Genomic DNA, 144,179 nt, shown 5'->3' with positions numbered 1-144,179 from the left:
CATATATAAAAAAGAAATGTGGATGGTTTGAATGTAATGATAGTACCATTACTCTAAAGCAGAGATTAGCAGCAAATCTTACAAACGCTTATTTGATGTTCTTAAAACAAAAATTTGATAAATGAACTGTATTTAAACCTTTAAGTAAATTTGTGTTAAAAAAATATAAACTGTTAGAATACTCCAAAAGCTATCTAACTGCTCAAAGATTCTACAACAACTAATCAGATAAATGAATACCACTAAATTAGACCAAAAAATACACAGTTAGACTACGCCAATTGGTATCTAACTGTCCCAAAATTTAACAATATCCAAATAGATAAATCAAAACCACTAAAATATATTAAAAAAATACACAGTTAGACTACGCCAATTGGTATCTAACTGTCCCAAAATTTAACAATATCCAAATAGAGAAATCAAAACCACTAAAATATATTAAAAAAATAGACAGTTAGAATACGCCAATTGGTATCTAACTGCTCCAAAAAAAATACAACAAAGCAAAGTATAAAGCATTAGCCCGAAACAACAAGTGAACACTGAAAAGAAACAAACAAATAAACTGTAGCATAAGAGAAAAAGGTTTTTTTTTTTTTTTTAATCCAACATGGATTTTTTTTTTCTCCCACAGACCCAATGATTTTAGCAACAAATACAGAAACTGAGCAAATTGCACAGTACTCTGATTTGTACTCTACTAAATATGAGGGTCGAAAAAAAATAAAAATTTGTTGCTTATACAATGTAATAAGTCATTACAAAATACTAATACTAACATGCTATTTTCTTTTATCACAGAAATGAAGAAGAAAAACATGGACTCCCATTACTAGACCAAACAGTAAGTATACAATAATAAGGACAACCATAGCAGCATATCACATCCATAGTATCTAATAGCTTTGTTCCTTATACATTTGTTTTTCACCCAAAGTTATAAGCAAATATGAATGTGATATGCTGCAGTGGTTGTTGCCAGGGCATAGAGTCTTGGGTGCATGGCCAAATGGCCATGCACCCAAGACTCTATGCCCTGGCAACAACCACCGCAGCATATCACATCCATAGAGTCAAACATTGCAACTATGATCTATGGGAAACGTTTAATGTCTGCGAACAATGTGAGTGTTCTTAGAACACTTTGAACTTGCCAGCAAACAATACGGACACCGTTTTCAGGACACCCCCTACGAACATTTCAGAACAACGCGATAGTTCTTAGAACACTTTCAACTTAACAACGAACAATAGGGACAGCATCCTAAGGACACCCCCTACGAACATTCCAGGACACCGGGAGTGTTCTCAAAAACGTCTTCAGAACACCCCCATTTTGTTTATTTGCGAACATTTCAGGACACCGCGGGTGTTCTTAGAACACATTCAACTTGACAGAGAACAATACGGACAGCGTCCTCAGGACACCCCCTACGCACACTCCCCGGACACCGCGAGTGTTCTTAGAAGCGTCTTCAGAACACCACCATCTTGTTTATTTGCGAACATTTCAGGACACCGCGAGTGTTCTTAGGACACATTCAACTTAACAGAGAACAATACGGACAGCGTCCTCAGGACACCCCCTACGAACATTCCAGGACACCGGGAGTGTTCTTAGATGCGTCTTCAGAACACCACCATCTTGTTTATTTGCGAACATTTCAGGACACCGCAAGTGTTCTTAGGACACATTCAACTTGACAGAACAATATGGACAGCGTCCTCAGGACACGCCTTACGAACACTCCCCGGACACCGCAAGTGTTCTTAGAAGCGTCTTCAGAACACCCCCATTTTGTTTATTTGCGAACATTTCAGGACACCGCGGGTGTTCTTAGAACACATTCAACTTGACAGAGAACAATACGGACAGCGTCCTGAGGACACCCCCTACGAACACTCCACAGACACTGCGAGTGTTCTTAGAAGCGTCTTCAGAACACCCCCATTTTGTTTATTTGCGAACATTTCAGGACACCGCGGGTGTTCTTAGAACACATTCAACTTGACAGAGAACAATACGGACAGCGTCCTCAGGACACCCCCTACGAACATTTCAGGACACCGGGAGTGTTCTCAAAAACGTCTTCAGAACACACCCATTTTGTTTATTTGCAAACATTTCAGGACACCGCGGGTGTTCTTAGAACACATTCAACTTGACAGAGAACAATACGGACAGCGTCCTCAGGACACCCCCTACGAACACTCCCCGGACACCGCAAGTGTTCTTAGAACAGTTTCACTTTGCTTGCGAAAAAAACGGACACATATTGAGACCTTAGAACACCCCCCAGTCAGTTTATTTAGAACATTTCAGAACACCTGTGATGTCCGCAAACAAATCGAACACAAAAAGAACGTCTAACACATAAAAAACACAACTTTCATCCTATCTCATACACTCCCACCCTCCCCAAACACTCCTACACACCAACACACTCTACAAAATACACATTTTGAGCAAACTTTCACCGCGCTGTCCGCGGACGTCCGCGAATCCAGGATGGCAGGCGCTACCGAAAAATCTGACGCGCTTCACGCTCCACGCCGTCCAATCAGCGAACACGTTGCATGTCCGCGAACATCACGCAAGACGATTGGCCAATCAGGACACTGTCCGCGGAGCGAACAGGGAAGTGTGTCCGCGAACCGAACACAGATATCACTAATTTTTTTTACCTACTTTTTGGTCATTTTAAAAAAAAATACTGGACGGATTTTCACCAAATTTGCAAAAGCACGCTTTCCGGACCAAGCCGCTGCTCCTGGTCCAAATCTGGTGGAAATCCGTCCAGCGGTTTGGGCTGTAGGCGCGAGCAATTTTTTTTTCCCATTCAGTCTATGGGGAAAAAAAAAGTTTTGGGACCCTCCCTATAACTTTGCCCCCCCCAGACGAATCCTCACCAAACTTTGCAAAAAGATTCAGAGTGACCCAAATACTTTTTTTGCAAAGTTTGGTGAGGATCCGTCTAGGGAGAGCGAAGTTATAAGCCACCCAAAAAGTGCTCTTCCTATGGAAACAGCAACTTAACCATAACTACATGGCCACTACCGTATATATATATACATATATATATATATTATTTTTTATTTTGAAAACAAGTGGGGGGAAAACTGACATTTAAAACAAGAAATAAGAATTACAGGTAATCAGGTATTAATTTCTACCATTCCTCAAATGTACCAGCTCCCTTGACTACACATTCAAGACATCATTTACACATGAGAAAATGAATTGGCAAAGGGGGACTAGCGAGGTTCAGCGCAAGGACCTATTGGACTTGGGTGTAGTGAAGAAAGCTGCAGGTGAATGCAGGGGGCGAGATTTGCCAAATCTGATGCCAGGTAGGTTAAATTGGAAACCCATTTTTGCAAGCACTCTGCGCATGGACACTAAATAAAGCTAGTTGGTATAGTGATTTTTGTAATTGACACTGAGGTAGCCTAGACCCCTAGGTATTTTATTTTCTTTGAGGTAATGCGTTAGGGTCGTTTTTTCCCAAAATGTGTTGATCTCTCTAATGCTGAGGCGCTCTAATTTAATAAACTTGGATCGGAGATCATCATTATCAGCTGTCAATCTTTTGAAGGGGTTCAGGGTTGAGCCCTTAGGAGCAAATAATGCTTTGATGTCATCCTCTCTAGTCAAAATATATTCTGCTGCTGTTGCCATGATACTTATTTGTTAGTAGGTAAAGCAGTCTGCAGCTGAGCCTCTGAGCACCAACTGAAGAGAAAATGAATTGGCAAAGGGGGACTAGCGAGGTTCAGCGCAAGGACCTATTGGACTTGGGTGTAGTGAAGAAAGCTGCAGGTGAATGCAGGGGGTGAGATTTGCCAAATCTGACGCCAGGTAGGTTAAATTGGAAACACATTTTTGCAAGCACTCTGCGCATAGACACTAAATAAAGCTAGTTGGTATAGTGATTTTTTAATTGACACTGAGGTAGCCTAGATCCCTAGGTATTTTATTTTCTTTGAGGTAATGCGTTAGGGTCGTTTTTTCCCAAAATTTGTTGATCTCTCTAATGCTGAGGCGCTCTAATTTAATAAACTTGGATCAGAGATCATCATTATCAGCTGTCAATCTTTTGAAGGGGTTCAGGGTTGAGCCCTTAGGAGCAAATAATGCTTTGATGTCATCCTCTCTAGTCAAAATATATTCTGCTGCTGTTGCCATGATACTTATTTGTTAGTAGGTAAAGCGGTCTGCAGCTGAGCCTCTGAGCCCCAACTGAAGAGAAAATGAATTGGCAAAGGGGGACTAGCGAGGTTCAGCGCAAGGACCTATTGGACTTGGGTGTAGTGAAGAAAGCTGCAGGTGAATGCAGGGGGCGAGATTTGCCAAATCTGACGCCAGGTAGGTAAAATTGGAAACAAATTTTTGCAAGCACTCTGCGCATAGACACTAAATAAAGCTAGTTGGTATAGTGATTTTTTAATTGACACTGAGGTAGCCTAGACCTCAGTGTCAATTAAAAAAATCACTATACCAACTAGCTTTATTTAGTGTCTATGCGCAGAGTGCTTGCAAAAATGTGTTTCCAATCATTTACACATGACTTGCATCATGGACAGATCTGGAGTTGTAAAACAGGAGTATGCAGTTGACAACAATGCTGAAGTTGATTATGAACAACCACAGCTACAGTAAACATATAAGACCACATATAAGTCAAAAAAGATTGCTGCCCAATATGGGCCAAACCATCTTGTCCAATTTCCAATACATATCATCCACATTATTCAAGACGACTCGCACCAAATGACTTATCATGATTAATGTCCCCAAGCTTTATCCCTTTAAGTGCCATGGGTATTTCTCTCCAGTGCCAGGGCCTTTTTTGGTGATTTTGGTATGTGGCCATTCAATGGCTTATAACTTTTTTGTTACATGAGATATCTCCGCCAAATTTGGCTCCTTTTTTTCCCACATGTAGGCGGTCGTAACGCCACCCAGGAATCCCAGGTTGCTGTAGGGGCGTGAGAGGAAATAAGGAAAAAGTGTGAAAATTTTGGGTTTTTTCAAAAAATGCCAATAAAGAAATGTACAAAGAAGCCTGTGGTTTTTTCCTTGTAAGAGCTAGGAACAAATGGTTTGCTGTGCTGAGTTCCCCGATTTCGTGGCTTTCAGGAACAGGTTGAGTGGAAATGGAAAAAAAATATTTTGATGTGGTTATCAACCGCTCTGTGAGAGGTAGGCGATTTTTTTTTGCCATTTTTGCCAATTGGACATGCATGGACGGAATGGAAGAAAAGGCCAGGAAAGCCAAATTGGAGGACAGAAAGGCATATATTACTGAAAAGTAGACAAAATTCCAAGTTTAGGAAGGGGTGATTTGCATAGGTCAGGCAACAACTAGGTAGGGGAAACTGCCATCGAATGGGGGAAAAGCCTGAAAAATGACTGAAAAAAAAGGTATGTGTTGGACATGGTTGGCTTGGTACGGCAATGGCTTCTATGAATTTTGAGAAAAGCAATGCTCCGCTACATTCCCCCGACTCTTGCAGTTAGGAGAGCATACCATTTTTGTAGTGTTTTTACAAAACAAGCAGTAGCACAAGCCAAACACTGAGCCATGGTACACAGGAGTTTTACGCTCACGGCCTGACCAGACGCACTTAGCATGTGTAAATTGGGAAAACCAATGTGGTGAGGAACGGCAGCCATACATTTTTTGAAAGAGCACAGGCAGACCTTTTCAAGGGTAGGTGACTTGTGCAGGTTACAAAAGTGTATGGTGGCTAAAGCAGCGACTAAATGTAGGACACATTTGGGAAAAGAAAGGGTTGTGAGACAAAGGCCACCAGCAAATGGGTCAAAACCTTATGAAAACCACACAAACACAACACATGGCCTACCGTCCCGTGTTTCCACAGGTGTCCCTATGAAAACGGTACCCCACATGTGTGGGTGCACCTACCTGGCCGCCAAGGGGAAAGCCTAAAACACAAGTAACCCCAAGTCTGTTTTCAGAGCGAAATCTCAGACATTCTGCCGACCGGCACAACGTACAGATATGGGCCTCGGGTGTCCAAGCCACCGAGGAAAACAGGGAACCCCATGCATTTCCAAAAAGAGGACACCCGTGGAAATCCGTAGAGGTATGATTTGCGCACATCGCCCCAGATTTTATTACCCAGACAGCCCCACAAAGTCCGAAATGTGGGGAAAAAAACACTTTTTCCGCACATTTCGCTCGACGCAGCCATCGAAACACGCCCCCAACAACACATGGCCTACCGTAACACGTTCCCACAGGTGTCCCGATGAAAACGGTACCTCACATGTGTGGGTGCACCTACCTGGCCGCAAAGGGGAAAGCCTAAAACACAAATAACCCCAAGTCTGTTTTCAGAGCGAAATCTCAGACATTCTGCCGACCGGCACAACGTACAGATATGGGCCTCGGGTGTCCAAGCCACCGAGGAAAATGGGGAACCCCATGCATTTCTGAAAAGAGGACACCCGTGGGAATACGCAGAGGTATAATTTGCGCACATCGCCCCAGAATGTATTACCCAGGCATCCCCGCAAAGTCCGAAATGTCGGGAAAAAAACGCTTTTTCCGCACATTCCGCTCGACCCACCCATCGAAACACACTCCCAACAACACATGGCCTACCGTCACGCATTCCCACAGGTGTCCCGATGAAAACGGTACCTCACATGTGTGGGTGCACCTACCTAGCCGCCAAGGGGAAACCCTAAAACACAAGTAACCCCAAGTCTGTTTTCAGAGCGAAATCTCAGACATTCTGCCGACCAGAACAACGTACAGATATGGGCCTCGGGTGTCCAAGCCACCAAGGAAAACGGGGAACCCCATGCATTTCCGAAAAGAGAACACCCGTGGGAATCCGCAGAGGTATGATTTGTGCACATCGCCCCAGAATTTATTACCCAGACAGCCCTGCAAAGTCCGAAATGTGGGGAAAAAACGCTTTTTCCGCACATTTCGCTCGACGCACCCATCGAAACACAGCCCCAACAACACATGGCCTACCGTCACGCGTTCCCACAGGTGTCCCGATGAAAATGGTACCTCACATGTGTGGGTGCACCTATCTGGCCGCCAAGAAGAAAGCCTAAAACACGAGTAACCCCAAGTCTGTTTTCAGAGCGAAATCTCAGACATTCTGCCGACCAGAACAACGTACAGATATGGGCCTCGGGTGTCCAAGCCACCAAGGAAAACGGGGAACCCCATGCATTTCCGAAAAGAGAACACCCGTGGGAATCCGCAGAGGTATGATTTGTGCAAATCGCCGCAGAATTTATTACCCAGACAGCCCTGCAAAGTCCGAAATGTGGGGAAAAAAACGCTTTTTCCGCACATTTCGCTCGACGCACCCATTGAAACACAGCCCCAACAACACATGGCCTACAATCACGCGTTCCCACAGGTATCCCGATGAAAATGGTACCTCATATGTGTGGGTGCACCTACCTGGCCGCCAAGGGGAAAGCGTAAAACACAAGTAACCCCAAGTCTGTTTTCAGAGCGAAATCTCAGACATTCTGCCGACCGGCACAACGTACAGATATGGCCCTTGGGTGTCCAAGCCACCGAGGAAAACAGGGAACCCCATGCATTTCCGAAAAGAGGGCACCCGTGGGAATCCGCAGAGGTATGATTTGCGCACATCGCCCCAGAATTTTTTACCCAGACAACCCCGCAAAGTCCGAAATGTCGGGAAAAAAACACTTTTTCCGCACATTTCACTCGACGCACCCATCGAAACACGCCCCCAACAACACATGGCCTACCATCACGCGTTCCCAGAGGTGTCCCGATGAAAACGGTACGTCACATGTGTGGGTGCACCTACCTGGCCGCCAAGGGGAAAGCCTAAAACACAAGTAACCCCAAGTCTGTTTTCATGGCGAAATCTCAGACATTCTGCCGACCGGCACAACGTACAGATATGGGCCTCGGATGTCCAAGCCACCGAGGAAAACAGGGAACCCCATGCATTTCCGAAAAGAGGACACCCGTGGGAATACGCAGAGGTATGATTTGCGCACATCGCCCCAGATTTTATTACCCAGATAGCCCCCCAAAATCCGAAATGTCAGGAAAAAAATGCCTTTTCTGCACATTTCGCTCGACGCACCCATCGAAACACGCCCCCAACAACACATGGCCTACCGTCACGCTTTCTCACAGGTGTCCCGATGAAAACGGTACCTCACATGTGTGGGTGCACCTACCTGGCCGCCAAGGGGAAAGCCTAAAACACAAGTAACCCCAAGTCTGTTTTCAGAGGGAAATCTCAGACATTCTGCCGACCGGCACAACGTACAGATCTAGGCCTCGGGTGTCCAAGCCACCGAGGAAAACAGGGAACCCCATGCATTTCTGAAAAGAGGACACCCGTGGGAATCCGCAGAGGTATGATTTGCGCACATCGCCCCAGAATGTATTACCCAGACAGCCCTGCAAAGTCCGAAATGTGGGGAAAAAAACGCTCTTTCCGCACATTTCGCTCAACGCACCCATCGAAACACGCTCCCAACAACACATGACCTACTGTCACGCGTTCCCACAGGTGTCCCGATGAAAACGGTACCTCACATCTGTGGGTGCACCTACCTGGCCGCCAGGGGGAAAGCCTAAAACACAAGTAACCCCAAGTCTGTTTTCAGAGCGAAATCTCAGACATTCTGCCGACCGGCACAACGTACAGATCTGGGCCTTGGGTGTCCAAGGCACCGAGGAAAACAGGGAACCCCATGCATTTCCGAAAAGGGGACACCCGTGGGAATACGCAGAGGTATGATTTGCGCACATCGCCCCAGAATGTATTACCCAGACAGCCCTGCAAAGTCTGAAATGTGGGGAAAAAATTGCTTTTTCCGCACATTTTGCTTGACGCACCCATCGAAACACACACCCAACAACACATGGCCTACTGTCACGCGTTCCCACAGGTGTCCCGATGAAAACAGTACCTCACATGTGTGGGTGCACTTACCTGGCCGCCAAGGGGAAAGCCTAAAACACAAGTAACCCCAAGTCTGTTTTCAGAGCGAAATCTCAGACATTCTGCCGACCGGCACAACGTACAGATATGGCCCTCGGGTGTCCAAGCCACCGAGGAAAACAGGGACACCCATGCATTTCCGAAAAGAGGACACACGTGGGAATATGCAGAGGTATGATTTGCGCACATCGCCCCAGATTTTATTACCCAGATAGCCTCGCAAAGTCCGAAATGTCGGGAAAAAAACGCCTTTTCTGCACATTTTACTAGACCCACCCATCGAAACACGCCCCCAACAAGACATGGCCTACCGTCCCGCGTTCCCACAGGTGTCCCGATGAAAATGGTACCCCACATGTGTGGGTGCACCTACCTGGCCGCCAAGGGGAAAGCCTAAAACACAAGTAACCCCAAGTCTGTTTTCAGAGCGAAATCTCAGACATTCTGCCGACCGGCACAAAGTACAGATATGGGCCTCGGGTGTCCAAGCCACCAAGGAAAACGGGGAACCCCATGCATTTACGAAAAGAGAACACCCGTGGGAATCCGCAGAGGTATGATTTGCGCACATCGCCCCAGAATTTATTACCCAGACAGCCCTGCAAAGTCCGAAATGTGGGGAAAAAACGCTTTTTCCGCACATTTCGCTCGACGCACCCATCGAAACACGCCCCCAACAACACATGGCCTACCATCACGCGTTCCCACAGATGTCCTGATGAAAACGGTACCTCACATGTGTGGGTGCACCTACCTGGCCGCCAAGGGGAAAGCCTAAAACACAAGTAACCCCAAGTCTGTTTTTAGAGGGAAATCTCAGACATTCTGCCGACCGGCACAACGTACAGATCTAGGCCTCGGGTGTCCAAGCCACTGAGGAAAACACTGAACCCCATGCATTTCCGAAAAGAGGACACCCGTGGGAATCCGCAGAGGTATGATTTGCGCACATCGCCCCAGAATGTATTACCCAGACAGCCCTGCAAAGTCCGAAATGTGGGGAAAAAAATGCTCTTTCCGCACATTTCACTCGACGCACCCATCGAAACACGCCCCCAACAACACATGGCCTACCGTCCCGCGTTTCCACAGGTGTCCCGATGAAAACGGTACCTCACATGTGTGGGTGCACCTACCTGGCCGCCAAGGGGAAAGCCTAAAACACAAGTAACCCCAAGTCTGTTTTCAGAGGGAAATCTCAGACATTCTGCCGACCGGCACAACGTACAGATCTAGGCCTCGGGTGCCCAAGCCACCAAGGAAAACAGGGAACCCCATGCATTTCCGAAAAGAGGACACCCGTGGGAATCCGCAGAGGTATGATTTGCGCACATCGCCCCAGAATGTATTACCCAGACAGCCCTGCAAAGTCCGAAATGTGGGGAAAAAAACGCTCTTTCCGCACATTTCGCTCGACGCACCCATCGAAACACGCCCCCAACAACACATGGCCTACCGTCCCGCGTTTCCACAGGTGTCCCGATGAAAACGGTACCCCACATGTGTGGGTGCACCTACCTGGCCGCCAAGGGTAAAGCCTAAAACACAAGTAACCCCAAGTCTGTTTTCAGAGCGAAATCTCAGACATTCTGCCGACTGGCACAACGTACAGATATGGGCCTCGGGTGTCCAAGCCACCAAGGAAAACGGGGAACCGCATGCATTTCCGATGAGAGGACACCCGTGGGAATCCACAGAGGTATGATTTGCGCACATCGCCTCAGAATTCTTTACCCAGACAACCCCGCAAAGTCCGAAATGTCGGGAAAAAAACACTTTTTCTGCACATTTTGCCCGACGCACCAATCAAAACACGCCCCCAACAACACATGGCCTACTGTATCGCGTTCCCACAGGTGTCCCGATGAAAACGGTACCTCACATGTGTGGGTGCACCTACCTGGCGGCCAAGGGGAAAGCCTAAAACACAAGTAACCCCAAGTCTGTTTTCATGGCGAAATCTCAGACATTCTGCCGACCGGCACAACGTACAGATATGGGCCTTGGATGTCCAAGCCACTGAGGAAAACGGGGAAACCCATGCATTTCCGAAAAGAGGACACCTGTGGGAATCGGCAGAGGTATGATTTGCGCACATCGCCCAAGAATTTTTTACCCAGACAGCCCCGCAAAGTCCGAAATGTGGGGAAAAAAACGCTTTTTCCGCACATTTCGCTCGACGCACCCATCGAAACACGCCCCCAACAACACATGGCCTACCATCACGCGTTCCCACAGATTTCCTGATGAAAACGGTACCTCACATGTGTGGGTGCACCTACCTGGCCGCCAAGGGGAAAGCCTAAAACACAAGTAACCCCAAGTCTGTTTTCATGGCGAAATCTCAGACATTCTGTCGAACGGCACAACGTACAGATATGGGCTTCGGATGTCCAAGCCACCGAGGAAAACAGGGAACCCCATGCATTTCCGAAAAGAGGACACCCGTGGGAATACGCAGAGGTATGATTTGCGCACATCGCCCCAGATTTTATTACCCAGATAACCCCGCAAAATCTGAAATGTCGGGAAAAAAACGCCTTTTCCGCGCATTTCGCTCGACGCACGCACCGAAACACGCGTCCAACAACACATGGCCTACCGTCACGCGTTCCCACAGGTGTCCCGATGAAAACGGTACCTCACATGTGTGGGTGCACCTACCTGGCCGCCAAGGGGAAAGCCTAAAACACAAGTAACCCCAAGTCTGTTTTTAGAGGGAAATCTCAGACATTCTGCCGACCGGCACAACGTACAGATCTAGGCCTCGGGTGTCCAAGCCACTGAGGAAAACAGGAAACCCATGCATTTCCGAAAAGAGGACACCCGTGGGAATCCGCAGAGGTATGATTTGCGCACATCGCCCCAGAATGTATTACCCAGACAGCCCTGCAAAGTCCGAAATGTGGGGAAAAAAATGCTCTTTCCGCACATTTCACTCGATGCACCCATCGAAACACGCCCCCAACAACACATGGCCTACCGTCCCGCGTTTCCACAGGTGTCCCGATGAAAACGGTACCTCACATGTGTGGGTGCACCTACCTGGCCGCCAAGGGGAAAGCCTAAAACACAAGTAACCCCAAGTCTGTTTTCAGAGGGAAATCTCAGACATTCTGCCGACCGGCACAACGTACAGATCTAGGCCTCGGGTGCCCAAGCCACCAAGGAAAACAGGGAACCCCATGCATTTCCGAAAAGAGGACACCCGTGGGAATCCGCAGAGGTATGATTTGCGCACATCGCCCCAGAATGTATTACCCAGACAGCCCTGCAAAGTCCGAAATGGGTGGAAAAAAATGCTCTTTCCGCACATTTCACTCGACGCACCCATCGAAACACGCCCCCAACAACACATGGCCTACCGTCCCGCGTTTCCACAGGTGTCCCGATGAAAACGGTACCCCACATGTGTGGGTGCACCTACCTGGCCGCCAAGGGTAAAGCCTAAAACACAAGTAACCCCAAGTCTGTTTTCAGAGCGAAATCTCAGACATTCTGCCGACTGGCACAACGTACAGATATGGGCCTCGGGTGTCCAAGCCACCAAGGAAAACGGGGAACCGCATGCATTTCCGATGAGAGGACACCCGTGGGAATCCACAGAGGTATGATTTGCGCACATCGCCTCAGAATTTTTTACCCAGACAACCCCGCAAAGTCCGAAATGTCGGGAAAAAAACACTTTTTCTGCACATTTTGCCCGACGCACCAATCAAAACACGCCCCCAACAACACATGGCCTACTGTATCGCGTTCCCACAGGTGTCCCGATGAAAACGGTACCTCACATGTGTGGGTGCACCTACCTGGCGGCCAAGGGGAAAGCCTAAAACACAAGTAACCCCAAGTCTGTTTTCAGAGCGAAATCTCAGACATTCTGCCGACTGGCACAACGTACAGATATGGGCCTCGGGTGTCCAAGCCACCAAGGAAAACGGGGAACCGCATGTATTTCCGATGAGAGGACACCCGTGGGAATCCACAGAGGTATGATTTGCGCACATCGCCTCAGAATTTTTTACCCAGACAACCCCGCAAAGTCCGAAATGTCGTGAAAAAAACACTTTTTCTGCACATTTTGCCCGACGCACCAATCAAAACACGCCCCCAACAACACATGGCCTACTGTATCGCGTTCCCACAGGTGTCCCGATGAAAACGGTACCTCACATGTGTGGGTGCACCTACCTGGCGGCCAAGGGGAAAGCCTAAAACACAAGTAACCCCAAGTCTGTTTTCATGGCGAAATCTCAGACATTCTGCCGACCGGCACAACGTACAGATATGGGCCTCGGATGTCCAAGCCACTGAGGAAAACGGGGAAACCCATGCATTTCCGAAAAGAGGACACCTGTGGGAATCGGCAGAGGTATGATTTGCGCACATCGCCCCAGAATTTTTTACCCAGTCAGCCCCGCAAAGTCTGAAATGTCAGGAAAAAAACGCCTTTTCCGCACATTTTGCTCGATGCACCCATCAAAACATGCCCCCAACAACACATGGCCTACCGTCACGCGTTCCCACCGGTGTCTCAATGAAAACGGTACCTCACATGTGTGGGTGAACCTACCTGGCCGCTAAGGGGAAAGCCTAAAACACAAGTAACCCCAAGTCTGTTTTCAGAGCGAAATCTCAGACATTCTGCCGACCGGCACAATGTACAGATATGGGCCTCGGGTGTCCAAGCCACCAAGGAAAACGGGGAACCCCATGCATTTCCGAAAAGAGGACACCCGTGGGAATCTGCAGAGGTATGATTTGCGCACATCGCCCCAGATTTTATTACCCAGACAACCCCGCAAATTCTGAAAAGTTGGGAAAAAAATGCTTTTTCCGCACATTTCGCTCGACGCACCCATCGAAACACGCCCCCAACAACACATGGCCTACCGCCACACGTTCCCACAGGTGTCCCGATGAAAACGGTAACTCACATGTGTGGGTGCACCTACCTGGCCACCAAGGGGAAAGCCTAAAACACAAGTAACCCCAAGTCTGTTTTCAGAGGGAAATCTCAGACATTATGCCGACCGGCACAACGTACAGATATGGGCCTCGGGTGTCCAAGCCACCGAGGAAAACAGGGACCCCCATGCATTTCCGAAAAGAGGACACCCGTGGGAATACGCAGAGGTATGATTTGCGCACATCGCCCCAGATTTTATTACCCAGATAGCCCCGCAAAGTCCAAAATGTCGGGAAAAAAACGCCTTTTCTGCACATTTTGCTCGACCCACCCATCCAAACACGCCCCCAACAAGACATGGCCTACCGTCCCGCGTTCCCACAGGTATCCTGATGAAAATGGTACCCCACATGTGTGGGTGCACCTACCTGGCCGCCAAGGGGAAAGCCTAAAACACAAGTAACCCCAAGTCTGTTTTCAGAGCGAAATCTCAGACATTCTGCTGACCGGCACAACGTACAGATCTAGGCCTCGGGTGCCCAAGCCACCAAGGAAAACAGGGAACCCCATGCATTTCCGAAAAGAGGACACCCGTGGGAATCCGCAGAGATATGATTTGCGCACATCGCCCCAGAATTTTTTACCCAGACACCCCCGCAAAGTCCGAAATGTGGGGAAAAAAACGCATTTTCCGCACATTTCGCTCGGCGCACCCATCGAAACACGCCCCAACAACACATGGCCTACCGTCCCGCGTTCCCACAGGTGTCCCGATGAAAACAGTGCCTCACATGCGTGGGTGCACCTACCTGGCTGGCAAGGGGCAAGCCGAAAACGCAAGCAACCTCCAGTCTGTTTGCAGAGGGGAATCTCAGCCATTCTGCCGACCGGCACAACATACAGATATGGGCATCGGGTGTCCAAGCCACCGAGGAAAACAGGGAGCCCCATGCATTTCCGAAAAGAGGACACCTGTGGGAATCCACAGAGGTATGATTTGCGCACATCGCCCCAGAATTTATTACCCAGACACCCCCGCAAAGTCCGAAATGTGGGGAAAAAAACCCATTTTCCACACATTTCGCTCGACGCACCCATCGAAACACGCCCCCAACAACACATGGCCTACCGTCACGCATTCCCACAGGTGTCCCGATGAAAACGGTACCTCACATGTGTGGGTGCACCGACCTGGCCGCCAAGGGGAAAGCCTAAAACACTGCTATCCCCCGAAAGGGTTTGGGGAGGCAACCGACAGATTTAGGCCTGGGGTGCTTCAGCCACCAAGAAAAACAGGAACCCCCATGCATTTCCGAAAAGAGGACACCCGTGGGAATCCGCAGAGGTATGATTTGCACACATCGGGCCAGAATTTATTAGCCAGACAGCCCTGCAAAGTCCGAAATGTGGGGAAAAAACGCTTTTTCCGCACATTTCGCTCGACGCACCTATGGAAACACGCCCCCAACAACACATGGTCTACCTTCACGAAAACGGTACCTCACATGTGTGGGTGAACCTACCGGGGGCGCAAAAGGAAAAGGGTAACCGACTGGGAACCCCAAGCCATTCGCCACTGCCCATTTTGTTCATGTGGGCAACCTACAGATTTGGGCCTAGGGTGTCGCAGCCAGCAAGGGAAACAGGGAACCCCATGTATTTCCCAAAAGAGGACACCCGTGGGAATCCACAAAGGTCTGCCTTGCGCAAATTGCCCCAATTTTTATTAGCCACAATCCCCGACAAAGTGTGATATTTGTTGGGGAAAAAACACAATGTTCACTTTGTCTGGGGTTCTGGGTAAAAACTTCTGGGCCGCTTCGGTGGCCCTCTCCCCCCTCACACCAAATGGAGGTGGGGTGTACCTCACGCAGCCGTTAGGAGGAAGCCCAGGGAGGCCTGCATGAGGTGTGTCCCCCAGCCATTTGGGGTGGGGGGCACCCCAAAAGGTGGGGCAGGACTCCCAATAGATGGGGCAGTTGGGTTTGGGCACCCTGGGGCCAGATTGCCACACTAATGTGGCCATCTGCACCAAGCGAAGTTGGGTAAACAAAAAAAATAATACAAATTCATAGGCTGCTTTTTAGGGGGGGCTGAGGGGCACCCTAAATTGGCAGCGAATGATGTACTGCAACGGAGGGTGGCCCTCAGCCCCCCACCCCAAATGGAGGGCCCCACCTCATGCAACCCTCCCTGGGGGCCCCCCTTCCTGGCGGCAGATAGGGGGGCCCCACCTCTTGGATCCCTCCCTGGGGTCAGATGCCCCTTCCTAGGATCGCGTGCCCTGCGCCCGATCCGTGACCAGCATTGCCTCATATGTGGTGTCCTTGGAAAGGGGAGAAAGTCCCCTTTCCAGGGACACCACTTTTTGATCAATCCCTGGTGGTCCAGTGGGCCCCAGGGCCCCAAACCCCCTCCCACCTCCCACCTCCCCTCGATTTTTTTTTGCTTTTATTTATTTTTATTTTCACCCCTGGGGGCAGTGATTATCTGCCCCCAGGGGTCTCTGGCGCTGTGGCCCCATGCCTTGGGGCCACAGGGTGAGGGGGGTCGCTTACCTAGTAAGCAGCCCCCCCTCCCCCTGCGTCACAAACGGATCTGCGTTGATCTGCTGGCATTGCTGCCCGGGGATCGCGCGCCCTGCGCCCGATCCGCGGGCAGCAATGCCTCATATGTGGTGTCCTTGGAAAGGGGAGAAAGTCCCCTTTCCAGGGACACCACTTTTTGATCCATCCCTGGTGGTCCAGTGGGCCCCAAACCCCCTCCCACCTCCCACCTCCCCTCGATTTTTTGTTGTGTTTTTTTTTTTTCTTTTCACCCCAGGGAGCAGTGATTATCTGCCCCCAGGGGTCTCTGGCGCTGTGGCCCCATGCCTTGGGGCCACTGGGGGAGGGGGGCCGCTTACCTAGTAAGCAGCCCCCCCCTCCCCCTGCGTCACAAATGGATCTGCATTGATCCACTAGCATTGCTGCCCGCGGATCGCACGCCCTGCGCCCGATCCGCTGGCAGGAATGCCTCATATGTGGTGTCCTTGGAAAGGGGAGAAAGTCCCCTTTCCAGGGACACCACTTTTGTTCCATCCCAGGTGGTCCAGTGGGCCCCAGGGCCCCAAAACCCCTCCCACCTCCCTCCATCCCTCGATTTTTGTTATTTTTTTATTTTTTTTAATTTCACCCCTGGGGGCAGTGATCATCTGCCCCCAGGGGTCCCTGGCGCTGTGGCCCCATGCTTTGGGGCCACGGGGGAAGGGGACCGCATACCTAGTAAGCAGCCCCCTCTCCCCCCGCGTCACAAACGGATCTTCATTTGATCCGTGACGTTGCTGCCCACGGATCAAGGTGCCCTGCGCCCGATCCACGGGCAGCAATGCCACACAATTGGTATTGTTGGAAAGGGGAGAATCTCCCCTTTCCAACGTTACCTGCCTCGATCTCCGGCTTGAAATACATCCGGAGATCGAGGCTGACAAAGAAGGGAACTCACCTTCTTTATCCACCGCAGCAGCCGAAAATGGCTGCTGCGGTGGATTTACTTTCAGTTTCACGCCGATGTGCGTTACACACGCCGATGTGAAACTGAAGGTAATCCAGCCCCCTGGCAGTGAGGGGGGACCTCCCCTCACATAGCCTGGGTGTTGGATTACAGTTTTGAGCGATCCCTGCTTTGCAGTGGTCGCTCAAAACAAGGTGCCGAAAAGGACGAGCTATCTCGTCCTTGGCACTGCGTGTGCACTGTCAAGGACGAGATACCTCGCCCACTTAAAGGGTTAAGACAGAATATTTGAAAATCCCATGGCGTAGAGCTTTGTGCAAAGTACCCCCTCTGCCTCTTTTATGGAACAGTGTTTTTTTAACTTTAAAGGAGTGCCAACTCTCAGCAGTGCTATTCATATGCGTTGCCTTCTTCCTCAGTGTCAATTAATTCAGAAACCAAATTATAACATCATCATGCTGGTACTCTTGTGATCAGACGTGTTCGAAATGTCCAACCAGGAAGCAATATCTAAAACAATAAAAATGACAACATGAAAAAGAAAATCACTTAAAACATTAAAAAGGGAATATGAGAAGGGCTAGGTCTTAATGTTTTATTCCACAATGTTAGACATATTCAAATGTCCAAATGGTAATGAAAATATTAAAAAAAGAAATACACCTCTAAAAAGTCAATGCAACAAAGAAAGAATCCTCCATTTTGAACCTCTCTAGCATTTCTAATGACTCTTCAAATAGAGAACTCCGGTTCTAAACGTGTTTGAAAACTCTGGCTGTGCAGGACCTTTAATGGGTGGAGGTTGATTTTGCACAACCACTGATCACAGCTACAAAAAACAGATCAGACCACATATAAGCCAAAAAAGACTTCCACCCACATGGTCGAAACCATCTCATGCAATTTCCAATACACATCATCCCAAGTGCTTTATCATAACTGATGTTCCCAAGCTTCATCCCACATCTTTTTTTCTTCTTTTCTCAGTTCTGAAATGCTGGTGTGTCTTCAACTGAATAAATACAGTATTAGTACCCCGGGATAAAGTGGATGGAAACTTTTGACAGATGCATGGCATTAGAAAGAAAAGATCCTAGAAAGACCTCTTGCTCATCCAATTGCTACTTCTGCAGATAGCAGCACCACATTTGTAAACACTTCATTAAAGACCTCCTCTCTGAATCTCTCTAGAATTTCTAATAACTCTTCAAATAGAGTGTTCCAGTGCTGCCAGTGTTTGAAGACCCTACCTGTGGCTGGCAGCACTTTAATTTGGAGGTTGATTCTGCACAGCCTTTGCTCACAGCTGCAGTAGAGTTGTAACACCACATATAAGCTAAAAAATACTGCCACACAGTATGGGCCAGACCATCTCGTGCAGTTTCCAACACACGCCATACACATCATCCAAGGAGACTCGCCCCACATGATTTATTATGATTGATGTTCCCAAGAATAATGACAAAATATTAGAAGGTCCACGTCTTAGTGTTTTCATGAGCAATGTTACACATATTTAAATGTCCAACTGGTGAAAAAAATATAAAATAATATAAATGACAACTCTAAACAGACAATGCCACAAAAAAATCAAGCCACCTCACTAGAATGTTTAAAAACTCATCAAATAGAGATGCCAATGCTGCAAATGTTTGAAAAATCTAGCTGTTGATAACATCACCTATAATAGGTGCAGGTTCCTTATGCAAAACCACAGCTCACCGCTACAGTAAAGATATAAGACCACACATAAGTCAGAAAAGACTGCAGCCCTTTATTATCCAGACCATCTTGTCCAATTTCCAATACACATTATCCACATCATTCAAGAAGACTCGCACCAAATGACTTATCATGATTAAATTTCCCCAAGATTTGAGACGGAACATTTGAAGTCACACGGCATAGAGCTTTGTTGCAGAATTTGAAAAGTACCTCCTCTGCCTCTTTCATGGAACAGTGTTTTTTTTTTAATTTTAAAGAAGCAGCAATTCTCAGCAGTGCTAATCATGTGAGTTGTCTTCTTCCTCAGTGGAAATGAATTCAGAAACCAAATGATAACATGATCACTGCTTGTAATCTCATAATCGGACATGTTGGAAATGTCCAACCGGGAAGGAATAACTTCTTCACCTGTTTGAAAATATTTCAAACATTTTGAAACAATTGAAAATATAACACACTTTTAAAATAATTGTGTTGGTTGTATGAACAATTTATAGTAGACAGACAATATATATGCATTTGATGACTAATATTTCTTGCTTAAAATATTATTTTTAATCCCTTTTATATATACATAAGAGTGATGTGTAGTTTTAGGAGATTGTGCTATTTTTAGAGCTCATTTATTGTTATATGTAAGAAATGTTGTCTTTGGGGCTGTTACCTGGTTTAGTGGTATTTTGGTATTGTGGTATTTTGGCAGTAAATTGGCCTTACTTCATTTTGGGTGGAAGTTTAGTATTACCCTTTTCTGATAATAGTTTAGTATTATGCTACTTGGGGATAATTTAGTATTAGCTTACTTTGGTGGTAATTTTAGTGGTATCTTATTTGTGTGGCAATTTTAGCTGTGAACATAACTTGTATAATATAGCCCTATGATAAGACAAACCCTCTCTCTTTTGAAATATTATAGACCCTGGGCTGACTGTAACCCCTCTCCCAGACCTAGCACATGTTTAGGGAATCACGAATAATATCACTTGTCACATGTAGATTGTGTCAGTGGTTTATTTACACCAAAGACCTAAGCCTTGGAAAGGCTTTGCTCCCCTTTCAACATGCAGAGTGGAGCAAATTCATATCCACACATGCACATTCTATCTTGTCTACATATCTGCTTTTCCCTGATTTTACCTCAGGCAGTATCTCTAATGTGGTGTGGTGTGAACACTAAAGTCTCCTAGATAGCTTTCCCCACTGAAACATGACACTTTGGAGACATAAAAGAAAAATCCTTACACAAACTAATCCAAAATGTTTATGATTCTGATGTGATTTACAATAACAATGTAATCCAATCAAAGATAATACATTCCCCACGTCCAGCAGTTTGGGCTGTGTGCTTCGGGAAACATTTACCTTTTTTGTCTATGGGAAAATGAATGGGAAGTAGCAGCAGTATTGATACTTAATACATGTTATATTTCATAACTAATCTTTACGAAACGTTGCAATCTTGGGAGGCCCACAGATGTTTAATCACTTTCAACATTTCAGCCAAATCTGTCACTCGAATTAAAAGTTATTAACAATAGAATTGTGAGGGGTTCCTCTGTGTCTCAGACTCACCTTAACTATAGAGCAGCTGTCGCCGCCCTATAACAATACAGCACATCATGTCCCAGAAAGCAAAATAATCAACTGAACTAAATGAGCCACTCCATCAGCAATGGAGCAATATGAGAACTTTAAATGCACAACCATCCATATAAAGTGACTAATTAATGTTAGTAGTGGTCATATTTACAAAAATTGATCCCCATTTTGTGAACAAGAAGCTGCATGCATTAATTCATTGTTTCTATTTTTAACATGCAACTTTTAGTTTGCAAATTAGGGATCATTTGTTGTAAATATGCTGTAAAGTATTTCATTATTTCCACTCTAAATGTACGTATACCACTAAGCACATGTCTCCCCCCACACAGAAGCACTGCTCCTGAAAAATAATACTTCACCCTCTTGCTTGGTGATTGATTTATAATGTGTGCATCAACCTTGATAAAAATAAACATAATTGATAATAGTTTTTTTGTAGCACGTGATACCCTACTTCACACCACACGTGCTATTAGCCATGTTAATGGTACATGGTTTTATCAAACACAGAAGTATAACAAAAACTGAGGTGTTCCTTCTGGGAGGTGAGCATGCCTGCTGCAGCATGAACACACATCTCCACAACAGGTATCTGTGTATAATGATGGTTGGAGGTTGGAGGAGCTGCAGGAAGTGTTGCAGACACATTATTTATGCTGCTTATAAACAGATGCATTGGGCCTCATTACAAGCATGCCAGTGCTTTATTAATGTGCCAGTAATTCTGTTTACCGACATGTTCCCAAAACAGCAAGCTATGCGTTTGCTGGTGGGGGGCCAGATTTACCTCCAGCCAAGAGCTGGGGATATGTCAGGCACCCCACCGACCATAAACAGCTGGTATGTGCGCAGTGTGTTATTTGTGTTGGAGACTAAGGACTTTGACTGTGGAGTCTGTCTTTGCTTGCTGTTCATTTCCCTCAGGAGAGGGTGGAGCCTTAAATAGGGTTCCCTACGCGGTGTGTGCGGTGTGCGCAGTGTGTTATTTGTGTTGGAGACTAAGGACTTTGCCTGTGGAGTCTGTCTTTGCTTGCTGTTCATTTCCCTCAGGAGAGGATGGAGCCTTAAATAGGTTTCCCTACGCGGAGCGCGCGGTGTGCGCAGTGTGTTATTCGTATTACTCGGGGAGCGAGGAAGGTGAAAGCTCCGACCAAGTTTCACGTCTTACGCCTCAAGACTAAGGTATTTCTTGAAAATAAGATACTGTAAGACTTTCTTTGATTACCTCCCACACTGCCCCACCGCTGTGTAACCAACAGTCTGCCGTTAATCGCTTGGCTTTGAAGGCAAACCTTTGGGAATGTGGCAGTTATACTGTCATAGCCCTAGGTATCGATGAGAGTTGAAGGCGGCCCCCTTCCGGCCGACATCAGTGGTCCCGAGTAGAGCAATAGAAAAGAGTTTACTTTCCTTTAGCCCCCCCCCATCTCCCCTTCCCTTTCTTTGCCTTTCTTTGCCTCCCTTTCCCTTCCGTTTTCTAGGCGCTAAAATATGTCAGGAAAGGCATCTAACCGAAACAAAACGGCACTCGCTAGGGGAAGGAAACCTTTTGGGCTACGATCAAATAAAGGAACTCCTGTGGATATGGGCAACAATTCCCCCTCAGAAAAAAAATGGGGGTATAAAAGCTCCAGGAGGAAAATTGCCAGTCCCCCAAAAGTGCCCTTTGGACGCATACTTTCCCTGCATACCTACGGAGGGAGGGGCTACGACTGGATCAAAAAAAGGGAATTCCTCGCAAATAGAAGGAGAAGGCAGTTATCTACCGCTAGATCTAGACAACAATTCCCTATTACAATTAAGCTATGCTCTCCAGGAGCGTGTGGGAACACAAGAGGGAAAACAAACTGAGGAAAAAGCTGAAACACCGTCTGCAAACAATGACATTATTCCTGATACTCTGGATGGAAAAGGGCCCAGGGCACCTATGTTGGAGGATCTAGCAGTACCCCCAACTTTAGCGGACATCGAACACCCCATGTTTGTGTCCTCGGGCTCACAAACAGAGCCTCCCTACAATAGCTCTATGCCCTCACCAAAGGCACTGTGACTATCTGCCAGTCCAAACATGGCTTTTGAATCAGGAAACTCGTCACATGAACTTGCACCACCAGACTACAGTACCCATGAAACATCACAATCTGGAAATGCAACCCTCAATTTTGCCATTAAAATTCTGCTAAAACTCTGTGGTACTATACATGAAGACCAAAAAGCACAGGGAAGAGTGGTTCTTGCCCTTTACAAACTACTGAGTGCACCAACTAAAACACCTAATATCCCCTGAATCGATCTGAGGGGAATCCCGGCTACGGCCATTCCACTAAATGGACGGGATAAGGTAATCCCAGTGCCAACCTCAGATAAGGAATCCATGACCGAGGAGGAACATAGGCCCCTGCCTGCGGTAGAGGGGGCACAGGAAACGGGGCCCAACCTTCCAGGAAGCAGAAAAGACAAGCAAAGAAATGTGAGGAAAAAATCAACAATCCGCCTCCCCGAAATTGTACTCCTCGGCCTTCAGCCAAAAATGTATCCAAGAAACAACGTAAACAAGCTGCTAGAAGGAAAAGAAGATCGGCCCAAACAGTGGGCACCCTAACTAGTTGGCTAATGGACGATCAGCCGGGGCAAGCTAGTCAGCAATCGGAAGCCCAGTTGTCTAATTGTACTGATACAGGCTCCGCCACGCAAAATATGGTATCACTACCTAGGGAGGAGCCTGAGGCCCCCAATTTATTCCCAAATGCCCCATATGGGAGGTGGTGGGCCTCCAATGTCAGACAAACTGGACATTAAAAACATGACTATATCCCCGGTTGAGGGAGGAAAAACTGGTATTCAACTAAATAGATGTACACTTTTCTCCCTCTTTTCAAAAATACCATCTCTACAAATACTAAACACCAGTGATGTTGATTTCGTGGAACCCTCACGATTAAAGGGAGTACAACTCACAACAATTCACTGCTGCTTGCCTGAGAAAGCTGCTATGATAAGGGCAAATTGAGCTTCCTTGGAACACTTGGGTTACGCATTAGACGTCCCCTTACCGTCTGCCTCGAGGGTGGATAAGTGCCAAAAATGCTCTTGTGCTTGTACCCTAAGCTCTGCTGTACCTACCACAACAAAAACTGTTCAAAGATTTAGTGATGAGCAAGGGTGGGAGTGGCTGCAAGGAATGTTTGCCCAGAAAAAAAGTGGATGAACTTCGACCATTATCAGTTGGAACACGAGGGGTCATAGCCATTGGATGAATGAGGGAACCTCTCGTGATCTCCTACTATCTGTTGACCTATTCCTACTACAACAAACCTGGGTAACCTTTGAACTAGAATTTGATGGCTATGTAACCTACCAATCTATGGCAGTAAGGGGAGAAAGGGGAAGACCAAAGGGGGGTCTTCTAATTGGTGTCAAATCTTTATATAACCCTAAATTGATTCACCAGGATAGCCCAGGAGGAAATGTCTTGGCTATTCAAATAAGCCCGCCTGGGCAGGTGCCAAAGAAATTTTGATAATTAACATATACAACCCCCCTGGTGAGCAGAATACGGAAACATTAGGAGACACACTTGACACATTGATGACCACATGGTGTACTGGAAAAAAAGTCTGCGGTCATACTCTGTGGCGACTTGAACGCAAAGTGCCTTGATTTGGAAAGGTGTGGGAATTAGCGATATGTTCAGAATATGTGTAACCTGCCCCTGTCTAAGAGTAATAACGAAGGGAGACTATGGTTAGATATCCTAAAGGAATGGAATTTGACTGTATTAAATGGTCGCACAAGAGGGGACATACCGGGGAAAGAATCCTGGGCAGTGGGGGAAAAGTATTCTGTCCTTGACTACATGGCCATATCAGAATGTATCCTACCCCATGTCATGCAACTAAGTATTAGGTTGAATGATTTTAGTGATCACGGAACCCTCACGCTGTGTGTAGAGGGTGGTGGTGACAAGGTGGAGGTTGGCTCCTGTAGGGAGTTGGTACCTAACCATGCAGGTAACGAGATTAGATGGGCCCAGAGAAACATTGAAAAAATGCTCACTATGTCCTTCCCCAGTCATAAGACCATTAAACAACTAATGTGGGGTAAGAGTCCTGAGGAAATCGAATGTTGGATTACACACCTAACTCATTCACTCTTTAAAGTTAACCCTACCCTGGGGATAAGCTGGAAGAGTGGGGGTACTCAAACTTTTGATGTAAACATAAGAGACGAGAAACGCGCTATGCAGCGAGCCCTAAGAGCATAAGAGTGCAAATAACATCAAATTCTGAGGTGGGTACCTTCAGTCTGGAGACACTAGAGATAAAACAAAAATATTGCAGCTGGCTAAGAAGGTACCACCAGACACAAAAAATAATTCAATGGTAAAAGTTTGCAGAAGCCCTATGCAGTAAAAATAGCCGTAGGATCTGGCAAATATTGGCACGGGCGGGGGGAGAACAGCAGTTGAAAGTCCTAAATCCCATCCCAGGAGAAAAATGGTCTGAATACATCTCTAATAAATTTTATACAGAGAACATGCCAAACACTCAAAGTATCATGGGGGTTTCAAATTGGCCAGTCCCCCTTAGCTATAAGAGTATAAAACAGATCATTTTGAATTTAAAAACCTCAAATGCTCCTGGGACAAACGAATTAGCCAATGCGGTACTGAAGCAGGATCCACATAACTGGATGCAGATATTGCTTACGCTATACGCTAGGATATGTAGATTCTGCCAAATTCCATCTTCCTGGAGGAAATCTGTCCTTATACCAGTTTACAAAAAGGGGGAGCGAACTCTACCTGCCAACTACCGCCAACTCTCTATGCTAGATGTAACTAGCAAAATTTTCAACACTTTTGTACTCAAAATAGATTGAAAATTGGGTCACTGAAAGACAGATCTTGCACTACGCACAAACGGGCTTTAGGCCAGGGGCAGGCACTACCATAACATCAGGGTCCTAGATCAGCTAATTAACAATACCATGACGCCACACTATATATTGTCTTTGTAGACTTTACCAGTGCCTTTGACCTGGTGGGCCGTGACATCCTGTGGTCAAAGCTGTAACGCTCACCTGATTCTCGCAGAGGCGCCGGTCTTGAGTGGGCGACTACCGTATCTTCAAAGGTGATGTGCAGCACCCGGTTGGCTCTTTGGGCTGGACCTCTGTGCACTGTATGCCTGACGTGCAGAGTAAGATGTCTGCAGATAGAAAATACGGGGTTAATGAACTGGGGTTATTGGGGTGTCCCTATCTCTTTCCTCTTCTCCTCTCCTGTAGACCCCCACAGGTTAACGCTCTCACCTTAGGTAAGTGAATGCCGAGCTCTCCATCTGCCTCGGGGCAGGGTGCTGTAACCAGTTTCTTCACTGGATAGGTAGCGCAGGCCTCTTGACTTCAGAGGACTGCTGTCCGTCGTTTACTGCACGAACGGTAAGTTTCGAGTAACTCAAATGTCTTTAAAGTCTTTAATAATGATGTCTCTTGTTTTGCAGGGTTCCGGCGATGGCGGATGACGGGCTGAAGTGAGTTGAAGATGGAGCCCGTGTGATGAATAGAAGCGCCTGGAAGCACGTAAGTAAGCGCTTGTTGCCAGCTTCACGATGCGCTCTAACTGTCTTTTTATTTTGCAGGTACAAGTTCGGAGCGGCTGCAGGGTGCCGGGATACCCACTGGGTTAGATATGGAAAGGAGTAATGGCACGTGAGTATTAAAGTTCCCCAATGTCTTTAAACGCACCTTGTTTTGTCTTTCAGATGCGGGATGCAGCGCCGACGGCCTCCGGAGCGTGCGAAGAGTTGGTAAGCTTTTGTCTTTCAGATGCCGGAATGCAGTGTGAAGACCTCCGGAGCGCACGAAGAGCAGGTAAGCCTTTGCCTTTCAGATGCCGGAATGCTAACCTGTTCTTTCTTGTCTTTATAGGTGTTGCTGAAGACTGGATTCAGGATGGTAAGCCTTTTTCCTTAGGCCCAGGACCGGATGCAGAAGACACGATGAGCGTTTTGCTGCAGAGGGTGCAGAATAACGCAAAGCAAGATTCATCCACCGGGTGTGGTTTAAATAGCCTCCTGTAGTGCTTAGGTGTCTCCTTCCACAGCCACGCCTAGGTAAGAAAAGAGTTCCTGGTAAGAAAAGAGTTCCTGCCTTCCAGAAGAGTTCCAGTGTTCTGAATCTAGGGAGTGGCTCCAGCCCCACCCAACAGGAAAAGTAGTTCCAAACCGAAGAGGATCAGAGGCTCAACTGGCAGGCAAGTAAGCAGCATGGTCTGCTGCAGGTAAGTCCACCCAAGCATTATGAGCCCGGCGCTTCGAGCGCTGGGACTGGGCATATTTATGAGCCTGGTGCCACTGGCGCCAGGACTGGGTCCAAAAGGTCCCAATTGGGACTGGTTGGCACTCGGAACCTGGGTTATGGATCTGATTCCAAGGGAGTTGGGAAAACCCTGACCTTTTGGAAGCAGAGATCATGACAGTACCCCCCCTCAAGGCCCCTCCCAAACCGGGCTTCTCCGGGGGTTTTGGCTTGTCAGGAAATGTTCGGTGAAATCTTTTGATTAGGCGAGGAGCGTGGACATATTCAGCAGGTTCCCAGGATCTCTCTTGGGGGCCGTAGCCTTTCCAGTCAATTAGGTAGAATAGTTTAGATTTGGAGATCTTGGAGTCCAGAATGCTTTTGACTTCAAACTCGAGTTCTCCATCAACTAGGATAGGTTTTGGAGATTTGGTTAGTCGGGTTTGAGGTTGCATGGGTTTTAATAGAGAGACGTGGAAGACCGGATGTATCTTCATGTGCGGGGGCAAGTCCAACTTGACCGCTACTGGGTTTACTATGGTAGTGATGGAATAGGGACCAAGGTATCTTGGGTTGAATGTGCGTGGCCCTTTTAGAGATAGATATTTGGTGGATAACCAGACTTGATCCCCTACTTGATAGTGAGGGGCTTCCTTCCGATGTTGATCTGCTCCTTTCTTGTATTGTTCTTTAGCCCTTTGAAGGTGAGAAACAGTTTCCTTAAAGGCTTGGGTGATTGTAGAATGCAGGTAGTCTACTGCTGGTGTTTCAAGATCTTGGAGGGGATCCAACTCCGAGGTTCGAGGGTGACTGCCATACAAAAGAAAAAACGGGGTTTTCCCAGTTCCCGAATGGACAGAGTTATTGTAGGCATACTCGGCTATCCAAAGGATATCTTTCCAAGTTTTTTCAGTTTGTTGCAGCATGCAGCGTAAATACTGTTCCAGAGTTTGATTGGTCCTCTCGGTTTGTCCGTCGGTCTGAGGGTGGTGACTGGTCGATAGTCTCACATCAATTTGAGCCGACCGACAGCAACTTCGCCAAAAATGAGAAATAAATTGACTACCTCGATCCGAAATTAGAACCGAAGGAAAACCGTGCAGTCGGACGATGTTTTCGAGAAATTCTCGGGCCAGAGTTGCTGCTGTTGGCAAGCCTTTGAGCGGAATGAAATGCGCCATCTTGGAGAATAAGTCCACGATTACTAGAATCGTATTGTATCCGGAGCATGGAGGTAGATCGGTGATGAAGTCCATAGAAAGCGTATGCCAAGGGCGAGGTGGGATGTCAATAGGGCGTAAGAGGCCTGCTGGTCTTTCCTTTTGACTCTTGTTTTGGGCGCATACTCCACAGGACATTATAAAGTCTCTGATATCTTTTTTCCAAGACGGCCACCAGAAGTAGCGCTTGATCTTTTCTGAGGTCTTGGCTATACCGGGATGACCCTCCATTAAAGAGTCGTGATAACAAGAGATTACTTTTTTCTGTAAATCTGTGCTGGGTAGGTATAATCGTTCTTGGAAATACAATAAATTGTCCTTTACTGCAAAGTCCTTTCCCTGCAGATGCCAATTCTGTATGTCTGCTGGAGTTACAAGTTGCCTGGCTTTGCCCTTAACTTCCTCTATGGATTCTGTGGCGATTACACCCAGAATTCTTTGTTCGGGAATGATTGGTACAGGTTTAGGGTTGATCAAGTGTTCTTCCACTCCCATCCGAGAAAGGGCATCGGCTTTACCGTTGCCCAACGGAGTTGTCTAGAGGATTGGGCTTTTGCGGTTTTCAAATATTGCAGGTTTCGGTGATCCGTAATCACAGTAACGGTGTGTCGGGCCCCCAGCAGATAATGCCGCCAAGCCTTAAAGGCAGACTTGATAGCCAGAAGTTCCTTGTCAGTAATCGTGTAATTGACTTCAGGAGGCGAGAATTTGCGGGACCAAAATGCCACGGGATGCAACTGATTGGTTACCGGGTCCTTTTGTGATAGAACTGCCCCCATGGCAAGGCTTGAAGCATCAGTTTCCACGATGTAGGGGAGTTCGGGGCGAGGGTGTTTTAAGATTGGTGCAGAGATAAATTTAGTCTTCAAATCCTGGAAAGCTTGTTCCGCCTCGGTAGACCATTCAAAACGTTTGTTTTTCTTTAACAAGGCAGTGATGGGCTGGACTATTCGCGAGAACTCGGGGATAAACCTGCGGTAAAAGTTAGCGAAGCCTAACATGCTTTGCACACCTTTTACGGAGGATGGTGATGGCCATTTGAGAACTGCATCGACCTTCTTTGAATCCATACGCACTCCGCCAGGTGATAATATGAATCCCAAGAATTCAACTTCAGTCACGTTGAAAACACATTTTTCCAACTTAGCAAAAAGTTTGTGTTGACGCAATCTTTCGAGGACCATTTTCACGTGTTTCCGATGTTCAGATTCCGATGAAGAATAAACGAGAATGTCGTCGATGTAAACAAGAACACACACATCTATGAGCTCTCTGAGGACATCGTTCATAAAATATTGAAAGGCGGCCGGGGCATTGCAAAGTCCGAAGGGCATGACCTGATATTCAAATAGCCCATACTTGGTGCGGAAGGCCGTCTTCCATTCATCGCCCTCTTTTACTCATACCAAGTGGTAAGCTCCTCTAAGATCCAGCTTTGTATATATGCATGCTTTTCTGACTTGGTCCAGGAGTTCAGGGATCAAAGGTAACGGATATCTATTCTTAACGGTGATCTGGTTCAGGGAGCGATAATCGATACAAGTTCTAAGGTCTCCTTCCTTTTTTGGAACGAAGAACAAAGCTGAAGAGGCAGGGGACTTGGAAGGACGAATAAACCCATTTGCCAGGTATTGATCCAGGTATTGTCGAAGGTGAAGGTTCTCAGGCTCGGTGAGGGCATAAATTCTACTACAAGGAGGAGTAGATCCAGGTATCAGGTCTATCTGGCAGTCATAAGACCTATGAGGAGGTAGAGAGTTAGCCTGCTCCTTCCGGAAAACATCTTGGTATTCTAGGTATTCGGGAGGTAACTGGGGAGTCTCTGAAGAAATTGCTGCCAGTGCAACACCAGGTGGAGGGTGACAAGTAGAGACACATTCTGGAAACTGGACCGTTCTTGCTCGCCAATCGATCAGAGGATTGTGTTTCTCTAACCAAGGTATTCCTAGAATAATCTGGAACTGAGGGGCCTTGATCACATCGAACACGATCTTCTCATGGTGTCCATCTTGACTTACTAGCGTCACCTCTTGAGTGGTATGCGTTACTGGCCCAGAGGCTATCTCCGTACCATCCACCGTAGTAATGACGTCCTTTACAGCCTTGGGACAAAGAGTAAGATTCATCCTCAAAACCATTTCATGATCCACATAATTGCCGATGGCACCGCTGTCGACGTAAGCTTCAATTGCATGTAATCGATCCGGATTATCAGGGCTAATGAGGACCATAGGTATCACGAAATGCGAGGTCACGGAACTGGTTTTCACGCTCGGCAAGAGGACCTCTATTCTTGTCGGGCGAGGTTGTTTCCCTGCTCAGAGTTTGTAACTGTGGTAACTGCAGCTCCTACTGCCTTCTTGGCAGGTTTCACCGGACAGTCTCGAAGAAAGTGCCCTGAGTTTCCGCAATATAGGCATAATTGCAACTGTTTTCTCCTTTCCCGCTCCCTTTGTGTTAGAGGACCTTTCAGACCCCCTATTTGCATGGGTTCCCCGAAGTCTACTCCTTTGGAAGGAGTTGGCGGTTTGGAAAATACTCGAAAATACAAACTTGGAACGATCGGCCTTCCTGTTCTGCAGTCTGTGACCTATTTGAACGACCAAGTCTATATAATCCGAACAGTCTTGTGGGGGATTCACTACTTGGGCTAAAACGTCTTTGAGCTCTGCACGTAAACCTCTATAAAACAGCGTAATCCTTTTGTCCTCAGGTCATTGAGTTTCCACTATTAGTCTATTGAAAGATGCAATATAAGCCAAAAGGTCTTGATTACCCTGTCGCAACGAAAGAATCTCATTGTCCAAGGCCTGCCCCTGTGCATGTCTTGCGAACAGTTTTTCCATACTAAGCTGAAAGGCTTGAAAATCATGGAGAACCGGATCATCTTGATTAACTAGAGGGATCGACCAGTCTGCCGCATTGCCACTAAGGTCCGAAAGTACAAAAGCTACTTTACCTTGATCAGTTGGAAAGGCTGCTGGCCGGCATAAGAAGTGCAACCGGCACTGATTGATAAATACCGCAAACCTCTTTGGGTCACCAGAAAATCGTTCGGGCGGAGCCAGAGGTACATTCCCAGGTAGGTTGATCTGCACTGGATTCATAGAGGATGTTGAAGGAAGATTTGCCCCTGATGCGGGTAGCGGGGTCTGTCCGGCTTGTGACTGTAGCAATTGTCTAGCAAGATCATCTGTTCTCTCCTTGGAAATAATTAGTTCCCTTCTTAGAGCGTTTGTTTCCTGACGAGCTGCATGCACTTCTGCCCTTAGTTCCCCAAGTAACCGGGCTAGGTGGTCAGTATCCGAGGTTTCCATAGCGCCTGGGCGAGAGTTTTGCGGTAGGCTTTGCGTTCTGTAACGCTCACCTGATTCTCGCAGAGGCGCCGGTCTTGACTGGGCGACTACCGTATCTTCAAAGGTGATGTGCAGCACCCGGTTGGCTCTTTGGGCTGGACCTCTGTGCACTGTATGCCTGACGTGCAGAGTAAGATGTCTGCAGATAGAAAATACGGGGTTAATGAACTGGGGTTATTGGGGTGTCCCTATCTCTTTCCTCTTCTCCTCTCCTGTAGACCCCCACAGGTTAACGCTCTCACCTTAGGTAAGTGAATGCTGAGCTCTCCATCTGCCTCGGGGCAGGGTGCTGTAACCAGTTTCTTCACTGGATAGGTAGCGCAGGCCTCTTGACTTCAGAGGACTGCTGTCCGTCGTTTACTGCACGAACGGTAAGTTTCGAGTAACTCAAATGTCTTTAAAGTCTTTAATAATGATGTCTCTTGTTTTGCAGGGTTCCGGCGATGGCGGATGACGGGCTGAAGTGAGTTGAAGATGGAGCCCGTGTGATGAATAGAAGCGCCTGGAAGCACGTAAGTAAGCGCTTGTTGCCAGCTTCACGATGCGCTCTAACTGTCTTTTTATTTTGCAGGTACAAGTTCAGAGCGGCTGCAGGGTGCCGGGATACCCACTGGGTTAGATGTGGAAAGGAGTAATGGCACGTGAGTATTAAAGTTCCCCAATGTCTTTAAACGCACCTTGTTTTGTCTTTCAGATGCGGGATGCAGCGCCGACGGCTTCCGGAGCGTGCGAAGAGTTGGTAAGCTTTTGTCTTTCAGATGCCGGAATGCAGTGTGAAGACCTCCGGAGCGCACGAAGAGCAGGTAAGCCTTTGCCTTTCAGATGCCGGAATGCTAACCTGTTCTTTCTTGTCTTTATAGGTGTTGCTGAAGACTGGATTCAGGATGGTAAGCCTTTTTCCTTAGGCCCAGGACCGGATGCAGAAGACACGATGAGCGTTCTGCTGCAGAGGGTGCAGAATAACGCAAAGCAAGATTCATCCACCGGGTGTGGTTTAAATAGCCTCCTGTAGTGCTTAGGTGTCTCCTTCCACAGCCACGCCTAGGTAAGAAAAGAGTTCCTGGTAAGAAAAGAGTTCCTGCCTTCCAGAAGAGTTCCAGTGTTCTGAATCTAGGGAGTGGCTCCAGCCCCACCCAACAGGAAAGGTAGTTCCAAACCGAAGAGGATCAGAGGCTCAACTGGCAGGCAAGTAAGCAGCATGGTCTGCTGCAGGTAAGTCCACCCAAGCATTATGAGCCCGGCGCTTCCAGCGCTGGGACTGGGCATATTTATGAGCCTGGTGCCACTGGCGCCAGGACTGGGTCCAAAAGGTCCCAATTGGGACTGGTTGGCACTCGGAACCTGGGTTATGGATCTGCTTCCAAGGGAGTTGGGAAAACCCTGACCTTTTGGAAGCAGAGATCATGACAAAAGCTGAAAGATATGGAGTGCCCAAGATGGATCCTAAACATACTGATAGCCCTGCACAGTGAAACCAGCACTAGGGTCCGCCTTAATGACCGGGGGGAGGTCTCAGAGGAGATCTGCACTAATATGGGAGTTAAGCTGGGGTGCGTTACTGCACCCATGCTGTATAACCTATTTATAACAGATCTGCTGGATCGTATGGCATCAAAGTCCAATTGTCCTCCCAAATTGAATGTAACACCGATTACAGGAATGCTATATGTGGGTGACTTGATCCTTTTTGACCGTACAATGTCTGGCATCAAGAATTTACTTAATGAGCTACAGGTATACTCTTCACAGTTGGGCTTGATTATAAACCTAGAAAAAACAAAAATAATGGCTATTGCAAGAAAAGGGCCAAAACGAACTGGTATTGATACTAACTTGGGAACAATTGCGGTGGTGGAGCAATATCCATATTTGGGTTTGGATTTCAAGGCTTTATCCGACTATGAAGCTATAATTAGAAACAAAAAATGGATAGCAAAATTGCTCACCCTCCAGGCCTGCAGATTTGCAAAGGGCACTGCAGGTTTTAGTATGGCCGGTATTATGAAACTGTACCAACAATGCTTTGTACCCGCAATAATATATGGCTTGAAGGCATTAGCCATGCAAGATCTAACATAGCTCAACATTCTAGAGGTAATACAGCAAAAGTGGTACCAGGAGAACGAGAAGGACTAACGAAGGATGGCAGAAGAATGTAAAGATCAAATCATTGTTTTCATTTTATTTAGATTTGTCTAAAAAACAGAACATTTTAATCAATTCTTAAAAAACATTTTGCTAATCATGCATCCATACATTCACTCACTTATTCAATATCTAAAAGATATAAATGTACTAAGAAGTTGCAAAAACTGGTTATTTCATTAATACACTTCTTCTCCATTATATTATTAATGGTTCCAAACAACTTGACATCGTTGATAACAGTTCATTCCGGACAAAATATCCTTGGGTTTGTTGTTCAACATTCTAGAGGGACACTATTGGTGCAGTGTTTTTGGCTCAGGTTGGCAGGGCAAAGCTACGATTCAGAAAAACACCCCAAGGGTAGGTCATATAAAGACTTGAATGAATCATTATTTGTGGAGATTGACTGGCCTTATGAAAAGCTAAAACACTTACCATATATCCACCAGAGAAAAGCATTTCAAGATAAACTAAATAAGTGGGACTGGTGTAAGAATACAGACCTCTTAACTACGCTCAGGGCATACGAGGCAGTCTCTCACGTCACCCACAGAAATTTAAAAACTCCTGTACTCCTGTACCTATTGTTATCACCGGCACCTGAAGTTAGACGCTTCTTGTAGCAATTAAGAACTAACCAGCTATTGGTCCTTACTATTATTGGGCCAAGGTTAATCAACCCTCAAGAGGCCAGGATCTGTCGAATTTGCCAGGAGACAGGTGCTCTGGAATCTGCTCGACATGTCCTAACACTCTGCCCAAAACTTGGTCCGACATATATGTGCGCATACGAAAAATGGGTCCATAATTACGAGGCGATAAAAGATGAAGCCTTTTGGTATGGCTGCTTGAATACAGTCTCCTTAAGCCTGCAGCTGGCTCTCTTTAGGATTTGGACCCATACAAAGCCCTTACTCCAGTTGTAATGTCATACTTATCAGGAAGTCGATACACTGCTGATTTGGGACTATGTGAATTCTATGGTCGGTTTAACGATCGTAACAATAGCATCATATTGCTTTTATATTTTATATTGCAGTTTATATGGCAGTTTATATCTTTTATGTTGGTGTTTGCTATGTGATGTACTCTGTATCTAATCAAATTTTGCATATATATATTTTGTTTGAAATGTATATGTGATATGTCTGAGTTGTGTAAAATCCAATTTTTGGATTGTACCAGAATAAAGTATTTATTATTTATTATTATAAACAGCCGGTATTACTGGTGCCGGTAATACTGGCAATCAATGGAATAGTGGTTAACTTACTCTTGCTGGCACTTGGAATCTGCCGGTATTTCTGGCAGTCCAAGTACCATTAACGGTAATTCCATCTGGTGGTATACCACCGGCATAACACCAGATGTGTAAAGAGGCCCGTTGTCTTGTATATGTTGAAGAATTCATTGGATTGATGAGGAATTGTGTAAACTGGTGTGTTCAGCTCTTCAATCTTGGACTACAAATCCCATCTTCCCTAGTCAGCATCCACAGCAGTGAGGGATCATGGGAGTGTAGTCCAAAACACTTGGAGAGATGCAGGTTGCAAACCCATGGTGTAAGGTAAGGACTAATTAATAATGTATTGCATGCTTAAGCCCAGAAAGAAACCAGTCCCTAATAGTGGGGAAGAGATTTGAACCTGTGTTGCTCTGTGTTGTCTTGCTTCCAAGACCAACATGTTGCCCCTTAGCTAACGGGTCCCATGCAGTGAGGAATTCCTACAGCAGCAGGATACCAGCCCTGTAAGCATTGACACTGAAGGGCAGCACACCCTATTTAATGGGTAATCGGCATATGGCACACCTTTCATTGAACATTACCAACCTCACACAACCAATGAGTGCCTTTTCCCTTCAATGCCTCAATTTCAGGTGCTAATAGGGCTATTCTCACTAAAGTGTAAGGTTAAACGAAACCCCATGTATCCCAAACCAAATGGGCCCACTTCCGCCACACACACCATTTTTTTCTGCACAACTGGCCTCACCATAATCCAAATATGCAGAAAATTGCCACCTGCTTAAATCTCACAGCCTTTGTTTTACTGGGGAAAGGAAAGCTCACACAAATAAACTAACAATGGCAGCTGAGAAGTAATAGATTGCACTGCTTATTGGCGTTCTAGAAGTTCAGTTTGTTACACTTGCTCTTGTATTTTCTCCTCTGTTGTTTTTTTTTTTTTCTTTTTCTTTTTTCTAACCATCGGTTTCTTTGTGTTTTTGCAGTGAAGTCCAGCTCCATCGTTCAGGGTTTCATGGATCCCTCCTCCTCCTCCTCCTCCTCCTCCTCCTCCTCCTCCTCCTCCTCCTCCTCCTCCTCCTCCTCCTCCTCCTCCTCCTCCTCCTCCTCCTCCTCCTCCTCCTCCTCCTCCTCCTCCTCCTCCTCCTCCTCCTCCTCCTCCTCCTCCTCCTCCTCCTCCTCCTCCTCCTCCTCCTCCTCCTCCTCCTCCTCCTCCTCCTCCTCCTCCTCCTCCTCCTCCTCCTCCTCCTCCTCCTCCTCCTCCTCCTCCTCCTCCTCCTCCTCCTCCTCCTCCTCCTCTCCCCCCCCCCCCCGATTTGTAACACATTGGCTGCATTCCAGCGGTCATGAGCAGCTGGTTGGACAGGTCTATGCCAATAACAAGAAGAATAAGAAGAGGCACAGTACACGCCCCTCGCATTTATGGCCACACGCCTAGGGATGCCTTTAATAGGCGCCGGTATTTCCAGGACCTTCGATCATTTTGCAGAGGAGGCCAAGCCATACCTCTATTTTATTTTTATAGTGCATTATAAATACCACTTAGATTCTAAAATTGGTTTTATGTTCAGGCGCGTCCAATCAAATAATCAATTAATTGCATTGCGAATGCTTAGCGCAAGCATGTATTGACGAGATGCACGAGCAGGCAAACGCGCGCTTTATTATTAGCACATAATAGAAGCAGCGATCGCTCCCACAGGCAACATGAGCGCGCCGAGCAGCTCTGGCCAAAGCTGCAGGAGCGAACATTGCTGTGATGACTACAGCAGCACTTAGTAGCAGACAGCAAGCAAGACGACACCCCCACAATCTACGAATGTGAAGACACCTGCCTGTGCACTTGTGCAAAAGTTATGGGTTCGAAAATACAGTCTACGAAATGTAAACAAGAAACCGAAAGAAAACTTGACTCGGAAGTGCTTTTAATTCAAATTGTCTTCCATGCGGCATGTTTTTCTTTTTACTTTCTTAATTTAGAATTTGTCGGAGGTCTGCGTGGTTTTATGGTTACTGAAGGTGCATCGCTTGGCATTATAGTAAAATCCACTGGGGGTTGCGATGCAGAGTACGGGTTCCCTTCACAGTACCACAGCAGACACGCCAGCATCCTCATACAAGGGATTCTCACACCCAGACGGTTGATACACACCTTGCGTGGAATCCATTGAATATATCCATTGAAAGTAAAACATCATGTATTTTGTGCTGAACCCAATATGAAGCACGCGACATTTCTAAGACATGGTACTGGTTCGTTCCGCTGATAAAGAAACAGAAGTGTGAAGCAAATCCAATTTTTACCACTGAATTAAATCATTGTTCGGGTTTTCTCGTAGCAGTAGTGGAAAGAAATCCCAAATAAGAGGAACAGTGCCCTCTAGTGACATTTCCATAAAACTAACATTTTGTGAAAAGTATTTCTGAAGTACCCTCTTTCTCATAATGTTTGCACATTTAACAAAGCTCATCTCCCGTCTCCATTAGGAAGCATGATGTAATGCACTTCGGTAAACATGGCATTGCTGGAAATTCAAATATGTGTATCAATGTATATAACAAGGAGAAAAAAAAACGTTCGTTCTTTTCAGTTGATTTAAAAAGAAAAAAACATTAAAAAAACGCATACAACTTTACTGAGCAAATATTCGTTAAAGGGAGGTTGTAGTTGCAACCATAGTTTGTCCTCCCTCATGCATTGATCATGTTATCTCTCGTTGTATTGTGTGGCCCGGCAAATAGGTTCTTGAAATTCTGCTTTACACTTTATTAGTGATGTATTTTCAGTTGGCCCTCGAAGGAAACTTAAAGTGAGCATAAACAGTGTTAAGCACTGTAGTATTTCCCAAGCTGTTTCCGTTCCTCGTGTCCTTTAAGAACTGTGGTTACGTGCATGTGATTTATGTTGGCATGTGTGGCATTTGTGGCTTCATGAACAGTGCATAGCCATGGCCACGTTACGGTTCTTTTAAAATGCCCAGGCGCCTGGGTACGTGTTGCATAATGGAATATACCCGTTACACTTGTGGGGTTTTCTTGTTTAATGCTGTAAACATAACATCCCCTTATCAACATCTTGTCACTAAATTCAAATGTTTTTAATGATTCGCATTAGAATACATAGAGTATCCTGTGGCCATGCTTAGTTGCACTTTGCACGAGAATGGCGCGTGTACACTTTGCCTATGGCAGATTCTTTGACCCTATTCTAACATACACACACACAACCTCATTTGACCCAGCGGGCATGGATTGTGGCATGGATCGTGGCAGAACGCAGTGGCCACTTGAGCCTAGGGAGACCTGAACCACTTGATTGGGTCAGCGGAACTGTCCGTATTCTGAGCAGCCTCAAACCACCCATAACCCCCAGTGCTTCGCAGTGGCCACTTTAACTGGTACAGAAAAAAGGGCCATTGCCTGGGCACTGGGCATCTCCAGGCCATCTGAAGTGGTCACTAGTCACAGCCAACAACCATAACCAGAGGCACTTTACTTGGGGGATTGGCACTTGGCCATGCTTCAGGCCACACAAAGCTTCTAAATGTGTCCATCAACCATGGCCTTCCATCATGGCCAGTGGCCACTTTGTCCAGGGCATGGCCGATGACAATACCACTCACCACATTAAACCACGAAAAAGCATCACTGATAGCCATAACCAGTTTTAGGATTTTTTTTTGTTTTGATTGTTGCCATGCTCCAGGCTCCGCCAAGTTAAATGAGGCAGTGACTGGGTCGGTTGCCAGATTGGGGCCATTGTTAGTCTATTGGTATCTGACCAGTTTTCCCAGTACATGGGGTTTTGCCTTGCACTGGGTCCCACCAAAGCTGTATAGTGATCCGTGGCACCCACTGGGCTTGGCTTTGACCATGCCCGTTAGCTATTGTGGCCCTGTGCAAATACAGTAACCATGGCGTTTTTGCAGGCTTCCACTTGCCCTACAGAACTGAACATCCGGCCAAATAATGCAGAACTAAGAATGATTAGATACAAGGGTAGTAGTCAGAGGTGTCCTCCAAACAGACTGGGCTGTTGAAAGTGTCTCCCAAAGTAAACAAAAAAAAATGTGCTTTTAAGGCTTCTAATTAATTGGTTATTTATAACACGCTTAAGACCCAGAGAGTTTAAAGCGCGGACCCGGGGAACGAACCTGTGTTGCTTTGTTTCGTCTTGCTTCCAAGACGAACGAGTTGCCACTGAGCTATCCTCCCTCGACAAATAGACGTACTTAAGAAAATACGCGTGCGACTGGTTTAACTGAACCATTTGATATGGCAGAATTTCTCGCTTGAGGAGGTTGTCTACATCCTATGGTACGATCCGGCTAAACATGGTGTTCAGGGGGCGTTTTCAGTTATCACATATACCTGAAATGCCCTATGTATCGGTGGGAGGTTCAAGTATTCTCCACAATTGCAATAGATTCTGCATTCCAAAAGATACGGTTGTGCACACATTTAACATCTGTTATTATGCCTTTTAGGTTTGTAAATATAAGAGACTGTTGTGTGGATTAGTTTATTTAATGAGTCTTTTTCAAATATGTTTTATCTGTTTGAGTATGGTGAAAGGATTATGTGGTAACAGAAGGATATCCTAAATTTTGGTAAACATCTCCAATAACACTTGTTTAAAAAAAATTAAAAATAAATAAATAAATATATATATATATATATGTGTGTATTTACAAGTACGCAAACATACAGATTATGTCGTTCAATCATCACAGAAGAAGAACAGAAGGTAGGCACCTTACTATCATCCCATGAAACCAAAAGTCAAAAATACATGACATCTGAAGAAAAGGTGCCCCAGCCAAATGAATGGGGACAAAAATGGTTTGCCATGAAAGTTTGGGGGTGGGGGTACAAACACCCCTGTGGAGACGCAAGAGAGAAAAGCTCAGTAGACAGAAAAAAAAAAACATTTACAAAAACAAATAGGCTGCCTACAATGGCCCTTCACAGGAAATGATGCCTATATCCAGTTCCCACGTGTATTGCACCAAACCACAGCACTACTCATGGTATAGCCGTTCTTTGAAAGATGCCCAACCTCCGGACAGGTCTCTTTGCCATTAACCTCACTGCATGTTTCAAGTCAGGATGGGTAAACAAGTGTGACTTGTGTTCGTAAACCACCCTCAGCCAAACTGGGCACCAAAGTGAAGCACCACATGTTTTAACATGTCCATCATGATTTCCTGGAGGTCGTAACAGCTTCTGTTGAGCGTCCTTACTAAGCTCTTGAAAAAATAAGAATGTTTCATTGTCAAGCAGACCTCTGCCATTTTGCCTCTTTGGCCAACGCAAAACACACTGCTTACCCTTCCCAAGTAGAAACTTTGCTCCAACAAATCAATACCCACTGCAGTGATTTCCCATAGGGCAATCAGTGGACAAGGAGCAGAATTCCTGCAAAAGAAAATAACAATCTACAAGCCAATGAGACTCCTCAGGTCAAACAACGAAATCCACCTGCAACAAAACCATACCTTAAGAAAAAACTTGGAGGCACCTCCTTCTACCACTTAGCCGCAAAAACCTGGAACAACATCCCAAAAGAAATAAGAAACACCAAAGATCACCTAAAATTCAGGTAATTAGTATAAACCTGGCTCTTCAACACCACAGACCCAAACTGAAAACCGAAACAACAGAAAGGAAAAAGGATGACTAAACTTAAGAGGAAACAGACAAATCCCACAACGGACTAAGAAACTCCCACAACACCGAGAGAGGTGATGCCAAGGAAAATAGATCACAAGCGACACCCATAAAGACAAAGTCAGCAACCCCAGCCAATCCCACCCAACTTCCTCACTCGCCCATTAGCTGCTACCAGGTACCATAATGTTATAGAATTGTTAAATATTACCAATCACCAGACTAATTGAGTAGTGGACAATAGCAGGTACACTGGCCACATGAGTGGGAAATGGAGACAGGTAAGGATATGAAGGAAGTTAATGGAAGTGGAGGCCTGATGTGAAAGGGACCATGAATACCAGAGAAGCCCAGATCAGGGCAGAAATTCAGAAATGCTACCACGCCCCTTCTGGAGAGATTACGCAAACCCTGCGCCTCAATCCAAGAGAGAAATGCCAACTAATCGATTCCACTAACTCTGCATACACCTCTCAAACTCCAAACCAAACACAACCACAAACCAACAGCACAACAAACCACACAAACTTCACTACATTGCAACAACAAAACAAAAAACACACAAGACTCGCACAACAGTACACAACAACTACCATCCGAAAACACCCCAGGCCCAGCCAACGGAACCACCGAGCTGAGGCTGCCAACAGCACATCACTGCTTTCTTGCACTTGTTCCAGCTTCTCCTCACTAACTCACCCTCCCTTCCTCTTTCAGAGCCGCCAGAGTTCCAGGGCACCACTCTGGTGGTGATAGTGTGTGGTACAAATATCCTATAACATTAACATTAACATTAGCATATGGGAGGCAAAGGATGGGACTTGAGAGACCCTCTGGGCTGAAGACTGCAACCCACTCCATGACACAGGCCCCTCAAGGGGACAAGGAGTATCCCCAGTATGCCCTGCCAATCCCTTGCTTCATGTGTGTCACCCTCTCTCATTGCCAGTGACATCCCTTTGCCAGATTTGAAGACATTTTCCACCAAGAGAGTATTAGGTAGAAACGCCAGTGGTCCATGGACCCACAAATGATGTCCACACTACCGGTTTTACCTCCAGTTCTTAGTTTGTAGTATGGTGGTCACTGTTATCACATATGATAGCATTTCCCTAGGCAGTGCTGGAAATTAACAACATCTACTCGGGTAAGATGTAAATTGGGTTAATAAAAAAAGGTGTCTCAACGGACATCAACCCCAAAACATTGTTTGTGCATTCCAACATGGGCACAGCCCGCTTACATTTGTAGTACGCCGCTTTGAACAGGAAGTAAGCATCTTACCGGTTTGTGAGAGAAAATATCTTGTTTTACAATGTGGTAGCCTTATACTTTAGCCTTGACTAACAATACCAATGCCATACAATGATACACTATCAAATTAAGTGCAGCGCTGTTTGAAACACAATGATAAAACATGCTAACACATTTCCCATACATGAAAGTCAGTGAAAAATTAGGAGTCATACAGATCATCAAGAAAGTGGCAATGGTAAGTGTGTGAATCAGAAATAGGCACAGTGAGGTGGGGGCAGTGCATGGCAGGAAATATGAAAGGTGCAGTGAGTCAAGGGGAGAGGTGAAGTAGGCAAGAAGGAGCATAAAGGAGGAGCTCAACGGAGAGTTAAGAGGAGATGTGAAGCAGGGCGTAACATAAATGAACCAAGAGGTGGAGGGGGATTTAAGACCAAAGGTGAAGAAAGTAGAGAGAAAAGTGGTAAAGGATCTGGAGAGAGAATTTAGATCGGAGGTAAATCTGGGAGAGAGAAATGCGAAGGCAGCAGTGAAGAGAACGTTAACAGAGGAGGAGATGTAGGCATACAATAGGGGTAGGAAGACGTAGGAGGGGATACAGTTAAGAGCAGAGGTGCAAGGAAGAGAAAAGAGATCAGAGGACAAGAAGTGAGAGATAGGTGTAAGAGAGAGAAGTAGAAGGTGTGTAGTGTGCGGTGTTTTCAGGCATCGAGGACGGAAGGATGAGAGTGACCAAGGAGTGGAGGCATTAGGTGGATTGTTAGGGAGAATTCTCCAGAATGGCTAATGTCCCTTACCTACTGAGTCCCTCAGCAGCTTTGCTGGATTTCTAGGATTTATTTTTTTCACCTGGTAAGAGTGTGAGCCTTTTTTCCCACTCTTAAATGTGTTTTCATGTGTGTGTGTTTAAACATGTTTGTGTTCATAGACTGTGGAGCCTCACCTACTCCATAGGAATCATCTTTTTACTGTGTGTTACACAGCACCTTTAGTGCAGTGACACAGGGTTGTCTTTTTCAGGCTTCCCACTTCAAACTCCATATTTCTGGACTGAGTACTGTCTCCCAGAACACGTAAAGTTGCCATTGACTTTGTTAGTCGTTTTAAAACCACAGACCCAGTACAAACTATTTTATATGGAGTACTGGAAAGGGTTAACATTGTTTTGTTCCCTTTTCATTAAGATTTGGCTGGTGGAGGTGGTATATGCCCTATTTTTCCTTCTGCAGTTATTTTAAATAGCCTTGGTATTGTTTTAGGCTACCTTAGTAGCCTTGAACTTAAATCCGCTGGACCCCATTTACTTTTATTTGGTTCTGGCTGGGTTTATTCGCCATTTCTTTTTGTAAAGGTCTTTCTCGTGTTTTACTCTGCGCGCCAAACCAGGTTTGGTTCCTTTGTTCTCCCTCCTTTGAGGGGCTTCTGCACAGAATCACTCCTTAGGCACCTGAAAATTTGGGTAGGCAGGATGTGAGGGCGGGATTTTAGGACCCATGCCATGGGTTCCCTTGGTAACCCAAGTCGCACTCCTGTTTGATTGGCTAGGTGACTGCCCCGGCAGGACAGCCACCGTGCTGTATGATTGACAGCCAGGCTGTGTGAATGGGTGAAAACTGCATAAAAAGCAGGTCTCTGGGACTGTGAAGGCAGAGTCGCCACTGGATCGAGAGAACCAAAGAGAAGCTGAGAGAAGAGAACCTCTACCAAGACTGAACCTCCCGTTGAAGCCCTGCTGTGGGTCCGAATCTCCAAACTTCGATGACAGGGAAGATCAGCAAGGAATCTTCTCCCCTTGAGCTGGTCGGGCCGACCAGTTCACCAAAATGCAAGCCAGGCCTCCCCCCCTCTCGTCGTATTTGCTGTGCACAGCTACAGTGAACCGGATAGCCAGAAGGACCGGAACCTGCTTGGGTTTCAAGAAGCGCACCTTTTATTCATTGCTTTGCTCTGCTGCTGGTTTCTTCCCTGGGCAGTGCAGAACCCTCCAGTCTTCCTACTTTGTGTCAGTCCGACAGTGGCTTCAGCAACCATGAACCTGCAGGATCTGCCAGGAACGTTTGCCTCAGCTACAGCCTTCTTCTTCATTTAAGGTACTGTTTTAACCCGGTTGTTTGTTCCGTCCGACCGCGGTGAAAGTGTTTGAAATCTTTTGCCAATCCGAGGGCTTGTCCTCCTCTATTCTTTAAAGTAACTTTTCTTCTGCCCAACTTCGTTCCGAACTCTTGGCAAAAACTTAACGGCAAACTACTTTCAACTGTGTGATCCTCTGCAAAGACTATGTACCACTAGCATTGGCCCAGGCCTATTGGATTGAATCTTCAATGTAGAAAGCTTTTCTAGATTGCCCTGCTTACTTACTGTTGGTGCTGCTTGACTTTGTCTGACCTTCTCTTTCCCTCCCTTTTAAATTGATAGAGTTCCATTTTGCTCACACTTCATTTTGAGCTTTACTTGTCCAGAATCTCTTGGGTGGTGTGTAGTATATGAAGAGTGTGATTTTTCTACTGCTTTACTTTAGTGAATTGTTTTACAACTGATGCGTAAATAAATGTACATTATTTTACTCAGAAACCTTGAGTCAGTGTTTGTTTGAACCACAGTGATTGCTGTCCTTTGTGTAACAATTGATACTACTCACTTTACTCTTGAGATAAGCCTGGCTGCTCAGCCATCACTACCACTTTACTGTGTAGTACAGGATTGTACCAAAGGTGAATTTGTACTGTCACTTGTAGTCTTAATTGTGTGTGGTGTTCCCAAAGGGTACTGCATATGATTCTGCCTAACATGGATAGCAGAAAGAAGGAAGAGGGAGGTGATAAGGAGGCAGAAGAGAATCCCAGTAACTGGGAAATAATAGAGTTGCTTGATAACAATTTAAGACTAGAGATACATATGAATTGATGTATAAACAAATCCAGCGGGAGGTCTGGAGAGCTAAAAAGGAGGTTTTTGACCTAGGAACCCAGAGTCCAATTCATTCCCTAGAGTTGGACATATACCCACTATCCAGACGTCCTAAATCCCCAAAGGTGGTGGTACCTTGTATTTTAATGTTCAAGTAAGCGAATTACAACATCCTGACAAATCTTGAAAGACAAGAAATACATCATCCAGGACCAAGATTGAAGTGCATGAAAACGTATGACTCTCAAATGCTGTTTATTTTCCATCCAGTGATACAGGATTTAAGGGATAGCGGGATGAAGTGGGGAACATAGTCCTAAGAGAAGGTTTTTATGCAGCCACAAAACAAATGGATTCCTATAGAATACATCTCCATTTAGTCCCTATTAATAGTAAGCGGATTCCATCAGAACCCATTACTAAATGTCATCTGCAAAGTGTAATTTGCACACAATATTTACTTTTTGACAAGAGTATAAAAGTGAACAGTAAAGATGGTTTGGCATTGATTTACAGTTCACTTTTACAGTACACCATGCAAACGTTTAGAATTGCATACAGGGAACCCAACATCACATAAGTGATAATGTTGACAGCACCTGCCTGGAATTTTCACTTAGTAGGAAATTACCCTGTCTATGAACAAAAATAGTAATTGGGCCATAGTACGCCCCATCCCACTCCTAAGCTAAATGTATGGCCACTACCCAGTAGTACGCACACTACATATAAGTCCAGGGGGTGGGAAGGAAAAGGGTACATCAGACAAAGCAAAACACCTTTACAGGGCAGCTATCAGGAGCCATCATTCTAGATGCAGCAACAAAAGGGATGCAAGAACCTGCCTGTCTACATCTAGAATGGCAATGGGCCTAAAATTCTTGGGCTCAGCCCTGGAACACTTTTTAAAATGGCATTACACATGTTCTTCAGGCGAGTGGGTAATTTCCACTAGAGATCACCTGTTTTAAAAGAAATGTTAAAATAGTAGCCACATCGCCCAGCTGAGGAGAGGGCAGGAGCCCTTCTCCCCTCGCGTTGAGCCCCTCATCTACTGGCAGCTTCATCAGCAACAGAACGCTCAGTAAGCTGCTCGAGCAAACCCGCTGCTTGCAGCTCCCTGCAACTTGATCAGCTCATCCCAGCAGCCTGGTCAGCTCATTTGGGATAAGACCCATTGTGCACCTGCGTGCCCCTGCCCTGTGCACTCATATCTTGATTCACCCTGTTTCCTATCAGCCGCATGTTGCTGCTGAGCCATTGAATGCCCTCAAAATGGCTGGGACAACGTGGCGCAAAACCGAGGCTTGTTGCCTTGGTTGCTAGGCAACCTCAACTATTTCCTCCAATAGCAATCACCGGAAGGCGGAGCCGGCCTGGCGGAGAAGGCCGCGGAAAAGGCCCTGTTTGTCTCCTGCTAAGACCACAAGCCGCATCGCCCAGCTGAGGATAGGGCAGGAGCTCTTCTCCCCTCGCGTTGAGCCCCTCATCTATGGCAGCTTCATCAGCAACAGAACGCTCGGTAAGCTGCTTGAGCAAACCCGCTGCTTGCAGCTCCCTGCAACTTGATCATCTCATCCCAGCAGCCTGATCAGCTCATTTGGGGTAAGGCCCATTGTGCACCTGTGTGCCTCTGGCCCATGCACTCATATCTTGATTCACCCTGTTTCCTGCATCAGCCGCACGTTGCCGCTGAGCCATTGAATTCCTTCAAAATGGCCGGCGCAACGCGCTGTGAAACCGAGGCTTAGTGGCTTCGTTGCTAGGCAACCTTAGCTATTTACTCCAATAGCAATCACCGGAAGGCGGCGCCAGCCTGGCGGAGAAGGCCGCGGCAAAGGCCCTGTTTGTCTCCTGCTAAGACCACAAGCGCATCGCCCAGCTGAAGAGAGGGCAGGAGCCCTCCTCCCCTCGCATTGAGCGCCTCATCTACTGGCAGCTTCATCAGCAACAGAACGCTTGGTAACCTGCTCGAGCAAACTCGCTGCTTGCAGTTTCCTGCAACTTGATCAGCTCATCCCAGCTGCCTGGTCAGCTCATTTGGGATAAGACCCATTGTGCACCTGCGTGCCCCTGCCCTGTGCACTCATATCTTGATTCACCCTGTTTCCTATCAGCCGCATGTTGCTGCTGAGCCATTGAATGCCCTCAAAATGGCTGGGACAACGTGGCGCAAAACCGAGGCTTGTTGCCTTGGTTGCTAGGCAACCTCAACTATTTCCTCCAATAGCAATCACCGGAAGGCGGAGCCGGCCTGGCGGAGAAGGCCGCGGAAAAGGCCATGTTTGTCTCCTGCTAAGACCACAAGCCGCATCGCCCAGCTGAGGATAGGGCAGGAGCTCTTCTCCCCTCGCGTTGAGCCCCTCATCTATGGCAGCTTCATCAGCAACAGAACGCTCGGTAAGCTGCTTGAGCAAACCCGCTGCTTGCAGCTCCCTGCAACTTGATCATCTCATCCCAGCAGCCTGATCAGCTCATTTGGGGTAAGGCCCATTGTGCACCTACGTGCCCCTACCCCGTGCACTCATATCTAGATTCACCCTGTTTCCTGCATCAGCCGCACATTGCCACCGAGCCATGCTGCCTATTGCAGTCATTTGACTACTGTGTTTGACCCTGATACTGCCTGCTGCAGTCATTTGCCTGCTGTATTTGACCCTGATACTGCCTATTGCAGTCATTTGCCTACTGTGTTTGACCCTGATACTTCCTACTGCAGTCATCTGCATTGACCCTGATACTGCCTATTACAGTCTTTTGCCTACTGTGTTCGAAAAATTACCCAACTGCAATCACTCCCCGAATATCACTCCCTACTGAGCCCTATGCTCTGACTGCTAACTACATACTGTTACTCATACTTAAATACTTTACCGCCTGCTGTCCTTGACCTACGCATACAAGGATGCCCAAAGTCTCCAGCAAGGTCCTCACTGCCCTCCCTCCCACCAACACCACTCTGCTTACTCTCCTACTCACATTATCCTTTATCGCACCTAACAGTGCACTAACTTCTCCTCAACAAACACCTTTGAGCACCCTCTCACATCCACCGACACTTAATACCATACACACTTCTATCACACCGCTACAGATTTGCCACCCTCACGCGACCACAACTTCTCCACTTCAGTGCATCTTCACTATGTGTAGACTCGACAGACTCAGAGCTCGCACCCTACCCCTAAAATACAGTCATTGTCCCACCCCCACAGCACTTAGAAATATCAGATTAGGCTCCCAATCTACCTACAGTTATACCCTCTTCATCGAACACTCTAACAAACACCCGCACATCCAACACAGTAGGCCCCTCCATTCTACCACATCTGCCACACCAGAGTCAGTCACCAACGCCACCATCTCAAACACCCAAAACACATGCACATCACATATCAAATGTGCCCTCCTAAATGTACGCTCACTCCCAGCTCATGCACTAGAAATTCACAAACTCATCACCAACAATAACATTGACCTACTTGCCATCACTGAGACCTGGCTACATGAAGCCTCCGGCCCTGCAGTCGCTCTCGCTCTCCCACCAGGCTTTACCATCCTCAGACAAGATAGACTAGCCCACTCAGGAGGCTGAATTGCCCTCATCTTCAAAGAGAGCCTCCCTCTCCGACTTATCAGTCACCCCTCACCTAGTAACTCAGACGTTCTGTCTGCTAAGCTTGCACTGTCCCTTAGCAGCAGCATCAACATTCATGTGCTATACCGCCCCCCCAGGTCTCCCCTTAGATTTCCAGGGACACCTCATCCAACTACTCAGCAACAACATCAAAGGTTCCACCAAGACCCTTCTACTTGGAGACCTAAAATTAGGATTCAATGACTCCAAAGATAAAGCTTCTGACACCCTCACAAAGGAACTTATTGACTTAGGGTTCGCACAAAAAGTAATGAACCCCATGCATTCCAAAGTCCGCACCCTAGACTGGGTCGTAGACCATAACTGCTTCACCTCCATCACCTCCAACAGAGCCATGCCATGGACTGAACATAACTGCATTGAATTCACCCTTCCGATCACACAAAGCTGCAAAATACACACCCATGCCCGCGATCTCAAATGAGAAGCTCCAAGAAGCTCAACGCTGATAACCTTCGCCCATATTTGAACATCCCTGAGCTAGCCCCCCCTTCTTCAATGATCCCTATACCCTTGCAGACATTTACAAGGATACTCAAGCTAAAGCCATTAATGCAATAGCTCCACTTGAATGCAAAAAAGAAAAGAAATCATTACACTCCAATTCCTAGTTCACTGATGAACTACAGTCACTGCGCTCCTGCAAAAGAGAGGCACTAAAAAACTGGCAAATCAAAGCAAATGAAACTGCAAAAAAAACAGTTTTAACCTAATTTCTCTCCAATACAAAGCAGCCATCACTTAAGCCAAAGCCAATGCTTTTAATACACACATTTCCAATGCCAAATCGCACTCTAAGGAAATCTTCTCTAACTTCAACGAGCTCATTTCACCACCCAACACACAGGACGAAATCGTCAAAGCTGAAGCTTGGTGTGCTAGTATTCAATCCGCCATGCTAAATAAAATCAATCTCCTCCAAAAACAAATCCTGGATCATTACAAAGCCCTACCTCCACATCATGCGCCTAAACCAACCAACTCAACACCCACCACAACCAACTCCACCAAACCCGTCTTCACATTCAGTGACATCACTGAATCAGATGTAATGAACCTCCTCAAAAACCTCAAACCCTCGATGTGCAAAGGTGATTTATGTCCTTCTAAGCTCATCAAGGACTGTGCAGACTGTTTTGCACCGGTCCTGACTGCTTTCATTAATGCTTCCTTCAGAACAGACATTATCCTGGACAGCCTCAAAGAGGCTTGGGTCCGCCCTCTCCTAAAAAAGCCTATTCTAGACCCACTACAACCGAATAACTACCGACCCATAACCACCGTGCCCTTCCTCCTCAAGATACTAGACAAAGCACCCCATAGCCAGATCCAACACTTCATGGAAACCCACTCCATCCTCGGGACTAGGAAATCTGGGTTCCGTAAAGGACACGGTACAGAAACAGCCCTTGTAGACCTAAAGAACCAGATCAAACAAATCATGGACAAAGGCAAGCCAGCCCTTCTGTTACTCCTAGACCTCTCGGCTGCCTTTGATCTCATTGACCACAAGACTCTCACATCCCACCTTACACGCTCAGCAAACTTCTCTAAAGAAGCAGCTGTTTGGGTCACCTCCTTCCTTGAAGGAAGAGCTATGAAGGTTTTCTCAAACATAGCAAACACCACCCCCACTACTATCCACTGCGGAGTCCCACAGGGCTCCTACACAGCCCCAACCCTTTACAACTTGTTCATAAAGCCTCTCTTTGACAAGCTCGACTCACTTGGTATCGCGTACACCAATTACGTTGATGATATGCAGGTACTCTTACCTCTCTCTGGCTCTTACCTCAAATACGCCGAGGCACTTCATGCAATCTACTCCACCATCCAGGCTTGGATGGCGGTCAATGGCCTCTGCCTCAACGGAGATAAGACTGAAATAATGATACTAGGTCTGAAAAATGCTCTAACTAAACTTGATAAACTGTACGCTAACTTTACCATTGATAACACTATCATCCCAGTGTCCACATCTGTCAAGAATTTGGTGGTCTATTTAGACTCAACCCTATCCATGAATAGACAGGTCAGCACTATCACTTCATCCTCCGCACACACGACCAAGCTCATAAATGCCATAAAACCTTACCTATCCAAACCCAACTGTCTATCTATAGCCAGAGCTACTATTGGAGCAAAACTAGATTACTGCAATGCTCTACTTGCAGGCACTTCTGAAAAAACCTAAAACAAAATGACAAATCACGCAGAACAATGCACTTCGTGCAGCTCTCAGCAGCCCAAAAAGGGAGCATATCTCCCAAGCCAGACAATCTACTCAATGGCTCCCAGTCAAAGAGAGAATCACTTTCAAAATCCTCACCCTCACGCATAAATGCCTCACCTGCTCTGCACCCTCATACCTATCAGAGGAAATTAACAAGTCTTCATCTACTAGACCTACTGGAACACAATACACTAACCTTCTACACTTACCACGAATAATAGAGCCAAACCTGGTGGCCTAGGCTTCCCCTACATTGCTGCTAAAACCTGGAACGCACTACCACAGACATTAGAGCTGAAAACTCCCTCCTTGCCTTCAGAAGAAATCTCAAAACCTCACTCTTTGTATAATAAGCTGTAACTTGTTTTTATATTAACTGTCCCCTTAAACTGTATGTAACTGTTGCAAACTTGCTGTAAACTGCATATTGTCATGTGCCCGAATTCCTGGAAGCAGTGTGATCGCGTCCATTGGGGCGGCCATTTGAATGTTCCATCACGCTTTCCTTAACCTATGGTGGTGGTCTAGTCTTTACTTCCCAGGTTGCCGATGCTCGGCTGGCGGGAAGGTACTTTACTGCCTTCCTCCCAGCGAGCCGTGCGTTGCAAAGTTGGAGTTTTTGCTTTTGCTTTCTCTCCGGTATTGTTTTTCAACACTCCCTCTGTTTTTCTCATTCACCGCGGGATCCTGTTTCCAGGCCCCCGCTTACTCTCCCTCTACGATCTTTCTTCCCTCCTTCTCCGTCTCTCCTCTTACTTGTTCTACCCTTTTTCCTCCATCCGTTGGCTTCTTATTTTCTGTCTTGCTCTCCGCTTTCTCAGCCCACGTATTCCCATGCTGCTGTCCGCGGTGTCTTCCTCTGGATCCATCTTTGCTAAGGCTGTTTCTACCTTTCCTCATTCATATTTCCGGTTGTTACCGATTGTACTGCACTTACCTGCCAAGGAAAAGAAGAACTTTCCTCCGTACACTCCGCTTTAGCTACACTGACATAAGGATGTCTTCTCCACCACAGGGTTTTTTTTGCCAAGGGCTTTTCACCCGGATATTTGCTTGCCTCGGTGGAGGGGCCTTAGTGCTACCATTCACAGGTGGCCACTGTGGCTTCTTATTGAGGCAGGCTTCTGTCATCACAGCTGCAGCCGTATAGAGAGAGCCCCATACATTATCGTTCGGACTCCAGCTCTGCAGGTGAGGAGTTGGAGGGAGGTAGTGGGTCGGAAGACAATGAATTGAGCGCAAGTATAAGTGTCAAAACTGACACATATGCTCTTTTTCTGTAACTAAGATTTATCTGTAACACACGCCTCGATGCCCCTGGGCTGTTGTGCGCTCAACAAATCGGAATAAATAAATAAATAAATAAATACATAAATAAATAAATAAATAAATAAATAAAACTGGATCACACTTAAAAAGAAAATTAAAAAGTTGGTTAGGACCAGGGGCCCGAGAATTACTGCATTTGAATTGGTCCTCCTCCACACTTTCCTGATCCAAAGGAAGTTGCCTGGAAGGTGTTGATTCAATAAGGTGCAGCGAGTCAACCAATACACTAGAACTATGAGAAGTATAGATTGTTTAAAAAAACTTTACCCAGTCATTTTCCGAAACAGCATTGAATTGAATATCAGAATGGGGAACACCCACTGCATTTATTACCTGCTAATAAGAACAAGTAGACTCATTGCATACAATCGAAAGTATCCATTCTGCATCTTTTTCAATTCCTAATGCATCTATGAATGTTGCTATATGATATTTTGGCTGCTCTGATAATGCCTGCTGCTCCAAACGAGTTTACCACTCTGACATCACAGAGTGGTTCTTCATAAGCTTAAAGCCACTAGGCACTCATAGCTTCAGTCACATTTCACTATTTCTGCTTAAAAGAAAACTCTCATTTCAAGGATCCATTGAATAAAAAATATTCCCACTTAGGGACGTTATCCAAAACACTATACATTCGAAAGTTTGATAACTTATCGTTAATTTCTATCAGAAGCAATGTCAAGGCTAAGACCAATCTGGAGTTATTCTCTCACATACGCCTTGCCCATAATGATTCTCTGGAATACCAGGATTTAGTTACTATATATTTTTCAAAAACCCTCATGGGTATATTCTCAAAATATGTACAGAACATTGTCAAACGTTTCAGGGTTTCTTGTTCTTTCAATCCCATACAAAAACGACACCCGCCCATATTATTTGCTTGTGCCGCACACCTCCAGGTCTGTATTTGTTCACTTGTTAGTAACTGATTTAATTTAAACCGCATATGCAAGAATCTTCTCTTCTCATATGAAAGTTTTATGAGATAAGGTGGTCTATCTCCTCTTTTCTTCACAAACTTTGCATATTTTTTGTAGAGTTTATACTCATGATTTTTGTCAGCTAGTATATACCAGTCATAATCCTGATGCTTCCACTTTATATTTGGCAATTGTGCTGCCATCTCCAGTGCGGCAACATTTATCCTAGCAACTCATTAATTAATTCTTTCCTTAAAACGGTTCATTGAGGGGGGGTTAGCATCAATTAGCATCTGACCCAGATCCTCATACAGTGAGTTTACTTGACGGATTTAACATTTTTGCATAATTGTTCATCAATCTCCAATTCCATTTAGATGAGAGTGCAGACAACCCTAGTTTGTGACAAATTATGGAATTTGCAATCGATGTTGCTAGAGCCAATGCATATTTCCATATCTTTCCCTGTGCTTTGTCAAGTATTGTATCAATGTCTAATACACAAATATCCAGGCCATATAATATCAAAGCCTCCACCTTTAGGGGGTAATTCATAGAATTCAGCGCACAAGTGGCGCACGTGGCTGGCGCACAGTGTGCGCGTGCGAAACCCTGCGCCAGCCGCGTGCGCTAAAATCCATTTCCGCGCACAGCGTATTCATGGATTCCAGCCACCAAAACCAGCCGTGGCGCACAGTGGCGCAGCGACCCTGCAGCAGCGCCAGTTACGCCCCCAAGAACGCCTCTTGCGCAGGGAAAAGCCATCAATGTACCCAATCCAGCGCAAAGGGCTGCGCTAACCCTGTACCAGCACAGCAAGCGGGCTACGTGTATCACTGGGGTGCGCGGGAAGTACCTCACGCGATTGGGCCTGTGCGAGCAGGGTACGCGTATTTCAGGGGTGCGCAGGAAGTTCCACACATGATTTCATCATGGTACGTGTATTTCAGGGGTGCGCGGGAAGTGCGACACGCGATTCCATCAGGGTACGTGTATTACAGGGGTGCGCGGGAATTTCCACACGCGATTGGGCCCGTGCGAGCAGGGTACGCGTATTTCAGGGGTGCGCGGGAAGTTCCACACGCGATTTCATCATGGTACGTGTATTTCAGGGGTGCGCGGGAAGTTCCACACACGATTCCATCAGGGTACGTGTATTTCGGGGTGCGCGTGAAGTTCCACACGCGATATCAGCAGGGTACGTGTATTTCAGGGTGCAGGGGAAGTTCCACACGCGATTCCATCAGGGTACGTGTATTTCGGGGCGTGGGAATTTCCACACGCGATAGGGCCCGTGCGAGCAGGGTACGCGTATTTCAGGGGTGCGCGGGAAGTTCCACATGCGATTTCATCATGGTACATGTATTTCAGGGGTGCGCGGGAAGTTCCACACACGATTCCATCAGGGTACGTGTATTTCGGGGTGCGTGTGAAGTTCCACACGCAATATCAGCAGGGTACGTGTATTTCAGGGTGCAGGGGAAGTTCCACACGCGATTCCATCAGGGTACGTGTATTTCGGGGCGCGGGGGAAGTTTCACACGCGAAATCAGCAGGGTATGTGTATTACAGGGGTGCGCGGGAATTTCCACACGCGTTAGGGCCCGTGCGAGCAGGGTATGCATATTTCAGGGGTGCGCGGGAAGTTCCACACGCGATTCCATCAGGGTACGTGTATTACAGGGGTGCGCGGGGAGCACCACACGTGAATTGCATGTGTGGGTCCTCCCAGGTGTTCCCTCTACACCCTCCACGGCCCTTGCAGGTGGCTCACACCACAGAGGCCTACCCTGCACATGTCCTGCAGGCACCCCATCCACCATGGCCATGCCCCCCAGCCAACCCACATGTCAACTTGCACTACTGCCCACCAACGCATGTCCCCCTGCACCCCCTGCCACCAGGGGCAGCCTCCACCAGGCCCCCACCCATGTCTACCAGCACCCCCACCTCCCAGCACTGAGGGGCACCCTCCACCAGGCCCCCACTCATGTCTCCCACCCCCACGACCCCCCAGCACTGTGGGGCACCCTCCACCAGGCCAGGCCCCCACCCATGTCTCCCACCACCCCCACCCCCAGCCACCAGGGGCAGCCTCCACCAGGCCCCCACCCATGTCTCCCAGCACCCCCACCCCCCAGCCACCAGGGGCAGCCTCCACCAGGCCCCCACCCATGTCTCCCAGCACCCCCACCCCCCAGCACTGTGGGCCCCCTGCCAGCAGGCCCCCACCCATGTCCAACTCATGTTCCCCACCCCCCCGCCCCCCAGCACTGTGGGGCACCTGCCAGCAGGCCCCCACCCATGTCTCCCACCACCCCCACCCCCAGCAGTGCAGGGGCACCCACCACCAGGCCCCCTCCCATGTCTCCCACCACCCCCACCCCCCAGTCACCAGGGGCAGCCTCCACCAGGCCCCCACTCATGTCTCCCACCCCCCACCCCCCCAGCACTGAGGGGCACCCTCCACCAGGCCCCCACTCATGTCTCCCACCCCCCCGACCCCCCAGCACTGTGGGGCACCCTCCACCAGGCCAGGCCCCCACCCATGTCTCCCACCACCCCCACCCCCAGCCACCAGGGGCAGCCTCCACCAGGCCCCCACCCATGTCTCCCAGCACCCCCACCCCCCCAGCCACCAGGGGCAGCCTCCACCAGGCCCCCACCCATGTCTCCCAGCACCCCCACCCCCCAGCACTGTGGGGCACCTGCCAGCAGGCCCCTACCCATGTCCAACTCATGTTACCCACCCCCCCACCCCCCAGCACTGTGGGGCACCTGCCAGCAGGCCCCCACCCATGTCCAACTCAATGTTCCCCACCCCCCCCAGCACTGTGGGGCACCTGCCAGCAGGCTCCCACCCATGTCTCCCACCACCCCCACCCCCCAGCAGTGCAGGGGCACCCACCACTAGGCCCCCACCCATGTCTCCCACCACCCCCACCCCCCCAGTCACCAGGGGCAGCCTCCACCAGGCCCCCACTCATGTCTCCCACCCCCCACCCCCCAGCATTGAGGGGCACCCTCCAACAGGCCCCCACTCATGTCTCCCACCCCCCCGACCCCCAGCACTGTGGGGCACCCTCCACCAGGCCAGGCCCCCACCCATGTCTCCCACCACCCCCACCCCCCAGCAGTGCAGGGGCAGCCTCCACCAGGCCCCCACTCATGTCTCTCATCACCGACCCCACCAGCCACCAGGGGCAGCCTCCACCAGGCCCCCACTCAAGTCTCCCACCACCCCCACCCCCCAGCCACCAGGGGCAGTCTCCACCAGGCCCCCACTCATGTCTCCCATCACCTCCACCCCCCAGCCACCAGGGGCAGCCTCCACCAGGCCCCCACTCATGTCTCCCACCACCCCCACCCCCCAGCCACCAGGGGCAGCCTCCACCAGGCCCCCACTCATGTCTCCCACCACCCCCACCCCCCAGCAGTGCAGGGGCAGCCTCCACCAGGCCCCCACTCATGTCCCCCTGCACCCAGGTCCTCACAATCCCCAATCGTGTGCGTTATGGTCAGCCTCCACAGCCAAAAGGCCCTACCAAGTAACCCATTCACCCACATGGAAATGGAAATTACATGTTACACTCCCAATGTTCATAAAGCAAATGAACCCATGTCCGTCACACACAATGGTTGCAAATGAATGGGAAAACACCCAACATGACATGCATGAAACCAATGAGATGATACCACACAGTGAAGTATGAAAACAAAATTGTATTAAAAAAAATTGAATGCAAATGAAATGAAACAAACTACAATGGCAATGAAAAAAAGATAAGCTGCATGTCCGTCCAAAAAAAATCAAAACTACAAATCCAAATCCAAAAAATTGTTGTTCAAAGTCACATTAAAAATAAAATCAATCCGAGAGATGAAAATAAATGCAAAGACCATTGCTCCATGGAGAATAAATCAAAAATAAAAAGATAAAAAAATCTAATGAAGAACTATGTACAAAACATCCAAGGGTCCATGAGCCCAACTGAACAAAGGAAACCTACAAAAAACCCTAACTAAAATGCAACTATATACAAAAAGTGGAGCTGTGTCCATCGACTCCAAATCATAAGAAGAAACAAATGAAACCTAAAACTAAAGAACTATATACAAAGGCGGCGAGCAAGTCCAGCGGCTCACTCCGTGGTGTTCCGGGCCAGGGCATCATCAAACTCCTGTTCGATGTCCCGGAGGCGGTCCTGTTCCATGGCCCCAAGGGTCCGCAGGGACGACGCCGTCTCCTCCTCCTACCCCCTGCGGATTGCCTCGAGGCACTCGGCCCGCCTCAGGGCCCTCAGCATGGAGTCCTCCGCCCTGACCATTGTGAGCCGCGCCTCTTCCGCCCGCCGCCGCTCCGCCCCTATCTGCTGGCCCAACCGCTGCCACACGGAAGACACTTCCCGTCCTCGGTCCTCCTGCCCTCCGGCCGATGCCTGCCCCTCCGATGTTGATGGCACCGAGCCATGATGCCTCCCACGTTGACTCCGCTGCTGCCTCCGACGCCACTGCCTCTGCCAGCATGACGGCATCCAGGCTGATGGAATCCACCGACGCCGTCGTGCACGTGCCCTACCTGATGATGCCGGCACATCCTCCATCTGCTGGGGTACAGTTGCTGTGGTGTCCACCCCTGCTGGACCTCTGACTCCCGACTGTGGCAGGGATGGGATCCCCACCGAGCTGGCTGCATTGGTCAGGGCAGGTCCACAGGGGGCCCTGGTGGCATCTGGGCCAGAAGACGGCAAGGAGAACGACTGGCGTATAGTCTCCACAGAGGAGGAGAGGGCCGCCAGATTGGCCGACACATGCAGGAAACCCCCGAACATGGACGATCCCAATTGGGCCACGTCGGCACGGTGCTCTTCGTGATGACGTGCATGCTCCTCCTGGGAAGCACGCACAGCATCATGAATCACAGCCGTGCGCATCGCGACCCTAATCAGGACCTTCTCCATACGGCCAGGGGTCCCCTCGTCCGCAGGTGGAGGGGAGTCAGATGACATGGACATCCCCTCTACCTGTGGACGGGCCTTGGACGGGGCATCCCTGCTGGTGCATGGTGGTGCACCCACAGGGTCAGGGACAGCGACATGCACAGGCCCCTCCACGGTGACCTGTGCTGCCTCCTGCCCCTGGACTGCACCACTTGCACCAGCAGGGATGCCCCCACCAGGCCCCATGTGCGCCTCAGTGGCGGCCTCCTCCTCCTCTGTGGAAACCACCAACCTGGATGTCTCTTCACCGTCTTCTGCCGTAGCAGGCCCCTGTGGGGGCTCACCCACCCCTTCCGCTGCAGCCTTGGGGGCATCCCCGCCGCCTTGCTCCACAGCGCCGTCTCCGCCCTCTTCTTCACTAGCCGCTGCGTAGAGGGAGACATAGAACACAAGCATCAGGGTACTGTACAATGGTCCCCTAGACAGGAAGCAATAGCAGATGAGTGCCACTGTCAAAGTACACTTCCATCATGTCCCTCCACAACACATGTGTCAGTCCAGGCAAAACACACACAGTGACAGTCATGGTGCATGCCATGGACATTTCCATACATGTCCAATGGACTCTCGAAACATACAATGTAATGGAATTCACATTCATCATGGGTCATGCCTATCACATGCACACACTTCACCTCTGTCCCATCCATCTGGCCCCGTACACCCCAATCACAGTGGATACAAGGATGACTAGGCTGCATCAGTGAATCTGTACATTGTCACAGACATGTGTCATGCATCCATGGCATTCACAAGTCACAGACACGCAGGTCAGGCACACAGACATGGATACCATATATGTACCTGGCATCAGCACCCATCCCTCACCCCCACCCATGTCCAGGAACAGAGACTGCCATGCTCTCATGTGTACAATCTGCATAGGGCTCCCCATGTCGCATTTAAACACATGCAACAACCGTGTGGTTCACACATTACTGGTCGCACATGCATTACCATGATGTCCCTGCACACATACATGCATACATGGCCTATGTCACACATACAGGCAAGTATCAGACAACCAGCACACTGCAACATGCCCTGTCTCACACAGCAATGCTTGGCCACTTACCGCTCATCTCCAGACTGGTCTCCCTCTCAAGGACCTGGGCGTGGAGCGCTGGGTGTACGCGTTCCAGGACCCTCATCTGGATGGAACTCATGCGGCCCCGGCCCCCCTCCACGAGGCGCCGGGCCTTTATGAGGGTCCTGGACCTCAAGTCCTCCCAGTGCTTCTTGACCTTCTGGATGGTGCGGGTTGCCACCCCCTCCGCGTTGATGGCAACCACACAGTCGGCCCAGATCCTCTCCCGTCCTTCCTTGTTGGCGCGAGACGATCCGAAGAGGGCATCATACTGCCCCAGGACTTGCTCAACCAGGACACCAACTTCGGTGGCAGTGAAGCTGGTGCCCCTCTGCCCTTCTGGCTGGGGGTTGCCACTGGTGCCAGATGTGGATGTGCCCGACATGGCAACCCCAGGGGCAGGAGTGGGTGGGCAACTGGGTCCTGGGGCTGAGCTGTGGAGTGATGTTATACGAGTCGGGAGTCTTCTGTTCCAGCAGGGGTGGACACAGCAACTGGACCCCTGCAGATGGCTGATGTGCAGGCAACAAATGGCAGGGCACGGTGGCAGCAGGCAGGCAGGCAGGCAGCAGCAGATGGCACGTGGGAGGCTGCTCGGGGCACTGAGGGGCAGTAATTCGGCCTTCTGGGCAGGAGCGTGGTCTTCTGTGTGTTTTCGCGTGGCCAGCTTGATACGGAGTGATTTGGCACGTGAAAATCCTGCACGTCAGCGTGAAAATCGAGGAAAGGCCCTTAGCGCGTAAGCGCGTCAGCACGCGTACGCGATTTCATTGGACCAAAGGTCCTTACAGCGTAAGCGTGTCTGTGACGTTTTGCGCACGGGCGTTGCCCTGGCAGGGCTTGGAGATTCCGCGTGCTTTTACACTGTTCTGTACGTGCTTTTCGTGCGGTGCGTGTGTTTTCCATCCGTTGGGGTTCACACGCTATTACTTCACAGCGGGTGTTGGCTACGCGTTCTTCTACACGCAAGGCAGATGGTGAGTGGTACCCCGCTCTCCCAGGCCCGATCGCGTGAAAAAGTTCACGCGAACCCCTGAAATACACGTAGCCCGCTCCCCCAGGCCCGATCGTGTGAAAAAGTTCACGCGAACCCCTGAAATACACGTAGCCCGCTCCCCCAGGCCCGATCGCGTGAAAAACTTCACGCGAACCCTTGAAATACACGTAGCCCGCTCCCCCAGGCCCGATCGCGTGAAAAAGTTCACGCGAACTCCTGAAATACCCGTAGCCCGCTCCCCCAGGCCCGATCGCGTGAAAAACTTCGCGCGAACCCCTGAAATACACGTAGCCCGCTCCCCCAGGCCCGATCGCGTGGAAAAGTTCACGCGAACCCCTGAAATACACGTAGCCCGCTCCCCCAGGCCCGATCGCGTGAAAAACTTCGCACGAACCCCTGATATACACGTAGCCCGCTCCCCCAGGCCCGATCGCGTGAAAAACTTTGCGCGAACCCCTGAAATACATGTAGCCCGCTCCCCCAGGCCCGATCGCGTGAATAAGTTCACGCGAACCCCTGAAATACACGTAGCCCGCTACCCCAGGCCGGATCGCGTGAAAAACTTCACGCAAACCCCTGAAATACACGTAGCCCGCTCCGCCAGGCCCGATCGCGAACCCCTGAAATACACGTAGCCCGCTCCCCCAGGCCCGATCGCGTGAAAAACTTCATGCGAACCCCTGATATACACGTAGCCCGCTCCCCCAGGCCCGATCGCGTGAAAAACTTCACGCGAACCCCTGAAATACACGTAGACCGCTCCCCCAGGCCCGATCGCGTGAATAAGTTCACGTGAACCCCTGAAATACACGTAGCCCGCGCCCACAGGCCCGATCGCGTGAGAAAGTTCACGGGAACCCCTGAAATACACGTAGCCCGCTCCCCCAGGCCCGATCGCGTGAAAAAGTTCACGCGAACCCCTGATATACACGTAGCCCGCTCCCCCAGGCCCGATCGCGTGAGAAACTTCACGCGAACCCCTGATATACACGTAGCCCGCTCCCCCAGGCCCGATCGCGTGAAAAACTTCACGCGAACCCCTGAAATACACGTAGCCCGCTCCCCCAGGCCCGATCGCGTGAGAAACTTCACGCGAACCCCTGATATATACGTAGCCCGCTCCCCCAGGCCCGATCGCGTGAAAAACTTCACGCGAACCCCTGAAATACACGTAGCCCGCTCCCCCAGGCCCGATCGCGTGAAAAACTTCACGCGAACCCCTGATATACACGTAGCCCGCTCCCCCAGGCCCGATCGCGTGAAAAACTTCACGCGAACCCCTGAAATACACGTAGCCCGCTCCCCCAGGCCCGATCGCGTGAGAAAGTTCACGCGAACCCCTGATATACACGTAGCCCGCTCCCCCAGGCCCGATCGCGTGAAAAACTTCACGCGCACCCCTGATATACACGTAGCCCGCTCCCCCAGGCCCGATCGCGTGAAAAACTTACACGTAGCCCGCTCCCCCAGGCCCGATCGCGTGATTTTCACGCGAACCCCTGATATACACGTAGCCCCCTCCCCCAGGCGCGATCGCGTGAAAAACTTCACGCGAACCCCTGATATACACGTAGCCCGCTCGCACAGGCCCAATTGCTGTATGTTGCCACTTTTGTAATGCGCAGGGACGCTACCTCCTGCCTTGGTGTGGCGGACGTGTTTCGGCTTGTGCGTGTCTTTGGCTGTGCGTGGCTTTGCCCTATTCGATTCCATGAATACGTGTGGTTCCAGTGCGTGTGGGCGTTCCGTCTGCTTCCCTGCAGTACATCCCCAGTTACGCCCTTATTTTCGCGCGTTGTTCCCCATTCCGCGCGTTACGCCCCGTGTCCCGCCCACTTTCTGGTGTATGCGCCGAGGTTGTGCGCTTTCACTGTGCGCGTCGCACACGCCTTTCGGGATGTTGCAGTGACTTGTGCGCCATGCACGGGTTTGGCGCACATCCCGGGGTGTACACACGCAGGGACTTCCATGAATCGCACGCGTGCGCGTGCGCGTGCGCCTGTTTTTTTCCGCTTGCGCCTGCTTGCGCAAAGATTTTCGGCGCACGTTTGTTCCATGAATCGGCCCCTTAGTGTGTAATGTTCGATTAATGGTAGAAGTGAGATTTTGCAGTACTTTAGATAAATTAATCTTGTTTGGTTAATGAGCAGTTTAATCTTCAAACGTAAAGCCTTTTTTCACATTGCTACCAAGGCAGAATCAATAAGATTATAACCCAAGTAACATAGAAAAAATCACACGCTCAACTTGTATACCCTCAATTAGCCAGTTAAATCTTATGATTTTCCTGCTCCAAACAAGTTCTAGCATATCTAATCATGGCTCTCATTTCCTTCATTTTCTCTACCACAGATTCATCATATACATGTAAATGTCTATGTTGTCTTGAAATTGTCCCAAGTGGAGGTTTCCTCGTAACCTATTTCAAAGTATCTTCAATAAATAGGCCAAAATGATCAATACTCAGTGTTTGCTGCGTCCAGTTAAATGAGGTTTCCTTTAACAAAGATACAAGACTATCATTCACACGTGTCTCAAGTTTGGGATTTCCAAATACTCCTATTGCCCCTCAGATTAACTAAAAGGCCAGACCGGCCATGAATAACAGTCTGTTCACATTCAATATTGAACTCTGCAAGAAACATACTATGATCCCGCCACATAGAGTCCAAGATGTCGAAAGAATGATATGTGACGAAACGCAGTTTCCTTGAAAAAATGTGGTCTATAGTAGAAGATAAACCCCACTGTGCCAGGTGGACTACGTTGGTTCAACTCCCGGGATAGCCCCATGCAACATTGAAAGCACCAAACCTGAAAGGCATCCAAACCAACTCCACCCACATGCAATGTTAGAGATTTGATTCCTAGTGGGTGGGAATATTTCATCAGATACATTCACATCAATACTTGAAGCATTAATATCTCTGGCTACAATTAACTGACCTCCTTCATGGCTAGAACTCCAATGGTAAATAAAATCAATGAGGAGATTGAGCAAAGAATCAAGATTACAAATACCTTGTACCAAAATTAAATCATTTTTGGAACTATTTATCAAGGTAACACTTATCTGGGATGTCAAGGCTCCAGTACAAGCATCCACATGATGCATATGCAATAACCCCAAACAAAACTTAAACACAGTCAAGAGGCCACCTGAGGGTCATCCCAGGGGGTCCTTTAGGCAGGAAGACTTGCAGTGCACTACCCATCAAATGAGGGACAATCCATCATCCAAGTCTCCCGTAAAAGTCTACGGTTACATAATTTTAAAATGGAACCCACAGATGAATTAGACAATAGATTTTGACTACCATGACAGTTCCAGCAGAGAAGAGATAGCACACCAGAGGTTAAGAAGAATCAAAGTTTGAAGTTACACTTGTGTTATTAATAGCACCCGCAAACCAAGTCCAATTCATGGGCGTAACTTTAGGGGATACAGGGGTGTTTGTCCCCCCCAACTTCATGGCTCACCATTTTGTCCCCATTCATTTGGCTGGAACACCTTTTCTTCAGATGTCATGTCCCCCAACATTTTCAGTAAAGTTACTCCACTGGTCCAATCCATGGTTGTATTAAAAGACACTAGCCTATTTTGAGCAAGCTGAATCTCCCTAGAAGCAGAAGGACCTGTGACTAGAGAGACAGTAACTTCTGATGGAAGTGGATGCTCAGTTGCATCAATATCTCTGGAAGCCCAACACGCTGCAATAGGCGCATAGGACGAGAAATAGTCACCAAGCTGTTTTAATTCCGAAGATTCCTTCCAAATAGTCTCATAAACGGTTATTGACCCAAAGTCATAACGTCTGTGTCAATCCCAGATAGGTCAATAAAATTCACCCTTTCTAAGTGCTTGGTGAAAATGGCCATCGAATTGGGGATTTCAGCCAACAACCATAGGATGATAGACCTATTTAGCACAATGTAGCAATTTTCTGGTAACACGCTCTCTACTAGAACTTTAAATTGTGGGCTAGTGCTAAATCCCAAAGGTCTTTTGTTCCACTGTGATCCTGTAGAAAGCAAAGGGCCAAGAGGAATCCTATTCTCCTTGTCTATAGCTTTCCTACTTTGATTAGGGCTATTGGCACAGGGATGATTCTGGTTCATAATGTTAACCTTTTCCAAATGATTAAAAGGGCCTACAGCATATCTGGTCATGCTATTACAGAAAACATTGTTTGGATCCCTGGAGTTTTTCAAAATACTAAACATGCCAGAATTTCCGGTGAGGGAATCATGCCGCTGAATAGATTGTAAGGTGTTATTCGCCCCCTTCACTTTCAATTGAAAGGGACAAATACCCCAGTGCCAAAATGGGATGCTTAAAAAGCACCGCTGTCTGGACATAATGGTTGCAAAAGGATTGTATAATAAAATGGTTTGCAGTGATCGGGGGACTACATTTGAAGTCCCTCTGAGAAGAAAGGTCAGGCAGAGATTCTATTCGTTCAGAAGGGGAAAAAAACGTTTGGGGTCCAATATAATTGTTTAGCAGAACCCCAACAAATGGAATTGAAGCATAACAAATTATTATTAAAACAAAAAGCAATCTGAGTTTGGATTAGGGGCAAAGATTTCCAAAGAAGGGACCATGTTCTGAATGAGAACAGCATTAGTGATACTCTACGGATCTTGTATCTGTTTTGGAAAGTTGAGAAATGGCATGTCTGCTGTTTATCAATTTAAAAATAAACTATTAAAAAAAAGCTGCCCACATTGGATAAGGTTGAAGGGAACTACATGCAGTCCATTGTTTCGCTCCATGGTGGCCATTGCAGTGAGAGGGAAGCTCTGGCACACTGAAAGTTCCAGGTGCTAAAGAGGGATTAGGTAGCTGCAGCTAAGAGGACAGGGGCTGGAGCGGGTGGGGGAGATGGACTTTGAGGGTGGGAGTTGGGCAGAAAAGTGTGGAAGGGTGGACATGCATGCAGATTACTTACCTGTTGTCAGCGTGGAAAATGGTGGACTGCCACTGCTCGGGGGTCTCAGAACATGGTAAATACCATAAGGTAAAGCTCGCATTCTGAGCTTCTTGATTGGTTGGGTGGCATTATTCAGGTTTGTAATACGCATTATCATTTTATATCATGTTGTTTACCAAAAGTACAATAATACAGTGATGGGTGTTGAAACCATAGCCAGGTACCAGTAGAGAGAACATTTAGATGACAAAAATGTCATAAAGATAGATTATGTCCCTAACCCTTTACCCTGTTGTATCAGTGTGTCCAGTATTCTAAAGACAAACAAGCAATTTCTGGAAATTGGTTCTCCTGAGATTCATGTCACTGCAATGAACACAAGGAAGTCCTGAACGTGTTACACTAAAGGCATATAGATTCAGGTGGATTTTCGAGAGGAAGTGCTTCATACTGTAATTACTGTTACTCCATGCAATGCTTATGAAAATCCCCCTAATTGGGACAATAGTGCTGAGTTGGTGATAATGCGTGCGGATGTCCTGTGACACTGTAAGTACTATTTTCAGAAATCTGAATGTATTTTGGTATTTTTTTTTTTTCAAATCTATGTCACCCAATTTTGAGCACAGAAATGACTTGTATACAGTAGCAGTTTTCACAGATAATCTATAGAAAATGGGCATTCCCAACCCCTTTGTGCATTGTTTATTTTATTTTAATGTGATACAGTTTTTTAAACAAAAACTTTACACATAAATCGAAAAATAAATTCTTATTACAATAATGTGAAACAACAACTTAGAATAGAACAACCAATTATAGAATGTGGAACTAAAAAAAGGAAATATATTTAAAATATTCACTTGCATTTCATTGTTACAGATTTCATGGGTCACAAGCACCTTTAAGTTTTCACATAACTTCGTATGACAACTCATTTCCTACTGTTATTTACCGGGAGGTTGGCCTGTCCACCTGTTTCAGATTTCATGTTTTAAATTTCAAGTTTTCCCTTAACCATATACCATACTCTATATAGAGCCAGATGTAGACTAGGATTCAAAGTATTGATACATATATTCCAGAAGTCTTTAGATTTGATATGGTCAAGATTATGTACATATCTACTATAGTGTTTTATATAAATTAAACTTAGTCTAGGACATAATGTGAGGACATGTCTCGCAGTTTCAAGTGAGGCTTTGTTCTTACAAATCCTACAGAAACGCTCAATTTTGGGGATGGCCCGTTGTGGGCCCAACCCCGTTAGAGTAGGAAGGTGGTTGATACGTAGAAGTAATAGAAAACGTCTCAGATTATTCGAAGGGCAAAGGTTTAAATATCTTTGAGCCCTTATAAAAGTGTATAATACATGAGATGTGAACCCATAGCTGTGAAGACTCGCAAGATGTCTAAAATTATTCTGCCAGTCCCAGATTTTAAGACGTTCCGCCATTTGGGCCTTCAGATGTTCATAATTATCTTCCCAGTTAGGGGTCCATTCAATCATCTCAAATAAGACAGTCATTTCTCTCACAAAATAGACCTGCTTATTCCCAACAATGTCTTCTTTTACCGTCCTCAGGAGAGGATTAATCGGGGTGACCTGCACCTTAATGTAAATTTCTGCTCTTTTCTTTAATACCAGAGCTTTTAGGGAAGTTAAGCCCAACTCTAATCTTAGAATTGCCATTGGTATTCCCTGTGGCAGACCCAGCAGCTTACGCCAAAAACGACCCTCCAGTACCAGAAGCCAATCCAGATCTAAGTGGACTAGAGCTTCCAGCCCATAGGTTACCATAGGAATTAGGCACTGGATATAGAGTTGGCGAGCTGCCCACACAGAGTATCCACTTTTATTGCGCGAGAACTGACATATCATGGAAGTTAATTGTGCTGCTTTTATTTTACGGGCTTGAACACAGGAATGGAAATTTCTCTTACAATCAAATTCAACTCCCAGGTATTTATAACAGTTGGTATATTGAATTTCCTGTCCTCTTACTATCATTCTGGGGCGGTTCACTTTGCCATGACTATACAGGATCAATTCAGTTTTCGTTTGGTTGATTGTGAGTTCGTTCTCCTCCGCATATTCCCAGAGCCGCTTAGCCGAGCGTAAAATGCCACTGAATGTGTGGTCGAAAATGACCACATCATCCGCATAGGCCAGGACTAAGCAGTGCTGAGTACCAACTTTAGGAGGGCAATTACTCACAATTCCCAAATACTCGGGGATATCTGAGACGAACAAATTATATAATATGGGTGCAGTGACACATCCCTGTTTCACTCCTCTAGTTTGCTCTACCACCCTAGTAGTAGATCCACTTCCGTCCAGCCTCAACTGTACAGAAGTGTTATGATGTAATAAATGTAGATAATAGAGCAATCCTTCAGGGCACGCCAGGCTCCTAAGCTTCCTCCATAACTTCTCTCTATTCACTGTGTCAAACGCAGCCTTAAAATCAATATATAAGGCATACAGAGGCGGGTTATTAGGGGATAAGGCTTTATCTCTGAGGCTATTCATAATATAAAGATTCTGGACAGTAGAATAACCGACTCTGAATCCACTTTGGTAGCGGTCCAGAATCCCTTCCTTCTCTGCCCAGAACTGTAATTTCTGCAATAATAAGGAGGCAAATAATTTGCCAGAACAATCTAACATGGAGAGCAAACGATAATTACCAGGATCCGACCTGTTACCTTTTTTAAATACCGGCACTAAGATTGCTCTTTGCCATGTCTCTGGAATTATCCCGTCCTTTAGGACTTTTTCAAAAAGAATTTTCAGAAAATTAGCCCAGAAGACTGGATTACTCTTCATAAGAAGATTGGAAAGACCGTTTGGGCCAGGAGTTCGAGAGGCTTTAAGTTTGGTAATCTTGTCTATCAGATCTTCCAAATGAACAGGGAACAACTCAGGGGCATGGTAAGCAGTAGCACATATTGCAGGATAAGCTACCGTCGTGCCATTGGGTGTCTCCAGGAAGTTAACCCATTCCTCGGCATCAATTGGGTTAATCTGGGGGGTTACCCTATTCCCCCTGGCTTCTCCCAGAAGTGCCCAGATGTTCCGGGCATTTCTTGAACAGATAGTTCTCACAGTTTTTTGCCAATTAGCCAATTTCTGCGATCTTTTCCAGTATTTTAACCATGTCCTATATCTGTTTTTTACCTCTCTAACCTTGGTATGTATATCCATAATAGGGTATGTATTAGTTCTAATTCTACGTATATCCCTTCTCAGGGTCCGTTTAGCATCCCGAATTGTCTTATCATAGACCTCAATCGCGCCCCGTTCTTTAATGACAAATGATGATTTTCTTGTTACATATTTAGCTGTGAAATTATAAATCCATCCTTCTAAGTCTTCAGCTGTACACTTGACAAACTTAGTATAATAATCATTATTCCACTCACCACAATCGTGACAAGCTTTCAATATATTTTTCTCAGACCAAATTAATCGCGAACAGGCATGGTTAACCAGCAGGTTTCCTACCGCTATTCTTGGGGGAAAATCAAAAGCACAATCTAAACTCAGACTTAAGCCTCTGTGATCACTCCAATCATTATCTATAATTACCATGTCATTAACTAAGGATGCCACCTCAGGGCTGATGAAACAGTAATCTAGGGTGCGACAAGCAACACCTGCTCTCCAGGTGAAATGTCCCGGACGGTCACTCATCGTTCGACCGTTCAGGCATTCCAATTCCCAGCTTTTCATAAAACACATCCACTTCTCCCCTTCAACGTCGCTGAGATCTTGAGACATGAGGGGGTGCGGGTGTAAACGCTTATTATTAGTCATTCCTCCATCCCCTTTCATAGAGCAATTAAAATCCCCAGCAAGGACAATGAAACTATTTTGACATTCATTAGTCCACTCGATAAAAAGATCATGCAGTTTGTCTTGTATTTGATCGCTCTTTGATGCATCGTAGGGGTTATAAATGTTAACCAGCAAAAGTTTAGTCCAGTTATTCTTAAAGGGAATAACCACCTCCACCGCATTGATGTTATCCTCCGAATCGGTAGCTATTTTTCTGGATGTTATAGATTTTCTTACCCCTATCATCAGTCCCCCGTAAGGTCTCCCCACCGGACCTTTTTTGGCATGGGTCTGGTACAATGTATAACCATCTATTATGATTGGTGCAATTAACCAAGTTTCCTGCAACATAAAAAAAGAATAATCCATGATGTAAGATAATGACCCATTAGTTGCAGTGAAGTGCTTAAAACGCCTGGTATTCCAGGATAGTAAGGAGCAAGTTCAGGGTCTATTTATTGCCAATGGCAAAGCTTCCGCAAGCCACTTGAGAGTGTTCTGAATGTCACACATTTGCACTTGGTTTCCAGTGAGGGAAGGCAACTTAGTTTTATTATCAATTTTAATTGACTTAGGATCATCTTTGATCAGAGGGTCTGCATCATCAGGAATCACATCTACTCCTAGTCCTACCTGCGCTAGGTTGACTCTGTGTTTACGAATCAGCTGAGCCGAGGCCAGGACCGTGCAATGCAATGCTGTCACGTTAGGAGTAGTGGTGCATAAAGGCTCCACAAAAGAGAAATCCTCAGATCTAATGACTCTTAATTGGGGTATTAAGTGGAGTTTCTCAAGCATAGCTGCACGAGGTAGCCATTTATCACGACATTGCTGATTTAGGTTCTTCACAATGCAGATCTTATTTTCCTCTCTGTTCTCTTCCCTCTCCGGTACCTGAGTATCCCTTTCAGAGTCCGTACTTTCAAATGAACTGTTAGAATTGTTCCGTTGAGGAGTAGAAAATTGATTAACTGCAGAATGATTGTCTATAAGAATGGAGTCTTGGCTCGCATTACTCACAGCTGAGATTTCTTTAGCTTTCTCCTCTAATATCCAGCTAGTGAGTGTACCCCGGCCTTTATTTTGATTGTTCTTTCTTTTGAGTGCCCTTTTTTTAGCCTTTTTAGATTTCTGCTGGGGAATTGCTGTATCAGGGAGTGGAGAGGCCGTCTCTACAGGGACATCTCTTAGGGCTGCTCTTTTTGCCATTCTGCGCTGTTTCTTAGTCAGATGGATAGTTTCTTCGCTTGTGGGTTGTTTAGCCTCCTCAGTATTAGGTGGCTCAGTCGGCATCTCGGGCTCCTTTGCCTCTGCAGGCGTTCCTTCGTATTCTACATCCGGAGTGGAAAGATTCAGCTGTAGGATTGTGTTCACATGTATTCTCCCACATAATTTAAGGAGAATTTTTAGTGCAAATTGAAGGGAAACTAAGGAGGCCTGTATCTCGGTAATAGCTACCGAGTTAAGCTGAGATAGCTCGTAGGATTGTTCAGCCTTGGTTTGCCCCTGCTCGTCTGAATCGATCAAAAAGTTTGGTGATTCAGATAAACGACCAGAACATATAGTTCTCGGTGAGGAACTCGCGGGTTGCAAAACTTGTGCCTCCACTGTGATACGTGTAGCTTTCCTGGCTGTCCCCATCACAGTAGTCCCCTGTTCTTCAGAATTAGGTGGAGGAGCCATAGATTTCTGTATGGACAGACATTAAGTCTAATAATGAATTATTATCGATGTCGTCAAAGATCGTAGTGTCCATTGGTCGACTTCTATTATGTGCTGCCGGTACCCTCTCCTCAGTTTGATCGTCAATACATGCAGGAAGGATTTTTTTAAATAGCTCTGGAATGGTGGCTCCCCCATTAGCTGGAAATTTCAAACTCTCTCCCCCAATATCATTGCTAGTAGGCATATGGGGATGGTTTGTCCTGCCTTTTCTCAGGTTATAGGACGCTTTCGCCCCACGTGTTTTAGGAGGCATATAGACTTAATTTAAAGTCCTAATAAAGAGATTAAAAATGTATAACCGGGGGAGAGAGAGTGTTTCACACAGAACAAATTACTCAATAGTCAATTACGTGGAGTGGTAGAGCAGAATACCTATATTGCTGGATTATCGAGATCGCCTTTGGGATCAAAGGAGATTATATTCTCCCACTCTCCCATATACTATACAGGTGTAATAGAGCGCGGCTTATAGTACCTGTGGGTGGCAAATATCCTCGCCGAGCTGATCAGGCGTGGGATACGAACTCCAGATAGCACAGCTGAATGAGGCGCCCCAGTGCCGAACAGCCGCACAACAGCCAATGGGCTTTTCACCGTCGGGCTTAACGCCGCAAGGGTGGATGTCAGTGGGCTTTGAAGCTCAGATAGATCACGTGATAGGTCACGTGCTGCGTGCAAGCCCCGCCTCCTCTGGGCTGCGTGCAATGTCCTGCACCTGCAAGAGCCCCGTCTCAGCTCGCAGTGCAGGTCAGGTCAGGAAATATAAAAACGAACGTTCTTTCCACATGAAAAATGCACTTTTCCTTGAACAGATACGCGCCGCTCGGGCGGATGTCAGTGGGCTTTGAAGCTCAGATAGATCACGTGATAGGTCACGTGCTGCGTGCAAGCCCCGCCTCCTCTGGGCTGCGTGCAATGTCCTGCACCTGCAAGAGCCCCGTCTCAGCTCGCAGTGCAGGTCAGGTCAGGAAATATAAAAACGAACGTTCTTTCCACATGAAAAATGCACTTTTCCTTGAACAGATACGCCATTGTATGCAGGAAAGGAGATGAGACGGGGAGCACAATACATGCCCCCTTTGGACCCCCTTTGAATGGCCCCAAGCAGCATTTTCTTTTTCCTGCATTGAAGGAAAGCACTTCCCTTCACTACAGGTAAAAAACCTAGATGGGGAGTGTTTAACATGTTTTCCTCCACTTTGGTGGAGGTATATATTGCTGTTGAGTTTTGCATTATCCGAAACACATAAATCATCCCAACAAATATCTTATGCAGTAAATAGTCATAATAAAGTGTAGAGTGATACAACAGGAGGTATTCGGAAATGTCTCCTGTGTCACCACATAACTCCAAATAAGGCCCTAACAGGTCCGCTGAATAGTTGACTACAACACGGATTAATACAACAGACTTTCAAACAATTCAATTTCATACCAGTATTGAATATAAGAAAAACATACTGCTGGTTATCATGAACTCCTACACATCACACAAGTAGCACGCCGACATGCCACGGGCACAAACTGCACATTACACATGATCCACAAGGAAATATCCCCCAGCCTCCAGACATCCCATTCAGAATCAATTATACTCTTTAACCTATATGCAGGCTATGATTTGTCATATGATTGCCACTTTTCCACTTTGTATAAGAGTAAACGAGAGCGTAGGTCACAGTACTGCAGCTCATATAATCTTTCCCTCTCTCGATAGACACAGCTCACTCCTCAAAGTAGAGTGCATGATGGATCCAACAAAGACATGCACACACAATTATATTCTTAATTGTATGCATTACCCCCTACCCTTCATTCTGAAACAATACAAGTATACCTGTTTACTGAGGGTACACCAGTCCAGCTGTAGCTGAATATATATATATATATATATATATATATATATATATATATATATATATATATATATATATCTTTCAGGGTGTCCAATACAGGCAACTTAATATTGTGCTGGCTCCGTGACATGGTTAATATTATGAAAACATCTTTTCCCATGCCTTTTTTGGATTACAAATGAACTACTGATAATGGGGTGCCTGCATATACACATGTTTACCTGCCGAGTTAACGATATGTCTATTGGTACAACATGTCAGCTACATACAATGATAAAGGAACTACTACAGTTTCAGTCAGTCTGGGTGAGGTTGAAGAATAATAGTTGTACAATCATGTACATAAATCCATCTCACATATTGCCAATGTATTACAGGGATAACAAACAAATCAGTTACATACAATGTTTTCTGCAAATAGCGATTCCCTTTTCCCCAACTTAGAATCCACTCAGCTGCACCCCAGGAACATCCAGAATCAAGTTGTAGAATGGCTGTATTAAGATAGCAAATAAACAACTGGCTCTTTGAGGAGGACCACACACCTATCACCTATCTGGAATGCCCTAATATCTTGTGATGTCCATACACAATATTTACAAATACCATCTACCTTTTAAGATATAATGACAAAAAGCTGTTAATTGGTCCCACCTAGAAGAACCCAAAGAAACAGGTCTTGTGCACTAATCCTCCACAACATTTTGATGTTCCTTTTCTCAATGAAACATGGAAATATGATAACTATTTTATGGTGTCCACTTATCATTGTGATACACCTCTGCTGGCTCATCATATTTAGCTGCCCTCTCTCCCTAGCTTTCACCACACCCGTCCTTGGTTTGTGCATCCTTGCAATGCTCTCCCATGTCTCCATTGCTGTGGCACTATGCCGGTCCAAATCAGCGGGTGCCATTCCGACTGCTGACCAAAGCATTACCTTCTGCACTCTACACCTACACTGATTCCTCTGTGCCCTCCAAGCTACCCCTGATTACCTGGCTCACTTCACAAACATGGCCCTTGACACCTGCCGCTCCTTCCTTCCTCGTTGATCCTTCTGTCAATTCCCAGTCCTATAGGCCCTCACAGATCCTCACCTTCCGCCATAGATCCATGCATCTTACGTATCCACTCCTGCTGCACCCCCCCCCGCTATACCTGCTATTTACCTGCTATGTAAAGTTACCTGTTACTAAATGTACACATGTCAGCATAATACTACTATTCCACTGTCTTATTTGGACAAGTACAACAAAGAAAAAAAAAAGAAAAGCAGCAGAGAGACAGAGCCTGTTGAATAGTCATAAATACAAATGAAAACATGTTGCATACACTTTATTTATCACTACCCAAAGTAGCCATGCAAAAGCATGCAACAGCCAAGAAAGCTATGGTGCCGCCTCCGAACAGTATTCGTTTTTTATCACTAGACACACCTTTGTTCTTTTCCTTTAAAACTGACCATGTGTCTGATTAACTACTGGCATATTACATCACTGCTTTCTATAGGGAACATTTTCATTTGCCAATCCGTCTCTCCTCCTTTCTGTCGCCCTGGATGACCACCATTGAATGTTGGCAATGTGAGCAACACTCCCCTGGTTTTTCTGTATCTTCCAGCTAAATGTGACATGATCAGACATGGATGTTCCTTTATACGGTTCCTTGTCGCAATTGGATGTCACAAGAGGTAGACTTTGAAATGATTCTCCTCTTTTGTGTATGAGCAATCAATTCCTAATGTGCACATTTTAGTCAACACCCGTCCTTACTGAGTGAACCAGGAATTTATCATGTCTCTGATGTTCTTCAATCTCCACACAAACACACTGGGAAATCTTGCTGACAGCCTGGCTGTCTTCATGCTCCATTATGAGACTGTGGGTAGTGACAAAAACACGTATATATCTATGTATATTTCCACCATACTCTCTTGACTGACCTGGACTACGGTCCCGAGGGTGTTCAACCTACCAGCGCTTTGAGGTCATACCAATGATAAATAGAGGGCTATATAAATGCCAAATAACATAACATAACATAACAGAACAACTTTCTAAAGGGTATTGATTCTTGGATGCCATCCCATTTCCTTACGCTGAACAATGTGCAAAGGAAGCTTTCGTCGTTTTCACATGCTAGTGCACGTTCTACAGTTCTTTATTTTACTCTTCCTGTCACCACTTCTTCTCTCTCATCTTTAAAAACAGGTTTTATCCTGTTTTGGATGTTCATCTTCTTTTTTCAATTCATATTATATAAGAGTTTGATACAGAAAGTTCTGTTAATTCTGTCTTCCTCTACCTGTTCTCACTTCCCTAGATGCAGCTCTCCTTGCTACAGCCAGGCTTGTAGCCAGGATCGGATTGCCCAGTCAGACATTATGCCCAGGGCCAAAAGGTGTCCCAACCAAGATGGAGTGGTTTTGTAGTGAATGCATAGGTTGTTTTTGTTCCTCAAATGTGCATGTTGCATGTTGCACAAAAATCACTTTTCTGCAAGCTGTTTATCTTGCAAATCACAATGTCATGTGCCCGGCAATTACATGTTGATCATTGATGTGCAATGAACGAGCAGGCATGTTTCAAAACGCAAAAGCCTTTTGAATATTAATTGTTCAACTTCTTATTCATGTGCTAATGTCTGGGCACAAAAGGTAACACAAGCAGGAGAATTGGGACAAGCCAACTCGAAAAAAGACGAGACATATGTATAGTTCTTGTATAGAGTTATCTTCTAAATGTTTGGATTTATCACATTCCTAGGCCATTATGGAGGAGGCAACAGCAGGTTGATGACCATGATCGTGTCTGTGGCCTACAAAGAGGCGGGATGAATTTCTATCTGCAATGGTGAAAAGCCCTGGCCTTTTTGATTTGTATTAGTACATACAATTATATAGGTGATTCCGTCTCCAAAAAGGTAATATGCTAACCAGATCCCCATTGTCGCAAGTCTTTGCCAAAAGCATAGTGCACAGCTGCCCGGCTGTTTCAATAACCTGATCCGGAGCACCCGCTCTGCTAATGCCACAGAACAGGTCAAATGGTCACACAATGCCCACTTGACCACCACAGTGACAGCAACGTCACTGCAGCACAGGGGTGACATTTAAGAAATGCCCCCTGTATCAAAACTAAGATAATCATAAGTAATCCCTTGCTAGTGGCAGGGTAATCTTTATCATAAGCTATGCCTGCGTTTAGACTATGTGCATGGCAATACTTATGATCATGGGAACTACATTCCAATTGGTATTGTACATGTGTCAGCTCATGTGAGTCAGCTCTGCTGTAGAAGAGAATATATATTTGAGTCAGATGGGTTGATACTGCCACACAGCTGGACATAAACCCAGAGGATGCAGCCTCTCTTTGATTCTCTTTGGGAGGGCCAGTAACACCCTCTGCCAGAGACAGCCACTCTGCAGGAGCTGTTCAAATGAGCAGCGTTATACTACAGTATTGCTTACCCAGAGGTCTTTGATGTGCGTAGGAGAGGCTGTTGCAGGATGAGGAAAGGCAGGACACTGGAAGAAGCCTTCCACCTTCTTGTTTCTCACTGTCTCTCTTTCCCTTTCCTGTCTCCTTCACTTCCTCTGGAGCAAAGCACTTTGGGTGCAAGATTAACAGGGCAAAGTACACTCTAGCTAGGAGCAGGAATTGGTCTCCTAAAGCAGACTAGCTTGAGACTAATCACCTGAGGGCGTATTCCCTTGTAAGAAAGAGTTTTGCACCCCTTCTGCAGAATTCAAGGATCTTCAAGGCCGAAGAGACATTCTCAACATTCTCACTTTGACATCCTTTGCATCGTCCAAAGCCCTCCACCTGAGGTGAAGAAAAATCGGTCTGAGACAGACGGAAGATCTGTCCCCTAACCACTCCCAGGGATCCTTGGGAGTGACCAGTGCTGTGGACCAGGACAAAATATTCTGCAAGGATCTTCTCTGCCAGAGAGCAGATCCTGAACTGAAGTATCCTGTCCTCGAGTCCTTTGTGATTGCCTCACAGCAACCAGAGTGCCAGAGCAGCCGAAGATCCCTTTTCACTGAATCGGTTGGTCCATGTTCCCAGCATTCTGAACAATAGGTAAGGTGCTGGTGTCTGCGTTGCTCCAACCAGCCAAAATATTTCACTGCATCTAAACCAGCTGGACACCGAATGGTCTTCTAGTTAAGTACTTCACCTGCCAGCCTAAAGTGCCTGCTCAACACCGGAACCAGAACCAGATCTTTGGAGGGCCACTCACCAACTCAAACCGCCAATTACACCAATGGCTCAGCCCAGATAGCTTAAGAACCCCCGCCTCATTGATAGCACATTGATGCACCCTCAGTCACAATATCAATGACCATCCCCCACAGACTCAAACCACTGGAGTGTCACTCGCTGACAGCGCCCAGCGGCCCAAGTCTGATTTGGCCTGGCCAACTGTGAAGCGTTCCTGTGACCGCCCAAAATGCATCATTGAACCATTGGACAGAGCACCTGCACTTGACCCGACTTGACACCCATTTGTTGCCAGGGCCAACATGATCCTACATGCCAGACTGAGCCTGGTCAGCTCACATCAGCCGCCTAATGCTGGACAGAGCAGGAGCCCTTTCAGCTACACTTCCTCATTCTTCACCCACACGGTGAACCGCACTGCAAGAGCAGCTCTTCACCACCGATTCCCTGAATTCAGAGAGGGCAGGAGCCCCTCCAGCTGCACCTCTTCAGTCTACACCCATGTGGCAAACCGCACTGCAGGAGCAGCCTGAAATAGCTGACCTCCCCTGTGCCTTAATACCGAGAGCTGAGAAGTCGCTCTGAAACCTGCTTTCACTACGTTTTGTATGCGGATCACCATTGCGATTGAGGGCAACCTGAAATAGCTGACCTCCCCTGTGCCTTAATACCGAGAGGTGAGCACTCGCTCTGAAACCTGCTTTCACTATCTTTTGTATGCGGATCAGCATTGTGATCGAAGCCGTATGCTTTAACCATGCCTGCCCCAATAATGGCCACCTCTTCAGTCTACACCCACGTGGCAAACCGCGCTGCAGGAGCAGCCTGAAATAGCTGACCTCCCTCTGCCTTAATACCGAGAGGTGAGCACTCGCTCTGAAACCAGCTTTCACTATCTGTTGTATGTGGATCAGCATTGCGATCGAAGCCGTATGCTTTAACCATGCCTGCCCCAATAATGACCACCGTCTTATACAGCATGAGAATGAGGCTGCTTACACGTTGCTAAGCAACGCATCCTACTGTGCCTATAGTTCTCCGCCTGCAGGCGGAAGCTGGCCCTCTTCGAGAAGGCACGCACTGAAAAGTCCCTGTGCTGTGCCTGTTCACGCACTTGTGCGCCGGTGTACACAGTGAATATTTCTAAAAACAAACATCTCCCCATAGAAGGAAAGACGCAGCCACATCGTCCTTCATTGCACCGTTGGTCACCTAGACTTACATTACAGCGACTAGACATTGTGTTGGATTCCTTCATTGTTTCCAGCCCTAGCTCAAGTGGAGACCTCACACCCTTTCTGAACAACCTTTCTGACTATTTCTTATGTGCAAATAAGCCCGAGACTAGCCTACCTTGCTATCTTTACCTTTCCCGGTCATAAGCAATAAATGTCTAGCAAACGTATTGAGAATACTGTGGAGAGATACCTCATCCTTTTAATACGATATTAATCTGTTTGATGTCTAGCTCTTCATTGTATCGAAGCATATTGGCCGACAGGCTCTCATATTGTCCCTGTGTTAACCTCCATCCACTAATATCAAGGTGCTACCTACTTATAAGTCTCTGTGCATGTGCCACTTGTTTCATACTCTATATATCATTGACCATTTATGTTGTATGCATTGGTGATTGACACAACCTTTTAGACGCCATTGAGACATTGTGAACAAACTGTAGCCGCTGTTAGCCTACTAGACAGCTATGTACCGCATCAACACCGTATTAGCCAATTGTTGTGCATGTGGCCCCCTTCTTTATTGAAGCCCATCTCGCAAATACTAAATGCCACCACTTATCTAAAGTGTTTAACCGCATTGATAATTCCAGGCGGTTGCATGATCACACCAGTGCGATACTTTTTCCTAACAGCTAACTATTGCATGTAATGTTAATGACTACTACTGCTTATCTACATCACAACGACACACATTTTTGCAATACTACTACAATTGTTTGACTGCAATAATGGATGATATCTTGCTGCTACCATTCTAGATCTCAACACATATCCTCCTCAAGTCTTGTCACTGCTGAAACCCAGCCTGCTAGCCTAACTCCTCACCCTAGCTCTTAACTCACTATGCATTGGATTTATTGGACATACCGCATACTTCGCCAGCTCCTATCTACCACCCATATCATAAGGTCCACTTTGAACGCTTGTACATACTACTCGCATTCCTACACAACATGTATGCAAAAAACTAAACATAACAGTGCATGCCTCGCTCTCACCCAAGCCTCACTCACCTAGACCTTTTGAGCTGCTACTACCTACCCTCCTCCACCGTCACCTCACACGCTTACAGTACCAAGCCTTATTATACCATGCCTAGCTCTAACCCTTACCTGAACACCCCAGTCCTATGGCTGGAATAATTTGCAACTAAATCTACACCAAACCAACCATGTGCTCTCCACCTCAGGAACTTCAGACTTGGCTCGAGATGTAGCCATAAAATACAACACCCACATCATCCTACCAATACCAAATCCCTCACTCTCCAGGGTAACCTCACAACAGCACCTAAACACACAAGCACCATGACACCTACCCAAAAAAACACCCCCCGGCTCATCATGACACTAGTCCCTTCACTGTAAATGATACCCCAATCAAAGGAAAGGAGCCCTAATTAATGTGAAATCCCTCCTAGCACATACACTCGACATTGCCAACTTTATTGTAACCAAAGACCTTGACTTCCTAGCCATTACTGAAATGTGGCTGCACGCAGCAGCTGGACCCTCACTGTCCTTGGCCATCCCTAATAACTACACTATCATTAGATGTGACAGGAACACTAACCAAGCCAAAGGCAGAGGCGTCATCTTCAAAAGCTCCCTTGAACTCAGACCCATTCTTAATCAACAGATACCTTCTGCTGAACTACTATCAGTTAAACATCCAATATCATCCAATCAAACTGCTACAGTGCATCTCATATATCGTCCAGCAGGACCTATCTCTACTTTCACTGACAATATCACTTCCCTCTTTTCAGCTAACACCAAGCCTAACTCCCAAATGATACTACTTGGGGGACCTTAATCTAGACTACCAAGACCCTAATGACCTGAAAGCCATAGACCTTGCCAGCACTCTACTAGATCTAGGATTTACCCATCATATCTAGGAACCTACACGCATCAAAGGTAGAACCCTGGGTTGGCTCGCTGATCTGAATTGTAGCATCAACAAAGTGTCTATTACACTGTGTATCTATTCCGATCACCATAAGATAACTTTCTCTATCAAATCTAATTAGCAAAGTTCCAAACAAAATATTGCACCCTCTATCTGCACCCGAAACAAAAAGGATATCACAAAGTAGAAACTGCTCCCACTTATCCTGCCCCTCCTTAACCTTAACAATGCCTCAGTTTCCTGCTCAGACCCCACAGTCTTAGTAGATATCCACAACAAAACTATCCTAAAAGCGCTAAACATCATAGCACCTTGGAAACTGTGCAAACCTAAACCCTGTGCTCATCTCAACTTGTGGTTCACACCACACTTGAGAGCTCTACGTAAAGCGAAAAGAAATGCTGAGGCAAGATGGAAAGGTCTTCCTTCTGAGGCCAATAAAAGTATGCTGATTATATCTTTGTTTAATTACAAAGAGGCGATACTCATAGCCAAAAAAGACACTTACAATAAGCATATCTTGCAAGCTGAATCTAACACCAAAGAGCTTTTCAAGATTCTTAAAGAACTTGAATCTCCTATAGCCCTGTCGACAATCACAACGCTGACACCACATGGTGTACTAATACCCAAAGAGCGCTCCTTGATCAAATCTCTGCACTACAAATCAAGATCAATGCTAAAAACTGTAGCCTGTCCTTTGACGCACCACGTAACTCTTCCTCCACCAGCAGACTCCCTCATACCATTTAGCTTCTCACCACTGTCCATCACGAAAGTGGAAAACATCATTAAAATCTCAAACCATCCAACTGTCAGGGTGACTCGTGTCCAGCCCCTGTCATCAAAGAGGCTGCCCACGACTTAGCCCCCTTCATAACCACCTTTATCAATGCTTCTCTTAAATCAGGCACTGTTCCCAACAACCTAAAGGATGTATGGGTCATCCCTCTAATAAAAAAAACAACCCTAGATCCTAATAACCCTTCAAGCTACAGGCCCATCACCACGGTCGCCTTTCTATTGAAAATTCTGGACGTTGCCACATATTTACAAATACAGGACTATCTAGAATCTAACAAACTTCTTGGTCTACGACAATCGGGCTTCTATCCTAGGCAAGGGACACAAACTGCCCTTATCGATTTAAAAATGCAAATCGAAGACCTAAAAGACAAAGACAAGTTAGCACTTTTACTGCTGCTTGACCTCTCGGCAGCATTTGATTTGGTCAACCACCAAATTCTCTGCCACCACCTCAAAATTACAGCCCACTTCTCTGATGAATCAACCTCCTGTATCAGTTCCTTCTCGGCAAACAGACCATGAGGGTCTTCTCCCCTTCTGCTTCTGCTGAACCTTTGGCAGTCCCATCCGGGGTCCCGCAAGGGTCCTGTGTCTCCAGAACAATTTATAATGTGTTCACAAAGCCACTCTTTGATGTTCTTGACTATCTGGGTTTCAGGTACACCAATTATGCAGATGATACCCAGATACTCATCCCTATCACTGGTGACTATGAGACCGACTCGAAGGCCCTCAACGATGTCTACACAGTCATTCAGGCCTGGATGGCGCATCACGGGCTTTGTTTAAATGATGAAAAGACAGAGTTACTCATTCTTGGATCCAACATCAAACTTAATAAACCAGATTCTGCCTTCAAATAATTTGTTATTAATGGTAACAAAAACAAGGTATCCAATGACACAAAAACTTTAGGTATCTATCTCAACTCCACCTTATCCTTTACGAGAAAATCTAATGCCGTGGTCTCGGCATCAGCCTACACATGCAAACTTATTACAGCATGCAGAACTTTCCTTTCCAAGGCCAACTGTATTATCCTTGACAGAACAGTCATTATGGCTAAAATCAACTACTGTAATGCCCTGTACTTAGGGACTAGTCAAAGGAACATTAACAAGCTACAGGTAACGCAAAATAATGCCATAAGGGCTGCTTTTAATATTCCTAGGAAACCTCATACATCTGACACCAGACGCAGTCTGCACTGGCTCCCGGTCGCTCACAGAATGTCACTTAAAACACTTGCACTTACTCATAAGTGCCAGGCCAACCTCACCCCTGATTACTTAGCCAATCGATTCACTGCACACATCTTGACATGCCCTAAGAGATCTGCCCAAGCCCACTCCCTGCCCATGCCTAGATTTAAACTGCAGAAAGCAGGGGGGTCCAGCTTTGCAGTACTAGCAGCTAAACTCTGAAACACACTCGCCAACTCACTCCGAGCTGAACCCTCTTGTCACTCATTCAAGAGCAAAGCCAAAATCTGGCTTTTTGAGCAGGATCAAGCTGCCACCAACCTAGGATAAACTATGCAAAGCTGGCATTGGGCCCAAACCCGGTCACATCCGGTAACTTGTCTCATCTTGTAAATTTATTGCATTAACTGTTGTATTTCTATGTAAACCTTCGGTAATCTTACTCCTATTGTATTGTATATCACCCTTGTCATTGTTTTGGCTGCACTTGCGCATTATTGTATTCTGCTGTTACTATGTTCTGTACCATGCAATGCTTATTATCAGTAACTTATGTACACCTAAGAAATTAGGCCACATGCCCCAGGGCCAGGCGCACAATACAAATCAACAAAATAAAAATACAACTACAAATACATAGTTGTTCAATGTATGATGCATCAGTCCACCAAGAACTGAATCCAGGTACTGTGACATTTATCTTCTGCCACGGTCCACCCAACATACTTTTTATGTTAGTACCTTGCCTACTGCTCCTGGAACTATGCTCAGAGTGCTACTTTATCCAGTCTGTCACAGCTTCTCTTTTCTTTTCTTCATGATGGGTTTTTGTATAGTAATCTCTTTTTGTTCTATTTGCAGATTGTATATTTTAATGAAGTGTTTTTAATATTATAGAAATCTTGATGGACATGTCCTTCATTTTGGACTGTGATACTGTGTTATTTGGGTCACTACTGGTTCACTTCATACCCCTCTTGTGTTTATAGCCTTTCCTCAACCCTTGTTACCACAAAAGGCAAAAGAGGTATATCACTTGACTGCCCTGTTTTACCTTCATGATTGCATTGTGTTTTGTTTCGTAGAAGTGTGAGGGCTGAGTGGACCATTTTACCCCTACTCATTCTTGTACTCCTGCGAGGCAGAATCAGATTCGTCAAAAGGAGGCATATAATCATGACAACCTTGCAAGTCACAATCAGGTGAACAGTGTCCACCTATGCTGTGTTTTTGTTGCCTGCATTTACAAACAGCGATTTGATTCCTTTATTTAATGATCTAATGATTGTCCCCAAGCTGGGGTTTGAACCAAATTTGTCTTGTCCTTATGCCAGACACTTCCCCCTCAAGACCACTTCAAGGCGTAACCAAATCACGGAAAGTGTCTTATATTAGTGTTTTTCTTTGAAGCATGCCTCATCATGAGTTGGGCCATAGTCATTAAATGCTACAGTAATGCTATTACCGCCGTATTTAAGGGTTGGTTCAATCATGAGTCGGGTGGTAAGTGGGAGTTTTACCTCCAGCTTTTTGCTGGAGGTAAAAATGTCCCCTTACTGCCTATTTTGGGTGCTATTACCGCCGGTGCAATTACCGTCAGCGGTAATACACCCCCCAACCCCATTGGGTCCAATGGACCCAATGGGGTAAGGAAACTTACTGCTGTACCGCTACTCATGATCCAGCACTAATATCGCCGACAGAGTAGTGGCAACGCTATTTGTCCTGGTGGTATCCCGGTGGCCAGATTACTGATGAGGCCCGTTAGTACAAATTCTTGGAGTTGAAAAGAGTACACCTTTCACACTTTGCCAGCAACGTCTGAAAGACAAATACTCATTTGACCTGTACACGCAGGAAAAAGCATTTGCATTAAATGTGCATATTTCTGTATGGTAGATTCATGTGAGTCAGTTCCCATTGGGAAAGTTAAGGAGAACCCCTTCCCACTTCTTTTCTTCCGGATGTATGCCTTGGGCAAAATGTTGTGTCCTTGATGCAATATGTTTTTTTTTTGTTGTTGTAAATTCCCAGTATTTGTCCTGAGTTCAAGTTTTGACCTGGTGGAATCCTATCAGGATGGCAACATTACAAAAAAACGAAAAACATTGTTGCCTTTCTGCCGACCTATTATTCACATTAAATTGCTCAGCTGATGCACCCCTGTACAAAGATACCTCTTCTTGGCCACAATTTAGATTGGCTTCTGCACTGAACTCCTGGTCCTCTCTTTCGAGATGTTGTTCAGCATTGGCCCCTCTCTGCAGTGAACCACCTGTGCCAAATATCCCTGCAGCAGGGCACAAGTTGGGAGTACATATCGCCCCTCCCCCCTTGGGTATTTTAAAGAGATTATACCAAAGTTCCTCTTGTTGAACTTGAAGTCCCAGAAAACCAAACAATTGGGGCATTAATGACCCTTCCTTCTCAAGTGGTTTCAAGTTCCACAAAACTGATGGGGCAAACCGTGGCTGCCTTTCTGCCATTACCTGTGTACAAGGGAAAAAGTTCATTAACATGTTTCATAGAAAGGAAGGGCCTTTTGAGCAGCCTTTCTACGGTGTAATGTCTGATATGTAGGGTTTTGGTTCCATGTGGCGCAGTTACAAACTTTGCTGATGGAATTGGGGCATTGATGAGAGATTGCTTTCATGAGCTGAGTCTTCAATTCCCGATAAAAGTGATTGGGCATGCACAATCTAGTTCCTTATGCCAGATCCCTCTTCTAAACAATGTAATAGAAAGTGCTGCTATCAAACCTGTGTATCCTAGTTAATTAACTGCCTCGGAAAGATAAAAGGGTAAACTCTGCCCTGCTGTGGTATACACATTGTGACGTGCAGGCTACCCACGTGTTTCAGAGAAGCACTTTAGTTGTCAGTTAAGCACTCAGACAAACCCTGGAGGCCTAGATTTGTAGTTGCAAAATGCTGAAATGTTTTGTTTTTTGTACATGCTTGGGATCTAGTGAGGACCAGACACAAGTCCCTCAAAGTGATGTGGCATTTATGAGGCAGCGCTACACTTTGATGGTGCAGAGGCACTTCCCTACGAGAATCAAGCAAAAAATATATTTTAATTTGTGAAGCTTTTACTATGTAATGTTCAGGAATGTTTGTATGATGTGCGATGTCAGCGAACAAATAAATACGTAGTTGTTACTAGTGTGAAAGCCAGCAATTGCCTGGTATACTCTCCTGCCAGGGCTTGTTTTTTTCACACACTTGCACTTGCCTGGTGTACTCTCCTGACAGGGTTTCTTGTTTTCGCACACTTGAAATTACCTGGTATATGCCTGGTGACTTCTTGAAGTTGTCTGTCTAAGCAACTCCACCTTTGATAGTTTACAACATTAGCCATTGTGGCTCATTCCTTTCGTACACAGTATCTTTTCTCCTTAGTGTTTTGATCACAATTCGAACCATTCAACACCTTTGCATTGTGGGTTAATTTAAATTGTACACTAAAGATTCCCTTCTGAGGCAAACATGCTTTTAACTTATTGCTTTCATTATTAAGACATTATTTTCAATCAATGTATTCAAAAACTTTCCCTTTTAGGACTACCTATTACACACACAAAAATATACATATATATTCAGGAAAATGTATAGTAACGAAACCCTGGAAATTCACATAAAACCACCTTAACATTGTTCTCCCTTTTGCGCAGACTGACCACAATGATGACATTCCTGATGACATCACTGGTGACATCAGTAATTTCCGCATCTACGGCATCCTCGATGACATCACTGTTGAATCATTAAATTGCAACACTAACTGGCCATGGTCAGTCGCCACAGGATCTGACCATGCTCACTGTATATTTTAACATATTAGGGGACCACTAGCCATGGTCTTTGGCCATGGCCATTAGACACAGACTTTGGCCATGCCCACTGTATATTTTAACACATTAAGCGGCCACTATCCATGGCTTTTGGCCATGCTCATTGTGTATTTTAACAGATTAGGGCCCACAAGCCATGACCTTCAAGCATGGCCAGTGGTCATGGCTTTTGGCCATGCTCACTCTATTATATTTTCAAAAACTAACTGACCCCTAGCTATGGTCTTCAGTTATTGTGAGTGGACATTGCCTTCCGCCATGCCGACTGTATATTTTACAACACCAACTGGCCCTAGCCATGACCTCCAGCCCACTGTACATTGTAACACATTAGGGGCCACTATATATGACTTTTGGCTGTATGTTGTACAACACTAACCAGCCATTAGCAATGCCCAGTGGCTACAGCCTTGGCAATGGCAAAGACCGTAGCCAAGGCCATGGCCTAAATTTCTATTTAGATAATGAAAGGTTTTATTAGCTAAGTCATGAATTATGTTATGTCTGATGCCTTCACATAGATCATGTAATCAGTGATGTCATATGTGATGTTATTATTGTGGTCATAGGCTGTGCAACAGGGGGCACAAAGTTGAGGTGGCTTTAGGTGAATTTACGGGGTTTAGTTGCAATAGGTTTTTAACTTAACATCCCTGCAACTAAAGTTTTTACCCTGAATTTCAAGGGTTTTGTTATACCGTAGCTGCAACATTTTCTTTGTTAAGATCTCTAATTGCTTACCAGATTTCTTTCATGGATGCCTGATTGTGTCTGCTCAGTCACTATAACATCTTTGACAGACAATGCAATATATTTTATAATGAACATATAAAGAAGAGTGGTGATTTTTCTTCTTCTTTTTTTCATAATAGTGTTGTACGAATACAGAATGTATTCCGAGCACTCAACAAATTAAGGTTGTGAACATTAATAATTTTGTAGAGGAACAAAAACGTTTCATTGGTGAGGAAAAACACTCACTGAACTAAAATGTGTACTTAAAACGTACTTTTATATCTAAATGATTGTTTATTTATATGATACTAATAAACTAAAATAATATTAATAAAACTCATGACTTTATAAAACAACATTTCCCAAAAAATAGCATAACAATATACAACAAGTATTTTTAATATATTCACTTCATATACATGAGTATCCTTAATAAAATACAAATTTACACACATTAAATTCTATCTCAATTTGTACAAACATGTTGATATGGCAGACTTACAGAGGATGTGCACATTCCAACAAAATGCACATTATATGGCTACATTGGCCATTAACTACATGCACTGCAGATTACAAGCCCAAGGAAACGGAGAGCCCTAACTGTGTGTCCTCCTGCTATTTCAGTATAAATACAGTACATCAAATTCATAATTATTTATATTAGTATCCTAAAGGAAAGTCTGCAAAGGCTAATACTCCTCTCCAAGAGTGAAGGTACTCATGGAAATAGAAACAATCATTTCATCATACCTCCACTTCCATGCTTTAAGCAATGAACATGGAATCTATGCCATCTACATTCAATAATAGTGGAGGGTAAGACAATTACACTTGGGAAAGGGAGGGGTGTGGAAAGGCTGTGTTAAGGACAAAAGTCAATAAAACATGATAAACAACACTGCATTGGTAGGGCATTTACGCTAAGCACTTTGGTTACTGTGAATCTGGTTTTGCAAATTCTAAATAGATGTATAGCAACGTCATTTATTTGTGCACCTGCAGAGCTACTACTATACATTCTATTTACACAAAAAATATACAAGAAGAGTATCATCACAATAAATAACATACAAAACCAATGTTTCATTTATGTACAAACTTTTTATTTTAATACATTTGCAGAATAGTTTTTGCAACCTTAACCAGGAAATCAAGACATATAACCTAACTATGTCATCAGTTTTACAAAAAATAATATACTTTACTTGCTTTAAAAGCAGTTCACAAATAACAAACAAAACTACATCAGTTACAGCATAGCTCATAGTCCCTTCCGCAAAAATTACAAAATCATCTCTTTACCAAAAAGAACATATTAAAACAGCTACTACAGATAGGTATCATTATCCCATAGCATTATTCAGCAACTTGGCCCTTCTCATGTACATTTGTCTTGCCCAACTCAAGTAACTTTTGGTGGTGGGAACAGCCTCTGCATCAGCAGCATCCAGGCATGTTGCTATAGCAACAGCTAAGGACCTACAGGCGCGACTTAGGAACAGAGGCTTCAAGAAGCGTTTCCTCAAGGTCTTGGTGGCCAGACAAAGTAATAAATGGTGTTGCACCGTCTCCTCAGGCTCAGCACAAAGAATACATGATGCAGAGACAGCATTGTTCCGTCTATGTCAAAATACAGCAGTCGGCAAAATTCCAATGCTGACCTTTAAATTCAGACCCCTTTCCCACCTAGGTGAGACATGATCCAGGTTTTCTTCACAACCTGTCCATTTCTTTATAAGAAGATATTGGGCCAGCTGCTCCGAGGCCCTGGATTTTACCAAAAAGTCCTGCCAAGCCTTTGCCCCTGCTGCACTCTTGATAGCTTCCTTTGACACTGAAGTGATCACTGAGGGATTTGACCAATAATCCTCCAAACCCAGCAAGCCAATATAGCTTTTCAGCAGCTCACCTGCTAGGACAACACATCTATAGCTGCCTCTTGGTATTTGCAAAGGTGAGGATTGGACCAAAGGCGAACCCAGTTAAGAACCGGGTGGAATTTACAGAACATCTAAATCCCCTCTAATCCAGTTTCCAGGAGCACTGGGATGTTCGAGGTGGCCGTGGGCAACCCAAGGATATTTTTCAAAAATATTGTCTCAGCCACTGCAAGGGACTTGGTCTCCACTTGTCCCCAAAGATCTGCCCTGTACAATGTTGCCTGGATGCTTGTGCTCTGTAGGCCTCCAACGAGACCCGCTCTGCCCCATTGCATGTTCATTGGTGAATCTGGTGAGGCCCCCATGTATCTGACCAAAGTGAGATTAGCCTTCTCCACCTGCATTTTCTAACTGAATGATGCCATGACCCTCAACCTTAAATAATCATAGGACTGAACCTGCTCGATTGCACCCCCCTCTACGAAGAGAAATAGGGGATTCTGCTTCCACCGGGGATTAACATTGAAGATCATGGCCTTAGTTTTTTGATGTTCAAAAAGAGCCCATTCCTCTTTAAAAAAGACACAAAAATCACCAATTGTTTGTTCCCACCGAGCAGTTTGAGAGAAAGAGGAGCACAGCTTTGTCTGCAAACAACAATTCAGGTAATTTATCGCCTGCTAACAAAGGGGCATCGGTCTGACCAGCCAAGAGCCTCTTCAGAACTTCATTAACAGAAATGCAAAACAGCCTAGGTGCCAACACACATCCCTTCCTCACTCCCTTCTGAATGTCAATGCTGCGAGAAGTGCTTCCCACTGCCGAGTTCCCAGTATAGAGGCTCTGAATTGCTGAGAACAAAGCCACAGTAATGCTAAGGTCCTCCAGGACCTTCCATAAGCTTTCCCGAGGGACTGTATCAAAGGCTGTGCGTAGATCGACAAACACAGCATAGGCGTTAACCTTTCTCAGTACAGAGTATTTTTCACAAATCAAACACAGTCGGAGGCTTAGATCTATCGTGCTCAGGCCCTCACAAAACCCTGCCTGCAATGATCTATTACTCCAGTGCTCAGTACCCACTTGTCCATATGGAATGAGAGTGCCCTGGCAAATGTCTTCCCCCCAGCATCCAGCAAGGAGATGGGTCTAAAATTAACAGGATAGTCGTGCGTACCCTTTTTGTGTAATGGGACATTTTCGGCCCAGTCCAAGTACCCGGGACCATAGTGCTCACCAGCACAGCATTAAATAATTTGGTCAAATAGGGTACCCATATTAAAGACTCATTCATGTAAAAGTCGATCAGGACTCTATCCGGACCCGGGTCCTTGCCCAACGTCTGGTGTACTCTACCAGGGCCTTCGTGAGCATCAGGGGGGATAGCAGTGGAACCAGAGCTAGTACAGAGCAATTCCCATAGGTGAGCAACTCCATCAAAGTCCCTTGGTCCTCTTGGTAGAGAGCACCATAGTAATCTGCCCATACTGTTTCCGAAATTAAACTATGCAACTGGTTTTGACTCCCCCGGTGTGCACCCCCCATCTTAGATCAAATATCCCCTGGAATCCCCACAGCTACTAATTCCAGGAGATCCCTCCATAAATCCTCATGCCAGCCCCTTTTCTTCTCGTTCAACATTGTGCAGTAATCAGCCAACATTGTACAATTATTTTGAAAGTTTGAAAGTAAATCTTTTTAATGTCTTTTCATACCATTAGTTGAAATACTAGGTAGTCATTAAAAAGTTCCCTCTATGTAAATACATGAGTACTTACTGCAAGCTACACCAAGTATCTAAGACATGTAATTTCAATACTTCTTGTAAAATCTGTGTGTGTCCTTGTTTTGGCCACCTACACACAATAAGTTAATTATGACATTTCATAATGTAGAATTCTACTGTCATTTAAAAAAGCCTACTATTATTATTATTACTATTATTATTATTACTATTATTATTATTATTATTATTATTATTATTATTATTATTATGTGATACTTCTATTTGCAAAGAAGTTTGATTATAACTGCAGAATACTATACTGAAGTTGCAACCAAATGTTGTACCTCAGAGACACTACAAACTGATGTTTTAAACCAGGGAGAGTTCCACAAGTGGGGTAGGTCAAAAGGCCATCTAAAGTGGACCTCATTGCAATTAATCATAACTACCACTTTGATTGTTCAGGTCAAATAAAGACCTAGAAACAAAATTCAGATATGTGTTTCCACAACACTACGGGCCCGACATGGACTGTGGAATCCCTGTTTCCTATTACCTAGAAGTTTACTTTCAAATATTCTGATTATCTCTAAATTGTCATTAAAATACTTCGGTTCACATCTGTGTGTGCCCTTTTTTGGCCACCTACACTCATAAGAAAGTAATAACTATTTCCTTTAATTTATTCTGCAAATGTTCATTATTATTTCTTAAAACATATCTTCTTTTTTCATATTTTATTTTGAAAAAAGTCCTGAGTGTAACCACAGACCACATTCCCAGATTTTGTAGAAACTACCACACTTGAAATAAAGGTACTTCAGCGAATCCACCAACAAATACTTAAACTAGGCTGAATTCCTTTTCACTTTCATTACAATACTTCTTCTTAGTGTGTGTGCGTCCTTATTTTGGACATCCACACACATAAGAAGTAAATGACAATATACCAAAAACTTTCCTCAGAACTAATTTATTTATAAAATACTACACTTTTCAATGGTTTTGCTCTACACCTAGAGTTTACTTGTTTCAGATGTTAAACGTTATTGACATCTACACTCCTTAGGACTCAGAATAATGTACATATAACCACATTTATAATCCAGTATGTATAGGGAACACTTGTGCAAATTACAATACACAGTGTTTTACATATTAAATCAGAAGTAGAAGATTGTAGAATGTGTCTTTTTTGTGATCTATATAATCTTGAAAATCTAATATGTACATTCATTTTGTAGTTATTGTATATTGCAATCTTGTAGAAATACATCATTTAGTTTATAGAAAATAGGTATTACCTATTTTTCCCATTTTAAACCTTTATTTTGTATGTCTATATTCACAAAGAATATACAATATATCTCAAAATGTAGGCTCTAGCAACATTAAGTAAGCATTTTTTAAACCCTTCAGCAATCTAGCTTGGTGTGTGACTGTAGAGTCATTTCAGATAAGCCAATCTACTTTTTTATGAATCCATGGTGCCAAATGTCTACAGTGAATGGATGTTCACTAATTTAAAAAAAAAAAGATTGTGCATATTGTAAATGCTTTGGGGTAAGTAGAAACCTGAATGTTTACAAAATTCATAACCGGAGTGCTATGTTTCAAACCCTATTATACGGTCTGAAGTAGCAGCCGTGTAGTTATGGTTAAGTTGCTCAACTCATAGGAAGAGCAAGTTTTGAGCGGCTTATAGCTTCGCTCCCCCTGGATTAATCCTTTGCAACAAAAGTATATGGACCGCTCTGAATTTTTATATCAAGTTTGGTTAGGTTTAGTCAAGGGGGGGCAAAGTTATCGGGGGGGTCCCAAAAATGTTTTTTTTTCCATAGACGCAATGAAAAAAAATGTTCCTCATGCCTACAGCCCAAACTGCTGACAACAAACAATAGGCAGGTTAAATATTAGTGGCAAGGTCCACCATATAAATATTGTAAATCAGGGGCTCCAAAGTCCATCCCTGCTTTGCCCCCATACTCATAAACACAGGAGGCAAAAGACCCCCCTCATCATCCAACCTCACTTTTACCGATGTTTCAAAATGAAGTAATTTCAGAATGCTTAGTAACCAACCTGGGCATCCCCAAGACTCCATCTTTGCCCATAGCTTCCCTCGACATACACCATCGAAGGCAGCCCTATAGTCATCAAAGATGGAGTACAGGGCCTTCCCTCCTGGGGCCATGGACTATATAGTAAATCCATCATCCTGATGTTATGTGAGGTACCACATCTGAGACTAAACCCATTTTGGGCAAAGCTCAAAATATTACCATCATCTACCCAGTTTTGTAATGCATCCAAGACAAACGATGCAAATATTTTACCCATGCAATCTAGAAGTGAAAGAAGCCTATAGTTTGCCGGTGAGCTAGGCTCGTCCCTTTTTATATACTGGTACAAGTAGCACCTGTTGCCATGACCTTGGTATAGTCTGAGTGGTGCACACCTTCTCGTAGAGAATCTTCAATATTTTTGCCCATTTACTGGGATTCAGTTTAAGAACAGCATTAGCAAGGCTGTACGGGCCAGGCGCCCTAGAGTTATTCAGTTTCAGAATTTTCCTTTAAATTTTGTCATCATTAATGTTCAATTGCCAACCCTGTAGCCAAAATACAGGGGGTTAAAGGATTGTCTCTTAACCCATTAGTCTTCATTATGTAGGCTAACCATTCACCTGCCTGAATAGCCTTTTCCTTATTAGGAACTCTTGCTTTATTTAGATGCCTCCAAATTTCTCTTGGGTTTTTCTTGCTTAAAACACCAATCATCTCTTGCCATTGCCTGTTTTTTTATAGAAGTTTTCCAATGTTTTTGCCAAACTCTATATGTGTTCTTAATACTTTTTATCATGTCTTTTTTGCTTACTTTAGAGTTGGTCAAATCACTCACCCTATGTATTTCCTTACGCATGACGTGCTCAGCATCCCTAATGACTTTATCATATGTATTGATTAGTTTAGCACTTCCTACAGAGTGCTTATTATGACATTTACCAGTCGATTTGGCTAAATTCTTAAGCCAATCTTCAATATCGTTGCCACTCAATAAGTTATATGACGATTGTATGTACATACATTTTGACACTTTTGAAAAAATGAAACATGGGCGAATTTCAAGCAAACTCATGTAAGGAGCAGTGGCAAGCTCCATAAAGCATGGTTTAGCAAATGTGCAAGTAATTTTTTTTGACAAGTCTCATAATGTAGGTAGACAAAATAGGGATATACCTTTGGTGACTGAGGTATAGCCTGTGGCCATGGGCAGTAGCCAGATTGGCCGGGTCATGGTATAAAATCATGACACAGACAATCTGGCTACTGGCCATGACCGCAAGGGACAAAAATGGTGTTAAAGTGTCCATCCACCTGGGACCAGCTATGTGGTAAAGTTATTCGAAAGTGGGATAGGTTTGAAAGGGAAAACAAAAGTGGTGGTTATCTAGGAAAAGGATTTTCCTTCATACAGCGGGATGCCCGCAAAGGAACAATCTATTTTTTTAGCACCCCGGGTTCCCGCTTTGGGAACCCGCCATCCTAATAGCCTTTATCCCCCATTGCAGGTGCTGCAATGGAGGATAATATTCCAGAGCCCTCATTATTTATTTATTTATTTATAACGTGCCGAACCCCACAGGCATCAGGGCCCACACAGACACACTCAGCTTGGGCCGTTAACTCTGCCGGGCTGTTATCCCCCATTCCGGTCCGTAGAACGGGGGATGAACGCCACATTATTCCCATTAGCATAACACAAAATGCTAATGGAAATGTTGGAAAAATGTATCCAGTCTATGTACTTTACTGAGAAAAGTAAAGTAGGAGTCTATAAGATTTTTTTATTTTTTAGTTCTATTTTATTACCGTAAAAAGTGGTTCCTAAAGGAATTGTTAAAGGGATGTTATGGTTAAGTTGCACTAATAAAAACCTACGCAATTCAATGAAAAAATGTTGTTAAAGGGATTTATGGTTACAGATAAAACTGAAAAACCTCAGAAAGTCAACAATTATGGTAAACTACGCAACAATAACCAATGCCACCACAGTGCACTGCTAAAACTAACACCCACGACATCAACGATGACATCACAAATGTCATTGATGACATCACTGATGACATAACATGTGAAATTAATTTTGATGAAAAGGCCCTACAAGGGGTTGTGTTTATAATGTTGGTAACAAGATGTCAGGATGATTGTGTAATGTTAAACATGTAATAACTAGCTATCAATTCAAAAATAACTACACACCTGTGCTAGAACAAACAATACATATGAAGACCCACAATGCATACAAATCAGAGGCAAATATTGGGAAACTAAATTAAGGAAGAAACAAACAGCATCATCAGAAAATGCTAATATCTTTAAAGTTTCTCTTCATGTATACAAATGAATTGTGTGTTTGAGACCTACCTATTGCCCCATGTATGGCACCATGAGCTAAGACCAAACCCTAAGGAAAATACTTAAAGAACATATTATTTTCTGACTGTCAGTAAACAAAACCACCTGGCTTAGATATTTCAGTGAACAAAAAGAAGTGGGCCAGATATGTGATGTCATCAGTGATGCCATCAATGACATTTGTGATGTCATCTTTGATGTCCTGGGTGTTAGTTTTAGCAGTGCACAGTGGTTGCTTAGCTTACCATAACTGGAAAATTTCTGAGGTTTTCCAGTTTTACCTCTAACCATAACGTCCCTTTGACAATGCTTTTTCATTGAATTTCAAAGGTTTTTATTAGTGCAACTTAAACATAATGTCCCTTTAACAAAGTTTATTTTCATTGAATATAGTATATCTCTGAAACATTATTAAAAGATACTTATTAAACACAAGATTTTACAGTGTTGACCATAATTACAACCACAGTCACTGCATTGCATATCATGAAATGTTTGTATTATGAGATTTGAAAAATGCACACTTTTATGATCAGGGACAGGAAAATATTAAAACTTTCTATAACATCTAGAGTAATTTCCTGTTTAACAACTTTGTGGATACTTGTACTTCCACTCATAACACATTCCTATATGAATATATCTACACTAACTATTTCCTGCACCAGGACCTCAAAAATAGTAATTACACATTCTTGGCTATCTTCCTGTGTATTGTGAGAGACATTGGGGCTGGTTCATGGAATTATGTGCGCAGAAAAAAATGGCTTTGTGCGCCATTCTGCTTGAAAATCCCCATTTGTGAAACAGAGATTTGCGGGCAGAATGGCACACAGAGCCCATTTTTCGGCGCACATAATTCCATGAATCTGCCCCATTGTCTCTTCCACTTGCAACAGCTACTACATTTTGGATTGACATAGCTGAATGTGTATTGTGAGGTCTTTCATCTACAGCGTGTTTAAGAATTGAAAGTTCTACACATCGCTGTTTCTCTACTGTTGAGGCTATTTCTTGCATCAGTGGTGTTATTTGAAACAACAAATCATTTAACTGCTGATTGATTACAAAATCTACAATGGCAGTATGTCATATGTGTTTAACTTTCCAACATGGCAGGATTATCTTCATTAGCAGAGTTAAGAGGAACCACTTTATTTGAAGGTTAGTTCAATGGTTGCTTATTTTTTCTTGCTATAAGCTTAGCAGGAATAGGTATAATGTCAAGATCAGGAACATACTGTTCACGTAATCTATTATATTCTTCAATACATGAAAATGCCATCTATCATTTTTGTTTAATCAAAGTTTATAAAAAATAAACCTTCAATATTTTGTACATGTGACATGGCTACAAATGACAATACTTCTTTGAATACTGCATGACCAAAGTCAGTGCTGCTTCTAAAGTCAGCACTTGTGATTTATGAATAATAATTGCATATGCAGAGCAAAATGAAAATGTTACTCTTTTCACAAAGTTATCCTTAAAAAGCATGAAACGTGCAGAGTTCTGAAAAATGAAAGGAGGTTCCTCTACACTTCATAAAAATATGTTCAAATTTTGTACTGTGAGGATAGGTAAGACATGCAACCACTATTCCAATTGAAGCATTAATTAGACCAATTTCTGCAATCAAGTTCCTCTTTAACATTCCTTGTGCATTGATACACAGTTTTACAATCGTTTGTAGACCTACTGCTTTAGAAATTGTATTGTCTAATTGAATCCATTATGCCTTTTCTCTTTTATCTAACTCTAATGGCATAAGATGGCCATCTAAAACATTGCACAATGTTATCTCTGCAATGTCTTGCTTCTCAGAGAGCAGCATTGTTGCATTAAACCTGTCACATTTTCCAACTACACACATCAGAGCAACACAAGAAAAGTTATTTTCTTGAAGAGTCAACATGACATCATGTACATCATGTGCAGTGCAACCTGCATGCATCATGTTAGAAATCCGTCTCCCTTTTAAGATTGTTTTTATTTTATCCTCAAGAATACATATACACATCTTAAGCATTTCTGCATACTCCACAAGTTACCATATATTAATGGCAAATTCTGGGAATTCAAAATAATTCCAAAGGTTGAAATTACCAATGCTACCTATAAATCTTTGACTATCTTTACATTGCAGCATCTTGAAGACTGGTTGAACTTAAACAGGAGTTTATTGTAGCAAATCTCCAAAAGCAAGTACATGTTTACCTCCAAACAAACATAATAGCCAGTCTTCAAGACCTCTTACATTCACAAATGAATCAAAGCTACCATCAAGTTAGACACCATGCTTACTTGAGCTGCAATCAAGGTATTTCATTTTCTTAAGACTTTTCCTCCTTCTTGTGCAGTATGTGATACTAGTTCTCGATATTCAAGTTCATTCTCATGCTCTACTGGAAGCATCAACAATCGATGTAAAGTAGCATCCCTTAAGTTGAATGCTGCTAAATCTATTGGGGCAGTTACAATACATGACAGAGAACAATCAATCGGTTACATTGTGTATCATTCCCCTCAATGCATGTATAAAGATGTTCTCGTTCCCGCTTGTCAACTAACATACACAAATAGAGGTCTGTATAGGGTATTGGTCTCAATAATATACATACTTGTCATGCTGTAAAGCATGTAAAAACCTATCTTGGATTTAATAATATGCTTTCTTCTGCTCGACATTAAGTTTTCTTTCTAGTGTATCATAAATTGCATGTGCAACTTTAGTATGTTGCATTGCACTTTCCACTGCTTCCATGGCGAGTTCATCAGATTGAATAAGTGGCTTGCCTAAGACATTTTGACATCCTTATGCAGAACCTTGAGTGACCGCAGGAGTCTTTTTTATCAATTCAGCTGCCACATTTTCTTCTCGGCGTAGTTCTTTTCCCAGTAATTCTAGGTACTGTTAAAATTTTGGATATGTTATTAATTCTTCTTTTTAAAAATGATTGTTCAAATGTTTGAAAACTTTCAAGCAAATCACTTTCTGCCTGCCCTGAGAATAACAACTGCAAAAGGCAAAAATAAAATAATTCCATTGTCTTTGCAGTTTATCAAGACAGTTTCATGTGGTTGATGAGTTGTGGCTGTTCGTGTCTCACTAGGCAACCAGCATATCAATGTACTTTAAACCGTCCTCTGTCATGGTTTGCGTTAATGTTTCAATATGAGTTCTGCTAATTCATACAAACAAAGCTCTTCCAACTCTGATGATCAATTTGGATGATAGGTGTCAATCAAGATCTCTGTACTATCAGGTACACTTTCTGCTAACTTGTCCTGCATTCTGTGTCCAAAAGCCCTACTGACCCATACAAGCTAAACTTAACATAATATGTAACAGATGAGCTCTGTAAGATATGCAATTGTAGCTTTTCAAAGTTCCAAACATAATGTTCTAAAGTGCAGTAAAGAAAAGGAATACAGTTCCACTGGGAAGAGGGACTTCCCTTTGCGTAGATTTGTGAATGTCACTTTATCACAGATCGAGGGGAAGGACTCTTCACTTGAGTCTCCTTTAAGCACACAGTACTTTTGGATATTTAACACTCTGGATATCAGTTATCCTTAAAGGGGTATGGTTCTTCACTTTTCCATTGCGTATCACTGTTTCACAATTTCAAGTAGGAATTTTTAAACCTGTGCTTTCTCAATCCTCTTCCTACCCCCAGTATACTCTCCTGCCAGCTCATATGAGAATGAATCTTCCCTTTTTGTATTAGTTATCACTGTTCCAAAAATTCATCTCACTTTTCTTCTGACCCTGGTTTACTCTCCTGCCAAAGTATAACAATTTTATCACTTGGGTATGAGTCCCGGACTCACTGTTTGATTGGTTCACTACCCTGCCAGGGATTTTCCTTGTTCGATTTACTCTCTCTAGCATCCAGGAAACAATACAATTATTTGGTCACTAACCTTTTCTTAACACTGTTCACATCTGTATCCCATATTCCACTTCCTTTAGACAGGCTCTTAACAATGTTTGTACCTGTATCATTTTTTTAAATTCCTTTAGTTAGTCTTTTAACAATGTTTGTATCTATATCAATTATTTCACTTCCTTTAGTTAGGCTCTCCCGTGCTGTGAACGGTACGCAGTGTTCACTGTGGAGGGCCCCGGTAACCTATTCATTCTCCCGGGGGTTACTGGTCTTCAATGGCTGATTCTGTGTTTCTCACATGCAACCGTCTTCATTGCTCTTGGCCCGCAGACTGTGAGTGCATCTCGTTAGCTGCAAGGTTCCCGATTTCCCTTTCGCTTTCAACTCCTGTCTGCCCTCGAGAAGGATGCAGCGTATTTCCCTCAACTTGGCATCACTGCACGCTGTTTCGATCAGCCTCTGTACTGCATCCTGTAGTCTGCTCCCCTCCGGTGTGCCAAACAGCATCAGAACAAGTCAGAAGAACGTGTCAGATGCAACTTCAGTCTCCCCATCTTTCGCTTTCTCTTTCTGTTCAGTTATACCCATTTTAAATGTCCTGGTCTGGTTTAACAGTGTCCAGTGACAAGAACGTGGCAATGGCTTACTGCTTCTGGTCATCCTCATTACCCCATCCCTCTTCCTCAACTCAGTATTAGAAAAGGGGGGAAAGGTAAACAAGGTTTTTGGTTACGAAAACCTCAGAATTAAAAGGTATCGACCTTACAATCAGCCATAGAGGAATATGGCAAAGGCATATTGGTCTCACTAGGAATTACAGCTGAATAGTTATTCAGATCCAGTATTTATTTGTCCTCCCATATGTTGCCCTCACGTAGATAGCCACCCCTAGGGTCAGAGTCAGGTATCTTATGCCGTTCCCTGGCCATATAAAATAATCTTCCCTCCAGGTAATCAGTGACAATGTTGCTAGGTACGCCACAATCAGTATTTGCATTCCAGAGCTGACCGGTGACAGGAATGTAATCATTAATGAATTGGCATTCCTTCTCTCTTTTTAAATGGTACATATTCCTGGGGGACTTACCAGTAATATGGTGGCAAACATATGACATTCAAATATTTGTTCGACTGCAGGTGTAAAAGTCCAAGGTAAACCAAATATTTACTGTCTTGTAGTACTTGTCTTTACTTTTATATTTTCTCTAACAGCACTTTTCACATGAGTGCTTTTGGAAGTTTTCCATCTTGTTCCGTAAATCAGCATTAACATGCTGAGCAGGTATGGAACAATCTTGTATAAACTCTCTCTACCAAACTGAGGAGCATCTTTAACACACAACAGCTTATCTATATGTGGAGCCCCATGTGCCTGATACTCAACTCTCCCCTGAAAAATGTATACAGTACCTAGTAGACCATATTCTTTATTACATATAAAGAGTAACATTGTAAAAATGTTACTATACACTATACAGAATCACTATAATTCGAACACAATTCTCCCTGTGTCATGTGTACTATGTCTTTTTTTTTCTGTGGATTGATTTTACAAATCCACTCTGCAAGGTCATCCAAACCATACTCAGTGTAAATGAATATCACACACCAAGTTGGAAGGCCCAGGTTTCTGATCATGCATCTAACCTCTGAGTGTCTTCTATAGCAATATTCCTTGGTTCGTTTCATTGTGGCAAGAATGTTGGTAATTTTACCTTCTAAAATGTCATTTTTTTCTGTCACCTGTTGAAGCATCTCACATGCAGAATCTTTATGAAATCTAGTCCCTGTCTGAAGTGTATGAGCAACAGCATAACATAAGGTTGAAAATTCACTTTCATGGAGTAAGTGAAACATGTATTCAATATTGGTGCGGAATCGGGAATCTTCACAATACATTCTTGTACAATGGGCACACCTCCCTGATAGATCATGCAAAAGTATAGCCCCAACCAGAATTTCCATCATACATACCACTTCAGTATAGTTAAGTTCTGTGGCTCAATAACAAACTGGTAGGGCTTAAAGTGTCAAGTGCTGTGCAAATGCAGGGAGATAGAGTGCCCAGTTTACAGTATATACAGACTAGTCTGGCTTAGTTCAACAGATGTAAAGTGCAAAATGCTGTGCAAAATCTTAAGTATGGAAATCTTCCAGTCCATACAATAGCTGAAATCACTGCTATATATTCCACATTTAACAAATGTCATATGTTGCATACAGGGGTCAGTCCTAAAAATTAAAGTGGGGGGACTCATCAACAAACGCAATGGGATGTGACGTTGCCAGAAATTAGCATATCAAGGTGAAATATGCACATTTCATTAAATTGGCTTTGCATAACCACCCAAATTGAACAGGATAAATAGCATTTGCCTTTCATGAAATCAACACACACACAAAACCAAGAGGATATTTTCTTCTAATGGTGTTTTTGAAAACTTTAAAAGGTGTGCATGTTTTAGAACCAGTACAAATATTTCCCTGGGACTTGCAGTACCGAAATGTGACATTTCACCTTTACTTGTTATTTTTCATCAAGTTATATAGATTAGTGGTGGAGTGTCCGGCCTACAAATCTGCCGACTGCGGTTTGATCCCTGAGTTCAGCTTTAATTCAGAAATTCAAATAGGACATTCAATGTTTCTCATTTTAGCTGGGGGGACTGAGTCCCCCCTTTGAATAAAGTGGGTGGACTCCGTCCCCCCGCGTGTACCCTTGACTTTAGCCCTGGTTGCATATAATCCTGCCACTAGAAATAGTAAAGAAATGTCCATCAGACAAATTGTGCTACATAGCAAGAGTATGCCTGGTCCATCTATAATGCAGTTTAGCATGAACATGTTGTCAAATTCCCAATGGACCATGAATATGAATAACCTCAATTATTCAGCAAAATTCTACAATAACGCTTTGTGGGCAGCCATATCCAAAGTGAATGTAAATAAAACAAGAGATACAACAGTGTATCCATCTCCCAGACCCACACCCCATAATTGTCTACATAAAATGCAAGAATCTAAAGCCACTCATAATAATTGTAACCTCAATCTTCTATTGTGCCTGCATAAACAAGACTTAATGTACCTTATACATCTTGTAATAGAGGACTACTGAGTAAATATGTACATAGGCCATGGAAACAAGGACACAAGAAGAAAGAAGATTCATGAGACCACAAAGGAGATAGAAAATGAAAGATGGAAACGAGAAAAATAAAAAGAGAAAATAAAGAGAAGGAAGAAGGAAAGAAAAAGACAGAAAACATAATTAAATAATTAGTAAAGAGGTACTGGCGAAACAAACAAAGCAATCCTAAAATGCAGGGCTGGTTCTTGTATAGCTCATGTAACTCTTAGGAGCCCGCTTCAGCCAACAGATTAGGTGCCCAAAAAAGCATGTAACTCCTCATCTACATTGTGTAACAAAGGATTTTTTGTTTCAAAGTCGAGAATGTATCGAGTTTCTGGTTGGCATAATAGGCATTCCTTGTCACCACCTCAGGGTCCTACTTGTATTTTATATAGGCCCAAACATCTGAAGCCATCCAGTTTTAATCCCGGAAGGGTTTTACCATAGGGTTTGCAGCATCATATATTTTGAGGGCTCTAAGATGCTGTAGAACCAGTACCTTTAGTTTGCATTTGATGCTGCCAACGTAGCTCTTATTACATGGGAACATACACTAATTCAGTGTCACATGTAATTTTAGTAGCCATTTTGTCTAAATGAACCAGTATAGGATGCCGATAAGTGATACAAAATGGCAAATGTACAGACATTACATCTAGTGCACTTATGGAAACCTCTGCCTCACTCAGTCAGCAAACCAATGGGTTGTATTCCTTCACCCTACTACATGAAGCTGGTTACCAAAGTGTCCTTAAAAGAGGAGGACATTTAGAAACTGAAATTAGGAAATTATGTAGTTGAAGTCTTTATCAACGTTCAAAATTCTCCAATATTTTTGTAGAACAGCTCTGATTTGCTGCGCATGGGAACCAAATGTGAGGTACAGTAGGGCAGCATCCCCATCCGATTTTCCAAGCGAGGTAGCTTAGTCCTCCAACAACACAGCATCCGTATTTCCAATGCAAGATTTAATATAACATTGTTCAATGATCCTTTTGGGATGAGCTTGCTGTTGGAAAACCCCAGGCTGTTATTTTGCTCTCTTCATCAAATGCCCTAATTGAAGAGCAATTTCTGCAGAGTCTAATAAATCACCCATATGGGATACTACACATCTGATTTTTTGGTTGGCTACTCGTAACATGGAGAGGGGTATTGGAGCCAGTGTGTTTTCTGTAAAGGTCACTGGCCAATCATCTCCTTTCCTGTTTAATAACCACATCCAGAAAGAACAATCAAGCTTGCTGTGTGTTTTGGTAAATATCAGAATATTCAATAGCTGCACTTAACTCACCTATTCTTTTTCCCTACTTCTCCAAATCGCAAACAGATTGTCAATGTAGCGGAGCCATATTTTGATTTTGAAGGGAATTTCCCAGTTTCGGGGCGATCGAAGTTGGAATACTGAATGCCACTCCCATATCTGCCAAATACAGATTGAAAAGGAGTGGCAGAAGGATACATCCATGCTTTAACCGTTGGTTAGTGGTGATCTACCAGCTTGGTTAAGCCGAATCTTAACTCTAGTGCCCGCATGAAGGGCCATAATCATAGAGAGTACCCCAGTTGGAATATTCCAGAGAGTTTTTTTGAAAGTCTGCCCCTATTGACAGAGTCAAAAGCCCAAGCAGTACAGGCTCTGCAAAAAACAGCGACACTGTGGACCTTCTAACGTGGCATTGCAGAGCTTGGGGATATCCGTCCACATTCTCCTTGATATTTCCTCTGCTTTCGACACAGTCAACCATGCCATCCTGATCAATCATCTACCTGAAAACCTGGGCATCATGGATTAGGACCTCGCCTGGTTGACATCCTTCCTCCTGGACTGAAATTCTTAAGTCAAACTGGGGTCCTTTCTCTCCACCACCTATATCTCTCTCCACATGTGGTGTTCCCTAGGGCTCCAACCTCTTTCCCTTTCATTTCAACCTCTATGTGGCCCCTTTGGCCTACCTCATCTCTACCATCACGTCTAACTTTCTGTGTTATGCAGATGACACTCAGCTCTCCTTCAGGACTCACCTCTGCCTCCTCTCCTCTCTCACTCATTCCTGACTATCTATCAGTGAATCAGGAATGGTGCACCTGCAACGATCTCTGCCTCAATGCCAGCAAGACATAAATCTACTTATTAGGTTCCCTACTCCTACTTTTCCTCTTTCACTTTGGCCCCCCTCCTTGGGCCCTCTCCCTGCACCTTCCGTTAGGCAAAAGACATTGGTGTCATCTTCGACTCTGCTCGCTTCTTCAACACTCACGTAATGGACCTCCGGAAGTAGTCTCAATATCAGCTGCCCCTCCTCAGAGGTATTCTTCCTTTTCTCACTTTCCCCCAGAAGCTCAACGTCTCCAGAGCCCTGGTTCTCTCTAGGATGGACTACTTCAATAGCCTCTTTCTCAACCTGCCTTCCTCTACTCTTCACCCGCTGTGACTAATCCAGAATAGGACTGCAAAACTTGTCCTTGGCCTCAAGCCCAGGGATCATATCTCTCCAGCCCTGAAATTTCTCCACTGGCTCCCAGTGGCTGCAAGGATCAAGTTAAAGACCATCTGTATTTTCCACAAGGCTGTCTGGGGTAGGGGCACACAATACACAAACTCTCTCTTTTTAAACATCTTTCTTCTTGAGCCCTTCGCTCAGCTACCTCTAAATCTCTGATGGTCAGATGCTTCAACATACAGAGAGTTGGAGGTCGATCTCTCTCCTCTGCAGGATCCTCCCTCTGGAATGGCTTCCCTGCCCTATGCTTCCCATGTCCGGCTCCCCCAGCTCTACTTACTCAGAACAACTGCTGCCCTAACTGCACATCCATTCTCCCTCCCCCAGGCACTTCCTCTCCACCCCTGCACTTGTACAACATGAATGACATAGGCCTAGTAAAATAGTTTGGTTCATCCTCCTTATGTCTCCCTACCGTGTTGTGTCCTGCCTAGAAACACTTGTGTACAGGCACATTATAAATAATTCATATATCATTCAACACCAAGCCTAAGTCCATTGGGATGACGTTGGTGAGGACTACCAAAAGACCCATGAGCAACAGTAAATATAAGCACATGGGCCTTAGTCTGTATGGTGTCCAAAAGCTGCTGTGGCATCAACCGCTGCACCAGCAACCACCACAGCAACTTCTGCACAATCCACCTCCACCACTGCACCTTCCCCAACCTCCCACAGGAACCAATCTCCCCTACTGTTGCCCAGACCGGATCTGAAGCAGTATAACATTGTGTTCCACAAATGTCACAACTGGATCACTTTGAAGATTCCATTTTCACCCATCAACACTGCACAAGACAAACATTCTACATGGATCAGTGCACCAAACCAATATTTTTTCAGTGGACAACAAGAAAGGAATCTGTCCAGATCTGTTTCAACCTCCAAATAGAAATCTGTAATATACAGAAAAGGCTCTGAATTATAGGACAAATGTACTGCAAATAAAGCTGTAACTATTTACTGACACTAAAAAGTTAACCCTTAAACAATTATGACCACGTAGCACAGCGTACAATCTTAGTCAAATATCTAATTTGTAATCTTCAGCAACAAAAAAAACTATTACATGATATAACTGAAACAAATAAACGTTTACATTTGTAAATATTTACTGACACTTACTTTCACATCAGCCATAGACTCAGCATGTGCACAGTGTGAGTTCTGCTATCAGAACAGCAAAAGTCTACAACATGGTGCCTATGATACTTTCCAAATCTGTGGCACACAAAGAGGCCTCTAGTAAGCAAATTAATAGAAATGCAGTTTCATTGCAGCCTATCACAGGCAAGTACACAATTGTAACAGTAACACCAACCAATTGCAAACACCAAAACACAGACATCATGCATGCCCCACTCCTACTATTAGTAGACATTGAAACTAGGAGTCGTGTTCCTGCAAACATAGAAGGACTTCCAATATCATGGCTGACAGGAGACAGTTGTACTCCAAATGTGTTGAAATACTACACTCAGTGTAACCCAAAAGAGTCCTTTTAAGGACTAAGTATTACATACATATGCAGATATATACAAATTTACAAAACTTTTGTTTTTAAACATAATTTCATAACCACAGGTACAAGACATTATGGAAGAGGCTCACAGGCCCGTAGACATCCATTGTAGTCGTGGTTATTGTTGCCATTAATAACTGAGGCTATACCTGCGGCTATAAAAAAACAGGTAGGCAACAAGATTTACATTTTCAAATTTATATTCCATAACCCGGGTGTTGTGTTTTTACATGAAAATTGTTACCACAAATATACTTTTTTTTTAATTATGACATTGTGTCAAACTCTGCAATTCCCTTATGAGGTCCAGTTGAAGGTTTCAAAAACAAATTCAATGTGTCTCTGTTCAATTTGCTTAGATGCTGTATTAAAAGCCTTTTCCAAAAATAAAATATCTTCTACTTTCTATTCCTCCACAATCTTCCGAAAAGGATTCAGGACCTGAAAAATCAGTAGAAGAGTTCTCCTCGCCTTCTTCAGTATTTCTATCAATTTTTCAATCTATAAAAATGTTTCGCAAATATCTATTCAAATATGAAATATGCACTCTTTAACCTCAGAACTGATAATGATACAGGTCAATCTCAGTACAATTCTAAGTAAACACCATCCTTCAATACAACAAGTTTCACAATATATCTTCAATCAACCAACCACACATTTTTTTACATCACCTTCAAAGCTGCGCATACAGAAGCCCAACATGATAGCTGCCACTACCCAATGGACCGATATACCCATGGCTAAAGTAGTATAAAAGTCTTCCTGTAGCTGCATGTACAAAAACAACCAATCATCTGACGTGAATCATTAACATGGCTACATACAGCTGATGCAATGCTGAATACCCGCACATATGACAACAACCAATGAAACAGCTTGTTTCTGTTCATAATATCTGTGGCTATCTGGAAAAATAGTGAAACAAATGATTTCCTCACCAAGTGACCCCCACATCTATGCTAGCTCCCCCACTCCCTTGATGGCCTCCTGACCTCCCCTGCCCACTCTCCCTATAACACGTGTTGTTTCTATGACGCAGTTTCAGTCAAATTGACGGCACACCACATGTATACCCCAGGTTATAGCCAGCATGATGCTCTATGCCCCCACACATATGCAAACAACCAATGAAATTGCTTGTTTCTGTTTGTCATAGCCGAGGCTATAGGGAAAAACAGCTAAAACAAAACACTTTCCTACTCTCAGGGGCCCTCACTAAGTGCCTCCTGTTAAGACGGATTTCTGAACTCTGACCTGGTGGGCAGAGGTTCAGAAGGCCAGCCTAGTTTCTTGGAACAAGGTAACCTCTGGACAAGCCAGACCAATCAAGGTAGCTATGGCAGGTGGTCAAGACTAAGTCTCAGGAGGGGTGAGGGTGACTGAAAGACCTCAACAAGCACACAGAGCAAGGACACTTACAAATTACTCCCAGACATGTAGTGCAGGCGCACACCGTTGTTCCAATGGGCAAAACGGGGTTACTCGAGGGGTCTCTAGCAGCTCAGGAAGGTGGGTGAGGCAATGAAGAATAGATTCCTACTATTCGAGAAGGGCCTCCACTTGAAGGCAGAGGTGATTCCAAGGTTTGGGAATAGTTTGCTAGTTCGCACTAGCAGTGGAAAGGAGAGGGACCCCCAAGGGCCACTCCAGAAGGCGACCAGCCGACAAACTTCACATGCTGGACAGGCCTGGTAATTATATTACAGAGTGTGGGGGCAGTGTGTATGTGTGCGAAACTATTCAGTCAGCGTGGAAGAGCGAACTCCAGTGTTTTATCAACAGGTTCAATGTTGCGAATTGAAAATGTTCTTGCCGCTCTCTTTTCATTTTGTTACAGATAAGGTTGTTACTTTGCAATTTCCATTTATTTCTGTAAAAAGAGTAAGATCGTGTTGAAATGCATTTTTTTAAAATACACAAAAAATATCTGAAAGCAGACGGATAGTGTGTTTTATTTTTCTCTTTTATTTGTGCATCTACCATTACAGTACTGATAATATGGGGAGAGGTCTAGACAGTGCAATTGTCATTTTTAAGCTAGCTAAAAATAAGACTTAGCGGTAGCTGTGTGCATGATTCCATTCAGTATATAAGTGTATGTTTTCTGAACGGAACATAATAATAATATAATGAAATAGACTACTGCTGGAGGTACAAGAGTCAGCAGAAAGAGAGGCCCTGGACATAGTTCACCGATGTAGATAAGTTGGTAATAAATACCGCATGTTAGCTCGCTGCCGTAGATAAGACAGCGAGGACAGCCCATGGTGGCACTCCAATTGAAAATGTGGTGTTCCTGAAATGTATGCCTGAGGCCTCTCTAGTGATCACACGAACAAACTAAGCAAAAATAAGGGGTTCTGGATATTGGGGCCACATATAAAACAAAGGAATTATGCTCACCAGAAATACCACCAATAACGCATACCAACATAATGTATACCACTAAATGTATCAGTGTGCTGAAATAATGTATGTATACTGTAGTACTATATACCAAATCTAATCTGAATGCAAAGAGTGATTATTACTGAATTATTTTAATGTTGGCAGTAAGAAAATTCTGCTAGGCCCCAAATCTATACAAAATACCCTACATATTTATGGTGCGTTGCAGGCCGGGAAAGTGATCATAGAGCACCTACTGGGCGTGGCAAGTGTGTCTCACACTGCCATCTGTACATTAAAGGGAACCCATTTCATAATAACAGTGTGTCACCAAAAACTAATTTCAGAATGCCACAAAGGGAAACCACATTCTCAGACTTAGTGCAATATTTAGAGGCAAAGATGTTTGCACATGGGACGTGGTCATCGAACAGTACCTCAGAATGGCATGACCGCATTCAGGGTGAGGTGCAGAAAGAAAAACTAGACAATATTTTTGCAGAAGGCAGGATAATTCAGGTCTGCCTTACAAGGTTATTTAATGCAGCCGATAAAAGCGCAGAGAAAGACTGTTTAATACGGCTATGCGCCAAAATATGGTTTATTGGCCGGGAATCAAACCCGGGTCAACTGCTTGGAAGGCAGCTATGCTCACCACTATACCACCAACGCATACCATCATAATGTATACCACTAAATGTATCAGTGTGCTGAAATAATGTATGTATACTGTAGTACTATATACCAAATCTAATCTGAATGCAAAGAGTGATTATTACTGAATTATTTTCATTTTGGCGGTAAGAAAATACCGCTAGGCCCCAAATCTATACAAAATACCCTACAACACCTGGCCTATGCTCAATAGTGAAGTCAAAGCCTTGCAGACTTATGGACCACCTGAGCAACTTTGGATTCTCTCCCTTCATGTTCATTAGCCATTTTAAGGGCTTATTGTCAGTTTGCACAGTGAAGTGGGTCCCATAGAGGTATCTTAGGAATCTTTCCTAACACCCCCACAACTATGTCAGCTCTTCCCTCTCCACTGATGAACTCTCCACCTCCCCTGCGCTCACCCATTCCTCTACAACACTTGTCAATTCCCTATAGCAATTTCAGTTGAAATGTCCGGCAAGTTATAGCCGAGGAGATGTGACAAATGATTCAGCCTTGTGTTGAAAACTTGAACCCTAGCCCTCCTGCAACTCCCACATTTTACATGGGGCCTCATTACAACTCAGGCGTTAAGGGTTAACGCCGTCGTTAACCCTTAACGCCTGATTCCAATGTGAACGGCTGCTTTTAGCAGCCGTTAAAATCCATGGCGCTAAACCGCCTTGGTGCTAATTACGCCACCGTAATTTACGGTGGCATAATTAGCGCCTTCCCCACTCCTATTATGCCCTATGGGGCAAAAATGAGAATGGGGAAGGGTAAATGGGAAATGGGGATTTACCGCCCCACTCACCTTGGAATGGGGCGGTAAATCCGCCAACCACCATGGTGTAAACGTAGTTTACACCATGATGGTAAAGTTGGTGTACTTACCGCCTGGGTCGTAATGACCCACATGGTGTCCTTTTGATTCCATGGTGCTAATAGCACCATGGCTGCCTCCAAACCCGTGTCCGGGTAGTCGGAATGGGGACTTACCGGATCATTCCAACCTTGGAGGACCCGGTAAGTACCCATTCTGAAAACCATTCCCCATTCCCATTCGAGGCCCCATAGGGCTCAATGGGAATGGGGAAGGAGCTAATAACGGGCCCGCAATTAGCGGGCCCGTTATTAGCTCCCTGGTCCGTTAACGGGTCCTGCTAAGGGCAGCTTGTAAAACCAGCCAGCCCTAGTGGAACCCGCTAAGGGACCTTGGAATGCGGCGGTAGGGGGTTAACGGCACTGGCATCCTTACCAGTGCCGTTAACCCCCTACCACCGTACTCGTAATGTGGCTCATTGTGTACCTGGTGCAGCACTAAATCCTGCTTTTGGTTTCAGCAAATGTTCCCAGTGCAAGAGTAACATCAGCTACCCATGTGTTTTGCGGAAAGCTTGGATATCTCACACAATCCCCTACAAATGTATGGTGGAGAATGCAGGGGCATAGTCTGTAAAGCAATTTCTGGGTGTGGCTTTGCATAGCATATCCATATTGTGTTGCGCAAGGTGAACTTTCAGTTTTGTTCACTTTGTTCTTCCCCTGCAAGGAGTGCATTGTGTGGGGAAGCGGTAGTGATTGTGTTGGCTGCATGTTGAATTTCTCTTCACTGCTGTGCTGGCACTAGGTTCAAATATGACAGAAATGAATTTACTGATCTGTGTAATTATGCGGAAGCAAAATGATTCAGTTTGGCAAAATGATCATCCGAAACACTGTCAAATTGGCGGGAAAGGATTAATTTTGAAATTGAAAAGGAAAGTATTAGCAAGAATTTTGCTGAAGGGTGTGTTTTACAGACATGCCTTGCCCAGCTATTCCAGGCAGGGGACCGGAAGCAAGAAGTTGACTGTTTTATTCGCTTGTGTGCCACGATTTGGTTTTCATTACATAAACATATTAAGTTGAAGGAAAAAAGACTCTGATGTGATTGCTGAACTACAGTGCGACTTGGCTGCAGAGCGTGAACGACTGTTACAAATGGAAGCAAAGTTGAGACAGAGAGAGCTTGATGCACACCTGCAAGCCAAATATCACAATGTCTGTGCACAGTTGATTCAAAAAGAGAAACAGTTTTCAGAGGGCGAGGAAGAATTAATGCATTTAAATCACATTTTGGATGGGGTTCGAAAAAGCAATTGAAGAAATTCAGACACTCAGAAAGGGAGTTAGTGAAAAAGCAAAGGAATTGATAGCAATGGAAGATTGTATTTTTTAGACTTATGGATGAGAATGATAGAAGAGTTCAAATGCCTAATCATACAAAACACACGTTACTGAAATGCAGGGAGACATGATTCAATTGAGAAATTAGATTTGTGTCCATTACAGTCAAACTGAGTATCTCCAAACCCTGTGCAGGATGGTAAGAATATAATTCAGTGTCAGGGGTGATACAAATACAGAGCTGTTCTTGAATTCCAGAAAGCACCAGAAAGCAGCAGGGCATTATTCTGCATGCTGAATGTTGTTACAGTCTAGGTATAGGGTCAGCTGTTGTTCTGCCAGCAAGAAATGGCTGCTCTCCAATGCTGGAGGTTGAGTCTGCTGTATCAGAACAGAAAAAGGGGCACCAAAGTGACTCACCATTCAACAGTACACAAGACAATGAAGTGTATCAAGGCCCTAATCAAATCATCAAATCATTTAAAAAGGGGTTGGATACCTTGACCGAGGACCACCTAGAGAGTGTAACTGACATTTTTCAAATGCTTGAAACCCCCAGGGACAAATACCCTCAACCCTCCATCTCATTCAAGGCCTAAATGAGCAACAAAATCTATCTTGGGAAGATTTTGAGAAAGAGATTAGAATGCAGTGCTCGCCATTTCATTCTATTCAAAAGATGATGAATGCCACTTACAGCATGTCCACACAGCCAAATGAGTATCCTTGCCAATTCCTACAAAAACCATTGGACTCCACAGGAATGGTGACTCGGAAGCACCAGCATCATTAGCAAAGGTGCTGGTGCTTCCATGCCAACTCTGACTACCGTGTCAGGGTGCCCTGCAGGGTCAGACCTGCTGTGCACGGCGGTCCCAGCAGGCAGACTTGTAAGCTTACTGGCACCTTTTTTTCCAGACCGCCACACTCGTAATGGGGCCCACTCATTTGCTTAGATATTTGAAGCCAAGAAACTAAAACAAATGAATGAAAGTGAGGTAGGGAACAGTAACACACACAAGAAGGGGGTATGGTTTAACTTGGACTTGAACCAGACCATTCAAGTGCGTGAAAATGGGGAGCAAGAAAGGAAATTTAACAAGAAAAAATAAAAGAGCAGCAAGTTAGAAGGTAATCTAAAAAGAATGTGCAACATGAAAATTATGATTTAAATGCCATTAAAACAATGATGGTTTGTGACAAAGTGGATCATTGATGTATTAATGGCACACTAAATGTCTCAGTAATGGGAAATGAAAAGAGTGATCATTTATCCTTATTTGATACCCAAAATACTGTTTATACCTCTACAGAAAAGAACATTCCCAAAGGACAGATGCAGGGCAGTCACCTGAAGAATATTTTGAGCCACATATATTTCAAGTGTCCGAAATGACAGGTAGTGTACAAAATGTAGGTAACTGTCACACACCAGGAACTGATATGCTGCCATATGACACTAGTGAAAATAAAGGATCACTATATTCCAGAATGTAATTAAGTGGAGAGGACTCAGGAAATGCAGAAAATGCAGTAGAGGCATGGGCAATGAAAACTGGTGGTCCCGAAACAGAGGAGCAGTTAGGGGCTCTACTTCAAATAAGTCCTGAGCCCAAGAAACTAAACAGGGAGATACAAAGAGAGATGTTGAAAAAAAAGGGGTAAAATGTCATTTCATATGCCACTTTGCCTGGCAAGAACTCAAGCCGGCCTAAGGAAAGAAATCCCTGAAATCAGTAAAAATTCACATTTCCTATGTGTACTTGAAGAAGGTGAGGATAGATATTATGCCCCTATTGATATTGAGGAGTGGTGTCATATGATTGCAATGATTGACACAGATGACCAGACAACAGTGATGTCAAAGAAATTAATGCAAAGCATACATAAGGTAAAATCCCCACAGGACATGCTGAATTTAAGGAAAAGTGTAGGCCCTGTGCATAATGGGGAAGAAATACCAGTGTTGGGTGTCACTGAAGTTGACACCAAGATACAGAGACATAGAATGAGACAGGAAGTGGTGGTCACACTCATTATAGTTTAGTTTAGTTTAGTTAAGTTTATTATTTGATAATGCGCTCCAAACCCAGTGGTAGCCGGGCGCAGCGGATACAAGAATGCTTAAGCTTAGGTTACATGCATAGGATACATACAGAACATGCAAGGCGATACAAATATGCAGGGTGTACAAATTATGGATACAGAAAACAAAAATACAAAAAGAGTACAAGTGCCTTGCATGGGAAAGACTGTTATCGAGGTATCACAGCAATTGAGGTGGTAATAGATCCAGGCCTAGCGCAGCAGCGCTGAGTGTGAGTCATCATTAGTTCAGATCCAGCTTTTCACGTTGCGCCTGAATCTAGTGTAAGGTAGATTGGCTCTCAGTGCAGTGGGCAGTGCGTTCCATGCATGGGCAGCTCTAACAGGGAAACTTGCTCCGCCCGCTTTAGATAGTCTAAATCTGGGAGTTTCAAGTAGGGGGTGGTTGGAAGCTCTGGTATGGTGAGAAGCGGATTTTCTAGTCAGTCTGGCCGCGATATAGGGGGGGCGCAGTGTTGTTCAGACCTTTGTAGGTAAGGGATAGCGTCTTGAGGAGGATTCTATCGCTAATTTTTAACCAGTGGTAGTCTTTCCTGATTTTATTAATATGGGCTCTGTGGGTTTGTCCAGGGCTGCTCTCAGAGCATTGTTCTGGAGTATTTGCAATTTGTTTATGACTGTTTTGCTGGCACCCGCATAGAGGGCGTTGCAATAGTCCAATTTAGACATTACTAGGGCATTGGCTAGTGTGATACAATTAGTTGTGGAGAGGTAAGGTCTACAGGCCCTAATTAATTTACAGGTGTAAGCTGTGGAGGAGGCTAGGGAATTAGCTTGTTTTTTGAGGGATAAAGTAGAATCGAGGTAGAAACCTAGTGTTTTTACCTCAGTTGCTACTTTAATTATGTTGCCATCTATGTTGAAGGCAAGGTAGTTGGAGCTGAGTTTTTTGAGGTTGGAGTCGGAACCCAGGATCAGTATCTCTGTTTTGTCGTCATTCAGGCAGAGGCCGTGGGAGGCCATCCATGCCTGAATGAGGAGGTAGATCTTGTTTACTAGAGCTGAGTCTTCGACAAAGTTGCCAGATATTGGTATGAGGATCTGCGTGTCGTCCACATAATTGGTATAGGTTGCCCCCAGTCTGTCCAGTTTGTCGAAGAGTGGCTTAGTGAAGATGTTGTACATAGATGTTGTACATAGTGGGAGAGACACATGAACCTTGTGGGATGCCACAGGTGATTTGAATTGGGTCCACTGATGCTGAAGGGAGAACACTCTCATCGTACGGTTGGCTAGGAAGGATTGTACCCAGGCTATTGCTTCACTTGAGAAATGGGCGGCAGACGCTAAGTGGTTGCTTAACACTGCATGGTCCGCCAGGTCAAAGGCCGCCGATAGGTCAAGGAGTAGGAGCATAGCTGTTTTACCTTTATCCTTCAACTCGTCGATTTGTGTCTTAAGGTCAATGAGTGCCGTTTCAGTGCCATGAAGTGGTCTGAATCCAGATTGGCGAGATCCGAGTAATTGGTGCGTCTCCAAATAGTTTTGGATCTGGAGCTATGATTTTGAGGAGAAATGGGACCGTTGTGATAATTGGTTGGGATAGCTGGGTCAAGGGTCTGTTTTTTAAGCAGGGGCAGTACCCAGGATTCTTTTTAGGTTAGTGGTTACAGTACTAGTTCTGAAGGAAGCGTTGATTAGTTTCGAGATGAAGGGTGCTAAATCTCTTGCTGCGTCCTTAATGACTTGTGCTGGGCAATTGTCGCCTTGGCAATTAGAAGGGTTTAGTGATGAGATCACCTTTTCAGTTTCCAGAATGGAAATGTTGGTAAATCTGAAGGGTTCGTAGCTACTTTGGGTGACTGATCTGGGTGTGTCAGTCAGGTGGGTGGTATGGGTTTTTGTAGGGCTCAAGGAAGCTTTCTTCTTTGCAATTTTAGTTTGTAGAGTTGCAATTTTATTAGCTAAGGCATTTTGGATGCTAGTGCACCAATGTTTGTCCTTGGGGACATTGTCTGTGGGAGCAATAGGGTTTTCCATTTCCCCGAGGATAGAGAAGAGTTCTTTGCTAATCCTCTCATTAAGTGAGTCTTTTTTAGTTTGGATAATTTCCTTCTTATATTTTTTAGCAAGGTTGTAAAGAAGGGTTTTATTCTCCGCTGAGGGTGTATGCCTCCAGATAGCTTGGATTTTACGTTTTTGGATTCATTGTTCTTTAAGGTGCGGGTAGAACCATGAGTTGAACTGGGATTCTCGTTTACTTTTACGTAGTTTGATTGGGGCAATTGTATCCAAGGATTTGGACATGGCGCTATTAAATGTCTTGACTAGCATATTAGGGTCAGGGTTAATATCGCTAGTAGTGAGAGCTGATAGGAGGAGTGGGAGTAATTTTTCGGATGTGATTTCTTTTTTACTTTTTGTTGGCGTGGGTGGTACTATTTCCTGTTTGTTTGGTTTAGGAGGCTCTATAGTTGATGAGAAGCAGATGAGGTGGTGGTCAGTCCAAGTTTGAGCTAAGAATTTAGAAATGGTAGTATCACAGTTTCAGTTTGCTATCCAATCTAAGGTCCGTCCTTTTATATGTGTAGGTGGTAGGACTTTCTGGATGAGGCCATGATCAACTAGTATGGATTGAATGGAGTAGGCTTGCTTGTCCTCGTTATCATTAAATCCCAGATTGAAGTCACCTAGTAGAAGGAGTTGGGTGGTGTCTTTGATATAGTTAGTAAGGAGGCTAGATAAGTCATCCTCAAAGTTGCCTAATGGACCTGGTGGTCTGTACACCAGTAGTACAGTTAGTGTACTATTATTAGAAATAGGTATTTTGGCTGAGAGAAGTTAGCAAGATGTTATTTCCGGGTGAGGGGTATAGGGTATCATTTCCTACAGGAACAGACTGCCTCAGGAGACTGTCACCACTTGTTGATGAGGTAAATGGGGTATTGTGGTAATTGGCAAAAATAAAACCTAAAATGGTGAGGAGCCAGAGTAACCGTGCAAAAGAATGTGACACCATTGCTAGATTGGAAAATGCAGTGGAAGTGTATCTTCACAATGGCTGTGTTCCTAGTGTCACTTTCATCCTCAGGTGTCACTGTGAAATACAAGGAGAAAAAGGAAAAGCAATCTTTAGAGATTTTTCTGCACCCCAAGAAAAATTGGCAGACACAGATAGATGAAAACACATTGCATTTTTATCTAAATGAGGAAAATTGCAAACCAAATGTTGCTACAGAGTGGGATCAGGAAAAATATATAGCAACAATTGCAGAGATACACATGGAAGAAAGGCAGGCCTGGATCCCAGTGCATGTGAATGGGCATCCAGAAATCATTGAAGCAGTGCTGGCCCTAGAGCAAGAAAAGAGTTTCATTAATGGAAATATGTTTAAGCAAATGTTTGACAGAGAGGAAATGCCAAGTTTTAAAATAAAAGATCAACAAAGCTTTGGTCTGGACAACCCTGAATTGTGGTATATAATTGTGGTAAGATGCATGTTGAGTATCACAATTGGTTCAACAGACATTCATCAACATTCTTGTATTGTAAGTGGAACACAATTGAATTGAATCAAAAGGTTTGTTCTAGGCTGGGTGGTGTGGCAACTGAATTTGGGAACAAAAGACATGCTTACCATTGTGCCTAAATGATGCCATATGCAATTGACCTTTAGGTAAAGAATATCACTATTGTCGCTTTCAACAGACAATTTGCAATAGCATTAAATTACAACAGATGAAAGGCCCCATGCATTTGTGTACCTCAATGAATCCATGAGACAGCAAGGGCTAGAATGTGAATATACACCATTAGTAGAGATTGGGGATGGTCCTAAATACTGGTGAATAACAAGGGATGCCAGGACATTCACTTGGAAGAAAATAAAGCAATAGGGATGCTGCAATCAGGAACATCCCTGAAAGCTGTGTAACTTCACTGGGTGAATTGCTTTATTCATTGGATTCTAAACCAAAGGGGATTTTCAGGATACATTCTGTTTACCCCTATGAAACAAAATATGTGATATGGTGTCATCAGGAAATGTAATCCTATTTAAAGTGGGTAAACAGAAAAGAGAAGAACAGCAAGGTGAAATTCAGCAAGTTGAAATGGAGGCTAATGTGCCAAGATACTTGAGGGTCGTGCTCTCCAAAGAGACACTCCCACACAGCTAGAGGAAAGTATAGAAGTCCCTCCTTTGGAGGACGTCCTAGAATTTTCTAAAATAGTAGAGGAGCAAATTCAAGATCAGATGCTTGCACAAATGAAAAGGGAAAAATACCAATTAAGATTTCTTTTTTACCGAGATCATGGAGCTATTTACTAAAGACGCCTATGATTGCGGCCTTACCGATTTGCATGTTACCACACTACCCGAAGAGTATGGCAGGGAGCCAGTATTTCAGCCACAATATAGGCTACCCTGTAAAACCAGATATTATGAAGAGGCCTGGTATGTTATCATTAGTAATTCATTACTCATTTAGTGATTCATTTATCTATCATTCATTCCTATTAGTGACATTAGTTATCCATTATCCATATTATTCAGCCATTTTGTATGCATTTGCTAGAGAAATAGGTTGTTATATGAAGGGCCTCGTTTCTACATGTTTAGATATATGTTGTTATGTATGCATGAATGTGTACTTAGAATTATGCATTGAGCCATTATGTAGCACTTGGGTTTGAATGAATGCATGAAGCCTGTGCCATTCTGAAGCCATTCTGACACAGAAGAGCAGCTCCACTGGTTCCACGGAAGGATTGTTATGGTAGGCTGTAAGCAGGAAAGTGTAAACAAAGGCTGGCAGGCAGACAGATAAGAGGTAACTTTGGCCGAGTAGAAGTGAAGAGGGGCTGATTTATCCGCACCCTGGGCTTGCTTGCAGACAGACAGAAAGGTGGGAGGCAGTGAGGTGTGCTTTGCACACAGAGATAGAGGGATTTCAGTGGAGAAAAAGAGCTGCCAATGGATGGAGAAATGGGAGGATGGTATGTTTTCGTAACACACACAGACAGGAGTAGGTCATAGGACGTACAAGATAGGCTGAAATGTCACGATGACTAGAACACACTGGACTAGAGAGAATAGATTGGCGTAACAGACCTTTAGGCGCTGTCTGCTTTTAGAAATGCTGGTTTGACAGAAAGAGTGACGTGATTTGACACGATAACTGGGAGCCTGAAATGAGCAGTAAGGAGAGGCATTTTGGAGAGAAGAGAAGGGAGAGGCTTTGGGAGAATCGGTTGACATGCAGCTTTGGGAAGCATTCTGGGAGAGGCATTTTGGAGAGAAGCTTTGGGAGAACCAGAAGTATTTTGAGAGAGAGAGTTTGAGATCGAACTGGCAGAGAGTTGGCAGGAGACCAGACCACTGAGGGGCCAAGGAGAGAGGCCATGTATGAGGCTGTGCAAGGACTGGCTGGCTACAAGTGAGCTGGAGAGGAGAGAGATGGGACACATTTGAGATGGGATCTTGGGAAGCTTGCCCATGCAAAGGGGAAATTGGTTCTAGGCCTAAATGATTGACTGGCTTTTTGGGACATGGGAGATTTGCACACACATTAGATGGGGTGTTGACATATTGAGGGAAGGGGAGATCAGAAGAGGTTGTTTTATGAGAGAGACAGCTGATGTGCGATGTGTGGTGATGGGAATGAGAGATGCTGACGTTATTAGCATTGGCTGTTTAGATTAGAATGGTAATAGGTTGCTATGCACAGAATTTGCATTATAGTTAGAACCCATGTAGAAAGGGTTACAAATTTGCTTTTCTTAGTACTGTTTACCATGCCTTGCTGCGCATGAATGAAAGTGTTTTATTGTTGAAATGATTCATGTGTTTTCTTTGTGTCTTATGTTATTTCATCTTGTGTCTATTTCTTAGTGTTTGGGTTGGTTTGTCGTGTAGGTCCTATTTGCAGTAACATAGTAACACAGTGCACAACCGCCCTGAGATATACTTGCAGGGGGGCCAACGTGTTCCACCCCCCCTGAGGTAGAGTTGAAGTTTGACAACCCTTGGCCAGTCTGGAGTACCTAGCAGAAATAATGTAATGTTTGGAGTCCAGAGGCATCATTAGGCCTATCCACAGTACTTCAAATACTCTCATATTAGTTGTGCTAAAGCCCAATGGTCAGTGGCACGTGTGTGCAGACTTGAGAGAACTGAACAAGAGGGTACCTGTTTCGTGGTGGCCACTTCCATTAATTGTTTACGGCCTTGCACGGGTTCAAGGGTCAAAGGTATTTACCCTCTGCATTGTCCACAAGGCCTTCTGAGCTTGGACCTCAATACCTTCAAATCTCTCTTCCTAAATATCTTCCTTTTCAAGCTCTTCTGCTATCCGCTTCCAACGTCCTCAGGGTCAGTTGCTTCTCCAAGCAACAAGTTAGTGGTAGATCTCTTTCATCTGCTGGGGCCTCCCTCTGGAACAGCCTCCCTGCCTTTCTGAAACTTGAGGATAACCATCTCTGGTTCTGTAAGCACCTCAAGACCTTCCTCTTTGTTTCTGCCTTCTCTCCTCGTCTCCCTTGCTCCTAGCTGCAACTGAAACTTCCATTGGTTTCCTGGCTACCCTCTGATCTTGGGCTATATAAAGTGATTATATGGTAGATCCTGTCCTAAAGCGTTAAACTGCATCTGTACTTCTGTCAATGTTTCAAACGTGGTGAAGTAACAGTTTCCAAGATAATTAAATAGCCGGCAATTGCCATTTCAGTGCCATGTAACCATATGTCCCGGGATGAATCCCTTCTGGTTCGTACCAATGTGGTTAGGTAGACTGATGATTTTGGAATCCGTGTCAGGCCAAATTTAATGGGTGGTACAATTGTCATTTCGGGGACTGATGCTTCATCATGCCCATGATGCCATAACTGTGACTGACAGAAGTTCCCAGAAAACAGTGGAAATCTTAAAAGAATATGCTTATTGGCCACACATATACAGATGTAGAAAATATATTCAAAGAAATAGTTTTAGTCACTGATTCTGATTATGCCCGAAATAGTTTTGTGGAATATTTACTCGGGTGAAAATTGAGAGTAATGGTCATTTATAGAAGAAACCACTTAAACATGGTAAAATGTTCCAAACCATAGAAAAGCGTGTTTTGGAAAATTACATGATCATTCACTGGAGGAAAATATGAGGCCACCTGAAAACACCAGGGGAAGACTAGGAAGAGAATGGGGAGGCAGATCAGTTAGCCAAATTGGGACTGTGATGGGGAGTTGTTTCGTATTGAACACCTACTTGGTGAAATCCAGGTGGATTCAATAACTCGCTCCCAAAGTCCCAAAGAGAATAATTGATCAGCTGTGGCACAATGGAGTTTTGATACTCCTCATCAGGACTTGGCCAACGCACAAGGAGAAGATCCAATTTTAGGCCAGTTATATAAACATTTGCTAGATGCACAACAAAATCCTCTGTATGAGGTGGATTGCAAAGGAGGTAAAGAAGTACTGAGGGTGTTACTAAAGAGCAAAAAGAGAATGTGGTTACAAGGTGTTAACAAAGAACTGTAGCAGGCATGATGCGCATATGCCAATCCAATTATTACAAATCAAAGTAAAGTTAAACTGAAGCACAGTCCATGATGGAAAAGTAAATGTCCAAAAAAAAAAAAAAAATATATATATATATATATATATATATATATATATATATATATATATATATATATATATATATATATATATATTCAGTAACAAAAACGTCATTTAAAGGGACGTTATGGTTCAAAGTAAAACTGAAAAAACCCTGAAATTCGCTAGTTATGGTAAGCTAAGCAACCATAACTCGTGGCCACCACAGTGCATTGCTAAGACTAACTCCCAGGACATCAAAGATGACATCACAAATGTCATTGATGACACACAAGCACATGACCATATGCTTGTGCACAGCATGATGACAAGAAACCATACGCACTTCACAATAACATCTGTGCTTCATGGACAGTTTAGAACTACATTTTCTACTGATGTAGGAACTTGCAACTTCAACATTTCCCTTGCACAGCTCCAACATCTACTCATACTCATCCATTAACAATCTAGTAAACAGTACGAACTTTTGGCAAAACGGCTATTTACGTTAAAATGACATCAGCTAACGCCATCCCTCCTCCCCAAGAGACACCACCACTGCTGTAATCAAGCACCATGAGACACACTGCTCCCTAGGCTGGCCAACTCTTTGATAGTCTGTCGCGGGACACTTGGCCAGAAGGCGGTGATGACGTCACTTCAATCACGTTTGGGCCACCTCTTTTTGAATTTTTTTGAATGGCTCTTAGTTCCTGGCTTAATTTAAATACAAATGCTCAGTCCTGGGGAGGTGATGGTCACGTTTTTTAACTGCAAACATGACCATCACGACCCCAGGAACAAAGCATTAGCATTTGAATTAAGGCAGGTGTCCGAGCGTTACAGCTCGACCTGTAGGCTCAAAAGGAGCCAGGGCTGCAGAGGCTCCCAGAGAAAGAAAGCAGCAGGTGGCAGTGCCGTGCTGAGCAGATGGCCACTTGAGTTTGCAGAGTGGCTGTGCTGGAGGCAGGTTGTCCGACGCAAGTCAGGACAACCTACGTCCCACACAGCCACTCTGCAAACCGTGGGACGGAGTTCCTAATTGCGGGACAATCAGAGTGGGCCATATACTTTTTTTGCAAAGTTTGGTGAGGATTCGTCCAGGGGGAGCGGAGTAATAAGCCGCCCAAAAAGTGCCATGCAACCAAGACTGAAGTTATATGCACTGAAGATATAAGCCAACATGGGTGGCTTATAATTTTGTCCTCCCTGGATGAATTCTCACGAGACTTTGCAGAAAGTGTGATATGGGTGGGCCCATATAGACAGTTAAAATGTTTGATTCTATGGGTGTGATATGCTGCCGTGGTTGTGGCCAGGCCCTAGAGGCTTGGGAGCATGGTCGCAGGCCATAGGCCATAGGCCATACACCCAAGACTCTAGGCCCTGGCCACAACCACTGCAGCATATCACACCCATAGATCACACCCATAGAATCGAATATCTAGAAAATGTTTGCAAATCTACAGTTTGTGTACTGTTTGATTTGTATAGTTTGTATGTGAAGTTTTGGCAATGTCATGTCATTAAGATTGTAGAGTTTGGTAACAAGCACTGTAGTATAACATATCAATGGAAGTGAACATTTTGTATTGTAGTGTATGGTTAGATGTTTGCTTCAATGGTTCTGTTATGCAGCAGTATTTATGTGCTCTATAAGAATATACTTACTGTTTGATTTTTTGAGATTGGATATATTTTTTTCATGAGTTGGATAACTGGAACACATATTCTTTTTCAATTTCTGTGATAAAAGAAAAGAGCATGTTAGTGTATGTATTTTATAAAGACTTATTACATTGCATAATAGACATTTCAGTTTTTTTTCAACCCTCATATTTAGTAGTTTACAAACCAGTGTACTGTGCAATTTGCTCAGTTTCTGTGTTTGTTTTTCAAATATTTGGGTCTGTGGGAAAAAAATTCCATGTCAGATTAAAATGTTTTGTCATGCTACAGTCTATTTGTTTGTTTGATTTCAGTGTTCACTTGTTGTTTCTGGCTAATGTTCTATCTGTTGGCTTGTTGCAGATTTTTGGAACAGTTAGATACATGTTGACTTATTCTAACTGTCTATTTTTTGTTATAACTTAGTGGTATTGATTTATCTGTTTGGTTGTTGCAAAATCTTGGGGCAGTTAGATATCTCCTGGCGTATTCTAAATGTTTATGTCTCGTTTTAATTTGGTGGTATTGATTTATCTGTTTGGTTGTTATAGAATTTTGGGTCAGTTAGATACCTGTTGGCGTATTCTAACAGTTTATAGTTTTTTAATTCAAGTTTTGTCAATGTTTAAGTACAGATTTAAGAAGATTAAATAAGTGTTTGTAAGATTTGCTAGTAATCTCTGCTTTAGAGTAATGGTACTATCATTACATTCAAACCATCCACATTTCTTTTTTATATATGCAGTGTAGTGACCTGCATTGGTTGTGGCTCCTGCGTGGTAGATTATACCTATTGTTGTGAAGCTTTTCTTACCAAGTGATACTTTATCATGTGTGAATCCAGTCAACTTGCAGTTGTTTTTGGTACCATCTGCATTGTAACGTAGAAGCATTAGTATTACGTATTTACTATGTGTTTGTATTAGTAAGGTGGAGCGATTATCTGAATTGCAGGTAGTACATAATCTACCATGGTTTGCATTTTGTACAAGATGCTGAAATGAAACGGATTCACAATTAGGTATGGATACATACACAAAGCGCTCATTTGGGATTTGTTCCTGTGTCACATTGTTGCAGAGAGTGCATGTATGTTTCCACATGTATGACACCTGGAAGATTTCATTTATAGGTATGTTTTTGTTTTCCAGTACTTGCAGTAAGCACATTAGAAATTCTTGTGGATCTTCTTGTGAGTTTATAGTGAATTTCACCATTCCAGCACAGTAGTCCAATTCTTGTCTTATTCCATGAACACTATACGTGTTGTCAGGATTGTTTGTTGCGTTTCTATGAAGTACTAACATTTGCAAACACAATTGGTCTGTACTGTTTAAGTAAATGTTTTCAACAATTGGTGGCAATTGAAATAGAATATTCATTGCTACATTTGCGTAGAAACTTACACCAGTTATGTTTGAAAATTTGAATGGACCAGATAGTTCTGTGTCCAAGTCATTTTTTCGGAGTGTGTGTTCGAATTAGTTTTCTTTTACAATGTTTTTCTTTTTGTGGAACATGATATGTTTTTAGATGGCGGTGTATAGTGAACGTAGTCTATTGTATTCTAAAATGCAAGGAATATCAGCATTTACTTTACTTGCATCAAAGTTGATTAGAAATAGACCGTCAAGTGTTCGTAAGCGTGATAGTGCTACGTAGCTCATGCCTTCTTTATCAATGCTTTGTCTAGGATAAGACCTTGTGTTGTATGAATGGTGACTGCGTATTCTAGAGTTAGAGAAAATTGTTCTCTGCGTACATACATGTCTTTGAAGAGAAGGAATCGAGCTTTTGGGCGCCCTATCCTTTTTACTTCTGAAAGTTTGTCAAAGAGAATATTGACAAACTGAATGTTGTTGTCACGTGCGTAAGTTTGAAAGCCACCAACTGTACCCAGTGCTCCATTAACTAGTCCTTCCTCCACGTCAAGGTTACGTTTAAGCATTACTCTACAGTTTAAGGATAATTTTAATATTTTCTCCAAACCAGCTGTGTTGGAGATAGAATTTGCTAAGGTATTTAGTCTTGTTGTGGCTTGTTGACACATGGGTAGTGTCATACCATGTACGTCCAGTTTGTCTGTGGAGCAAATTTCAATTATTGGATGCATTTCTTTTTTCAACATTGTTTCATTGAATTTGGAACAGCTTGCGAAAGTTGGCAATAAGAACATATACTTGACATGTTTGTGCACTAATTGTTCCATATCATCAGTAGCACATGAGTTATGGACATAAAGTGCATGGATGTGCTGGGTTTTTAATATTGATTGTGCTTCTTGAGATAGTACACCAACTCTAATACTTTTTAAAATGTTGGCATAAGTGAGGTCTGCAGATTGGCACATGTTTTCTTTTAATTCTTGGATTGGAAATGTTGCCAGAGGTTGACATTTCCTATGCTGTCAACAGTTTTATGGCAGAGTTTGTGTGCTAAGGTTTTAAAAATAGGTTCACCTTTCACTGGTGTCAAGTGAAGAAGATCTCCGAAAAACAATAATGTGTTTTCCTCCACAGAGCACTTTGTAGTTTTTTAAAGTAATTCTTGCAATCTGAGGTGAATCAACGCCAACATTAGGTTGGAGACCATGCTCACTTCATCTATTAGTAGCATTTTCATTTGTGTTAACACTCTGCATAGTTCCATTGCAACTTCTGTAGAAAGTTTGTAATATTCTAATTTGTTTTGGTGTTTTACTGAAAGGAGTAGTAATCAGTGTAAAGTGACACCGCCTATGTTGTAGGCTGCTAAACCTGTGGGGCAGTTACAACAGCTGACAGTTTGTTGTTTGTCAATTGATGAAGGAACTTGCTGAAGATTTTGATTAAGAATGTTTTGCCTGAACCAGCTTCACCACTGATGTATAGTAGTATAGGTTTGTAATGTTGGCAGGTACATTCTTTATTTTCATGTTGTACACCATGTGCAATTTCTTTTGTTACTTCTTGAAAAATGGTGCACTGCTCTTTGTTAAGTTTGAATTGTAGTGCAGTTAAGTCTTCTGCATCTTCTTCATAGTGACACTTCGGGGGTAATTCATAGAATTTAGCGCACAAGTGGCGCACCTGGCTGGCGCACAGTGTGCGCCTGCGAATCTCTGCGCCAGCCGAGTGCGCTAAAATCCATTTTCGCGCACAGCGTATTCATGGATTTTAGCTGCCAAAACCAGCCGTGGCGCACAGTGGCGCAGCGACCCTGCAGCAGCGCCAGTTACGCCCCCAAGAATGCCCCTCGCACAGGGAAAAGCCATCAAAATCCCCAATCCAGCGCAAAGGGCTGCGCTAACCCTGTACCAGCACGGCAAGCAGGGTACGTGTATTACTGGGGTCCGTGGGAAGTTTCACATGCGATTTCAGCAGGGTACGTGTATTACAGGGGTGCACGGGAAGGTACACACGCGATTTCAGCAGGGTACGTGTATTACAGGGCTGCGCGGGAAGTTTCACATGCAATTTCAGCAGGGTACGTGTATTACAGGGGTGCGCGGGAAGTTTCACATGCGATTTCAGCAGGGTACGTGTTATTCAGGTGTGCACGGGAAGTTTCACACGCAATTTCAGCAGGGTACGTGTATTTCAAGGGTGCGCGGGAAGTTTTACACACGATTGGCCTGGGTATGTGCATTTCAGGGGTGCGCGTGAAGTGCTACAAGCGATTTCAGCAGGGTACGTGTATTTCAGGGGTGAGCGGGAAGTTTAACACGCGATTGGCCTGGGTACGTGTATTTCAGGGGTGCGCGTGAATGTGTTACACGCGACTTCAGCAGGGTATGTGTATTTCAGGGGTGCGCGGGAAGTTTCACACGCGAGAGGCCCTGTGCGAGTGGGGTACGTGTATTACTGGGGTTTGCGGGAACTTTCACACGTGATTTCAGCAGGGTACGTGTATTACGGGGGTTTGTGGGAAGTCTCACACACGATTGGATGCGGGTACGTGTATTTCGGGGGTGCGCGGGAAGTTTCACACGTGAAAGGGCCTGTGCGAGTGGGGTATGTGTATAACTGGGGTTCGCGGGAAGTTTCACCCGCGATCTCAGCAGGGTACGTGTATAACTGGGGTTCGCGTGAAGTTTCACACGCGATTGGAGCAGGGTACGTGGATTACGGTGTTCGCGGGAAGTTTCACACGCAATTTCAGCAGGGTACGTGTATTTCAGGGGTGCCGGGGAGTCCTACATGTGATTTGGCAGTGTGGGTCCTCCCAGGTGTTCCCTGTACACCCTCCACGGCCCCTTGCAGGCAGCCCACACCACAGGGGACTACCCTGCACCCCTGGTCATGTCCTGAAGGCAGCCCACCCAACATGGGCATGCCCCCCAGCAAAGCCACATGTCTCCTTGCACTACTGATCACCAACTCATGTCCCCTTGCACCCCCACACCCCAGCAGTGCAGGGCACCTGCCAGCAGGACCCCACTCATGTCCCACTCATGTCCCCCTGAACCCCCGACCCCCAGCAGGGCAGGGCACCTGCCAGCAGGACCCCACTCATGTCCCCTTGCACCCCCACCCCCCAGCAGTGCAGGGCACCTGCCAGCAGGCCCCCATTCATGTCCCCCTGCACCCCCACCCCCCAGCAGTGCAGGGCACCTGCCAGCAGGCCCCCACTCATGTCCCCTTGCACCCCCACCCCCCAGCAGTGTGGGGCACCTGCCAGCAAGCCCCAACTCATGTCCCACTCATGTCCCCTTGCACCCCCACCCCACAGCAGTGCGTGGCACCTGCCAGCAGGCCCCCACTCATGTCCCACTCATGTCCCCTTGCACCCCACCCCCAGCAGTGTGGGGCACCTGCCAGCAGGCCCCCACTCATGTCCCACTCATGTCCCACTCATGTCCCCATGCACCCCCACCCCCCAGCAGTGCAGGGCACCTGCCAGCGGGCCCCCACTCATGTCCCCTTGCACCCCCACCCCCCAGCAGTGCAGGGCACCTGCTAACAGACCCCCACTCATGTCCCCTTGCACCCCCACCCCACAGAGGTGTGTGGCACCTGCCAGCAGGCCCCCACTCATGTCCCCTTGCACCCCCACCCCCCAGCAGTGCGTGGCACCTGTCAGCACGCCCCCACTCATGTCCCACTCATGTCCCCCTGCCCCCAGGTCATGATGATCCTCAATCATGGCCCTTATGGCCAGCCTCCCCAGCCCAAAGACCCAACCAAGTATTGCATCCACCCACAAAAAAAAGGCAATTACATGATACAACCCCAATGGCAAGTATGTAAATGAACACATGTCCGTCACACACACACAGTGGTTGCAAGTGAATGTGAAAACCCATATCATGACATGCATGAAACCAATGAGATAATACCACACATCGAAGTATGAAGAAAAAAATGTATTAAACACAACATGAATGTAATGAAAATCAAACAAACAACAATGGTAATAAAAAAAGAAAAGCTGCATGTCCCTTAAAAACTGAAAAACAAGAAATCATAATTCAAAGAAATCCAAAGGAAATGGTGTCCAAAGTCACAGTCCAACAAAGCAAATCCAAGGGAAAAAAGAAAAGTGAAAACCATTGCTCTATGGTGAAATAAAAAAAGAAGAGAAGAATCCAATGGTGAACTATATACAGATGAACAATCCAGGGTCCATGAGCCCAACTGAAGAAATGAAACCTATCAAAAATACTACCTAATAAAAAACTATATACAGAAATGTGGTGCATTGTCCAAGCGCAACCAAAATAAAGAAAAAACAAAAGGAAACCTAACACTATCTAACTATATAACAATGGGGATGGGCAAGTCCAGCGGCTCACTCTGTGGTGTCCCGGGCCAGGGTATCATCGAACTCCATGTCGATGTCCCGGAGGCGGGCCTCTGGCCTGGCCCCAAGGTCTCGCAGGGAGGCACTCATGGTCTGTTCCAACTCCCTGCGAGTTGCCTCGAGGCACTCTGCCCGCCTCAACGCCCGACGCATGGAGTTCTCCGCCCTGACCATCGTGAGCCACGCCTCTTCCGCCCGCCGCCGCTCCGCACCTATCTGCTGGCCCAACCACAGCCACACGGAAGACACTCCCATTCCTGGGTCCTCCTGCCCTATGACCGATGCCTGCCCCTCCGATGTTGATGGCCCTGAGCCATCATTGCTCCCACCTACAGCCTGCTCCTGCTGCTGCTGCTGCTGTCCATGTGCCCTGTCCGATGGTGCCTCCACATCCTCCATCTGCTGGTCTCCAGTTGTGGTGTCCACCCCTGCTGGACCGCCAACTCCCGACTGTGGCAGGGATGTGATCTCCACCAAGCTGGCTGTGTTGGTCAGGCCAGGTCCACAGGGGGCCCTGGTGGAATCTGGGCCGGAAGAGGATGTGGAGAACGACCGGCGCATAGCCTCCACAGAGGAGGAGAGGTCCGCCAGAGTGCGCGTCACATGTAGGAACCCACCGATCAGGGCCCCTCCCAGCAGTGCCACGTCACGACGCTGCTCTTTGTGATGGCGTGCGTTCTCCGCCCAGGAACAACGCACGTCATCACGAATGTCACGTGTGCGCAACGCGACACCCACCAGGACAGATCCCATACGGTTGTGGGACCCCTCGCCCGCAGGTAGAAGAGAGGCAGGTGACATGGCACTCTCCCCTACCTGCGGACGGGCCTGGGACAGGGCCTCCCTGCTGGTGCATGATTGTGCAGTCACAGGGTCAAGGACAGCGACATGCACAGGCCCCTCCGCGGTGACCTGTGCTGCCTCCTGACCCTGGCCCTGGACTGCACCACTTGCACCAGTGGTACTACCCCCACCAGGCCCCATGTGCGGCTCAGTAGCGGGCTCCTCCTTCTCTGTGGAGACCACCAACCTGGATGTCTCCGCACCGTCTCCTGCCATTGGAAGCCCCTGTGGAGGCTCACCCGTCCCTTCCGCCACAGCCGTTGTGGCAGACGCGGCACCAGCCCCCTTGCTCCCGGATGATGGTAATTCCGGGGAGGGTGGCTGGGCCTTGCGTCGCCGCCCGGTGGAGGCATCCCCGCCGCTTGGCTCCACAGTGCTGTCTCCGCCCTCTTCTTCACTTGACGCTGCGTAGAGGGAGAAATAGAACACAAGCATCAGGATACAGCACAAAATACCCTAGACAGGAAGCAATAAAACATGAGTGGCACTGTCAAATGTCACTTCCATCCTGTCACAACACATGGTTCAATGCATGCAACATACATCCAGAAACACTCCCAGGGCCTGCAATCAACATCAGCACCCATGTACAAGGGCCCCTGTAAACCAAGATGTTGCCTTCAAAGTCACATGCATCCATGGCGTTTCAAAGTCAAACACACACTTCTCTGGTGCACACACACACAAACACACACACACACACACACGTGCAACATACATGTACATGACATCAGCACCCATTCCTCACCCCCCCTCCATGTCCAGGAACAGAGACTGCCATGCTTTCAGGTGTGCATTCTGCATAGAGGTCCCCATGTTGCATTAAAACACATGCACCTACCATGTGGTTCACACATAACTGGTCTCACATGCATGACCATGATGTCCCTGCAGACACACATCCATACATGGCCTATGTCACACATACAGGCAAGTATCAGACTACCAGCACACTGCAACATGCCCTGTCTCACACAGAATGCTTGGCCACTTACCGCTCAACTCCAGACGGGTCTGCCTCCGAAGGATCTGGGCATGGAGCGCTGGGCCTACACGTTCCAGGACCCTCATCTGGATGTTGCTCAGGCTGACCCGGCCCCCCTCCGCGAGGCGCTGGGCCTTTATGAGGGTCCTGGACCTGAAGTCCTCCCAGTGTTTCTTGACATGTTGGTAGTTGCGGGTTGCCACCCCCTCCGTGTTGATGGCAACCACTGCGTCATCCCAGATCCTCTCCCGTCCTTCCTTGTTGGCGCGTCTTGTTCCGAAGAGGGCATCATAATGCCCCAGGACATGCTCCACCAGGACACCAACTTCGGTGGCAGTGAAGCTGGTGGCCCTCTGCCTCTCTGGCTGGGGCTTGCCAGTGGTGCCAGATGGAAATGTGCCCGACATGGCAACCCCAGAGGCAGGAGTGGGTGGGCAACTGGGTCCTGGGGCTGGGCTGTGGAGCGATGGAATCCCAGTCGGGAGTCTTCTGTTCCAGCAGGGGTGGACACAGCAACTGGACCCCTGCAGATGGCTGACGTGCAGGCACCAAATAGCAGGGCACGTGGGCAGCAGGCAGACAGGCAGCAGCAGATGACTGGTGGGAGCATGCTCGGGGCTCTTGGGGGCAGGAAAATGGCCTTCAGGGCAGGAGCGTGGTCTTCCATGTGTGTAGGCGTGGCCAGCTTGATACGGAGTGATTTGGCACGTGAAAAAATTGCACGTCAGCGTGTAATTCGAGGAAAGGCCCTAGCGCATGAGCACGTCAGCGATTTAATTGGACCAAAGGCCCTTCGCGTGTAAGCGCTTCCGTGACGTGACGCGCGGGGGCGTGTGCGGGCGTTTCCCCGTGACGTGGGCATAGTGGATTAGCACGCGCGAAAAAAAAATACACGTCCCCGTGTGAATGCGTGTAATCCGAGGAAAGGGCCTACGCACGTAAGTGACATGACACGCGCGGGCGTTTCCCTCAGCATGGGTTAAAGGTGAGCGGGGCCAGCAGTTTGCTGTACGTGCCTTTCGTGGAGACCGACGTGTGTTGCTGCTTCGTGTTGTTTCGCGCGCCATCACAACTTCACAGCTATCAAGGACGTATATCTTCTTTTGGCTGGGATATTGGCTACGCTTGTTTTTCTGCATCGCGCTAGTCACACGGTGAGTCGTGCACGCTATTTTTCCCACTGAGGGTGCCCCTGTGTATTGCACCATTTTTGATGTCATAGTAGCCTGCGTGTCCCACGCGTACGCATTTTTCGTGTTATTGGGTGCCACCGCGTACTGCGGGAGATTGATTCCACGCACCTAGGATGCAGGGTTACGTGCACGGTTTTCCAGCAGTTTTGGGGTGCCGGAGCGTTGCGTGACCGTCACTACATCACCGGGGTCACATACAGCCTTGCAGGTGTAGGGGGGCTGTTAACATCTTGCTTCCCACCCCCTTCACCCCAATTGCCCAGGTCAATTGTGGTGTACACCTCCCATTGGCACTACTCCACACTGTGCCATGGTTGGGAGGACACCAAATGAGAGGGGCGCCTCAGCTGGGCGTACTCCTCGTGGCGGGCATGGTCAGGGACGTGGCCGGGGTGACCACGGAGTAGGGGGACTCCAGGGTGTCAAGGGCAGCCGCAGAGGGGGAAGAGGCAGGGGTGCACCACTTGAGCATGATGTCGTGCCATGTGTCGGTGCAGTCATGCCACCACCCCCTGTGGTTCCGCGAGATGCAGCTTCTGCATCTGGCACTGGCGCCTGTGTGACCCGGCAGTCCATTCCATCGACTGCCACGGGCCCAACGGTAGTGGTAGCTACAGGTGCAGCTGTGGACACCGCCACCAAGGCTCAGGGTCTGCCAGCGCAGCATGCGTTGGCACTTGTGGAGCCCTTGAAAGATTTCCAACAGGCCAGGAGGGAACCGTAGGGGCACGCAGGGCTGCCATGACCAAGACACGTGTCCCTGCGGCAGTTATGTCATCTGCTGCCCCAAACAGCCGGGTGTTGGCAAGTGCAGGGGCAGATGCACCCACCAACACCCTGGTTGTGAGTTTGCCAACCAGGACAGTTGCGGTCAATGACCCTGCCACAGCGGATGTTGCTGCGCAGGGTCCATTAGAGGGCACCCAGCTGCCGCTGACACAAGTCAGGCCTTTGGTCGTCCCTCCACCTGCCACTCCCTCGGCTCAATCCACAGAACCCACTGGCCATACTGGTCAGGGCGGCAATAGCCAGCCAGGGTCTGCACCACAGTCGAAGAGGAGGAAGGTTGCACCTGAAGCACAGGCTGGGACCTTTCACACAGCCACGACCTCCTGCACGTCGAGGAAGAAGCCTTTCTGCAAACAGGAACTGGACTTCCTCATGGGCTACGTGCGGAGCCACAGCCGTGACATGCTAGTGGGTGCCAATAGTCAGACTACGGCTGCCCAACGTGATACCCACTGGAAGCATGTTGCGGAAAATGTCAGTGCATTCGGCCATGAGGTGCGCACGGCGCAAGAGTGCAAAAAGCATTGGAATGACATCAAACGCAGCGCTAAGGCTAGGCGTGCCTCAAATTACAACTTGACTCTGGTGACTGGCGCTGGGCCTGCACCAGAGGAGGAAGTCCTCACTCCGCATGAGTCACTCGTTGCGGAGTTCATACCATCTGAATCGGTGGAAGGAGTGGGAGAGATGCCGGACTTTGATGCCCAGTCCAGTGAGTGTTGATGCGTGTTTGTTGAGGACGTGTGTGTTTTACTTGTGGGATGTGTTGTGCATGATTGCCACTACATATGAGGTGTACATGGTTCGGATGTGCAAGTAATGCAATGCTTCTGTGATGCATGTCTGCTCTGCTGGATGGTGGACATGTGGAGCAGACGGGGACTGTCGGCATCAACACTATTGCACCCTACTCACATGCTGGTTACCAGTATGACCCTCCGTCCATGTCCCAGCTCACTGGCCCTTCTGCATGTAGCGTGGGGTGACCTTCCTCTCAGCCCAGGCACGATGTCATAGCATGACTGACATGCATGTGTCCTCTGCCTGCATGCGGGTACTCCATGTAGGCATGCTCCCTTGCCCCTCCACCCCCGCTCTGCACCCCAATTCCACCTTTGCACTGGTCTGCTTCAATATTGCCGTTGGGTACTTCCCTGTTAATGCCTCCTGTGTACATGCTAACTTCCCGCAACCAATCTGCCAGACATATGCTGTGTGGTACAGCCTTAGTTCTTGATGCAGGGTATCTCACTTGTACTGTGCAGAGGTCAGATGCTCCGCAGGGACATGAATGCCCATTCATGCTCCATGTGCATTGCACGCATGCCCCTATGTGTCCTTGACTGGATGATCACTGTAATACAAGTCCTGGGTGACATACATTGCATGGCATTTCATCAGCCTTCCCATGTCTACTGTGGCTCAGTACTGCATTGCACACATGTTTAGGGTCTGACAATCTGGGTGGGTCACAGGCCTCAGCCTGTTTAATGGCCAATGACTCTGTCCAACTGGTGTAGTGTCCTCTTTACACGTGGGTGGCCTCCAGACATTTCATCATGTTTCCTGCTTACTGTCCCATCATCATTTGCAGTGTTGTCGCTTGACTCACATGAAGCTGTTGATGCTAGTCAACACTGCCTGTCAATACCCAGGTCTATGGTCAGCCTTTTGAAAACATGCTAGGCATCCATGCTTTTGCACTTGGTTGGAGGGGTGCTTTGCTTGTAGATATGCTACCCATTGAATGCACATTGCACGTGATGCCTGAAGTTGACCTTGCACTGCCTTCACATTTTCTGACACACACCATGAAGTACTTGTACATGTAGGTAGTGAGTAACATACACATTGGCTGCACTGCATAGACCCACTTCAATGTAAACTGCCACCTTTCAACAGGTCTGATCACAAAAGCAATTCCAAGTTGACCCAGCATGCATGCCAGGTTCTATTTTGTGTGTCACATGTCTGCCTGATGTTGTCGGTGTGTGTGTGTTGTGTGCTTCTGACATGTGTAGTGACCTTTTTTCTCTCTATTTTTCAGATGATGACGCAATGGAGCCAGAGGATGGTGTTGTTATGCCAGGCACAGGGATGGTATCACTACATCAACCCGGCACAAGTGGGGTTATGGGGTGGCAGGCCACGAAAACCCCCAAGTGCTACAGGCCAGCTTGTCTCTGGCTGCCTATGAGTCCAGCCCTGATGATGACTCTGACGTCCATGTCGAGTTGGATGAGCATCAGGTCCATGTATCAGGGGTGAGTGATTCTGATGTGGACACTCCTCTGTCTGTGACACCTGCACTGAGGGGTCAGACAGTCTTGGAACCTCCGCCCGTGGTGGATCGGGACGCAGGGTCACCCTCCACACCAGTCACTGATGTGCCTGGGACATCACGTCGATGGGGGCATGTAGTCGTGCAGCCGCGTCGGGCCCAACACGACGAGGAAAACCGGTCCTTGGGTCCTGCAGGGGTCAAGCCCAGCAACGCGGTCGCCACGCGCAACCGCTGTATACTGAATGGGAGCAAGACATGACTGCCAATTCAGAATGGCAGGGGGCAGCAATGGAGAACATCGCTGAGAGCATGGAGCGTGTGGCCCAATCCGTGCTCCCCCCTGCTAGGCAGGTGCTTCTCCAGCAGCAGGCAGCACAGTCCACGGCCCGCTCGCTCAGGCTGGGCATGGCGGCCTCAGACAGGGCACGCCAGGCTGAAATGTCGTCTCTGCGTCAAGCAATTGCTGCTAACGCAGAGGCACACATGGAGGCCCTGAGGGAGGACTATGCTTCCCTCAGATCCACTCTGGGTGTCCTTCTGATGTCCCAGAGGGAGCGGTCAGAGGAGAGGTTTGCACAGCTTGAGCTTACCATCTCGGCTGAGCTACAGGCTTGCCGGGAGGTGCAGCGGTTGTCCAGCCAGGCCTTGCAGGAGGAACTCTGTGTTACACGTGCTACCTTGCAAGAGGAAGCACGTGTATCACGGGAGGTTCTGCATGCAAAAATACGTTTCATCGCCACACAGAACCAGGCTCACCCCTCCGGCAGACTTGCTGCCGACGAGGGGCAAGCTGCGGCTAGGTGTGGCCAGGCTACTGTGCCATGTCCTCCTTTCCAGGATGAGCCAGACTCGGACGACCAACTATCTCCCACATAGATCGGGCTGTGCAGGCGTTGAGCCCATGGAGTTTTTTTTTGTTGGCTCAGCATTATCACATGTGGGTGTTGAGCAGCACCCTGTACCTCCCCCCTCCTGGGTGACCCCCCCGGGTCATATGTGGCCATTTCTGATTTTTCTTTTAGTTTAGTTAGTTAAGTTTCTGTTTGATAGTTAGTTTAATTAGGTAAAGTAGGTTTTTCATAGTTAGTGTAATTAGTTAATATAGTTTAAAATTGCTTGTCTATTGTGCTTTCATGTGACAGTGTGGTGCTTTGTGGCTTTTGAAAGCATCCACTGTCTGTTCCAGCTGGGCCCTTCAGGCTTGCCTTGTGTATGTGTTTGCTGCTTGGGGTCCTTGACTCACATATGCCACTCTTGCTTCCCTTATCCATGGGCTCGCAAGAATGATTCGGTGTAACAGCCTATTACACAAGGGTTTTGGACTGTCATATCTGTGGCATGTCTGCTGCTGTGGAACTTGTGTTAACACCCCTAGTGGGGATGATTGGGGTGTTATTGACCACTGTTTTGCTTTTGCTAGATGGGGTGTTTCATGATTCATGTGTACATTCATTGCTATGCATTGTGTAGTATGTTTCTTATCTTTACTGTACATGTGCTTGTTGCAATTCATGCCGCAGATAGTGTGTTCCACACTTTGGCTGTGAAAGATGGACTGTGGTGTGATTTCTGATGTACGTCTCTGACATGGTCCAGTGATGTGATGCCTGAAGAGACACACACAGATGAATCTAATGCATTAATCATGTGTTTCATGCCCTTTTTGCAGGGGGATGAGCCTCCAGACCACCTTTGCCAGCAGACATGGGCCATTGGACGTCTGGAATCTGGACACGTTTGGTGGTGCCCACATGCACATGTGTGCGCAAGCAGAGGCACAGGGATTGCAATCATACATCCGAAAACTGCTGACGTCTTTCAAGGGACTCCAGGCAAGGTGAGCAGCACAGGGGGGCCACAACACAGCAAGCCTTCCACCAGGCCAGTTGCACATGCATGCTTAGTAGTAGCACTGAGGGTGAGCTTGGACGAATATTGGTGTTGAAAAGCACAATACAGCTCAGATGTGTTGGTGGACTCATGGCTAGTTGATTGTAAGGTTGTCTGGGACACCTGCAGGGGCAGTGGCACATTCCCTCCGGTCCACCATGGTCCATTGAGGCACTTGTATCACCCAAGTAGCGTTCCGAGACATGGAAAGAAGCAGCTGACAGGGACAGACGGCAAGGGACAGACTCGGGTGCAGTGCATTTCATTTCCATGTAGAATTTGAAACATGCACTGCCTACTTTATTTGGGTCATGGTGGAACACGACTTGTTTGGAAGTCATACCTTGCTATATGCGTCTGTCTGCTTACCCAGGGAACATTGCATGTTTTATGATTCGTGTCACATTGGTGACCCATTTGCCACGCACCCACCGGCGCCTGACTTACTCCATTGACTGTGTATGAACCATCACAGGCGTAATGTTACGTATGGGTATGAAGCATCCACACCAGATTGTCTGTTTGTAGAGTAGTTTGTTACTTTGTGGCATATTTGTTGGTGTGTTTGTGTGTTATGGGCACGCACAGATTTTTAACTGTGGCTCTCTTTGCAGCATTGAAGTGCTCCTGTTACCGGACCTGAGAGTGCGCAGGCAGGAGGCCAGCACTCACCCCAGAGATAAGTTTATCTTTGACTTCCATTTCAGTGAATTGCTGCTATGTATATGCTGAACAAGTTTGGTATGATTGTGTATGTGTTAATGTGAGTGCTACATGCTTGGCCATTCCCTACTTTCCTGTGTCAATCCTACTCCCCTCTCCTGCCCCTCATTCTGGTTATCCAGTATGCCAACGCCTGTCCCGACTCCATATACCTGACCCTCCTTCCCCACCAGGGTCTCAGAGGCCTGTGTGAGTTTGACCTTGCAGCCACCCAGACCACGGTGGGTGTGGTTGGTTCGTGCCACTCCTGCACCTGTACACGGGAGCAATGACAGTACACATCCATTTGTGGTGCTTCATTCTACATTATGTACCACACATGGTACACATCCTGGTGTGATATTGTTTTACTGTGCTACCTTGGTTGTTACGTCATGGTGGTAGTACTTGGCCTTTGTGAGGTACTGCTACCTCAAGTCACCTACTGGAGGCTGTTCTGGTTAGTTTTTCTGCCTGTAGGCTTTTTGCTTGGCTTCTGTGTTGGCCTGCTTTGAGTTATCTTGGATGCAGTGTTTTTGCAAATTAAGGTGGACTCTGAGGGTGCTGGCAACTTTTTACACACAAGGTGGGAGATGGTGACAAAGGGGAAGGGTGATCCTGTGGATGTGGGTCATGGTGATTTGTGAGGGAGGGGTGATGCTTGGTTGGTGATAGTTGCCTTGCCCTGCAGTGTGATGGGCACCCTGACATTGTAATTGTGGTATCCTATGTACATGATGTGTTCTGCTGATCAATGCCTGTTCATGTGTTGTGTTTACCTTTCAAGTGTTAGGGGATAGTTGTGGTTTGACATGCTGGGGTGTACACATGGTGAATGTTCACATGTGATGTGTAGAGGACACTGATGGTCACTTGATTGCACATGCATATGTTGAATGCATGTCCCTACTGACCCGCACACTCGCACTATAATGCACTACATGTACAACCACCCTTCCATGTCCACGTGTACACTCTGTTTTCCTTCTGGTGCCCACTGTGTCCCTGCAGCACATGTCCTATGAACAATTGTGGATCCTGTACATGCCTAATTTACTTTTTGATGTGGTTTGTCGCTTAGATGTGATGCTCAGGGTGTGCACCACACGCAATGGCTGTTAACTGTGCTGTGCACTGAGCAGTGTGTTGCAGGAGGTGGACACGGCACACAGAAGCTGCAGTGTTGATTTTTCAATGCACAATGTGCATGTAGACAGGCATTCATTGTTATGTTACAACTTCGACTTTTGGAATGCATTTGGGTATGACTTCTTTTGGGTGGGAGGTTGTTGGTCAGTCATTTCATCTGATTCCATGTCAGGCATCATTTTCTGATGCCAATTTACATTTTTCACATGGCAATGTGTACCTTATTGGTACTGTGTTGGTGTATGGCTATTGCTTGCCATGTCATGGTGTGCTTTGAGTGACATAACAGTGATAGTCATAGCCTGTTTTGCAGGTGTGTGTGATACACACCTTGCATGTGTGCCTTTTGGTCACACAGGATTGCTTGTGTTTAAGTAGCTAGGGATGCACACAATGTGGCACTTCCATGGCAACAATCTCAGGGTTGTAAGGTTGTGACAGTTGACTGTCTCTTTGTCATCATCGATTGTCACCTGGTATGTGCCAGGCCTGTGTGCACTCCGCAGGGGTGGGAGTTTAGGTGAAAAATGTGTCCACAAGCTGGGTCCGGGCATCCTCGCCACGTGCCCTATCCCCACCCATGGACAGTGCCTGTGCCTGTGGTTGGGGATGTGGGGGCACCACCATGTCCACCGGTACGCCCTGCCGTGTTGCAACATTGTGCAGGACACATGCTGCCACAATGATCCTGCACACTACTCAGGGTGCATAGAGTAGCTGCCCACCAGAGCGGTCAAGGGAGCAGAAGCGTGACTTGAGCACTCCGAATGTGCGCTCAACTATGGCCCTGGTTACAATATGGGCCGCGTTGTATCTTACCTGGGGTGGTGTGGTGGGGTTCCGGATTGGCGTCATCATGTGGTTGTTCAGAGGGTAGGCACTGTCCCCTGGAGAGGTGATGATGGTTGTGATTATTGGGGTTTGTGTATTTGTGTGTGTGTGTGTGACATGCATGCATGTGCAAGGGCATTTGTACTCACCTAGGAGCCATGTATTGCCATGCTGCCCAGCTTCTAGGGCCCGGCTCAGGGCAGACATTCTGTATATGAAACTGTCATGGGTGGAGCCGGGGTAGTTTGCATAGACAGATGATTCCCTTTGCATCGCATACCACCTGTACATTGATGGAATGCCAGAGCTTGCGGTTTTGGTAGATGTGCTCAGTGGCCCTAGGTGCACGTAGGGCCACATGGGTGCAATCTATGGCACCGAGCACTTTGGGGAAGTGTGCCACCCTGTAAAAGTCCAGGACAGCGGCCTGCCTTTCTGCGGGTGTTCTGGGCATGTATATGTGCCTGCGGACTGAGGGGCACGCTGTAATGATTGCCAAGACCTGGTGTAGGCAGCGTGACTGCGTGGCCTGTGAGACCCCCCCACTATGGCAGTAGTCCGCTGAAATGACCCAGTGGCCAAAAAATGCAGGACATTGAGCACCTTCTCCAAGCGGCTCAATGCTTGGGAGCAAAGGTGGGGGATGTAAGGTCAGCTTCCCACTCCCTGACTAGGTCTAGGATGATACGGGGTGGAAACCTATACCTGCCATAGACCTGGTCGTCAGGCATCCCAAAAAGGCTTGTCCGTGGTGAAAAAATGCGTGCCCTGGCTATTCTCCTCCTCCTGCGGTGTCCCACGATCAGTGCTGCGACAAATGGGGCATTCATCGTAGCTGTATATACGTGTTTGTTGTTTGCGCGCACTTTTATACTGTGCACGGGGACGCTTCCGCCTGCCTTCGTGTGGCGGATGCATTCAGGCCTGTGTGCGTCTTTTGCTGTGCGTGGGTTTCCCGTATTCGTATCCATGAATACGGGTTGTTCGCGTGCATGTGGGCATTCCGTGTAGTTCCCTGCAGTACTTCCCCAGTTACGCCTTCTTTTTCACATGTTATTCCCCATTCTGCGTGTTACGCCCACTGTCCGCCTACTTTTGTTGTGTGCGCTGCGCTATGTGTGCTTTTGCTGTGCGCGTAGCGCACGCCATTTGATGACGTGTGTGCCCTTCCTTGAAAGCGTGCACGTGCGCTTGCTTTCTCACGTTTGCGCCACCTTGCGCCTGCTTGCGCTGGGATTTTCGGCACACGTTTGTTCCATGAATCGGCCCCATGGTATTCTCTACTTCTGTCATAGCTAATTCTGCCTCATTTGCTATTAGTAGCTGTCCCAGTGGTTCCTGACTTCCTGTTAGAGAAGGTTGACTACTGTCGGGAGTGTCCTTATCTAGTTGGGCCTGGAGTTCTTCTTTGTGTTGCTGTTCATTGTGCAACATTGTTTTGTACTGCGTAAAGTTTATATCGGTGATAGTGCTTTAATTTGCTTTGAAAGCATCTTCATAGGAGTCATAGTTTTCTAGTATCTCTTCTTCTTTTCTCCATGGTTTAAAAAGTTTTATCAGGGACATGTAATATAGTTATTTCTGTTGAGGAGTTTTTAATGACAATTTGATATGATTAATTAAGCTTTGTTTGGTAAGTTTCACTAAGCTGCCTTCACAATCTGTCACTCTATATCTACCTTGTTTTCATCAGGTTTTATATTATTTTTGTATGTGAAGTGTTGGGCTATGTGGTATAGACACATGGTTTCCAAAGTGGTACTCCTGTTTGGGTAGTATGTGTCTAGTAAATTGTTTTTCAAAATGTCTTGGCTGTTGGGATCATTTTTGGCTATTGTTTCTATGTCCTCATATGATTTGAGAACTGTTTTCTAGATTTAGCAGGATCAGGACTTTGCCAGACTATATTTTCAGATTTTCCATACAATGCAGTACTGGTTAAACAATCTGCAGCTTCATAGGAGCCACATTCTCTATGAGAGAGCATTGTTATGCCTAAGCTGTACAATTTTTGAGAGAGTGTTTTTGTCTGATGATAGGTCATTCCAGAGGTCTTGAAGCTCTGTTTTTTTCTGCTTTTGTAAAGTAGGCTGTAACATATCGTACAACTGCAGAGGAATTGTCTGCAATGTACTGCACATCTATGTTTGCATTCCATAAGAGGGTAATGATTGCATTGTAATTTTGATTCTTCTGTTCTTTTTATGTAATACGTGTTCTTAGGTTATTTACCTTTAACACTATGCCTAACTGAAAACATGAAGTTGCTCACTTGACCGGTTTGTGTATCTGGTCTATGGCAACCAAAGCGGCATTTGGTGTAGTATTTCCCTTTGTTTTTGTATTTGCGACGACAATATTTGCCACATTTGTGTCTTGGAAATTGTACATTTTGTGCATGAAGATCACTATTTGTTGCTTACGATGGAATTTCACAAGTGACATATTTTTTCGATAAACTGTAAAACAGTGGAATCACTGTCTTGACCAAATTTAGGAGCATCTTTAATCCATAAAAGCACGTGGATAGGTGGTGGTTCTCTGGCGTGGTATTATTTTCTCCAAAAGAAGTGTTGCAATTCTCCGAGGGGAGGAACAGTTTTATTACAAATAAAGTGTAGCATAGCAATGAAATGATGATGGAAATATCTTGAAACATTAACCGGATCTAGAGAGCAAAGTTCTCCAGGTGTTAGTATATCTATGTTTGTTTTGTTTTTGTTTGATATGTGTAGGAAATCATGTAGATCTTCCCATGCATATTCTGCACAACTTATTGTAACAAACCAAGTGGATGGGCCAAGGTTTCTTATCATACAACGTACATCTCAGTGACGTTGAAACCAGTCCTCTTTTGTACCGCGCATGTTTGCTATCAGATTTGTAATGCTTGATCGTAAAACCTCATCTTTTTCTTGCACTTTTTGTATTAATTACGTAGCTGACATATTTTGAAAGTCGGTTCCTGATTTCAATATGTGTGCAACTCCGTAACATAGAGTTGCTAGTTCACTTTCAAAGAGTAGGTGGAATATGTATTCCACATTTTGTCTAAATCTGGGATCTTCAGAATACATTCATAACGAGCGGTATTCTGATGCTGTTATCTGAGTGGGTCTATCATCGTACCTTCCTCCTTTGCCAGTAGGAAAGAATAGAGGAAAAGCACATGCTTCTATACTTTTTTCCCATATGCTGATTGGTGATCCTTTGGTTTGTCGCATTTGGTATGTTTCTAGTGCATCATCTATGGTGTCATTAGAGTGTAATGGATGAATTGTATAATGTTCTAAAATATTGGATACTGTAGCAGGATCTAGAAGTTCAAATTGACCAGTTTACCTACTTTGCCACAAATGCATTTCACCAATTCAGAGGGAGGTAATTTTGCTGTTTTTGGTTGAAGGCGTATTATTGCTTGAAATGGGTGCACTGTTTGAATTATGATGCTCTCATATAAATTGAGTTGTTGCAGGGGTTTTGGTAAAGGGAATAATTCCAAGTTATTTGTGATAGCACATGAAGGAGTTTGGTTGTTGTCAAGTTTTGTAGTGCAGTAACTGCAAAGTATTAAGGGGTCAGTTATTTCGTATTTGTTTTCTGCTATAAGGTAGAGAGCTGATTCAAACCATTTAGAATCTTCATTGTCTTCTATTTTGTATGTTACATCTATAGTTTTTGTGTTACTTTTATAAAAAGTTCTGCAGCAACACACACACACATGGTATGGTACTTCAGCGTATCTACTTTTACATTTTAGTATTTCTTTTTTGTATGTGTGTAGTAGAAGGTTGCTATGTGCAGAATTGTTGCTAGTCTGTTGTAAAGCTTTTGCATTGTTTAAGTGGCTTTCACTTCCAAAATATTTTCACTGGATATGGTTGATTTCTTCGAGTAGGTCTTTGGGTGTACCATGTAGAAGAGTATTATTTAAATTTGCTAGTGCTAAAGCAGGACTTTTAGCATAGTACAGTTTATAGACTAGATTTCTTATAGTTGAATGATGTGTTGTTATCATTTTGATATGATGGAAGGTGCCTTTGGGAATAATGCAGACTAATGAATGTCCTTGTAGTCCCGTGTATTTTTGCACTGTACAGGTATCCATAATTTGCAGCACTTTCATTTTGATTTTGTCTTTGCCTTTCACATACTGATTGAGGAACTGGCGTAAAGATTTGAAAGATTTTTTGGGAATGTTACACATTGATGTTCATTGCCATTTGTATACTGGACGTTCTGGTTCAGTCGAATGGAGAGGTAATTCTGAGTTTTCTGGGGATATTTTTGTAAGCAGTATTTCTTGTTCCATTATGGTATTATTAATTTTTTCATAACCTCGTCCACTGCTATGGATGGCAATTGTGTTTGTTTGGTTTTGTTTGTATGCTTCTTCATTAAAATATGGTTCTGTGCTCGTGTTGTGACTCCATTCACCTCCACAGATATTTAAGAAGTTTTTTTTGTTGACATTCCGTTTATTGAGAATTTTTTTTGTAATTTAGTAGTTAGTTTTGTTAGTGCTTTCATTCTGTTTAACACTAAAATGAATAATTCTATTAAAGCTTCTTAGATTAATTTTCTACGGTAGGTTTGAAGGGCTGTGCATGATTTGTCTCCTGTTTTTATAAGATTCTGAAGGACTTTTTTTGGTATGTTTACTTGCCACTACATTAAGCTTTATAGGAGCAATGTTAGCAGTAGTGGTTCTTGTCAATCACTTTCTGTTTTGTTTTACATTTTGAAAGAAGAGGCACAGTTTTGTACTGGAAGCTTGTTTTTTTTTGCTTAATGACTCTCTAAGATCTTTTGTTTGAACGTTTTGTACAAACTCTGGTAGAGATAGATGCTTATTTTGGTCACTTTTATTTTCATTTGCTCTATTTCTGTGTTGCTTTCTACGGACTTGCTTTTTGGTAGGCATTCTTTGGGGTCTGTTGATTGGCTTGGGCCGTTCTGCAATGTATGTGTGCTGTGTGCATGAGTGTCTGAGTATGATGAGAAAGATGTATGTGGTGGTGTGTGATTGTGCATTGGGCAGTTACAATTAGTTGGGAAGGCTACTCTTCTATTTGTGTGTTACTAAACTGTGGTTCATATGAGAGTAGAAAGTGAGCTAGTGGTGAGAAGAAGCATTAATAGTAAATCTAATGGTATCAAATTAAAACAGTTCTTTGTTTTGTAGAGTTGATTATGTTATTTGTGTTCCAAAAAAACAGAGATTTGTGTGCCATTCTGCCTACTAATCTTTGTTTAATAATTGGGGATTTTTGGACAGAATGGTTCAGAAATCGCTGTTTTTTACATGAATGAACCAAACAGTGTGTTTGAGCAACAGTAAGAATATTAAGGTAGTATTGTACTTACTCTTTTTTTGTGCAATGAGCAGGTCTCTTCGGATATGTTGTTTGTAGATCAGATGCTGCTGATTTTCAGGAGAGTGGTCCTCACTGCAATTGTAAAAGAAAGAAGTTAGTAATTTTGTATGTTTATAGCACTGATGTTAATGTTGACGTTGCTTTTTATGTTGTTGTGGTATAATTCTTGTTTGATATCTGAACATAGTGTATGCATGCATTTCATTTGACTATGTGCAGCCTTTATATTTTATTTACAGTATGTTAGTTCAACATGCTTTGCAAATGACTAGAATTTTAAGTGCATGAAATTCACTTGGTTTTTAAAAGGTGTGTTGTAGATAGCAGACAGGTTTGGAAGTGACAGTTGA

This window comes from Ambystoma mexicanum, chromosome 5p (assembly GCF_040938575.1).
Source record: "Ambystoma mexicanum isolate Mex_15411 chromosome 5p, UKY_AmexF1_1, whole genome shotgun sequence".
NCBI lineage: Eukaryota > Metazoa > Chordata > Amphibia > Caudata > Ambystomatidae > Ambystoma > Ambystoma mexicanum.
This window is presented reverse-complemented; position numbering follows the sequence as displayed.